Source organism: Pelophylax lessonae (assembly GCF_965119305.1).
Source record: "Pelophylax lessonae genome assembly, chromosome: 3".
Taxonomy (NCBI): domain Eukaryota; kingdom Metazoa; phylum Chordata; class Amphibia; order Anura; family Ranidae; genus Pelophylax; species Pelophylax lessonae.
Genome location: NC_138770.1, coordinates 423,189,366 through 423,311,261, shown reverse-complemented (window position 1 = coordinate 423,311,261; position 121,896 = coordinate 423,189,366). Strand labels below are relative to the sequence as shown.

Below are 121,896 nucleotides of genomic sequence, written 5' to 3'. Positions count from 1 at the left end.
TGAGCAATTGACTGGTGCCTTAAGTTAATTCTCAACTCTACCTTATCCAGAAGCAAAGAAAAGTAGTGAAAATTATTATTGTCTTTTAATGTGTACAATCTATGAGATTAGCTGTGGTCTCATCATCACAGTTCACTGAGGTGGCATAATGAAAGCATTATTTGCTTCTATTTGTTTTTAACACAAAACAGTTCAATAATTTAGAGAGGGAAATAGCATTAAGTGATTATGGCACAGTATTTGCCTAAAACTGTTTGGATCTTTCATTTTATGTCTTCAATGTCTGCCAGTCATCACTAAAGAATGCAAGAGGAGTCCAGTTATTACTTGGCTTTTTTCCTCTGTACAGTCACTAGAAAACTAATTAAGGGAGCCCTCAAATGTATTTTCAGCAAGACGTTTGTTAACAAGGAGGGGATAAGTCAAACAAGAGTTACTAATTGGAAAATGAGGTCTAACACCATTTCCTTATTAAACAATTTCTTTGAATGTAAAATAGAGCTAAACATGATGGGTGCATTGGCTGTGCCTTTTCTTCTTTCATTTACATGTAGGATTTGTTATTATCTTTATTATCATTTTGATCACAGTCTGTGGTACCAGGTGTGGGTCATTGACCAGTGTTTGAAGAAGATTTCGACCTTCAGCTCTTGCTTCATATGAACACATGGCTTTTTTCCATAACTTTAAAAGAAACCCACCTTAAAAAGACAAAATTAAACAAGAGGTTGTTGTTGAGCCAAATGCAGTCTTAGTTGTTATGCAAAGTTGATTTTTTTTAATTAAATGTATTATACAAAGAAAAGTGATACAGCATACTGACTGAGGGGTTAATTTACTAAAATTAGAGAGTGCGAAATCTGGTGCAACTCTGCATAGAAACCAATCAGCTTCGCATTGGTACGCTAGTGCTGTGGTAGCTAACTCGGCTACCTCTGGGGGCGCTCCGGGTTCGATTCCTGGCCAATGCAAAAAAAAAAAAAAGAAACCAATCAGCTTCCAGCTTTTTTTGTCAAAGCTTATATGAACAAGCTGAAGTTAGAAGCTGATTGGCTACTATTAGATGTGTGAATACTTATGTTCTGCTATGTGCAGAAAATAGAAAAAGTGATTTAGATCTCAGTGCTAATGATCAAAGAAGCAAAAAAAAAAATGTGAAAAAATAGAACAGCAGCAAATATTGTAATAGTGACCTCTAACACTTTAATACAGCAATATACACCAAGAAGGACATTGCGCTTGTGTTCATAGACAAACCCTATATGTGTTCATAAAATAAATCCACATAAAAACTCAATAGTACAATGCACCAATAATATGAAGAAACATTCAAATAAAAATAAGTGTAACCGTACAATCAAAGTAATACATAAAAAAGGATATATAAAAAATTGATATATAAAATATGAAAACATTGAAAAAAAGGAACAGTCCAAAAAAATATGCCAAAACGTTTACATGCATAGAATCAAACCACAAATATATTGTTGTATATGATTATTCATCCAGTTAGATATAACAATCCTTGAGAGAGTTGTGAAGATAGAAATGAACCACTACCAGCAGGTGAAATCACTGCTCACCTTACGGAAAGTCCACTTGGTCAAAACATGCCTAATCACCAGAGAGCTCAAGGGACTGATCCCTTCCACTGCAGTAGTCTCCCTCCCTGGATCACCAGATAAATCCAATGATCAATCTCTGCAGGTATTCAGGATCCTCACTTCCAATATTGGTGAATCACTTCTGACTCTCGCATCGGCAGAAGCAAAGTGATTCTGTGCACATTCGTCATACAGTGAAGAAATAATCAAAGGCTTCTCATCTCTATCCATACAGGACTCCAATCCCACAAACTTTTCACACCTTTTATGAACACATATAGGGTTTGTCTATGAACAAGTGCACTGTTCCTCTTCTTGTGATTGGCTACCATGCACAGTTGCACCAGATTTTACACTCTCCAGTTTTAGTAAATCGACCCCAGTGTGTCATAAATACACAAATCCACATATCTGTACCCATTATCAAACTTTTACAAAAACTGTTTTGTATATGGCGGGCTTAAATTACTATATATTTGCATTCAGTCTTTTTAGAATGCTACCATTTCAGAAGTGTCAAGGTTTTGTGGCACATATAAGCTCTTCCAGGAAATTTTTGAAAGGCTGGCACTAAGTTAATAATTAAAGTGCCCTAATTTTAGGCACCTTTCAAACCTTTATGCTGATGATCTTTCTGAATCCAAATGAGCAAAAATATTCACGTTTCCTTTAATGAGCAGCAAATGTCACCAAAGTGAAGACCTTTCTCTGTACAGAACACTACACAAACATCAGCTCCCAGGGAGTATGCTACATGCCAGTGAGACTGTTGGATTCTTTGTATGGTTATCAGAAATTAAAACACTGAACACACATTTCAATGTTAGGTCCTGGGGGGCAGATAAAGACACCGACACAACCTTCAGGAGCCATAAGTGACAAGTGAGGGTAGATTGTACCTGGTTATAAACAACCAAATGATCTTGAGCACCATTCTTCATGGTGTATATTGGTCAATCTGTTTGGTAAAAGTAATATTACTATTTTGTCAGCCTGTTGTTTTAGGTACAAATTTTGTTATGGTTATTACACTGTAAGGGCCTATTCATATCTATCTGTTGTCATACAGCTACACTCATTTATTTTGTTTTATGAAAATGTATTTCATGTCAAAACCCTGTTCATCCATTCAACCCTATACTTGCACTTAAGCATGCCCACCACAGCATACATGAAACAGTGTGAATCCAATGTTTACCGTCTTGCTGCAATAGTATTCGTATGTTGTGAAAAAAAATGGTACCCAACATTTTGTTTTTAAAAAATTTAGGGTAAACACACTTATTGTGAAAAAACTAAATTAATACCAGCGCTGGTAGATCAGCTAGAATATGTGAATCAATAAGTATATAAAGGATATATATATATAAAAAATTATATATAAAAATACATATACAAAGTGCATAATTATATTATATGCAGCAGCTGCAACACTAAGCAAGTCTTAGAATAGTATTATAAACCAAAATTAAGCAGCGCTAGCATTAGTGCACATCATGTGAAATGAATATTGAAAATTCATAAGAGCAATCTTAAATGTGAAAAAATATTGTGAATAAAAACAAAAAGTCCTTAATTGTGATCCAAATAAAGTGCTCAGGTGCTGAAGATTATTCAAGGTGCTCCAAAGTGATAGGTGACCCCTCTCGGTTCCCCACTCACCAAATTGCCAGAATTTCAAAGATGTTTCTCCATATAGCCTTGGATAAGGGTAGGTAAAAAGTCAGCCTCCGTATCCACCATTTAAAATATGTACGGCCTTTCTATATTTTAAATGGTGGATACAGGGTCGGACTTTTTACCTACCCTTATCCAAGGCTATATGGAGAAACATCTTTGAGATCCTGGCAAAGAGGGCTTATGTGCAATATATATCCAAGGCTCAAAAATTCTGGCAATTTGGTGAGTGGGGAGCCGAGAGGGGTCACCTATCACTTTGGAGCACCTTGAATAATCTTCAACACTTTTTGTTTTTATTCACAATATTTTTTCACATTAAGATTGCTCTTATGAATTTTCAATATTCATTTCACATGATGTGCACTAATGCTAGAGCTGCTTAATTTTGGTTTATAAAACACACTTATTAGTTGTTCTTCATTCTAAACGCCTAGCACGCATTTATTTTTGCCACATTCTCTACACTGTTAATATACAGAGCAGTGAGTTTACAGCTTATCTAATACACTGAGAAAATGTTAAAGTCCAACTCCAGCTGAAACCTTAAAAGCGGTAAACTCATTGGGTTGATTTTTACCTATAGGTAAGCCTTTAATGAGGCTTACCTATAGGTACAGTACATATCTCCTAAACGTGCACCATTTAGGAGACATTTACTTTAGCAGCAGCTGACAGTTTCAGCAGCAAGAAAAACTATTGCTAGCAGATTAGCCTGGCTTATCTATACTCCTTACCTAGTTATCCTAAGCTAAAAACAACATCACTAAAAACTATAAATAGGCAATACATTAGAACCATTTTTTAGACCTAAAATTGTCATCCTTGGGTGTATGAGGATACTTATAGGGGTTAACTTACTAAAGACTAACAGGCTGTTCATTTTGAAAAAGGAATTTGCCCCAGAGCTTAGTAAATATCATGAAGTTGCACTTTGCGAAGAATGCGCAATCAGCATTCTTGTAGCAGCCAGCAGAGTTTAACCACTTGACCTTCAGAAGATTTACTCCTCTTCATGTCTAGGCCATTTTTTGCAATATGCCACTGTTACTTTAACTGACAATTGCTCAGTCATGCAACGCTGTACCCAAATAAAACTTATGCCATTTTTCCCCACAAAAAAAAAAGAGCTATCTTTTGGTGGTATTTGATCACCACTGCATCTTTATTTTTTGTGCTATAAACAAAAAAAAATAATGACAATTTTGAAAATAAAACAATATTTTTTTTTTGTTGCTGCTATAAAACCTATCCAAGAAAAAAATTGCAATAAATCAAATTTCTTCATAAATCTAGGCCAATATATATTCTGCTGTATATCTATTTTTGGCAAAAGAAATCCAAATAAGCCTATGTAGCACCCTCTCTAGTGCTAGAATTGTAGATAGGTTTTTGGTGTTTAAGAGTAGGTACATTTTTGCAGGCTTGGCTGGCAGTCAAGCGTGTCTATGCTTTTTTGTCCTGTGTTGGGCAGAAATACATGGAGAGCTGGATGATTCACAGGTAGCATCACTGAGACCTCCCTCCTACTTCTCAAAATGTTCTGGTACCTTCTAGAAGAATGGGAAGGGAGGTAAGGTGGAGTTGCCTGGAGTATTCTGAGGACCCTGACCAATCCCCAACTTGGATTGGCAGGAGGCAGGCCCCTCAAATACTCAGGGTCAGCCCAGCTGGGGACGAGTTGTGTTCGGGTGGAAGAGGGAGATGGAGTGTTAGGCTGTCATTGGCCTTTGAGAGAGCTTCCCATTCTTTGGGGGGGGGGAGGCATACCCTGGGCTTGAGTGTGGACAGGACCCTCAAAACACACGGTGGTGTCCTGGACAGGAGGCACAGGGGGAAGTAGAGGACAGCGGGGGAACACTACCGGGCAAGTCTCCAGGAAGAACAAGTAACAGCCAAGAGGGCTGGCGAGTGACACAAAGGAGGACTGGAAGGCATGCCTGAAAGGACTGGGCATGGAGTAGTCTGGGAAGGGTGCAGAGCCAGTCAGGAGGACTGTGGTGGCACGGGCAGTGGAAAGGGGAAGCTGCAGCCAGGAGGGCTGGCAGGGCCTGGAGAGGTGGTACTGGGAGCAGTAGCCACATATGGGACAGCAAGCACTAAGGATTAGTGATGGACGAACATCTGCCAGGACGGTTCGCGAACGGTTTGTGCAAACTTGCTCAAATGTTCGCGAACCGCAGGTTCGCGGCGGGCCCCATTCCTTTTGATGTCAGACGAACATGAAAAACCTCCAGGTCATATTTGCAGTCACAAAATACTTACTAGCTGTGCACACATAGTTCCACAACATGGACACTGACATATCAGAAGTATTGCTACTGGAAAAGTTTCCATAAAAAATGTTTATTTTTTTTTTCAGCAAAAAAAATATATATTTTTTTTTTCTAAATCAGCCAGAATTGACAGCAGACGGTAAATACATGTCAAATAAATATAGGGTCCATTCACACATCTGTAAAATGGGTCTGCATCCGTTCCACAATTTAGCGGAACATTTACAGACCCATTGATTTTCACTTCCAGTCTGAAAAATTAGGCATTCACAAGATAAAGAAGTAAGTGTCGGCCAGTATAGGCACCAAAAATTAGCCAACAGGTGTTCACCTGACAGCAAAGAACTTTGTATTCTGTGGCTGGAGGTACATTAGGTATACACAGGATACAGAAGTAAGTCGGCCAGTACAGACCCCAAAAATTAGCCAACAGGCGTCACCTGACAGCAAAGAACTTTGTATTCTGTGGCTGGAGATTGCTGTGTGGAGCAGGGACAGAGTGTTAGTGACACAAATCGCTAGCTAATAGGTCCACAAAAGTCTTTTGTCAGTGTAGGGAGAGATTGCTGTGTGGAGCAGGGAGAGACTGTAGCAATTAGGCATTAAAAGGACATAAAAGGCCTTTTATGCCGCTGTATTTACAGGGACCATGAATTGTTATAGGTGGTGGTGGATATTTGTGGCCTCTCATGAGAAATTTGAATCAAACATGGTCTACTGGTCACATGTGTTGAATTCCTCCGAGATCCATGCCTCATTAATTTTTATAAATGTGAGGTAGTCAACACTGTCGTGAGCTAGGCGAGTGAGCTTATCGGTCACAATCCCCCCTGCTGCGCTGAACGTCCTTTCGGACAGAACACTGGACGAGGGGCAAGCCAACAGTTCCATTGCAAATTGTGCAAGCTCTGGCCAGAGCTCAAGCCTGCCCACCCAGTAGTCCAGGGGTTCATCACTTCTCAGAGCATCCACATCAGCCGTTAACCTGATGTAGTCGGACACCTGTCGGTCTATGCGTTCCCTGATGCTGGAGACTTTGCAGTTAATGCATAAGTCGCGGTAAGCCCAAAACTAACCTAGGGACAATCTGCTGGATGGATGGAAAATAGGATTTCCATCCGTCCAGATTTGACGGATCAGATCGGATCAGATGTCAGCGCCAGCGGACATGTCTCTGCTGACATCCGAAGCCCCATAGACATGCATGGGGGGACCATTCAGATCCGCGAAAAAAACGGACAGGCAGATCTGAACGGCCCGCCTGTGAAAGGGGCCTAAGAAGGCACCTGGACTCCCATCACCGAGCCCAGTGGGAGCAACGCCGTCAGAACCCACAAAGCCACACTCAAGGCTCTGACCGTCCAGCCTCTTCTCCTTCTCCTCTCTCCTCACAATTGTCCTCCACTCCACCTTCCATCGTGCCGTCCTCACGTTTTTCTAGAAAAAGGCAGGCTTCCATGGCCCAAATGTTCGAGCGTAAAAAAATGATGACGCCGTATTAACCCCCTTGCCCAACGGTTGACCGCTGGCCTGTCAGAACTGATAGCCTGCCAACTACTGCCATATAAACTGGTGGACTCTGAGGCCTTTGAAACACCACTATGGAAGGTCCCAGGAAGGAAATATTTCTCACAGAAGAGCATCCCAGAGCTATATGGCCATGTTCAGTGGCAAGGGAATGTATCTCTGGCACAAAGGTTTGGTGCCAAGATACATCTGACCACAGACACGTGGTCTAGCAAACCCGGGCAGGGAAGTTATATAACTTTTACTGCCCACTGGGTGAAATTTCTGACGGCTGTCAAGCATGTAACCCATGGCACCCATGTAGATTTGGTTTTACCACCACGGATTGCATGCAGGCCTGCCTCTTCTTCTCCTCCTCCTACTCCATCCTCCCTCTCCTCCTCGGCTGACTCCTTCTTTTCTGCTGCTATCGTCTCTTTCACTGCGCTGCCCAAGATCCCCGGAACCTATTCGACATGCCAGGTGAGACGTTGCCATGCTGTGCTGCGTCTGTTGTGCCTGGAAGCCAAGAGCCACACTGGTCCTGCACTCTTTTCATCTTTGCGATCACAGGCAGATCAGGTGCTAACACTGCTCAATTTGACAGTTGGTAAAGAGGTGTGCGACAACGGTGCCAATCTGCTGAGCGCGCTGAAACAGGGCAAAATTACACAGGTGCCATGCATGGCTCACGTCCTGAACTTGGTCGTGCAGCGATTCATTGTCAAATACCCTGGGGTCCAGGACATCTTGCGGCAGGCCAGGAAAATCTAGGCCCATTTCAGAAGATCTTACACAGCCAAGGCTCACCTTGCTGACATTCAGCGGCGACACAACCTGCCCGTCAGACGTCCTATTTGTGACTGCCCAATGCGATGGAACTCAACTGTATATGCTTGATAGGCTGCTCCAGCAGAAATGTGCAGTTAACGACTACCTGTAAGAACTCTGCGGCAGGACAGGTTCTTGGAACCTTGGGTTTTCTTCACCGCGCCAGTGGCTGCTCATGCGCGATGCATGCAGACTTCTGCGGCCATTTGATGAGATCACAAAACTGGTCAGTCGCAGTCAGGGCCCCATAAGTGACATCGTACCTTACGCCTTCTTTCTGGAGCATGCATTGCGTTGTGTCATTGATCAAGCCGGCGAGGAGCAGGAGCAGGAAGATGAGGAAGTCGCAATGCTGGATGAATATAGAAAGCATATTCTAGTGGATTTGTATTCTGCAGCTTTGTTACTGGTGAGTGGTTCTGCAGCTATACTACAACTACAAAGAGTGACAAACACAATTAGAAAAAAGTATTATAACTGAAGATTGAAGCAGGGTGTTATATAACAATATACTTTCATAATAGTGTATTTGGGTACTGCAGAAATTTTGCTTCTGCATCATCGACATCACCTTCCCCACCACTAACATTAGAGATCTCAGAGTAGGCAGCAACAGCGGGGACCAACCTCCTTGGGCTGATCTGGGTACTGTCGTCAGACTGCTCAGTGGCGGCTGTTGTTACCTCCTCTTCCTGATCTGATGCCAAGAATGGCTGCTCATCGTAAATGTCTTGTGACGGATCGGAAAAAAATTCCTGTGACTCAAGCGGAGGGTATATGGTGGTGGTGTTGGTGTCTTTGTGGGGTGCACACAGCAGAGAGTGAAGAGGGTGCAGATAGAGAGGATGAGGAGGGTGCAGAAGAGGAAGGCTGAGTGAGCCACTTAACCAAGTTTAGTGCATCCTTTGACGTAATCGAACGCACCTTCTGCAACTTCCCACTTTCTCTCCGGCCTGGTGCTCCTGCCCTACCCCTACCACGCCTGCGGAAGGGCCTTCCTCTTCCTCTGCCTGTCATTTTTTAAATGACCCTGTGACAAAAGTCTCTAGAGAAGCGCAGGATATGTGGAATAAGGTATATAACACCCCGCTTCAATCTGTCGTTTTGGCGGGCCACTGTTCTATCTGTCGCCTTTTTGCGACAAAACACAGGACTGCTACTAATGTTTGGGGGGCCATCAAGAAGTAATGGCACCGCAAGCACGGTAAAGTATTTTACCATGTCTTTCATGCATTAACGAGAATGCGGGCAGGAAGGCACATTTCTGCATTTCTGCCCACGTTCCAAGGGCGCTTAGTTTTGCTAAGACATGTCAAAGTTGTAAAACTGAGTTCAGGCATTAAGATTTGTGTTACCCTCCATCATAAATGGGGGAACAAAGTGAACAGCATGCATAAAAAAAATGTTGACTACATCAGAATTTACTCTCAGTCCAGTATTCACACAAAGTCATTCTACAAACTGTCTAATAACTGACAATAGCCTATAGTTTGATCTAGGCAACTACATTATACTACATTATAAAGCCAACAGTGTACACTACATATAGTATGTATGTCAACATACTATATGTAGTGTACACTGTTGGCTTTATTCAATAAAGTTATGAAAATAAAGGAAAGCTTAAATGCAAATACTCATATCAGTCATTAAAATTCCACTTTACTGATGCCAGGTCACTGAAAAATCATCTCTGAATGGTTGTTTTTGGTTGCTATGCTTTACATTTTGCTTGTTGCCTTATATATGGTAAAATAAGCATGATTTTTTTTTTTTTTTTTTGCGTAACCAATGAATATGATGGGGAAATGAGAAATGGGAATTGTATGGCAATATTCCAAGAATAACTTTGGTATTACTTTCAAGTTTGTACAAAGCATATTTGATTAAATCAATTCTGAACATTACAGTCAAAGTGAAAACATTTAATAATTCATCTTGTAACATTAGGTCTGGAAACACAGCATTCAATTACCCATCAGAGTATATAAAGCTTGGCATACGTTATTGTCACAAAACATGTAAATCGTAAATCCTGCCTAAAATTATGTGTGACGGCTGAATTTAATTGAAGTTCTGCTGCACGTTGAATATAATTTCTTTTTTTTTTTTTTTTATTTAAATGTTATTGTTTTTTAATTCAATATGTACAAACTGATTAAAAAAAATGAAATCCAAATTCTTCACAGTTTACAATAAATATCGTTGAATATAATTTCTGATGTCAAGCATCTATTATCATGAAAAACAAAGGAAATGTGGTCAGGCTCACATGACAACTAAACCACAGGATGTGCGAAACAGAAAGAAAGGTTATTGGTGCTAATAAAGAATCAATATGTTATATGCTAAAACATTTCAACTTTAACCCTGAGCTTCAGGGAACCACAGAAAACATTTAATCACTTATGTAATCCATTAAAATCACTGAATGATTTTCATTTACAACTTGCATAAGTGGCTGAAACTGACTGTATATCAGCTTCTTTTCAATTCCCTGCACAACAAAGATTGGGAGAGGTAGCACTTTTTATTCAAGAAAAGCTCTATTGTTTTATACATTACTATCAATCAGAAGGTGGGATAGAATCACATTTACAAGAGGGAAGAGCACAAGGTTGTATTGCTTAACTGTGATGTAGTCTCAAATATGGTTGTTTTCTCTGAAAGGAGGGTCTGGAAAACAAGCCTGGCTGAACAAAATGTACAGTAATACGTAAATATTTCACTTTTTGCCTGAGAATTCGATTATAGGGAAAACACACACACACTGAGGGGGCTATTTATATAAAAAAAAATAAACAAATTGCTGTGCAAACATATTAACAATTCGCACAGCTATTACAAATTTTCACCACAATTTGCCTTGTACATTTATTCCCTAGGATCATCAATGCCATCTAGTGGCAACAATACAGTATTTTACTGATTAAGGTATTTCTGGAAAATACCTCAATTTGGCCACTAGATGGCGATGAAGACCCTAGGAAATACATTAGGAAAATTTTAAAATGATAAAACCAGTATAGGATCCGTTTGGGGCCGCAAGGAAAATGTGTATATCATATTGGGTATAATTGCCCTTTTGGGAAAAAAGGCGCTCTTGACCTACTTATAATTAAGCAAAATGTATCACTTATGCCTAACAGGGCTCACAGGTATAGGTGTCAATCCCTGATATCAAAATCTAAAAGAACAACACTAGGGAGGGGACATTCTAGGCACCAATGATCGTAACAAATGTATGTAAAAAGTACAAAATTCTTTATTTAAACATAGGTTAAAAAACCAAGAGGGAATAAAAAAATAGCATATTCAATGTGTAGAAAGATCCTGACATATAAAGCTCCTCATTTTTCACAGGGGCAGTAAAGCCTAGTGATAACCCCTATGCGTTTCAACTCGTAGAGTCTTCTTCAGGGAGTTTCTACTGGATAGAAACAGTAGTAGGTTCTAAAAGAAGAACTTCATAATTTGCAAACTGCACAGCACAGTAACAATCAACTGTTGATATAGAAAATCCTGGATAGTTGGAGATCTACCTTTTGTTATTCTCAAGTAATCCCCCTGTGTTTCTCTGTGCCCCTGCTATTTTGTACTTTTTATGTATATTTGTTATGCTTATTGGTGCCTATAGATTCCCCTACCTAGTGTTGTTCTTTTCTACTTATAATTAAGTGGTCAACATACTCTGGTGAGCCTCAAATTTGCTGTGAACAAATTGAACATGTAGTAGAAAAGCTGGGACTTTATTTTATGTGGGACTAGATATATATGTTAGTTATTAACATGACACAGAGGTCAATTCAATTAAAAAATACATTTTGCAAAAGAGTTACATTTTTGCCCCAAAATTGGTCATACAGTATGATTTTCAATTTCGTCTTATTTGGTATTATATTTTGTTGTTTTATATCTTTCTTTACAGGCTATAACATGCACCTGAGGGAGATCAATAAAGACACGCAAAGAATTTGTGAAACAATAAAAAAAATTCTTACGCTTGCCACAGATGGATCATTTTTTATTCAATCAGCCAACGGGCTGATCAAAAAAAAAAAAAAAAAGAATGGATTTCCCCATCCACACAAACGAGGTGAATGGAGGAATCCTCTTCGCTGTGCTATTGTACTCTGCTGTCAGAATGCACTAATCAGTGCTGTAGCCAATTGGCAATGATCAATTGAAAATTTTCCAACATTTTGTTACTGTATCAACTTCTGTTGAGCGGAAATGCCAATAGGTGGATCAAAATTCGACTGGTCCTTGCTGAACCAGCCTAAATTCGATGCATCTATGGCTAGCTTAAGTGTGTCTTCATTCACAGAATGATCTCCCTTTGGTGCTATGTTACAAATTATTTACATTTCTGAACTACCATTGCATTCTCACACCACTACTCTATTGTTTTTGGAGTAAAGTGTGGTGTTCCCCTGATTGTTCTTTTCTACACTCCTAACATATTGAAAACCTGTACCATGAGGTAAATATATATTGTGACAGGAAGTCAGGTAAATCTGTGGATGTAGTCACAGGCAGGAGATACATTTCCACCTGGTTTAGAAAATTCACCAATTACTATAGGGTGTCGGCTGCAAAGGCAGCAGGAAGGTGTAAAGAAGTTGAAAACCATTCAGCTGTTCGGAATGAGGAAGTTAAGGCCTCTATAATTTGTCCAAAGGAAGTCTATGGATTGCTGCCTCCTGACGCTGTGTGTGCTGGGGAGAGGAGGACAGTCAGATGTGTGCCTCCCGACGCTGTGTGAGCATGGGAGAAGACCTCCTGGAGCGATGTGCGCTGAGGAGGGTAAAAAGTGTGAAGACTTCTCAAGGTGAGAAAATGAACTATTTCCATGTGGAAGAAATAAATGAACTGTTTGCTATGTGAAGAGACAAGCAAAGGGACATGTTCAATGTGAAGAGGAAAAGGGACATGATCAATGGACATTTGTTGTGTGAAGAAAAAACATGGACTATTGAGTGTCTGCTGTAGGATCAGCAAAGTTTGCCCAACAGTAGGTTGGAGACAGACTCCGTAGGTAGGTTCCTGTATGTGAGAAGCCCTACGGCCCAGTCTCCAAAGGGAGGGGATCATGCTCTGCTTCTGTATGGCAGAGTACACAGTGGCAAGGATTTATTTTGTGTTTTATTTTTATTTTGATGTTTTTGAGGCTTGCACTTGTGTGAAGTAAATTGCATGAATAAACCAAACTGTTGTTTGCAACCACTTCTCGGCTATCTCCCTGTGTAACGAACCCCCCAAGGGCTCATCCACACCCGCCACCAAGCTAATCAATCCCACAATATATATATATATACGCACACTATATTGTCAAAAGTATTGGGACACCTGCCTTTACACGCACATGAACTTTATTGGCATCCCAGTCTTACTCCGTAGGGTTTAATATTGAGTTGGCCCACACTTTGCAGCTATAACAGCTTCAACTTTTCTGGGAAGGCTGTCCACAAGTTTTAGGAGTGTGTCTATGGGAATGTTTGACCATTCTTCCAGAAGCGCATTTGTGAGGTCAGGCACTGATATTGGACGAGTTGCCCTGGCTCACAGTCTCCACTCTATTTCATCCCAAAGGTGTTCTATCAGGTTGAGCATCAGGACTCTGTGCCGGCCAGTCAAGTTCCTCCATCCCAAACTCGCACATCCATGTCTTTATGGACCTTGCTTTGTGCACTGGTGCACAGTTATGCTGGAACAGGAAGATGCCAACCCCAAACTGTCCCCACAAAGTTGGGAGCATGAAATTGTCCAAAATGTCTTGGTATGCTGACGCCTTAAGAGTTCCCTTCACTGTCATTAAGGGGCCAAGCCCAACCACTGGAAAATGCGAGGACGCCCCACAGATGCTCAATAGGGTTTAGGTCTGGGGACATGCTTGGCCAGTCGATTACCTTTACCCTCAGCTTCTTTAGCAAGGCAGTGGTCGTCTTGGAGGTGTGTTTAGGGTCGTTATCATGTTGGAATACTGCCCTGCGGCCCAGTCTCCGAAGGGAGGGGATCATGCTCTGCTTCTGTATGGCAGAGTACATGTTGGCATTCATGGTTCCCTCAATGAACTGTAGCTCCTCAGTGTCAGCAGCACTCATGCAGCCCCAGACCATGACACTCCCACCACCATGCTTGACTGTAGGCAAGACACACTTGTCTTTGTACTCCTCACCTGCTTGCCGCCGCACACACTTGACACCATCTGAACCAAATAAGTTTATCTTGGTCTCATCAGACCACAGGACATGGTTCCAGTAATCCCTGTCCTTAGTCTGCTTGTCTTCAGCAAACTGTTTGTGTGCTTACTTGTGCCTCATCTTTAGAAGAGGCTTCTGTCAACTTCTGGCTTCTGGGATGACAACCAGGCAGACCAATTTGAGAGAGTGTGTAGCGTATGGTCTGAGCACTGAAAGGCTGACCCCCCCCCTTCAACCTCTGCAGCAATGCTTGCAGCACTCATACGTCTATTTCCTCTGGATATGACGCTGAGCATGTGCACTCAACTTGTTTGGTCGACCATGGCGAGGCCTGTTCTGATTGGAACCTGTCCTGTTAAACCACTGTATTGTCTTGGCCACCGTGCTGCATCTCAGTTTCAGGGTCTTGGCAATATTCTTATAGCCTAGGCCATCTTTATGTAGAGCAACAACTCTATTTTTTTCAGATCCTCAGAGAGTTCTTTGCCATGAAGTGCCATGTTGAACTTCCAGTGACCAGTATGAGAGAGTGATAACATCAAATTTAATGCACCTGCTCGCCATTCACACCTGAAACCCTGTAACACTAACGAGTCACATGACATCGGGGAGGGAAAATTACTAATTGGGCCCAATTTGGACATTTTAACTTAGGGGTGTACTCACTTTTGTTGCCAGCAGCTTAGACTTTAATTGCTGTGTGTTGAGTTATTTTGAGGGGACAGCAATTTTACACTGTTATACTAGCTGTACACTCACTACTTTACATTGTAGCAAAGTGTCATTTCTTCAGTGTCACATGAAAAGGTATAATAAAATATTTACAAAAATGTGGGGGGTGTACTCACTTTTGTGAGATACTGTATATGTATACACTCACCGGCTACTTTATTGGGTACACCTGTTCAATTGCTTGGTAACACAAATTGCTGATCAGCCAATCACAGGGCAGCAACTGAATGCATTTGAGTTCAAACTGAAACTGTTCCAACTGAGCATCAGAATGGGGAAGAAAGAGGATTTAAGTGACTTTGAATGTGGCATGGTTTTTGGTAGTGTTGGGCGAATGGTTCCGCCCGAGCATGAGTTCGGGCCAAACATTTGCCTGTTCCACCATTCACCAAACACTCGAATTTGCACCCGTGTTCGCCCCGCAAAACATCCTGCAATGCACTGCACACTTCAAAGCTCTGCCCAATCAGGGCGCAGTGTACGCTGGTTGTTAAGGAGGGGGGAGGAGCCTGCCCCGGATTCCTTAACAACTAAAAACTCATCAGCTGTTAATGGGCTTCCCCTCTGACAGCTGAATAAAAAAAAAAAAAAAGTGCCAGTTAAGAAAAAAATCCATACCAGACCCTTATCTGGGCATGCAGCCCAGCAGGTCAGTAAAGTGGGGAAGAAGAGCAAGTGTCCCCCTCCTGAACCATACTACATGCCCTCAACATGGGCGGGTGCTTTGGGGCAAGGGCCCCCACCCAAAGTACCTTATCCCCTTGTTGATGGGGACAAGGGTCTCTTCCAGACAACCCTGGGCTGTGGTTGTTGGGGTCGGTGGGCGGGCAACATATTAGAATCTGGAAAACCGGCCCCCAGATCCCGCCCCCCCCATGTAAAAGGGTATGGTGTACATAGTACCCCCCTACCCATTCAACAAAACATGTACAAAAAAAAAAAAATGAAAGACAAGTTTTTGACAAATCCTTTATTAAATAATAAAGAAACAGTAACCCTCTATGTAAATCCATTGTCAATTACGCCGCCCGCTGCACCACCAACCCGAAAAATAAAAAAAAATACAAAAAAAGCTCCACCTTCTAGGATGGCCACCCGCTGAATGCCTCCTCCTCTCATCAACAGTTATTATAAAGGTAAGGGGGGGCCACCTAGCAACATCATCTGTTGGGCATGCCCCCTTGTAACATCACGGACCGGTGCATGCTGGGCTGACAGAGCACCCCTGCCCCAAAGCACCCCCCCATGTTGAGGACATGTGGCCTGGTATGGTTCGGGGGGCACACGCCTGCCCCCCCTTCCTGGGCTTCCGGGCTAAATGCCTGGATAAGGGTCTTGTATGGACTTTGGGGGGTCCCAAGCCATTTTTTTCCCAAAAAATGTTAAAAGTCAGACTGGCAATTGCAACCACGAGTCAATTTAAATTTGATTTGCCTTTTTTTTTGTAGAAATGTAATTTTTGCTGCAGCATGTTATATACACAGTACAGATGCACCACTTTACAGACTAAGGGGACCCCTTCCCCCCCCGCACTATATTTAAATGACTTTTTCATTTTTATTGTTGCACTTTAAGCAACATTAAAATCACTGCTCTGGAAAAAAAGTGTGTGCATTGATACATGTCCCCCAGGGCAGTACCTGAAACCCCATACCCCTTTTATGGCCAATTACTTGTATATACGCCTTAAAAATGGGCTTTGTTCAACTTTAATGGAGATCATCGTTCGGGTTAGAATTTTTTCTCTGTTCGGGAGTTCTTCTGTGAACCGAACAGGGGGTCGTTCGGCCCATCTCTAGTTGTTGGTGCCAGACAGGCTGGTTTGAGTATTTCAAAAACTGCTTATCTACTGGGATTTTCACGCACAATCATCTCTAGGGTTTACAGAGTGGTCCAAAAAAGAGGAAATATCCAGTGAGCAGCTGTTGTGTGGATGAAAATGCTTTCTTGATATCAGAGATCAGAAGAGAATGAGCGGACTGGTTTGACATGCTAGAAAGATGTGCAGAATGCCGTCTCTGAACACACAACACATCGAACCTTGAAGCAAGATGGACTACAGCACCAGAAGACCACACCGGGTGCCACTCCTGTCAGCTAAGAACAGGAAACTGATGCTACAATTCACACAGGCTCACCAAAATTTGACAATAGAAGATTGGAAAAACGTTGCCTGGTCTGATGAGATTCAATTTCAGTTGCGACATTCAGATGGTAGGGTCAAAATTTGGCATTAATAACATGAATGCATAGTTCAGGCTGGTGGTGTAATGGCATGGGGGATATTTTTTTGGCAAAAAATAAAAATAAATACCACTTTTAATTCTGTAGATTCTGTGCTTTCACAAAGAAAATCATTTGGAAGTATTTTTGGTAAATTTTGAAGTCTACAATGTGCATTTTAGCTTGTGTGTAAAAAATGGGAAAAAAATGTCTGGCAGTGAAAGAATTAAGCCACGCTTATTTTTTTCCACGCTCCTACTTAAAAGTAAGCCAAGGCTAACCCTGGGAGGTAGGCCTTTACTCTTGTTTCCTATAGCAGGCCCCATATACCCCAGTCTTACATTGTACAAAGTAGTAGCTCTGCCACTAAATATAGTCTTATAAGGGCTCTCCTTATGTCTATTAGTTATTTTTACCTTTTCTTTCACAAAATATATTTTAATGGAACTTCTCATCCTGCCTGTTTTTTCATGCAGCTAACAGCACTTACAGCCTGTGACTTTTCAATTTAAGCAATTCCCGTTTTCCTGTGCTACACCAACCTTCTTATGCTCACCTGCTGTCAAACTCTTTGCTCTAGCTTTCAGACTCTTAACTGCTAGGATGCTCATTTATGCATTTCTCATCTTGGGTGACCTGAAAGTATGTCAGACATGAAATTTGAAAATTAAACATACCTGTGTAAGTATTGACTTTATTGATCAGCTGTAATGTGGACAGAACCCTGTTTTGCTGTTCAGTGAAGTCAGCAACGTTGGGGACCTTATCACCATCAACCAGCTTTCTATGTGGAAGGAAAGGCTGGAAATCATTTGTGCTTTGGAAATCAGTTGGGAAATTGACGGCTGCTAAGAATTCAACGGTTGTTGCCCAGTCTTTACCAAAGTTTCCTTCAGGCACTGACAGGTAGCTTAACCTAAGTGCACATATAAATATTAAACTTTAGAAATGTCAGACAACTACAAAATAATGAGCATTCACATTTTACAAATAGCAATACTAACAACAGTTAATAATACTGGAGATATTTCTGCTTTGACACATGGTTACAAGAAGTAGAAATTCTGTGAACACCTGTGAAAGGGTAAAGGACTTCCAGGTTTATAATGATGTTATATTTCCTATATGCAGCTTTACATATCACATTATTAAGCTGCACACTGTTTTACATACAGACCCTATATAAAAAATAACTTACATAGTCAGGATTAGGATGATTAAAATATAGGTGCTCTATACTGGGTCAGTTGCCAATACAATTAAACTGATAAATCAATGTGAGATGTGTACGTCAATGTCTCTGCGCACAGAACCCACTATGCCCTCAAACATATTTTTTACTCATACACACTAAATTTAATGTATGTTGGCAAAAAAGTGAAAATCATGAACAGGTGGATGCAGGGGGTAAAAAAAAAAAAAAAAAGTGGTAGAGATATTCAAAATGTGTTTTCTATAAAGCATTCCCTTAGTTATTTTTAAAAATTGGTTATGCTAATGAGTGCCTCCCATACAATTTTTCAATTTTACCCTGTGTTGCCTGATAATATAAAGCACATCAGAAAGTGAGCACCTCAACCCCATAACTCAACATGTTTCACCAATAAAAGGGCTTTGTCAGGAGTGAAATAAGTGTAATTTTGCATTACAAAAAAAATAGTGCTCAAACACAAAGTAACATGTGCAGTGAAGGCGGCCACCATCTTTAACCCTCATTTATATACTTTAATCACCATTTGTGGGTAAACAGGAATTTAGTTCAGACAGGAGCTCCATGCTTCTAAATGAGAGACACCCCCCCCCCATGATGTAATCTATTGGTAAACTAATATCAATTGTATCATTTATACCATACATATTTAGATTATTGATGCCAATTTCCATTGCACATTATTGCTAACATTTACCCATTTGAAGTTTATACTGTAACTTTATTTATTAGAGAATCACCAAAGTAGGTGCACACAGAGAGAAACATCAGACTACAGCAAGCATAATTAATTTATTCATGTGTAAATAGCAGGAATGTTGAACCCCTATTACAGGCTGAAGTGGCCTTAGATTCCAATATAAAGATCCTTCTAGCTCTCAGAGTCAGCAGCATTTTATCTAGCCTTTTCTCTGTCCCAATTTAATGTCCTGCACAACCCAAGCTGTTTGATATGGTTTACCCCATGTTTATCCCAGAAGTGCCCCACTACTGGTCTATCCTTCTTCAGAAGTATATCATTTACATGTTCCAGGGCACATCACCTTAATTGTCTAATAGTTTTTGCAACATTGGGCAAGGACAATTGGCAATATATATATATATATATATATATATATATATATATACGCATATTAGAACTACAGTTGTCAAGACTTTGTCTGTATTTTTAAAAATATGGTGCAATTGATAGGCACCTACTCTCGACAATCTGGCAACATTGTTAACATCTAACAGAAATATTGGTCGGTTCTCCTGAATGATAAAGATCTAAGAGACTGCTTATCACCTACTCCATCTGTCACTTATTGGTGAGCATAGAATTTGAGAGATATACTGGTGCATAGTCATTTTGAACAGGATAGAGGGGGCAAGCAATTGTTAACATGGGTGCCACAGTAACTGAATGGCTCCTTTCACTATGGCTATTTTAAAGAAGGTCCTTTTTTTCCCCATGGTGAAGGAATTTACAAACCCAAAAAATGGTAAAAAAAATGTAGATAAAGTCTTTTTACAATTGTAGTTCCAGTGGACTTATATAGTATATATCGCTGATCATCCTTACCCGCTATACTATGTTTGGAAAATGATTTGACAACTAAGGGGACATGCCCTGGAACATGTAAATTATATACTTTTGAAGAAGGATAGACCAGTAGTGAGGCACTCCTGGGATAAACATGGGGGTAAACTTGATAGTCAAAAATTTCGGATTGTGGAAAACATTACATTGCGACAGAGAAAGGGCGATTTTAATAGAATGCTGCTGAGAACTAAAGTTAGATGGATTTTTAGTTTGGGATCTAGGGTCCCTTTAGGTCTTAATGAAGGTTTCACGTTTGTGCCGTTTATACACAAAAATAAATGATGTTTGCTTTAGTCTGATATTTCTCTCTACTTTGGTGATTCTCTAATAAATAAAGGTATACTTGAAACAGTTAGAAAATGGTAATAATGTGCAAAGAAAATCGGTGGCATTAATCTAAATATGGTACAGTTGATACAATCAATAGTAGTTTCCCAATAGACCACGAGTTGGGGGGGAGCTCTCATAGCATGATAGAGCTCCTGTTTTCCTGCTTGAACTGAATTCTTTTTTGCTCCACCTAGTGGTGAATAAAGTATATAAATAAGGGTTATAGATGGTGGCTGCCTTCACTGGACATGTTGCTTTGTGTTTTGAGCACATTTTTTTTATTGCAACATGACACTTTTCTTTACTCCTGACAAAGCCCTTTTATGGATGAAACATGTTGAATTTTAGAGTTGGTGTGCTCACTTTCTAATGAGCCTTATATAATATTATCAGGGGACGCAGGGTAAAAGTAAAACATGGTCTGGTGTGGGAGGCACTCACTACTAGTATGGCAGTTTTTGCACATAAGTAAGGGTATGTTCCTTTTCATGGAAAACGTATTCTTAATCCCCTACCAGATTTTTTTTTTTTTTTACCCCCTGCATCCACCTGCAGGTTCGATATCTTAAAATATTTGCCATCGTATAATTTTTTTAGCTGTACATGTTTCAGGGCTCAGTGGTTTCTGTGCACAGAGAGGTTGACACACATCTCCTACGTTGATTTATTAGTTGTAATTCCCACAAACCACCCCGTAGTTAATTTAATTCTAGATAGCCAGGCAAATTTATTGGTTGGTAGAACTGAACCCTCATATCCTTTACAACTGGAGATGCCAACATGCTAGCTTCTATTTGGATTTGTAATTGCCATAGTGCTGCAAATGTAACCCGCTAAGACACCAGCTATTTGAAGGCTTAAAATTTCAGTTAAGAGCTGACATAAGCATACTGGCAATTGTGACAGTATCACACTGTTGGGCTGCAGCAAGTAGCGCATTTTACAAATGCACAAAAAACACACATTATGCACGTTGGTACACTGTACTGTCATTTATTCACCATTGCACTTGCAGCAATGATCATATTATCACAACGAGAGCAACACACACATTATGGATGTTGGTGCATTGTGCTGACATTCATTCTTAATGGCATCCCAATGCACCTGTGTTGCAGCATACCATGCGCTGTGGTGCACTGTTGCAATAATAGTGAATGCACCTTTTTTGGAGCATTTTGCAGCTCATTTAAATAAATAAACTGCTTTGTATGCAATGCACGTTAATACATATTAACAAGCATGCATTTTTGCACTGTAACAATGTGAAACCAGCCTTATTGAACTGACCTGTCTAGATTAAAGGGTTATTTTACAAAGAAGGTTTACTTCTAAGCAGTGGCGTAGCGTGGGTTGTCAGCACCCGGGGCAAGGCAAGTAATTTGCGCCCCCTAACCCGCTGGATTTTAGCACTCGAGTCTCTTCCACTAGATAAGTTAAAGAAACCCTTACCCCCTAATGACCAGCGTGCCCCCTTTCAATGCAGAGAGACCAGCCTGCACCCTTTCAATGCAGAGAGACCAGCGTGCCCCCTTTCAGTGCAGAATGACCGGCGTGCCCCCTTTCAGTGCAGAATGACCGCGTGCCCCCTTTCAATGCAGAATGACCGGCGTGCCCCCTTTCAATGTAGAATGACCAGCGTGCCCCCTTTCAATGCAGAGAGACCAGCGTGCCCCCTTTCCATGCAGAATGACCAGCATGCCCCCATTCAATGCAGAGAGACCAGCGTGCCCCCTTTCAATGCAGAGAGACCCGTGTGCCCCCTTTCAATGCAGAATGACCATGACCAGCATGCCCCCTTTCAATGCAGAATGACCAGCGTGTCCCCTTTCAATGCAGAGAGACCAGCGGGCCCCCTTTCAATGCAGAGAGACCAGCGGGCCCCCATTCAATGCAGAGAGACCAGCGTGCCCCCTTTCAATGCAGAATGACCAGCTTGCCCCTTTTCAATGCAGAATGACCAGCGTGCCCCCTTTCAATGCAGAGAGATCAGCGTGCCTCCTTTCAATGCAGAATGACCAGCGTGCCCCCCTTCAATGCAGAGCGATCATCGTGCCCCCTTTCAATGCAGACAGACCAGCATGCCCCCTTCAATGCAGAGAGACTTACCTGCAGTGGTGGCTTCTTCTCAGTTCCCCGCGTCTCCTCGAGTCCTTCCGCCTCCTCCTCAGCCAATGGCATGCGTTCGCCTTTCGGCCAATGAGGAAGCGGGTCTCGGACCCGCTTCCTGATTGACCAGGAGGACGATCCGTGTTACAATAGTGAATTTTCATTCGCTATTGTCACACAATGGGTGGGCTTGGGGCGCACTGCTCTGCGCCCTGGGTCCACCCTTTTTTGAAGCCTATTAGAGCCTCTGGCTCTAATCAGGTGATTAAAAAAAAACCCACTCTGTAACAGCACCAGGCTGCTGACTCACTCGCTGCTAAACTGACTGAGCAGTGAAGAGAGGCAGCATAGGCGGGGCTTGGCTTTCAATGCCACTTCACCCTACACCAATGCACAGGTGAGGCACAGTCCAGCCCCGCCCGACCCGCCATTTTCAGCCATAAGGCGGCCGCGCTGGACATCTCCCAGCCTAAAGATGGAGGCAGCCGTAGACAGTGTGTGAACTATGTATGTCAGAGTCAGACAGACAGAGTGACACTGAGGATGCGCCCCCCCCAGATGTTGCGCCCGGTGCGGCTGGCCCCCCCTGCACCCCCCACGCTACGCCACTGCTTCTAAGTAAGATATCTGAGATAAGCCTAGCTGTAGAGCTTTTATACAGTTCCCTATGACAACTGTTCAGATGGTAATCTGGTCCTTTACCACTGTGATCATGCTTGGACAAATATCCATCTGTAGTGCAAATATAATTTTCAGCTGTTCCGATGCCTAAGTTTCCTGGTTAACATACTGTGACAGGAAGTCAGGTAAATCTGTGGGTGTTGTCACAGACGGGAGATACATTTCTGCCTTGTTAAGACAATTCACCAATTACTATCAGGTGTCGGCTGCGGAGGTAGTCAGAAAGGTTTAAGGACGTTGGAAAGCTTCAGCTATTCAGAATGAGGCAATTAAGGCCTCTATAAGTTATCCAGAGGATGACTACTGATTGCTGAGGCTTTGTGCGTTAAGGAGAGCAGTGAGCTGAGAAAGACTTCTGAAGGTGAGGTGGTGTGGACTTTTTCTGTGTGAAAAGAAAAACAAATAGACTATTGGTTTACTGCTGTATGACCAGCAGTGTCTGCCCAGCAGTAGGTTGTGACAGACTCCATAGGTAGGTTCCTGTGTTGTGAAGGTAGATGCCCCAAGTGGCCAGGGTTTATTTTAGTTTTTTTTTTTAATTTATGCTGTTTGGATGCTTGCACTTGTTCCAGCAAATTGGAAGAATAAACCATAGACCGTTGTTTTCAACCACTCCTCGGCTGTCTCTCTGTGTAGCGAACCCACCCAGGGGGTCACCCACAAACGCTACCGAGCCAACCCCTTACAATACTTATTTTCCACAGTACATAGTGGAACATAAACTATGTTACCAAAAGTATTGGGATGCCTGCCTTTACACGCACATGAACTTTAATGACATCCTAGTCTTAGTTCGTAACAGCTTCAACTCTCCACAAGGTTTAGCAGTGTGTCTATGGGAATGTTTGACCATTCTTCCAGAAGCGCATTTGTGAGGTCAGGCATTAATGTTGGACAAGAAGCCCTGGCTTACAGTTTGTGCTCTAATTCATCCCAAAGGTGTTCTATCAGATTGAGGTCAAGTTCCTCCACCCTAAACTCGCTCATCCATGTCTTTATGGATCTTGCTTTGTACACTGGTGCACAATCATGTTTGAACAGGAAGGGCCATCCCCAAACTGTTCTCACAAAGTTGGGAGCATGAAATTGTCCAAAATGTCTTGGTATGCTGGTGCCTTAACAGTTCCCTTCACTGGAACGAAGGGGCCAAGCTCCACCCCTGAAAGACAACCCCACACCATAACCCCCCTCCAGTAAATGATTTAAACCAGTGCACAAAGCAAGTTCCATAAAGACATGGATGAGCGAGTTTGAGTGGAGAAACTTGACTGGCCTGCACAGAGTCCTGACCTCAACCTAATAGAACACCTTTGGGAAGAATATGAGCGAAAACTACGGGCAAGGCCTTCTCTCCAACATCAGTGCCTGACTACACAAATGCACTTCTGGAAGAATGGCCAGACATTCCCATAGACCAGGGTTAATTCTTCCCAATGATGAAAAGAGTATGGAGCATTCCTTCCACTGACTATCACACTAATGTGTCATGAGTTGTAGATTTTTAATTTTTAGCAGGGGTTCCCGTAGACCAGAAATTTATTTCAAGGGTTCCTCTGTGTTGAAAAGGTTGAAAAAAGGCTGCCATAGACACTCCTAAACCTTGTGGACAGCCTTCCCAGAAGAGTTGAAGCTGTTAAAGCTGAAAAGGATGGGCCAACTCAATATTGAACCCTACGGACTAAGACTGGGATGCCATTAACCACTTAAGCCCCGGAGGATTTGGCTGCTAAAAGACCAGGGGGTATTTTGTGATTTTTTTTACTGCGTGATTTAACGGACCATTGCGCGGTCGTGCGACACTGTACCTAAACGAATTTGACGTCCTTTTTTTCCCACAAACAGAGCTTTCTTTTGGTGGTATTTGATCACCTGTGCGATTTTTTGATCATGTGCTATAAACAAAAAAAGAGCGTCAATTTTGCAAAAATAACAATATTTTTCACATTTTTTTTATATGAAATTCCCCCCCAAAAAATGTAAAAATCAAAATTTTTTAACATTTTCGGCCAATTTGTTTTATGCTACATATGTTTGGTAAAAAAAAATCGCAAAAAGCGTATTTTGATAGGTTTGCGCAAAAGTTATCGCGTTTACTAACAAAGGGAAAGATTTTTGTCATTTTTGGTGTTTTTTTTATTTTTAACGAGTAATGGCGGCGATCTGCGATTTTTTTTGCGGTACTGCGACATTGCGGCGGACAGATCGGACCCTTGACTGACATTTTTGACACTTTTGGGGTTACCAGTGACATTACTGCAGTAATCAGTGCTATACATATGCACTTTTACTGCAAAAATGACACTGGCAGGGAAGGGGTTAACTGTACTGGAGAGGGAGGGGTTAAGTGTGTCCTAGGGGCGTGATTCTAACTGTAAAGGGACATGGCTATTGGTGTAAAAACAAAGATCAATGGTCCTACATAGTAGAACCGTCTGATCTATATTTTTACACCAAGGAGAATGACAGGCAGCTTGTTTACATAAGCCGCCTGACTTTCTCCCTTCACCAGAGCGATCGTGAGTGACCGGTGGACGATCGGGTCCGCCGGTCACACGCACTGACTTGTCAGTGAATGAGCCGGGGCGGGCGTGCGCCCGCCCGCAATTGGCTCACAAGTCAGTGTCAGGAGAGTGACGTACCCCTACGTCACTCTGCCGAGCCGGGGCTGACCGCCACAGTATATAGTCGTGCGGCGGTCGGCAACCGGTTAAAGTTCATGTGCGTGTAAAGGCAGGCGTCCCAATACTTTTGGTAATATAGTGTATCTTGAGTCTTGCAATAAACTATGCTTTTTGTCATAGGTAGAAAATGAAAAACTTCAAAAGGCTCAGTTTCTCTTGTTAGAAAATAATGTTTCTCTACCCTTAGCGAGAAAATTGCTTTCAGCCTTTATTCATAAGGTGTTCAAAGCTCTTCATAAACTCAGGCAAGACTAAAGAGTCTTCATGTTTTTCTTATTCTTCAGAAAGACATAAGGTTACTTCCAAAAGCCAAAAGAGTTATTACAAAGGGGAAAACACAGATTTATAGCCATTGCTGCAGCCAGTGTATTTCTGTTTGTTGTTTCCAGCGTATATGCTTTACAATTCAAACTTTAAAAGTCATTAATTTCCCAACAGATTGTACAAGCATTTCACATTAACTAACTGAAGAAAATTACTTACAGCAGTAGGTATAGGGAGCTGGACAACTGTTTTGAACAAACAAATTCATTAAAATTGGTTACAGCAATGAAAAGAAAACTTGAAAGGTCGCTGTCTCTGAAAGTTTAAGCAATATTAACCACTTCAATACCGAGTACTTTTATCCCCTTCCTGCCCAGGCCAATTTTCAGCTTTCAGTACCATCGCACTTTGAATGACAATTGCTTGGTCATGCAACACTGTATCCATAAGACATTTTTATTATTATTTTTACACAAATAGAGCTTTCTTTTGGTGGTGTTTTATCACCACTGGGTTTTTTATTTTTGCTAAATAAATTAAAAAATTCATTGCATTTTAAAAAAATGCATTTTCTTTCTTTCTGTTATGCAATTTTGCAAAATAATTATCTTTCTTTATAAATTTAGGTCAAAATGTATTCTGCTATGTTTATTAGGTGAAAATAGCCCATATAAATGTTTATTATTTAGTCTGTAGGAAAGTTAAAGAGTCCACAAACTTTGGTACAGTTGTGCTCAAAAGTTTGCATACTCTGGCAGAAATTGTGAAATGTTGGCATTTATGTTGAAAATGTCATTGATCATGCCAAAAAAACTGTCTTTTATTTAAGGATAGTGATCATGTAAGCCATTTATTATCACATAGTTGTTTGGTTCCTTTTTATCCACTTAAGCCCCGGAGGATTTGGCTGCTCAAAGACTAGGCCCTATTTTGCGATCCGGCACTGCGTGAATGTAACGGACAATTGCACGGTCGTGCGACGCTGTACCAAAATTGAATTGATGTCCATTTTTTTTCCACACACAGAGCTTTCTTTTGGTGGTATTTGGTCACCTCTGCGATTTTTACTTTTTGCTCTATAAACAAAAAAAGAGCGACAAATTTGAAAAAATAACAATATTTTTCACATTTTTTATATGAAATTCTCAAAAAAAAATATAAAAATCAAAACTTTTTAACATTTTAGGTCAATTTGTTTTCTGCTACATATTTTTGGTAAAAAAAATAGCAATAAGCGTATTTTGATTGGTTTGCGCAAAAGTTACTGCGTTTACTAACTACGGGAAAGATTTATGTAATTTTTATTGTTTTTTTTTTAAACTAGTAATGGCGGCGATCTGCGATTTTTTTTTTTTGTGGGACTGCTACATTTCGGCGGACAGATCGGACCCCTGACTGACATTTTTGACACTTTTGGGGGTACCAGTGACATTACTACAGTAATCAGTGCTATAAATATGCACCATTACTGTAAAAATGACACTGGCAGGGAAGGGGTTAACTTTATTGGTGATCAAGGGGTTAAGTGTGTCCCTAGGGGTGTGATTCTAACTATCAGGGGGCGTGGCTTGTTAGATCATCACAGAGACATACGATCCTACATAGCAGGATCGTATAGCCTCAATGATGATCTAAGGGAGAATTACAGACGACTGTGTTTACATGAGCCGTCTGTCTTTCTCCCTTTCCTGAGCGAGATCACGAGTGGCCGGCGGACATCGGAGCCGCCGGTCACACACGCGGGGAAGGCAGGGAACGAGCGGGGGTGGGAGCGCCCCTACAGGCTCGTGGGCAAGTGGTTAAACAATAATAATAGCAGAAATTCTCCAAATGACACTGACCAAAACTTTACATACCCTGTAATGTTTGGCCTTGGTACAGACACACAATGTGACACACACAGGTTAAAATAGCAATTAAAGTTTAATTTCCCACATATGTGGCACTTTAAAATGCAATTCGTGTCTGTGTATAAATAGTCAATGAATTTGTTAGCTCAGGCATGGATGCACTGAGCAGGCTAGATACTGAGCCATGGAGAGCAGAAAAAAAACAATGAAAAGACCTGTGTAACAAGGCAATGGAACTTTAGGATATATAAATAACACTGTACTGCTCTAGGGAAATGATCAGGATTTGTTTTTCTTTTTTTTTTTTTTAACACATTATAAATTGCTTATACCAATGAATTTCACTATAATCAATAGGCAACCATTTTTACTGATACCATTTTTACTAATAGAAGTTGGTTCGTTCAGTGTCTTTTGTTAGGATTAGCTGTAATTGCCAAAGCTAATTACATGGTACAGATGGGCTTTGATTGGCCCTATATGTACCATGTGATCACTATGACCAATCACAGCTAGCAACACAATTGTATACAATGGATGCATGAAAAGAAGCCACCCGTTATTTACAATTGTCATGTGATCTGCTGTGATTGGTCTCAGTGATCACATGGTATGGGCAGCGGACTGGTACAGTGATCAGTCATTGGCAGTGTCTGGTAACAGATCTGGCCGCTGTGCGGCCCAGCGCCCCTATGACATCGTCCCAAAACATCAGTGCTCCTGACCAGCCCTCACTGTACTATAGCCGGGGCAGGAAAGTGTTAAACCCAAAAGCAAACCATTATTACATTACAGCTTACCAATTCTTAAATGTAACAGCTGCATTTGTTTTTTTTTTTTGGTTTTTTTAAGCTTTCTTTCCATTATTTTCACCTGGTGCTTTGGCCAGTAAGTCTGTCAATTTTTTAAAAGAACAAGCTCTCTTTCAGATGTATCAGTTACAGGAATGAGACAAACCATTTAACACTGACAGGGGTGCTTGCAATGATCAGCTTTTCTTCAGTTATGTGAAAACCTTTCTCAAAAATGGAAAGAAAAATTGTTTTCTGTAACTACTTATAACATGTTAGCTGGAGTTTGGTTTAAATTTGTTTAATGTATCTAAATCTGCTAGTACATCTAACACTCCCCTCCCTCACACTGACAATTCTGCTGTCCAAAGGTGCCTCGTGCTCATTCATCCAGAGTGGAGACACTATAAGACAGGAGGTGCATTACTGGCCAGAACACCAGGTGAAACAAAAGTCTAAAAAAGAAAATGAATACAGCCACCACATCCAAGGATTGGTAAGCTACAATATATTACATTTTTTGGTTTTGGGTTTAATACTGCTTTACCAGTTCCCACTGGGCCTACAAGCGAAATGACAGCCGAGCTGGACTTTCATCAAACCGGATGGATGTCTTTTGACGTCCTCCCAGATCGCACCTCAGACGGGACCACGCTGCAGCGCTATCTGTCACCAGCTGTGTCTTTAGGACACAGCCTTTGAATGATCAGTGTAAAGGCCCATTGCCCGCATCATGTGATCACTGTAACCAATAACAGCAGATCACAAGACAGTTGGCATGAAAGGAAGCCATTCATTGTTTACATCTATTGTATACAATTGTGTTGCTAGCTGTGGTTGCTCACGGTGATCACATGGTACAGACAGGGCCAATCACAGCCCATCTGTACCGTGTGATTATCTGTGGCCAATCACAGCTAATCACAACAAAATACACTGAATGAATCAGTTTAATTCAGTAAAAATGGTTGCTTATACCAATGATGGTAACACTGTATTGCACTGGTCACAGTGTGTAAAAAAAAGCATACAAAAATTTTAAAAAATTAAAAAAAAATGTTTTTTTTTATTTTTTTTTTACATACTGTCACCAGTCAGTGTCCCTGAGCCTCACCCATTATATGATGATTCTGTACTGCACTAGTGACAGTAGGTAAAAGAAAAAAAATTGTGAAAAACATTTTTTTTTTTTAATTTCTTCATTTTCCAAACAATTGTGACAAAAATGTACAACTTAAAAAAACTTGCCATGCCTCTTACTAAATACGTTGCACATATTACTTTCCAAAGGGGATAATTTTGGGGGGGGGGTATTAGTACTGTCCTGTTTTTTTTTTCAGGCCTCAAGTAATGAGAGTCAGTATATCAGGAATGATCGATTTTCAGATATATACCATAGTTTGTGGACTCTATAACTTTCCTGCAGACTCAAAAATACACACTGATTTGGGTTATTTTCACCAAAAAATTTAGCAGAATACATTTTTGGCCTAAATTTATGAAGAAAGATTATTTATTAGAAACATTTTTTACCAGAAACAATGAAAAACATGTTTGTTTAAAAAAATAAACAAAAATAGTTTTTTAGTTTATTTAGCAAAAAAAATAAAAAACCCAGGGGTGAATAAATACCACCAAAAGAAAGCTCTATTTGTGTGAAAAATAAAAATGTCATATGGGTACAGTGTTTCATGACCGCGCAATTGTCATTCAAAATGCCACAGCTCTAAAAGCTGAAAATGGGCCCGGGCAAGAAGGGGGTAAAAGTGCCCGGTACTGAAGTGGTTAAGAACTAATGTATCTATATTGTGGAAGCTGATGGGTTAGGATGTTGCTTTGGATGTTGTTTGACTGTGAGGGTGAACCCAACGTACTGTAGAAATGAGCTAAACAATTTCCTGTAACAAAAAAAAAAAACCCTATGCATTGCCAATTTGCCATAATGTGCACTTATTAGTGTTCGCTTAATGCACGTGCCATTGGAACCATCTGTGGTTATGGGACCACATGGAAAGGTTCATGTCTAATATCCCGTACTGTGCTGCATTGACATCCCATTCAAAATGGAGGGGCTGACTTACCATAACCATAAGGTATGTAATATTGAGCTGGACAGGTGAGAAGGGGCCTTATTGAATACATTTTGGACACTTTTTACAGCAGTCAACATCCCATGTCTCTGCTTAAATAAGTGACAATGTGGATGTTGTGCTGCTCCAAGCTAAAAGCTCAAATTGAAACAATTCAAAAATACCAAAAACAGTGGTTTGTGTGATACTGTTTCACTACTGAATTTGTGTCCAATCTACTTATACTATTATAAACACAAATGACTTAGAGCCCATTCACATTAGCCCGACTTGTCAGGCTACTTGTCAGCCTGACAAGTCGCAGTATGTCACGGTCCATTGAGTAGTACAGGACCCGTTCTAATAGGAGTGACACAAGTCCGACTTAGAAAAAGGGTCCTGTACTACATTGGGGCGACCTCGGAGCTACTTGCATATACTTCCATTATGTGAAGTCTCTGCAAGTCGCGCCGCAGTCGGGGTGCACAGCAGTGCACGCGACTTCACAGGTCGCCCCCCGAAGTCGTGTCTCCTCAATGTGAATGGGCTCTTATCCAGCTTGGTGATTAAAACATACAAACTTGCAGTATAATAAAATAAAATAAATTTCATGTGATACAGTGTTGCATAAAACTCAGATAAAGTCCAATACTTGTAAGAAAACAGTGAGAAAAAAAAGTCCCATAGGTAATTCCTTATTGTATGTGTCTCAGTGGAGTGCCTGACCTCTTTATACAATTTTTGCCACCCTGGTGCTCTGTGCTCGCTACTACCAGAACTCTCACCTTAATATAAGTGTCATACAGCATGTTTGGGATTATCCTCCCAAGTTATGTTATTCTTTCTCTTCCTTTAAATTCCCCATCCGACTCATGCTGCCCGCATGTCTCGCTCCAGATAGTGTGGACCATATTAAATGGTCAACAGCGCATTTAAACTAACCAGGATGACTTCCTGTCACTCCTCATCCCCTTGCTGGGAACTCTCCCAGCAATGTAATGCAAAGCAAGAAAACAACATCCCATAGCTCAATAGGTTTAAACAAAAATCTGAATCTTTAATAATAGAAGTGCACTTACATATTTTCCACAGTAAAATCGCATAAAAGATACACAGAGCAGTTTCCCGAGCAGGGAATCTCCAAACACCGGTGTTCCGGCAGTCAGATAGCGTAAAGGCGTCACATGTAGGCCCTGCCCTATGCACGTTTTGTCAAAGAATGATGTCTTCAGGGGAATTGGCCAAACACCTATGCATTGCCAAATTCCCATAATGTGCACTTATTTGTGATAGCCTAATGCACGCGCCATTGGGACCATCTGTAGTTATGGAACCACATGGAAAGGTTCATATCTGGTATCCTGTACTTTGCTGCATTGACATCCCATTCAAATGGAATAACAAGCTGGACAGGTGGGAAGAGCCCTTACTGAATACATTTTGGTCACTTTTTACACCAGTCAACATCCCATGTCTCTGCTTACTCCCTGAAGACTGATACTCATTACAACATTCACATTGTACTGCTCACTACACAACAAATGCTTCCTAGATTCCCCAAAAAAGTACTCATTTATATTTATACTAAAAAAAAAAAAAATAAGATACTGAATATTTTCAATGCTGGCCTTTTCTAACCATTGCACTGTAATCTTGTAAATGCTTCATTGTTAAGTTTAACACATTTGAAAATAAAAAAAACATTAGTTATTTTACATAATCTAGCATAAATACGCAGATCTCTAATACTTTTCACAGGCTTGCTTACAAGAGAGTAGAATAAAAAATGACTTCATCAATGTGCTGCAGTTTTTTCATTGCCAAATACAGGTTAAGCATTGTCCTGGTCTAGGCTGTAATTTATGAAACAATCCACCCAGCACAAATATCTCCTGTGCCTAAAGTCAAGCAGCTACACAACATAAGTTATTACAGATAGTATACTGTATATGCCAGCATTCCAAGAGGATACAGAAAAAGCGGCAGCAGGAATGACTGCTCCCCCCTAGTTCTCCAGAAATATCCTGGAAGTTAGTGGGCAGGAAGAGTCTAATAAGCAGCTGAATATTTATGCAGCCCTGGCCAATCCCTGTGGACAAGTGTCCAGATGGTGACTGAGAGTGTGTATAAATACTCTGAGACCAGGAGCAGCCTGGCCATTTTGCCTAAGGAGAAGATCGCAGGCTAGGGAGGCTGTTAGCCCCTTAAGAAATTCTGCCATGTGTTTGTGGCTTATTGAGGCCTCAGTGGAGCTAGCTGGAGGCCTACTTTGCTGAGATTTGCTGAAGCTGACTTAGGGGCTGTCATCTGAGAATCTAGTCTGGTACCATGGGGTGAAAGTGTCTGGAGGATATTGAAAGGAGACCACTAACTTTCCAAGGACATTAGTGAGACTAGTGTGAGAGATCCTAGAGACTATGTGTTATTGCCATCCCTCCTATGCTAGAGTCAGAGGGGTTAAAAGGGAACATTGTGTCTAGTGTCCGGAAGAGCTCAGTGTATTTAATTCTTGGTGAAATGACTTTGCTCAGATGTCCAAGGAGGAAGATAGGTCTTTTCAAAGTTACTACAAAGATTAGTCCATCAACAGCATGATTAAGGACTTGGCTCACAGTTTTGAAGAGAAAGTTCAGTGTCCTCAAATTGTTACTAAGGGTTACTGGAGTATCCTAACATTACCCACTACCCATCCAAGTTCTTTATTAAAGCACCAAAAAGCATACTTCTAAACTGGTTAATGAGTTTAAAGAGTGATCTGAATTGGGTGCTTGGCTAAAGAGAAACTACTGGGAAAAGGATCCAGGCATTTACCTACTCTCCTATGGGGGTAACACTACACCTATATTAGGGTGAACTTATGTTGGTTGCTTTATGAGTAAAGATATCTGCTTGAAGTTCTGGCATATATCTAAACTAGGCTGTATTTAAACTAGGCTGTTTCATCTAACTGCAGTACAGAAAGCAGTGAACTTCAAGAGTTGGCCAGGCTATCTGACGGGTGCTTGATTCACAGGAGTGACTGACCAATATTATAAATCTTTTTGGCTGGTAAAGCAGTTCACATAAAATGTAATTACGTATTTACTTGCTTGCCTGGAGTTCATTCTTAATAAAAAAATACTTATTCATTTTTATATATCCTGAGTTTTTAATTACTTTGGTCTTCTGTTACCTTTTAGAACAGCGTGGAAGTCCTGCATTAATTGACTCAACATGAGCTCTCCACATGTAAGCCAGAAACTGCTCTTCTTCCTTAGATAATGGCAGTGCTGAAATTTCAGATGTTTCACTTGATGTTTTTATAACCTAAGTTAAAAAAAAAAGAAAATGTTATTTTTTGCAGTGATAAAACTAAATATAAATTGTTTCTTTCGGAACTGTTCAATACAGCCCTACAAGATAATTAGTAATGAGAATAGCGTTAAAGAAGAAGCATCCATTCCTGATGGGATAAAATACATGTAGTGCATGTCTTATATTCCTAGGTCTCCTGTAATGCTTGCTGTTATGTTAGACAGGTTTCTCCCCCTTGGCACAAGACTGCCTGACCTCACAGCTAGCAAGAATATGGCTGCTTTGATATTGAGTAAATGTCTCCGGCTCACTGCACTTGCCCGAGGTAAGCATCAGTAAGAGGAATGCAGAGAAAAGTGAGGGGTCACAGGTAGGGAATAGGGAGGGAAGGAATTTCTCACTAAAAGTTTCCATCGGGAACTGAATATTGTACAAATGATACTTCTTCAAACTTTGTTGTGGCTCCTACATGTAAATCACTGCTATACAGTATACTATACATATAACAGTTGAAGATAACCCTTTGGCTTGGCACTAATCTGGGTTTCCATCATCCATAAAAGTATTGACCTAAAGCTCATATGGTCTTTGTATATACGAAGATTTATGAGTGGTGGGGCAAGCCCTGTCTGTCTATTTCCACAGGTATAAATATATGGTTAATTGTATTGGATTGTCCATTATTTATTGATTTGTATATTCCTTACACAGTTTTAATTTGTTAGCAGCATTTCCCCTGAAGAAGCCTATGCAGGCAAAACCTGTTGGGAATAATGTAATTTTCACCGCTATGAAATGATGACAAGAGAGATCATGTTATACAAAACAATGTTTTTAGTATGATTATTTTAATATGTATACTTTAACCACTTGACCTCCAGAAGATTTACCCCCCCCCCCTTTATGACTAGGCCATTTTTTGCGATACGGCACTGCGTTACTTTAACTGACAATTGCACAGTCATGCAACACTGTACCCAAATAAATTTCCCCACAAATAGAGCTTTCTTTTGGTGGTATTTGATCACCCCATGCAGATTTTATTTTTTGGGCTATAAACAAAAAAAAATAACAATTTTGAAAAAAAAAAACTATATTTTTTACTTTCTGCTTTAAAACATATCCAATAAAAACATGTAAAAAAATCAAATTTCTTCATCAGCTTAGGCCATTCTGCTACATATTCTTGATAAAAAAATTCCAATAATCGTATATTGATTTGTTTGTGCAAACTTTATGGGATACCTATGGGATGTTTTTTAATTTTTTTCTTTATTAGTTTTTACTTGTAACGGCAGCAATCAGTGAATTATAGGACTGCAATATTGCAAGGGGACAAATCAGACACCAAACTGACACTTTTGACACTTTTTGTGGACCAGTGACACTAATACAGTGATCAGTAAAAAAAAATACACTGTCACTGTACTAATGATACTGGCTGGGAAGTAGTTACCTTCAAGGGCAATTAAAGGGTTAACTGTTTGCCTAGCCTGTGATTCAGTGTAGTGAAGCAGTTGCTTTTACTAGTGGAAGGCATGGATCAGTATTCCTGCTTTACAGGAACACAGTATCCATGCCTTCTGTACTGACAGAACTGCGATCTGCTTTGTTTACATAAGCAGACTGACGTTCTGCTTGTGTATTACATAGTTAGTCAGGTTGAAAAAAGACACAAGTCCATCTGGCTCATCCAATAAAAAAAAGTAAATAAAAAACAACCATACAGTCCCATATACACAATCCTATACCTGCAGTTGATCCAGAGGAAGGGGGAAAAACCCCAGCAAAGCATGATTCAATTTGCTACAGCAGGGGAAAAAAATTCCTTCCTGATCCCCCGAGAGGCAATTGAATATTCCCTGAAACAACTTTACTTTTAAATATTAGTACCCGGTAATATTATTTGCACCTAGGAAAGAATCCAGGCTTTTTTTAAAGAACCACTTTCTGGAGGGAGTCTATTCCACATTTTCACAGCTCTTACCTTGAAGAAACCTTTCCATATTTGGAGACAAAATCTCTTTTCCTGTAGACATAAAGAGTGCCCCTTGTCCACTGTGATTACCTTAAAGTGAATAACTCAACACCAAGTTCACTTTATGGACCCCTTATTTCCTCCCAGATCTGGACCAAGGCATCACTGAGCTCCTGAAAAAAACGGGGTGCAACCTGGCGGCGTTGGATGGATCAAAACATAATGTCCCAGAGGTGTTCTATTGGATTGAGGTCAGGCGAACATGAGGGTCATTCAATGGTATCAATTCCTTCACCTTCCAGGAACTGGCTGCATACTTTTGCCACATGAGGCCGGGCATTGTCGTGCACCAGGAGGAACCACTGCACCAGCAAAGGGTCTGTCAATGGGTCAAAAGATTTAATCTCAATACCTAATGGCAGTCAGGGTGCCATTGTTTAGCCTGTAGAGGTCTGTGTGTCCCTCCATGGTTATGCCTCCCCAGACCATCACTGACCCACCACCAAACCGGTCATGCTGAACAATGTTACAGGCAGCATAACGTTCTCCGCGGCTTCTCCAGACCCTTTCACGTCTGTCACATGTGCTCAGGGTGAACCTGCTCTCATCTGTGAAAAGCACAGGGCACCAGTGGCGGACCTGCCAATTCTAGTGTTCAATGGCAAATGCCAATCAAGCTCCACAATGCCAGGCAATGAGCACAGGGCTCACTAGAGGATGTTGAGTCCTCAGGCCATCCTCATAAAAAATGTTTCTGATTGTTTGGTCAGATACATTCCCACCAGTGGCCTGCTGGAGGTAATTTTGTTGAGCTCTGCCAGTGCTCATCCTGTTTCTCCTTGCACAAAGGAGCAGATACCGGTCCTGCTGATGGAATAATGACCTTCTTTGGTCCTGTCCAGCTCTTCTAGAGTAACTGCCTGTCTCCTGGAATCTCCTCCATGCTCTTGAGGCTGTGGTGGGAGACACAGCTAACCTTCTGAAAATGGCACGTATTGATGTGCCATGCTGGAGGAGTTGGACTGCCTGTGCAACCTCTATGGGGTCCAGGTACCGCCTCATGCTATCAGTACTGACACTGACCCTAGTCAAGTGCAAAACTAGTGGAAAACAGACAGAAAAGATGAGTAGGAAGAAAAAATTCAGTGGCCTGCACCTTTAAAACCATTCTGTTTTGGAAGTTGTCTCATTGTTGTCCATCTAGTGCCTCTGTTATTAAATTCATTAACACCAAAGCAGCTAAAACTGATTAACAACCCCCTCTGCTACTTACCTGACCAGATTAATATCCCAGGAGTTTAACTGACTTGATTCTATACTATGATTAAAAAGTGTTCCTTTAATTTTTTTTTGAGCAGTGTACATTGATATGTCCATGTACAATAAATTCACTGCATAAATATAAATACAAAACAACAAATAGTAAAGTTGACCATAGAAATCAGGGGATGGTTGGATGTGTATATGTGATCTGTCTAAAAATGCCTTTAGATACAGCCTCAGGAGTAAACATTGGGAAAGCACATGCAGATACCTCAAGAGCAATCACATTTTGCTGGCACACCCGTATGCTATTTCAGTTAAAATATAATAATTGGTGTTGAAAAAAAATCTTGTGCACAACCTTTAAATAGGCTGGAAGCATAAAGTGAATAAACATCTAAACTGATTATTAAAAAAAGTATGCTAAACTAATGAATTTGGGCTGAATTGTGCCGCAAATCAAAGGTGTATTTTCTCATCTATATTCACCACCTTCTTGTGATAATCAGTACCATATGTGTCATAAACAGGTGAAGACATGAAAATAAATGTGTGTTGAACAATTATAATATTTAAAAAACAAAAGTGTCCATAAATATAAGTCCTTTAAAAACTCCTACAGATATTGAAGTACTTTCACAAGTGAAAAACTTTACTGTTTTGTGTTCATGCACAACACCTCCACCACAACTTATGGGTACGTTCTCATCTTATATTACTGACCCCTAACAAAAAATTATGTGCATATCTCTTTTGGAGCCTGGAAAGGACTGCCACGCCAAAGATGTTTGCAGATCTCTTCAAGCTTCAATGATCAATCCAAATAACTGACCCGGAGAGATACAAAAGGAAATACCATGGTGCTCTCCACAAATCAAAGTAGTTATTTATGAATAAGAATGCAATTACATGAAGACATATTACTTTCATTTTAAAGTGGTTGTAAACCCTTACATACAGTATACTCAGTGAAGTGACTGGTGATACACAGAGAGGAAACAAATCCTCCAACATAAGTTATACCTGTTTATCTGCAGCCTTCTCTTCTCTACATCCAATCAATGTCCAGGATTTAAAAAACTAGTCTGAGCTGTAAAAAAAATGGACGGAGACCTGAATCACACTCTGCAGATCTCAGTGAGGAGAGCTCTGACAGCTGATTGGAGGGAAGGGACACCAGTGTCTGTGAGTACTGAGGGACCTGCCAAAGGGTCTGGCCCAGGAAGGGGGACCACTCCAGTGAAGTTAGGGGATCAAGGAGCTAGATCACATGGAGAGTATGACAGTAAAGGGGGTGCCATGTAAAAAGCCCTGAACAAAAGGGGTACCAGAAAGGGCCCTGAAGTGTGTTCTGCAGTACAGTACAGCTTATGTAAAGCGTTTCATTTATCACTACTTCATTGTTATTGACAAGGTGAAGCAGCGGCCTTGCCGCATTCAAGCACAGTTAAACATCCCAGCAAATTCTGCATAGTTTATTCAAGTTTGAGTATGCCACTAATTCCCTTCTCCTATCCAAGTTCTCAATAAAGCAACAAAAAACCAAACCCCTAGACTGTTAATTGACTGAGCCAAGCACTTTAAAGTCGCTGAACTATTGTACTGTTGCTATGGGTAACCCAGGGGAACCCGTCTCCAGCAGCTCCCCAGGGAGAAGTTCTACAGATGTATGAGTGCTGCCAGCATTGCTGTAGAGGTTGAAGGAGTGGGGGATCAGCCTGTCAGTGCTGAGACCATACGCCGCACACTGCAACAAATTGGTCTGCATGGCTGTTGTCCCAGAAGGAAGCCTCTTCTAAAGATCATGCACAAGAAAGCCCGCAAAAAGTTTGCTGAAGACAAGCAGACTAAGGACATGGATTACTGGAGCCATGTCATGTGTCTGATGAGACCAAGATAAACTTAAACTGGTTCAGATGGTGTCAAGGGTGTGTGGCAGCAACCAGGTGAGGAGTACAAAGACAAGTGTGTCTTGCCTACAGTCAAGCATGGTGGTGGGAGTGTCATGGTCTGGGGCTGCATGAGTGCTGCCGACACTGGGGAGCTACAGTTCACTGAGGGAACCATGAATGCCAACATGTACTATGACATACTGAAGCAGAGCATGATCCCCTCCCTTCGGAGACTGGGCCGCAGGGCAGTATTCCAACATAATAATGACCCCAAACACTCCTCCAAGATAACCACTGCCTTGCTAAAGAAGCTGAGGGTAAAGGTGATGGACTGGCCAAGCATGTCTCCAGACCTAAACCCTATTGAGCATCTGTGGGGAATCCTCAAATGGATGGTGGAGGAGTGCAAGGTCTCTAACATCCACCAGCTCTGTGATGTTATCATGGAGGAGTGGAAGAGGTCTCCAGTGGCAACCTGTAAAGCTCTGATGAACTCCATGCCCAAGAGGGTTAAGGCATTGCTGGAAAATAATGGTGACCACACAAAATATTAACACTTTGGACTCAATTTGGACATTGTCACTTAGGGGTGTACTCACTTTTGTTGCCAGCAGTTTAGACATTAATGACTGTGTGTTGAGTTATTTTGAGGGGACAGCAAATTTACACTGTTATACAAGCTGTACACTCACTACTTTACATTGTAACAAAGTGTCATTTCTTCAGTGTTGTCACATGAAAAGATATAATAAAATATTTACAAAACTGTGGGGGTGTACTCATCTTTGTGAGATGATGTTTATATATATATATATATATATATATATATATATATATATATATATATATATATACAGTTTATATCAGCATTCCAAGCAGATGCTTAATAAGCAATGATAACATTTTAGCATACACAGTTGCAGTTACTAGAGCTATGGGCAACCAATTAGGATCTTTTGCTAATGGAAATATTTCAGTCTTTGGCATGATATTACTAGGAGCTGTATCAATCACACATCCTGATTGTAAAATAAAATAAAAGCACAACTGTCAGAGGGTTGAAATTATCCCATGGTTTTGATGGAAATCCAAAAAAAAAAATATATATAAAAATAGCGTGCAAATATTGTCTTTTGATTCAGCATGTGTGTCTATTGTAACTTTAGCATCAAATACGAATTGAAAACAGTAAAACTTGAACTAGATTGTAAAGAATACAAACAACAAAATCATAAGAAAATGAAAAAACATAAAAAAAGAAATTCACAGTACATAATTGGATGGACCATAATAAATAGCTCTATACATACTATATATGCAATATAGAAAAAAGCCAATTTCTCCAGCTTAATAAAGTATATTGTCTGTGTCTTAACCATTTCAGCCCCGGAAGGTTTTACCCCCTTCCTGACCAGGCTCTATTTTGTGATTCGGCACTACGTTATTTTAATGGACAATTGCGCGGTAATGGAATGCTGTACCCAAATTAAATTTACTTTCTTTTTTCCCCACAAATAGAGCTTTCTTTTGGTGGTATTTGATCACATGTGCGATTTTTATTTTTTGCGCTATAAATAAAAAAAGAGCGACAATTGTGAAAAAAACAATATTTTTTACATTCTGCTATAGGACAAAATAATTAAACAATCACATTTTTTAAACATTTTTGGGCAATTTGTTTTCTGCTACATATTTTTGGTAAAAAAAAAAATTGCAATAAGCATATTTTGATTGGTTTGCACAAAAGTTATCGCGTCTACTAACTACGGGAAAGATTTATGTCATTTTTATTGTTTTGTTTTTTCTTTTTACTAGTAATGGCGGTGATCTGCGATTTTTAGCAGGACTGCGACATTGCGGCGGACAGATCGAAACCCTAACTGACATTTTTGACACTTGTGGGGGCACCAGTGATATTACTACAGTAATCAGTGCTAAGAATATGCACTGTTACTGTAATAATGCCATTGGCAGGGAAGGGGTTAACCCTGTGGGTGATCAAAGGGGTTAATGTATGCCTATATGCTTACTAACTGTGGGGGGGGGGGGGGTTCTGTGACAGGCACAGACAGATCGCAGTTTCAGCTTAGAAGATCCGACTGCTTTGTTTACATAAGCAGGCGGGTCTTCTCTCAATTTCCCAGACGATCGCAGGAGGAATGCAACAATCGCCGCCTCTCCTCCCGCGGCCCGCCTCCCGCTGTGTCTAAACACAGCGGAAGCACGGCGCGCCGCCGGAATCACATGCACTCCAGTCACGTAGTACTACTTGACTGGATGCAGGAGAGCCGCTCTGCCGCAGTAATATTACTGTGGGCGGTCGGCAAGTGGTTAAACAACTTTAGGAAGTTTCTTGCTTTCAAGATGACATTTGTTATTGCTTTCTACTGGTCTTCCGGTAATAAATCCAACATCTCATGGCTTCCAGATTTACAAGCAAAATGCTAATTTTCCATCTTCAAATTAACTTTAAAGCGGTAGAAAACACCATTTTGATACTTGTACCTACAGGTAAATGTATATTTACCCTTTCGCTGCCAGACCCTGTGCTCCACTTTTAAACTTAGCTGGCCAGGTCAAAACCTGTATTGAGGTAATAAATAACAAACATTTCTAATAATTGCACCTTTTTGCAAAATGGTGAAAACTGAACCTACACAAAACTATAAATACCCAAATTTCTTTAAAAATCTGGAAGTTTTAATGCTTCCCTTTCAGATGTCAGAGTTTTTAAAAGGCCCCCCCCTAAACTATACATTTTCTGAAAGCACTAGAAAGAAAATAAGCAGTGAACTGTATTCACAGTACGTAAGGTATGTAGGTTGAAAGCGGTAGTAAACCGCACCATTTTATTTAAAAAAAAAACCTTAAAAGGCATAATGCGCTAGTATGCAATATGAAATATTTACCTTAGAACGAAGCCCTCCAGTGCCACATTGTCACAGCTGATTGGCCGGGAAGCGATGAAGTCACTCCTGCATGAGAGTCACGGACTACAGCATGGAGCTCTGAAGGGACGGCACGGGTATGCCGTCCCTTCAGAGCGCATGCGCCGGTGACGTCACTGGCTGCATGCAGTGTGAATATCTCCTAGGAGATATTCACTGCACCTATAGGTAAGCCTTATTATAGGGGCCATTTCTTTGTTAAAGCCTTATTATAGGCTTATCTGTACTAGGTACAAGCAACAATAAAGTGGTTTACTTCCACTTGAAAGGAGAAGGCAGAATATGGAAACCCAGTCCCAAAATGTTTTACCTTGCAAGAAGCTAAATGTGTTAGTGGTGGCAAAGCTGCAGGAAATTTCAGAAAAGCTGCAAAAAGCACACATGCAAACTAAACCAAAAAAAAATTTATATTTTAAAGCTCTCAGATATAGTGAAGTATTTATTTTGACACTTTGACCAATCTATTTGCCCTTAGTTCCATTCAACAAATGGAAAAGATTCATAAAGACATTGCATCTGATATGCAAATAGCAAACACGAAGAATTACCGTATTAGTATTTCTACTCCACTCCGGCAATCCCATATCACTTGGCACTACAACAAACAGTACTCTCAGGCACTAAATAAAGGTTAAATGTTTCTGCCATTGCACTAGAAACATGTGTGTGTGTGTGTTTAACATTGCGCCGACCACCATTGCAGGGGAAGTGAATGTTTAAAACACTGCACAGACCACCAATGCCACTGACCATGGAGGGAGAGGGAATTAAAAAGCACTACTCCTTAGCACCAGTGAAGCACTATACACTTACCACCAACACTGGGGGGTGGTTTAAAATCCTGGCACAGCACCAATGTTGGGCTGTAATGCACCTTAACCACTTTAGACCCGGAAGATTTGGCTGCTCAAAGACCAGTGCCCACAATTCGGCACTGCGTGACTTTAACAGACAATTGTGCGGTCGTGCGACGCTGTACCTAAACGAAATTGACGTCCTTTTTTTCCCACAAACAGAGCTTTCTTTTGGTGGTATTTGATTATGCGATTTTAATTTTTTTGCGCTAGAAACAAAAAATGAGCGACAATTTTAAAAAAAATAACAATATTTTTCACATTTTTTTATATGAAATTCTCAAAAAAAAAAGTAAAAATCAAAATGTTTTAACATTTTAGGCCAATTTGTTTTCTGGTACATATTTTTGGTAAAAAAATAGCAATAAACATATTTTGATTGGTTTGCGCAAAAGTTATTGCGTTTACTAACTACGAGAAAGATTTATGTCATTTTTATTGTTTTTTTAACTAGTAATGCGATTTTTTTTGCGGGACTATGACATTGCGGTGGACAGATCGGACCCCTGACTGACATTTTTGGCACTTTTGGGAGTACCAGTGACATTACTACAGTAATCAGTGCTATAAATATGCACTGTTACTGTAAAAATGACACTGGCAGGGAAGGGGTTAACTTTACTGGTGATCAAGGGGTTAAGTGTGTCCCTAGGGGCGTGATTCTAACTTTGGAGGGGCTTGTGATGTAATCACAGAGAAATGCGATCCTATATAGCAGGATCGCATTGCCTCTGTGATTACCTTAGTGAGAATGACAGACGGCTGTGTTTACATCAGCCGTCTGTCCTTCTCTCACTGCAGCAGGAGATCGCAAATGGCCAGCGGCCATCAGAGCCGCCGGTCACACGCACTGACTCCCCAGCCGACGAGCGGGGGCAGGAGCGCGCCTCCGGCGGCGCGCGATTGCCCCCTAGCTCCTCCCACGCTAGCGCCGTACACTTTGCCTGGGAGCGCCATACAACTGCGGCGGGCGGTCTGCAAGCAGTTAACATAGCCACTGACATCGATGATTCCTACATTCTCTTCATTCTGTACACCTCTATGCACAAAAATATTGCTATTGCAGAAGTACTGTAGAGAGGCGAGCTTGTGTCACTGTGTTTATTGCAACTTACACCTTATTTTTGCAAAGACAGGCCTGCTGATTGCACACCTGTGGGCTGGGTTCATATTCTTCCCAGGGTTAGCACTCAGGGCTCCCAGTTGGAGACAGCTCCACCCGGGCAGACAGGGGGTCTGGCCCAGGAGTCAGGAGGACTACACCCTACAGACACTAGGTCTGTGTAAATGAGTCAGGAGGGCTCCCACCTTCTCTAAGAGAGAGCAGCTACAGGTGGCAGTTGGAGCGTACATGTCTGCAGGAGGCAGAGGTAGTCCGTGGAAGCACAGTGCGAAGCCGGTCCCAAGTAAGCTTTAAGGGAGCTTGACTGAAGGGTACTTATATTGGTCTGAGGAGCAGACCTAAGACCTAGGCTTGAGGCCTGAAGCAGCCATGTAGCAAGTGATTAAGCCAGGAGGCTGAAGTGATATTTTACAGTAAGGCCCCTTTCACTTAGGTGGACCATTCAGATCCACCTGTCCATTTTTTGGGCGGATCTGAACGGATGCCCCATGCATCTCTATAGGGCATTGGATGTCAGCGGAGACATGTCCGCTGACATCTGATCCGTAAAATCTGGACGGATGGAAACCCTGTTTTCCATCCGTCCAGTGGATTGGATCGGATGGGATCAGATGAGAACAGACAGATGGTCCGTTCTCATCCGATTCTACCATAGAGAATAGCGGGGACATAGCTACCATCCGCCTGCTCTGCGGGGGATCGGCGGATCGATCCCCCGCTGAGAAAAACGGAGTCCACCGATGGACTCCACTGTGTGAAAGGGGCCTAATGGTGGAACCCGCTGCGAGGGAAAATTACTCTTATTTTGTAAACTTTACGTTCTTTTAAATAAAAGTCAGCCACAATGCCTTTAAAAAGGCAGTCTGGACTGGCACGATTTCTTGGAAACCACTAGAGTTTTATCACCCCGGATCTTTAGAGTACATAGTTAGTCTATTTAAAAAAAAGACAGTTTGGCCCACAGAAAAAAAAAGAGAAAACTGAAAACAAAACACACACAAATCAAAAAACCTGCATATACACAATCCTACGTCCACAGTTGTTCGAGAGGAAGGTAAGAAAAATAAATAAAGCATGATCCAATTTACTCCAGTGGGGGAAAAATTCCTTTGTGATCCCCCATGAGGCAATCGGATATTCCCTGGATAAACTTTACCTATAAGTGTTAGTGTCTAGTCATATTATGTACATTTATTAAAGAATCCAGGCCTTTTCTAAAATCTACTTAACTGGTCTAGAACCAGCTCTTGAGGGAGTCTATTCCACATTTTCACAGCTCTTACTGTGAGAAAGCTTTTCCATATTTGGAGGATACATCTCTTTTCCTCTAGACTTAGAGTGAGAGATTTACCAGAACACCCAGATACTTCTCCACCATTAATTACCTCAGTTGTTCTCCCCCTAGTATGTATGATGTATGTATATTTGTAGCCCCCAAGTGCATAACTTTACATTTATTAACATTAAACCTCATTTGCCACATTGAGGCCAGCTTGTAAGCTGGAGGCATCCTATAAGATTGTTATTCCACTGCATAGCTTGGTGTCATCTGCAAAGACTGAAATTATACTTTTAATTCCAGACACCATATCATTTATATATTAAAAAGTAAGGGTCCCAACACTGAACCTTGGGGTACACCACTGATAACCTTAGACCATTCAGAGTAAGAATCATTAACCACTACTCTCTGAATTCAGTGCTTTAGCCAGTTTTCTATTAATTTACAAACTGATTTTTGCAGGCCAGTAGACTTTACCTTGCACATTAGTCGTGTGTGGGGAACTGTGTCAAACACTTTTTCTAAATCCAGCTATACTATGTCCACAGCCAACCCTTTGTTCTAGCAAAAACTCATCTATGTGGTCTTTTTATTAAACTCTTGAGTATCTTCCCAACTATAGAAGTTAAACTAACAGGTCTCTAGTTATTTGGTAAAAATGTTGACCCCTTTTTAACCCCCTCCCATCCGCGCTACAGCCTATATACGGCTGCAGCGCGGACTTGAATTTTCGGGAGGCCGTTTTTAAACGGCCTCCAGTGACACGCCCCCCCGCTCGCTCCCGCGAGCGCGCATCGAGGAGAATCTGTGTCGGCCGTGTCCCTTGGACACGGCCGATCACAGATGGTGGTGAATGGCCAATCACAGCGGCCATTCACCACGTGATCAAGCCGTCCAATGAGAGATGATCTCATATGTAAACATATGAGATCATCTCTCATCGCCGGCGCTCCTTCCTCACACAGACACTGCAGTGTGAGGAAGGAGGGGGAGCCGACAGCCGCTGGGGACACAGACAAATGTAATCAGGGCACTGATCACCAGTGCCCTGATTACTGAAGGTAAAAAAAACACACACATTGCCCCCTCATCAGTGCCCGCCATCAGTGCCCACATCAATGCCCACAATCAGTGCCCATAGTGCTGCCAGTCAGTGCCCATCAGTGCCTGCTCATCTAGGCACTGATGAGCACTGACTGGCAGCACTATGGGCACTGAGTGTGGGCACTGATGGTGCTGCCCATCAGTGATCATCAGTGCCGCCCATCAGTGCTCATCAGTGCCACCCGCCAGTGCCCATCAGTGCCCCCTATCAGTGCCCGTCAGTGCCGCCTCTCAGTGCCCAGCAGTGCCACCTCTCAGTGCCACCTCTTAGTGCCCAGCAGTGCCACCTCTCAGTGCCCAGCAGTGCCGCCTATCTTTGCCGCCTATCGGTGCCGCCTATCAATGCCGCCTATCAGTGCTCATCAGTGCGGCATATTAGTACCTCCTCATCAGTGCCCATAAGTGCCACCTCATCAGTGCCCATAAGTGCCACCTCATCAGTGCCCATAAGTGCCACCTCATCAGTGCCAATCAGTGCAGCCTATCAGTGCCCATCAGTGCAGCCTCATCAGCGCACATCAGTGAGGGAGTAAAATTTATTTTCAAAATTTACTCGCAGAAAATAAGAAAAACTTTTCTGTCTTTTTTCTTTTTTTTTGTAAAAAATAAAAAACCCAGAGGTGATTAAATACCACCAAAAGAAAGCTCTGTTTGTGTAAAAAAAATGATAAAAATTTCATATGGGTACAGTGTAGCATGACCGCGCAATTGTCAGTCAAAGTGTGCGAGCGCTGAAAGCTGAAAATTGGCCTGGATGGGAAGGGTGTTTAAGTGCACAGAAGGCAAGTGGTTAAATATAGGCAACACATTGGCCTTATGCCAATCCAGTGGTACTATTCCCGTCAGCCAGGCAAGAAATTCTCTGGAAGTGTCAGGGGCCATACTTGAGGTTCTCTATCATTTTTCAAGTTGACCACCTCTGTCCTAGCACCTGCCACTCTGTCAGGAAAGTAATAAGAGGTTACCTGTTATCTGGTGGGATCAGACATCTGAGCTACACACAGAGATACTGCTGTTAAGTGAAGTTAAGTGAACACATTTATAGCAAATCAATAACCAAATAGTAAAACACACATACAAATGGACTGAATAACTATCTGCACACTAACTAACTATGTACAAACATTAATCTAAGGGGAACAGGTAAGGGGAAGAAGGACAAAATGGCGTCAAGCAGGAGGGCAAAGCAAGTCAGAGTGAGTCATGACAAGACTAGGAGATGCAGGTTGGACAGGAATGAACCTGAGAGCACAACCTTGAGAGACAAGGATTATAGAGCAACGAGAAATTAAATAGTTTTCCAGAAATCAGTCTCAGATGGTCTTTGATTAAAGTGGTTTTAAGGCAAAACGTTTTTTACCTTAATGCATTCTCTACATTAAGGTAAAAAAACGTACATCATCAGTTCCCTCCGGCCCCCCTTAAATACCTTTCTGACTCCTCTTTTGACCCAGCGCTTTGCCTGTTGGCAGTGCTGCTCTCTCTTCCAGTGTTCACAGGACACAGAGGCAGCAAGGAGAGTCATTGCCTCTTGAGCTATTGCCAGGTATGGTAGCACAGTGCTGAATAGCAAAAAATGCCCTGGTCATATAGTGGGTAAAACCTTCTGATGGTTAAATAGTTTATGCTTTTGAGTGTTTACAATAAATGCCAGATAAAAAAAAAATCCTAATTTACCAAACAAAAGTAACTGTTTTAACAGTTAGAAAAAGAAAAGAAAAAGAAAACAAAGTTTTGTAGCCCTTGAAGATTTTACCTTTTTTTTACTGTTTTCCAAATTAGTAATGGGTGCAATCTATATATATCAGTGACAAGTATATAAACAAAGCAAACATGGGTCTTTCATCTTGTTGCAGACTCAAAAGATAATCAATAGTGATTAAACTATTGTACACAGTATGTTTTCTGTTTTTTTTGTCCCTCGCACAGTGTATTCCTTATTTATAAATGTGTATTTTGTTTTCCAAGGGAATCATTATGTAGAAATCAAGTATTTTTTGAACATGTGTAGTGCTACCCCTGAATGAGATGATGATCAATGGTTTCTTCTGTCTTCCCTCAGTGTTAACTTGCCCTGAACTAACGCCTAACTCACCGACATACCAATACTGTTAGGTTTATTAATACACAAAAATCCTGCAAGAAAAAGGGCTAATAGAACAATAGTACAGTAGATATGTGACCTGTCTATAAATAAGGGGCTCTGCCTATGCCACTGGCCATATACAGTATGTAATCTGCCAGTTTTGATGCCTTGGATCTCCTTTTGGAGTTCTCAGCCAGAGCATAACAACTACAATAGACGTAGGTGGCCAAAGTGCCTCTCTTCACTGGCATTGATTCTGGTTGGTTCTCTGAAGGCCAGGCAAAAAGTCACACCATACATGGGGCTCCCCCTCTCAAGCTCCCATCTGTTTGGCAGCAGCACCATTCAGTCCTCTACATCAGGAGTTAGAATTCTAAGCTTCAGTAGCTCTTATTTCTGTTCTTTGGAGCTCTGCTCTGTATTGCCACTGTAGCTCTCTCTGAAATTCAGTCTTCCTCTCAAATTTCCATAGCCCTGAATCACGGCATGGCTTATTGTCACACCTGGCTCTCGGCTCAGCACCATACAGGTCCCTGCAGCATCTTCAAGGCTCTCTCTTTTCAGTACCAGCCTTTTGTCAGCCCCATAGTACCTTGTAGTGGTGCAATCTCTCCTTCTTTAGCAAGGGTGCTGGGCTGCTCTTTAGGTTTCTACTCAGCAGCACTCACCCCAGTCACACCTCCGCTCAGTTCTTGGACAATAACAACAACTTTCAAAGTCCCCTCTTTTTCCTTTGCATCTACGTGGCTCTGCCTCTGCAGCATGGGCTCTCTCTTCCTCCCCTCCATCAAGTCCAGTGAGTGGGGCTATCACTCAGCAGCATCCAACAGAACCCCCCCCCCCCCCATTGCTGGGAAGACAGGAAGACTTGAGTTCTTGCCACCATTTGGGCTAATCAAATTCCTCATTACCTCTCCTCTCCTTGCACTCTGTAAGTCATTGGCAGGGAAAGGGAAATGTCCTGCAGTAGGCTGCAATGGTTGGGTGAGCGGCTTAAATGGGCCCAAGCCTGGAACTACACAAGGGAGGAGAGTTAGCCATAAACATGTTGACCCTTTGATGTTACAACCAGGAACGTAATCCCTGCGGTCAGAGGAGGGACAGGAAAGAAAAATGATGCTTCTTTTGATGACTTAGTCCAAGAATACCTCTACACTACTAAAAATTCTAATCAGCAGAAACTAGACTCATAGCAGACTCTTGTGTACTAAACACTGAACTGCATTCTGGGTAGCCCATTTGGCCATGGAGGTATATCTTTAGGGGAAACGACTGCATATGGGCATCTGGGGCAGGTGGCAACAGGGCGAATACAACTCCTGGTCCTGACCTAGCAACCCCCCCCCGCCCTGCCCTGGACCCCATAGCAACCCCAACATTTGTAGCATAAAAAATCTACAGCATTAAAATCTCAGCATAGCTCACTGATAAGGCACTACAGCCAGCCCTCCTGTACTGGGCCCAGGCATTAGTTCAAAAGGGGGGTCCTGGCACCTGCTGAACAGGAGGGCCTGCTGTACTGCCTTACTGTAGACACCAATCCTCTTTTGCCTCCCCCTGCAGTGCTGCAGGTTTTCCCTCCCTCCAGCTGTGCTGCAGGGGCATCTCTTGTAGCATCCACACCCCAGGCCCCCCTGTGCGCCCCTTTTCCCTTCAGCATTTCTGGATTCCCTCCTCTTCCACTGGTAGCTGGGATGTTATAGGGTGGCAAGCAGGGGAAGGGGCTGGTAAATATGTCATTATTATATAATAATGATTTTAGTTTATTTTTTAGCAAAAAGGAGCAGAGCCCTGCCTGGTAGAAAGGGCCCGATCGGGATGTGTGACGTCATTGCGCTTAGGACGCAGCGGCCATCTTTACGGTTAGCAAACCAGATTTTGTACATGCGCTGATGCTGCTCTGCAAAATATGAGTGTATCATCTCGTTTTATTAATAAAATTTGTATGATTTTGAACGTACTACTCTATCAGCATCTTCTTTGTCTCTGGGGCCTTTCTGAGTATCCTTCCCTGGGAATGTTATTATTTGGAGATACCATCTTTTCTATGGGAGTATCGGCTGGGAATAAGGAGACCGGATAAGCCTGCTGTGGGAAACATTAATGCTCTGATATTATCAGTCGGATAGTAAGAGTCGGTGTGGTTGGTGGTTTGTGGGTGGTGGTGTCACTTATCTGCCCCATCAGCTGATCTGTGCAAAAGCACTACTGGACTGATACAACTTGCCTATAGCGCTGCACTTTCTTTTATTATGTTAACAAGATTGGAGTAAAACTCGGGACAGCAAAACAAATATTGATAAGTTAATAATGATGATAAACTAAATTAGAAGTTCAGGCAAAACCTAACTAATGCTAAACCTGCTCTCTGCCACATTGTAACCCTAATCTATCTAGCCCTGTAAAGCAAAAATCACTATACTTACTTACGTTGCAGCTGAGCCGGTCCCATCCCAGCATCAGCTGTCAGCGGCGGCTTCAGTGTGGAGGCGGGTAAAGGAGAGACAGCCGACAGCGGAAGCCCCCATAGTAAGTCTATGGGCGACGTCACTTCCCAGGCATTTCACAGCAGTTGTCGGTCCTCTCCTGCATAGAACTTCCGCCGCTGGAGACCGGACAGGATCGGGTGCAGAATAGGTAAGTACAGTGATTTTTGCTTTACAGGGCTAGGCCCCTTTCACACTTGTGCAACTTCTCCTGCGATTTGGAACTGCAAAGTCGCATGACAAGTCGTACTCCATGATTTCTAATGAGTTCCGTTCATATCTGTACAACTTCAAGCCTCAACAACTTTAAAGTAGTCCCTGCACTACTTTGGCCCGATTTGAATGCGCTTTGAGGTCCAAAGACATAGACATTGCTTCAAGTCCAGTCAAAATTGCTGTAAAATCGTGCGACTTTTAGGTCGCACGAGTGTGAAAGGAGCCTTAGATAGATTAGGGTTAGAATGTGGCAGAGAACAGGTTTGGTGTTAGTTAGGTTCTGCCTGGACTTACATTTTAAAGCGTTAATATCCATCCCGGTATTATCTTAACATTTATCAACATGTTATCCTCTGAAGTTGTCCTCTCCCCAAATGTTTTGTAAGTCATGACTCATGTTAGACCATACTGATGTTATTGCTGTATTCTAGCTTGGAGATAAACTTCAAATTGAACCAGTTTCTGAACGGACCTATAGCAAGATGACAGCCGAGTGGGACTTTTGTCGATCCGGGTGAACGTCATATGGATGGCACATCCGGTGACTGATCAGTGTACCATCCCGCTGCCCGTACCATGTGACCACTGTGAGCAATCACAGCAGATCACATGACAATTGGAAACAATGGATGGCTTCCTTTCATTCTATCCATTGTATACAATTGTGTTGTTAGGTATGATTGGTCATAGTGATCACATGGTACAGATAAGGTCAATCACAGCACGTATGTACCATGTGATTGGCTGCAGCCAATCACAGCTAATCAAAACAAAATTCACTGAATGAATCAGTTTAATTAAGTATAAATGGTTGCTTATACCTGTGAAATTTAGTTTGGTAACACTGTATTGCTCTAGTCACAGCGTGTAGAAGAAGAAAAGATAAAAAAAAACCCCATTTTAAAAATTGAAAAAAATTGTGTGTATATATATATATATATATATATATATATATATATATATTTTTTTTAACATACTGTCAGCAGTCAGTGTCCCCGAACACTGCCACATCCATTATATGATAATTCTATACTGCACAAGTGACAGTATGCATAAAATAAAATGTTTTGGGTTTTTTTTTTTTCATTTTCCAAAAAATGTTGACAAAAATTTACAATTTCAAAAAATTTGCAATGCTTCTTACTAAATACCTTGGACTCTCTACTTTCCAAAAAGAGGTCATTTGGGGGATATTTGTATCATCGTGGTGTTTTCAGGCCTCAGGAAATAAGATAGGCCGGCAATATATCAGGATTGATCGGTTTGCAGATATATAAAATAGATTGTGGACTCTATAACTTTCCTGTAGACTAAATAATATACACTAATTTAGGTCCCCCCCCCCCCAAAAAAAAAAATGTAGCAGAATACAAAGAAAACATGTTTTTTTCCCAAATATTTGGTCCTTTTTCATTTATTGAGCAAACAATAAAAAAACCCAGTGGTGATTAAATACCACCATAAGAAAGCTCTATTTTTTTGAAAAAAAAAAATGATACAAACTGATACAAAAAATTATACAAATTCTTCTGGGTACAGTGTTGCATGACCGCGCATTTGTCCTTCAAAAGCGCTGAAAATGTTCCTGGGCAAGAAGGGGGTAAAAGTGCCAGGTATTAAAGTGGTTAAATTTGTCATGATTATTATTATTATTTCAGGTACTTATATAGTGCTGTCAATTTACGCAGCGCTTTACATATACATTGCACATTCACGTCATGATGATTTAATATGGTATCCTTAAAGGCAACTGAAAAAAAAAAAAAAACATTGATAAGACATAGAGTCCCTTGTGCTTGGGGTATAAGGGTAAGAACAAATATGCACCCTGAGGTCACAGCAGGCACACCTAGAGAATTTCTTATACCACCGTATGTACAAATTCCTGTACATACATTGACTTTTTTACTCTAATGCTGGCCATTCCCTAGTAGAATTTTGTTCTATACTGTTTATTTTCAGAATGTTTGTTGGATTTTCTGATTGTTGGTGGGGTCAAATTGATGTCTTGTTTTGTCTGTTGTGATTAGGAAATTTGAAGGAGAAGGATGGAAATTCTTCTTGAACAATTGAGTTTCTAAATGTGTGCATAGTTTTCATTCAGGAAATTACATTTATTTCAAAAGCAAATCTTAAACGCAAATAAGATTTTGAAGTACTTTCAAATGACATTTGTCAAAGCCTCTGTAGTCATTCTTGAATGCACTGACCTGATTTTTCATACAATTATTTGTAAAAAAATCTAACATTGTATGGTCAGTGTTACACCATAGGAGTCCGTTTGTTTTAACTTTGCTGCATGCACAAGTCATTACTTAGCAAACCTGTCTCATTATTTTTGTATTTTTTCTACTTTTATGTAAAATGTTGACATATGGATTGCACAGAAGAGCAGCAATATTTTAATGTTTAAATGCACAGTAAACTAGAACTGCATTATACTTATGAAACATCCATTTAAAATCTGCAAGATAAATGAAGATATTGCCTTTTATATGTGATCATACATCTGCATAATGTGAGATTGTATTTAAAGAATACTATGACGATTTATCCCTGTTTTTGTTATTTCCTTTTTTAAGACAGGCCCAGTATTTCAGTGGTCTTTTCTAAACAAAGCAACTTTTCAGAATGGCAATCACTAACATAATGATTATAAGGTTAGATGCTGACATCTTTTTCAATCAAGAGCTTTCACAAACACAGTTCTTGGATTAAGCAAAACATCTACAGGGCCAAACTCACCAGAAAAAAGATTTTGTTCCACTATTAACATGTATTAAAAAAAAAAGTAACAATCACTTTGGCTTTGATTTATAAAGAATTTGCAAAGCCATTTGTCCAGTGAGAGTACATATATATTCTTTCTGTGCGAATGGGGCAAGATGATTAATGTAAATAGCCTATATCTTGTGTTGTTCAAATGTAAATAATTTATTGTAAATGGAAAATACTGCATTTGGCCACTAGAAGGTGCTACGTTTTATAAGAAATATCTATGATACTCAGCTCCACTCATTTTTTTGTCCCATTTGCACAGAACACATTTACATTCAATTTCACTTGGTACTGAATAAATGCACTTTATGTACAAAATAAATGCAGTGGACACTGCTCACATCTTTAGGTTTTTGCTTTGCTGCTGTATAATGTACTTGCTAACAGAATAAATGATAAAACAACCTCAAAAAAAGTCTTCCATCCTTCCATTGCTTGAGGAGCGGCTGATTGACATCCTGTAACACTGTAGCAAAAATCGGATTCAAATTCTTCTGGGTGTGATATGTCTATATCATATGCAGACACCTGAAGTAAACCTGCATCCAAAGCTCCAAGAAATGGCACAACAGCCAAATAATAATTCATGCCTGAAAAAAATAAATAAATAAAAAGGTTACAAATATTAGTGATATTTTTAACCACTTGCCTACTGGGAACTTTCACTCCCTTCCTGCCCAGGCCAATTTTCATTTTTCAGCGATGTCGCATTTTAAATGACAATTGTGCGGTCAGGCAACACTGTACCCAAACATAATTTATTTATTTTTTTTCACACAAATAGAGCTTTCTTTTGATGGCATTTAATCACCACTAGGTTTTTTATTTTTTTTGCTAAACAAACAGAAAAAGAAAATTTGGGGGGAAAAAGTTTTTCTTCATTTGTTATAAATTTTGTAAATAAGTAATTTTTCTCCTTCACAGATGTGTGCTGATGGACACTGATTAAGCAGCACTGATGGGCACTGACGAGGTGGAACTAATATGCAGCACTGATGGGCACTGATATGGGCACTGATAGGCGGCATGCATAGGAGTCAATGATACGCATTAATAGTTGGCACTGATGAGGCACTGATGGGTACTGACAGGCACCACTGACAGACAGCCCTGGTGGGCACTGATTGGCAGCACTGGTGGGCACTGTTGGGGCTGCACTGATAATCAGGACACTCATTTTCAGTGCAGATGTTCCTGCTGAGAAATGCAACTTACCGACTCTCCTTGAGGAGAGGAATGCTGATACCTGCCATTTCTCTTTCGTTCATCGATGGACACAGCGCTCCATAAATCCTAACTACTGGGTTATATTGCCTCCTCCAGGAGTAGGACTAGGCAGAACAAAAAAAAACACTTGGCTATGCCCATGGGCCATCCTCAGCTGGTATATACCCCCTCTCTCTGCTCTAGGTATTCAGTTTTAATCTGTCTAGTCAGATGGGATCTCTGGTCCTATCACTTTTTTTCTCCTTCCTTGCATCTTTTTTTCTTTTTTTCTTGGGAGATCTACAATCAACTGTTGGGCTCTGCGATGGGCTGGACAATCTAAATTCAGTGGTCCCCCCAGTCCAGCCAGTGAGCGAGTGCAGACAGCAGCTGTGCGCATAGCCTCACGCACAGAGGCTGGCCCGCAAGTTAAACATCTCGCAAGGTCGCATACGACCAAGCACAGGTCTGAGTTGCAGGTCCCCTTGGCCAACAGCTTCCCCACTTCGGTGGTGAGGAGTTTTGTCTGGAGCGTCACCTGCACCATGGAGTGGTATGTGCAGTCCCCCTCTCCCCTTTTGGGCAGCTTGGGGTGGACGTGGGTACCCTCCTGGGATGGTCGGGCCTCCCATCCTAGAAACCCTCAGTTAAGCTGGGTCCCCCCCCTCCTATAGAGCCTCAGAGTCACATATCCCCCACTGACCCCCTCATGGATGTGCCCGGTCGCTTGGAACCCCAGCTACCCATGGTTGCGCTGATGGTGGTCCAACAGTCCTTTGTACCCCTGGTGGAAGTGGCGTGTGGGCAAAGGCCCAGGAGGAAGCGCCCCTCGCCTTCTCCTGCTCAGTCTGTCTCATCTGATTCTGAGTCTGATGTTGCTATGAACGTGGCCCATCCAGGGTGAATTGATATCACGCCCCCCAAACCATCCGATAGTGAGGATGATTCCTCCAAGGTCGCAGCAGCGAATGAAAAAACGCTGGTAGACGCACTTATTAGTGCAGTGCATGAAACTTTAAAAGTGGATAATGTGGCTGATGTGGCCACAGACATGGCTATGTCTTTTGGAACGCATAAGTCATCTCACACGCTAAAGGTGTTTCCTAATCTTTCTTATTTTGATAGGTTTATCTATAAGGAATGGGAGCAACCAAACCAACCCATTTTGGTCTTCAAACGTTTCTCAGTACGTTCCCCCTTTGAGGAATCGCTTTTAAAAAAGTGGACAAGTCCACCAGTGGTGGACCCCCCTGTTTCCAGGTTGAGTAAAGCAATTATGATCCCAGTAGAGGAATCCCTACCTTTAAAGACCCAGCTGACAGGAAAGCGGAGGCTGTGGTTTGCAGCATGTTTACTATGGCTGATTCGGCACTGCCACGTGTCTTGACCTCAGCCCTGGTGTCTCAAACCCTAACTGAATGGGCCAAGCTTTTGCGCCAAGGCCTGGGGAGTGAGCAGGTTCCCGCTGCTTATGTTGATTTTACGGACCAGTTGGCCCAGGGGCTACAGTTTATTGGTGATCCAGCTTTGGATACAGCTCCTGAGCTTTCTGTTTCAGTGGTGGTGATTAGGCATGTGCTGTGGCTTAAGAATTGGACGCAGACCAAGCCTTCAAGAAAGCTCTCCTTGATCTGCCATTTCAAGGCGATTGCCTGTTTAGGGCTACTCTAGGTGACATCATTAAGGGTCTCACAGGGGGGAAGAGTACCTTCCTGCCACAGTCTAGGAAAGGGAAGGAGCCTCGTCGCAAACGTGGGCCCTGTTTCTTAGCCCATAGAAAATTCTTTAGAACTCCTGAGACTGCAGATTGGGGAAATTCATCTTTAAAGTCTTCCCCAGGAAGTTCCAAGCAACATTGGTCTGGTAAGCCTAGAGCTGGCTTCCCCGGATCTGCAGACAAGACCCCTTCAGCATGAAGGTCTGCCCTCACCCATAACTGGGGTGGGGGGCTCATCTTTGCTGGTTTCTGGCCCCACGGACCTCCTTCGTGAGCCTCAAGGAGATCCATTGAATGATCCTTTTGGGGTGTACCAAAAAAAGGGGGACAAAGTTTAGCATTTTCTGGGATGTTAGGCCCTGAGTCTCTTTGCACAGATATAAATTACGGCAAAGGCTCGGGTGACTTCAAACTACCTAAGGTCCCCCATATCCCTGTCTAGGAAATTGAATTACCTAGGTTTGGGTTTATTATTGATCAGGGTGGTCCTTCCACTGAACAAACTTCGGGAACCACAGGCCGTGATTTTCCAGCTGCTGTCACACAGACAGTTTTCTCTCCCAACTTGCATACAGATTCTGAGCCTGGTGGTATTCACCTTCAAGACATTTCTGTTAGCACAGTCCTGCATGCAGCTCATTCAGCAGGTTCAGCACCACAGGAGGTTTGTGGCAAGGTCACAGTTTCCTCTGGCAAATGTTCTATGGGCACGGTAAGGCCAGTGACATTCTCGGCTCAAAATTCTTCTGTGGTTCCTGCGAGGAATCTAGGGTGAGGCTCTTCCAATCATTCTGGTGGCCATACACATGTCCTGGGGGCTACCCCTCAGAGAGAACCAGTTATCCTAAGGGCTAATCTACCATCCTGCTTTAGAGTCGCTGGTTTTAATGGCTTAGCTATTGAAAGCCAGGTATTGAGGGATAGAGGTTTGTCTGGATCAGTGATCCCTACTATGGTGAAGGTGAGGAAGTGGTCTCTTAGCAAGATATATCATTGTATGTGCAAAGCGTACATTTTTTGGTATGAGTCACTAGATGCTCATCCTCACTCCTTTTCTGTGGCTCGGATCTTTGCATTTCTTCAACAGGGCGTTAAGCAGAAGATGGCCTTGAGTACCATCAAGGGCCAGGTGTCTGCCTTGGAAATCTTTTTTCAGCAACCCATAGCCACGCACTCTTTAGTTCATACCTTCATTCAGGGGATTTGACATGTGGCTCCACCTTTACGGTCTCTTTTGCCGCCATGGAATTTAAACTTAGTGCTCTCGGTTCTGCAGAGAACTCCATTTGAGAATATTTGGAAGATTCCCTTGCCTACGCTATCCCAGAAGGTGGCATTATTGGTGGCTATTACCTCAGCCTGCAGGGTATTGGAGTTGGCGGCACTATACTGTTGTACTCCCTATTCGGTGGTCCATAGAGATAAAGTGGTTCTTCGTCCATGTCCGTTTTTTCTGCCTAAAATTGTCTCTGACTTCCATTCGAATGAGGATATTGTGTTACCTTGCTTTTGTCCCAAGCTGGCTCATCCCAAGGAATTTGCTTTGCATAACCTGGATGAGGTTCTGGCCATTTTCAGACTTCAGACTTGCTCTTTGTGGTTACACAAGGACCAAGGAAAGGGCTGGCCGCTTCTTCGGCTACCATTTCCTGATGGATCAGACAGACGGTGACTCAGGCCTATTCTATTAAAGGTCAGGTTCCCTGTCACAGCACATTGTACTCAGGTGCTGAGTACTTCTTGGGCCTTTCGTCATCAAGCATCAGTTTCTCAAGTTTGCAAGCGGCCACTTGGTCGTAGGTGCATACTTTCACCAAGTTCTACAAAGTAGATACTTTGGCATCTGCTGATGCTTCTTTTGGACACAAGGTTTTACAGGCTGCTGTTTAAGAGGGGCTGTCCCCTTTTAAGGGGTGTTTTTCTTTAAATTTTTATTTTTCAGATGGGGCTCCTGTGTCCTGGTTAGGGCTCTTGTGTTTAGCCTTGGGTTATTTTCCCCATCCCCCATTTTCCTTTTGGCACTGCTTTTGGAACGTTCCAGTAGTTATGATTTATGGAGTGCTGTGTCCTTCGATGAAAGGAAGAGAAAATTATTTAGTACTCCAATAAAATCCATTACCAAAATACTGCCTGCTACTAAATTGAATACCTAGAGCAGAGGGGGGGGGGGGGGTTATATCAGCTGAGAACAGCCTATGGGCGTTGCCAAGTGTTTTTTTTTTTTTTTTTTGTTCTACCTTGTCCTAATCCTTGAGGAGGCAATATAACCCAGTATTTATGATTTATGGAGTGCTGTGTCTGTCGATGAACTCAGAGACATGTATTTTTATGGTGAGTACATTTCCTGTGTTCAATCACAGCTGATCACATGGTAAAGAGCCTGTGTCATATGCCCTTTACCGTGATCAGTGATGTGCCATGTCCCAGGGACACAACGCACCACCGATCGCCGTGCTATGCGCCCTGTGGGCACGAATGCGCAATGAGAATGGCAGGGCGTCATTTGACATTCTCCTAGAAGAAGACTGCTCCCGCCTGTCTGTCATTTTATTATACAGTGGGCAAGAAGCAGTTGAAGACAACACAAGTCTGTTCATCATTGGTTTCATCATGGAAATAGATGAATAAGTATACATTAGGCTGAAGGAATAAGGATGGTCAAACGATGTAGAGAAAAGAAACTGCTGGCTCTGGAGATCAATCAGAGTTCTCATTTCATAGTTACAGTTAGGTTTAAAAAAGACACTTGACAATTGCGTTCAACCAAAAAACAAAAGTACATAAATTAAAAGTCTGTATCTTTAGAATCCCAAATCCACAGCTGATCCATAGAAGGGTGACATAAAACGTATAAAGCATGATCCAACTCTAACAGGGAAACATTTTCTTTCCATATCCCCTCTCTGTTAGTCAGTAGTCAGCAGTGTTATGTTTTATAGATATCAATAGCCAGTTAATGTTTGTGCTTTTAGAAAATATTCAGCCCTTCAGTTGAAGCAATATACTAAATGGAGAGTTGTTTCCCAGATAATAAAAAGTGAAATGTGACATGAGTAAAAAAATTGCCCCATGAGATATTTGAAAGTAATGCAACTGATTTTCTAGTGATAATCCAACAGAATTTGAAACATACTTTTGTATAATTAAAAAATTCCTTTCTGCTTCATGCCCTTGTACCTGCTTTCTCTACCATGTCTGTAATGGGCATATTGTATAAGTATGGACAAGAAGGTAATAATGAAAATTCAGTTTCAATGTATTTTTATAAAATTGTAAAATTTTAGTAAATTATTTTTTTCCCCCAAAAGCAAATGCTTACACAATAAGCAGAGATTGTTTTTTTTTTTTTTTTTTAGATTTAGATAGCTTGTCTGATAAGTCATGATTTATATATGTTTATTTAGTACTCTCTGTTCCTATAAATTATAGTCCTGTCATAAAACCAGAAAAATTGTCACAAGATTTATTAAAACACAGATCATTTTATGACAAAGAATGGCTGCTTGAAATAAAGCAGAATTCTAGTAAACTGTTGATCCTTGCTGCTGTTATCAAAATAATTTGAACTTTTAGTTTGAGCTTGTGTTGATTAAAATTGAATTTTATACAGGACTAAACCTCTTCTGCCCAGAAATCATTGATGTCTAGGTGTCCAATAATTCTATCAACAACTTATATACCTAAAAGTTTCTATCATGTTTTTAATCAAATATTTTTACATTTTAGGCTGAAACATGTTACAAATCCTTCTTTTTGTAATGGTTTAGTTTATTTACTTTGATTATCACTTCATCCTTAAAGCGGTATTAAACCCCAAAACGGATAATTTTATATTGTAGCTTACCAATTTCTAAATTTGATGGCTGTGTTAGTTTTTTTCATCTATTTTTCCTTTATTTATATCTGGCTATATTTAGTTGAACTTGTTTAACCAGTTGCCGACCGCCGCACAACTATATACTGCGGCGGTCAGCCCCGGCCAGGCAGAGTGACGTATGGATACGTCACTCGCCTGTCACTGACTTGAGAGCCAATTGCCGCGGCTCGTTCACTGACAAGTCAGTGCGTGTGACCGGTGGACCCGATGTCCGCCGGTCACACTACGATCGCTCCGGTGAAGGGAGAAAGGCGGAGCGGCTTATGTAAACAAGCCGCCCGTCATTCTCCCTGGTGTAAAAATGAAGATCAGACGGTTCTACTATGTAGGACCGTTGATCTTTGTTTTTACACCAATAGCAATGTCCCTATACAGTTAGAATCACGCCCCTAGGACACACTTAACCCCTCCCTGTCCAATACAGTTAACCCCTTCCCTGCCAGTGTCATTTTTGCAGTAACAGTGCATATGTATAGCACTGATTACTGTAGTAATGTCACTGGTAACCCCAAAAGTGTCAAAAATGTCAGTCAAGGGTCCGATCTGTCCGCCGCAATGTCGCAGTACCGAAAAAAAATTGCAGATCGCCGCCATTACGCGTTAAAAAAAAAACACCAAAAATGACAAAAATCTTTCCCTTTGTTAGTAAACGCGATAACTTTTGCGCAAACCAATCAAAATACGCTTGTTGCGATTTATTTTACCAAACATATGTAGCATAAAACAAATTGGCCGAAAATGTTAAAAAATTTTGATTTTTACATTTTTTGGGGGGGGGGGGGGAATTTCATATAAAAAAATGTGAAAAATATTTTGACGCTCTTTTTTTTGTTTATAGCGCATGATCAAAAAATCGCACAGGTGATCAAATACCACCAAAAGAAAGCTCTGTTTGTGAGAAAAAAAGGACGTGAAATTCGTTTAGGTACAGCGTCACCTGACAGCGCAATTGTCCGTTAAAATCACGCAGTAAAAAATCGCAAAAAACCCCCTGGTCTTTTAGCAGCCAAATCCTCCGGGGCTTAAGTGGTTAAAAAAAAATGAGGCTGAACTGCACCTAACACTTTTTTCAGCTGAATTACAGGTATAGTTTTTTTTCATAGTTACATTGATCCAGCTTGGATCAAGGTAAGTTTGCTTATACCATACCTGTGGAATCCCACAGTAGAGAATTACCATTGTGGTCAATGCTACTTCAGTGATCGCTGCTGTTTTCCAGGTGATTGCCCTGCTGCAAAGTAAACACAGGAGTCACTCACCTGACAGAGGCTTCATTTACAGAATGCCTAGGATTTTTCTCAATGAATTCAGGACATTCTTTGAAGTGACAAGGTTTTTTTCTCCTTTTGGGGTAACATTTTTTACATAAATGAATAAATGCAGGCCATTGTAAGCATCCTGTTAGTATAAATGGTTTATCTCAGTCCTTAACTACTGATTTTGCTGGACAGAACAGGCTGTCAAAAGAAGTTTAAAAATAACAGATGGATCAACCGGTAAAAATAAAAGAAAAAAGCCAGAAAAAAGCAAATGCAGCCATCACTTCAATCATTTTTGGTTTTGGTTTTGGATTTAATACCACTATAAATCCGCTATATAAACCCGTTTTTTTTTTTTTCTTCTTTTTTGAACGCAGTGGGTCAGTCTCTCCCCTTGTTTCAGATAGAGTGTGGAAGAAGTATAACCAGTTTCAGGTGTTTTGATGTCCCCATTTCACGGTTTCTGCTTGTCCTGGGGACCATTATCACAGGTCACAAAAATAAGGGAAAATGCAAATCTTTTCGTTTTAGAACAGGAATAGAAAGAGGATCTGTCAATGGAGACACTTGTTTTGGTAACCACAGTGTAAATGGTAATTTCATACACATTTCACTTTCTGTTGTATTTCAGGACAGAAAGTAAAAACTTTCTGCTGTGTTTCAGGAAGAAAAAGAAAAGCTATCTCATGGGAGTTTTGGGGTGTACAGTATATACTTGTTGTTGGAGCTGTCCTTTGCATGCAGCAGGCTGCCCTAATGCTTTGGGATAACTTAAAAAAGCACCAAAGCACCACACAGTTACCACTCTATTGTCATAGTATAAATAAAAGCTAGGCTTTACATGTACCTCAATTGTTTAACCTTTAATTGCCAATGCAGTGTGGTGCAATTCTAAAAAAAAGAGCTTACATATCATGCAATTAAACTTCTGTACCACTGGCCATTTTGTTACAAGCTATATGTCATGGTCCTACCTTCTTGCTGTTCTCCTTCGTTTGACATGTGCTGGCGGCCATCTTGGTTTCTGGGTTTCTTGTAGCCTCCCACCCTGCGGCTCCTCCTTCCCACTGGGAGGAGCTGGATGCCTAGCTCATATATATAGGAGGTCTGTGGCTTCAGTTCCTTGCTTGGTCCTCCTGTGTTCACATGCTTCTAAGACTGCTGCTGCTTCTGGTTCCTGTTCCTGGCTTCGTCTGACTACCCTGCTGGTTCCTGATCCTGGCTTCGTCTGACTACCCTGCTGGTTCCTGATCCTGGCTTCGTCTGACTACCCTGCTGGTTCCTGATCCCGGCTTCGTCTGACTACCCTCCTGGTTCCTGTCCTCTGGCTTCGCAAGGACTCTGCTTCGGTTTCGCCATCCGTTTGGACTTTTGCTTTACAGCTTGATTTTCAATAAAGCCTTCTTTTCACTTATCTGTTGTTGTACGTCTGGTTCATGGTTCCGTGACACTATACCTGTTTTCTCTAGCGCTCATCGACAGACGTAGTCCTCGGTGATACACCACCTTCGGGTTATGTTACCTCCGCAGGAGCAGGACTAGACAGGAAATTAAAAAGCTCTGGCCACACCCTAGGGGCAGTCCCAGAGGGTATATCCTCTCTCTCTCTGCCTCAGCAAATCAGTTATTTTCTGTCTAGTTAGGAGTAAGGACCTAGATACCTTGCTGGGATCTTAGGTCCTGGCAAGAAATTTTTTTCTAAAAGGATTTTTGGACAGCTTTTTTTCTCCAGTGTTCCTGTGAGATCTTCAAGCAAGAAAGCTGAACTGGGCGACGGGCTGGATGTTGAGATCCGGTGGTCACCCCAGTTCAGCCTACGAGCGCGTGCAGGCCATAGCTCCGCGCTGAGTCGGCCGCGACAAAGTCCCATTAAAGGACCGAACCCGCGAGTTAAACGTCTCGCTGAAACGCCAAAGACCATGAGTCACGGCGTCTGTATCGGTCGACAGCCCTCCCGCCCCGGTGGAGAGGGGTACTGTCAGGAGTTGGTGCCCGCCTGGTTCCGGTATGGTGAGTAGTATGTTCCCCCTGTTTTCCCTGACGGGTTTTTGTGGTGAACGCGGGCCCCTCTCTGTATGGTAAGAAAGAGTTTCTTTCTATCCTATAACATGTCACAAATCCTCCTACTTTGAGTGTGATTTTATGTGTGCAAAAGCCAGGAGGCTTGGTTTGGGAGCTAACAATCTATTGTATACATGTTTTAAAGATGTAATCTGTGGCATTCTGGGAATCTTATGGGTTAAGTATAAGCTACCTACCAGTCAGAAGCCATGGACATGTAGACTGCCTTCCAAGTCAGATCTCCAGCTAATAGCAGGCCTCCCGAACGGCCATGCGGTCCGCCAGGGCCGGTACCGCCAAACACGCCATATCCCCATGCAGAGAGAGTGTTGTGTGCCTGCAGCACACCGCTAGTCAGCACAGGCCGCCGCCATTTTTTTTGCTGGATCGCACGAGCCGCCATTTTGGCGTAGCCTCGTGTCTCCAGCATGGGGGCGGCCATGTTTTAGGTGATTCTACACCTCGTGGAGCTTGGGGGAGGCGCCGGAAGGCGTACAGAGGGGCGGAGCCGCCTCCTTTCTTCCTGGGCAGCCAGCCAAAAGACTTCCTGTTTGTCTAAGACAGCGCTGTAAGCTGTTGCAGTTCAACTCTGAACATCAAGTGGTGAGCCTGGGGGTCTATCTCTCTCTCTCTCGATCGATAGGGATCCCTAGCAGGTAACACTAAGGGGTTTTTTTGTGGCGCTGAGGGTCAAAAAAAAAAAAAAAAAAGTTTTTTCTTTACTTTGAATTATATCATCCAGGAAGTAACTGGAGTTATTATGGACCCTGCCACACAGATTCCCCCACCTGTTTCCCTCGAGGGGGCCTCGGGACCCGCCGGTGTACAGAGTATAGAGTCATTTACAGCAATTTTGGAGTCTATGGTGGCTCGGGTGGAGGCGGCCTGTCAGGGACGGGGGTCAAGGAAGCGACCCCCGCCTACCCCTATACTATCTGACACCTCTGACTCTGATTCAGAGATGGTCACTGCAGTTGCAGGTTCCTCTGCAAGGGTTGCTATCCCAGGTAAAGCCCCCTCAGACAGTGAGGAGGACGCTTCTTCTCCTGCTATAATTCAGGAAGAAGCATTGGTGGACGCACTAGTTGTGGCAGTGCAAGAAACCTTAAAACTTGAGGCTTTACCGGCAGAGGCAACTGAAACAGAGAGGCCTTTTGGGACTAATAAGCCCATCAAGACGGCGAAGGCTTTTCCTGTACCTAAATGTTTTGGAAATCAGATTAAAGGAGAATGGGAACATTCTAAACGTACCTTTACTATTTCCAAGCGTATTGCTAGACGCTATCCGTTTGAGGAATCCATCATTAAGAAATGGACGGTACCACCAGTCGTGGATCCGCCTATTTCCAGGCTGAATAAAGCCACGGTTATTCCAGTGGAGGACACTTCGTCCTTTAAGGATCCGGTGGATCGAAAGATAGAAGCGGAGTCCCGCACTATCTTTTCTCTGATAGGGTCAGCATTTAGACCAGTAATTGTTATTGGTCTAGTTTCCCAGACACTTACAGAATGGGCGAAGATGGTACGCCAAGATCTTAGGGGAAAAGATATTCCCCAGGAGACATCTGATTTGATAGAACAGATCATACAAGGGCTACGGTTTATCTGTGACGCAGCCTTGGACACTACTCCCTTGTTAGGGCATGCATCTAAGTTAGCAGTGATCCTCAGACGTGTGCTGTGGTTAAAATGCTGGTCAGCTGACCTAGGTTCCAAAAAGACTTTGACCAATCTCCCTTTCCAGGGGAATCGTCTATTTGGAGCCAACCTAGATGAAATCATTAAGGATGCCACCGGGGGCAAGAGTACTTTTTTGCCACAGGCTGCAAAAGCTAAGGAACCTCGCAATAAGCGAGGACCTTTCTTTACCGCCCATAAAGGACGCCCGGCTGGTACTTCCGGGAAAGGCAAGACTCCTCCAGGAGGGTTCAAGAAGGGCTGGTCGGACAAGCAGAGGACCAACCCAGCCAAACCCGAAGTAAAGGAGTACACAGCCTGAAGGTGCGCCCCCACCCAATTTCAGGGTGGGGGGACGTTTTCACCGGTATTCAGGACATTAGATCGAGCATCAACCACTACTACCGGTGCGATTCTTCCCTTCCAACTTTTAAGTACAGGAAGCGGTAGTTACCGTTTCCTGTATAGATCTTTTCCTTTACCTTTTCCTAAGATTAGTCCCGATACCTCACAGGAATCGGATCTGATTGACCAGATAGGCCAAGTAGCCTCTAGTCGGGTGACTTCGGTCCCTGAGGTTCAACCAGAAAAGATCACCTTGCCTGATAACTATCAGGTATCTGATAAATGTGTGGGAACAGAAAACGACCAGACTTTCTCGGATGGTCGGGGCCAGATACCTCTAGGGACGCCTGGTTCAGATCCAATCAGCGCCAGTGGTCCTAGAAATTCTAGGCTGGCCTCTTCAAGCCGGCCTGGCCGACTTGGACAGGTTAGTCGCAGACGTTCCGTGGGAACTTCGTCTCAGGGAGTGTCTGTAGTCTCAAGGACCTATTTACCTTCGTGCTTTACAGTCGCTGGTTTTAATGGCCTGGCCATTGAGACCCAAGTACTGAAGGACAGAGGTTTGTCTACTTCTGTCATTCCTACCCTTATTAAAGCAAGGAAAGCGACTTCCAGCAAAGTCTATTATCACACATGGAAGACTTATATTGCGTGGTGCGAATCTTTAGGATTTCCTCCACGTACCTATTCGGTGTCTCGAATATTGGCCTTTTTGCAACAAGGGGTTGAGCAGAAGCTAGCCTTGAGCACCATCAAGGGTCAAGTTTCAGCATTAGCAATCTTCTTTCAGAAACCTTTAGCTACCAAATCCTTGGTGCGGAATTTCATCCAGGGGGTGCGGCACCTGGCTCCTCCAGTCCGCGCGCCCTTACCGCCCTGGGATCTTAATTTGGTTTTGTCGGTTCTACAGAAACCTCCCTTTGAAAACATCAGGGAGATTCCCTTGCTTACTTTATCCCAGAAGGTGGTCTTCTTGGTGGCTATTACTTCTGCTCGCAGGGTGTCAGAACTGGCTGCATTATCATGCCAGTCCCCATACCTAGTGATTCATAGGGATAAGGTAGTACTTCATCCTAAGCCATCTTTTCTTCCTAAGGTGGTTTCAGATTTTCATCTGAATGAAGATATTGTACTACCTTCCTTGTGTCCTCAGCCCAAGCATCATCGGGAACATGCGTTGCATTCCTTGGATGTGGTTCGGGCAATCAGGGTATACCTGAAAGCTACGGAATCATTCCGTAAGACGGATTCACTTTTTGTGATCACGGATGGCCCCAGAAAGGGTTTGCCTGCATCTGCCGCGACCATTGCCAAATGGATTAGACTAACGGTGGTACAGGCTTATTCTATTAAGGGTCAGAGTCCTCCGTTCCCTGTTAGGGCGCACTCCACTCGAGCGCTCAGTACTTCCTGGGCCTTTCGCCATCAGGCGTCAGTGGTCCAGGTATGTAAGGCGGCCACTTGGTCGTCGGTACATACCTTTACTAAATTCTATAAAATTGATGTGACGGCATCGGCGGATGCCTCATTTGGCCGCAAGGTTTTGCAGGCCGCAATTTGAGGAGACCGGTGGTCTACCTCGAGGGTTTTTTTCTGTTTGAAAAAATTTTTTTGTTGAGTCTCATCATTTAGGATGAGCATTGTAAACTTCTAGTTGGCACCGGTTGGGCCTTCTAGATTGGGATTTGATTTCCATTTTCCCACCCCTCAGTTGTGATACTGCTCTGGGACGTCCCGAAGGTGGTGTATCACCGAGGACTACGTCTGTCGATGAGCGCTAGAGAAAAATGGATTTTTGTAAAATCTTACCGTAAAATCCTTTTCTCTTAGCTCATCGACAGACGTAGTCCCCGCCCCTCTGTTTTGGAGTTGGGTTGGGTTAAATTCTCTAAGCACTGCTTTTTCACATAACTGATTTGCTGAGGCAGAGAGAGAGAGGATATACCCTCTGGGACTGCCCCTAGGGTGTGGCCAGAGCTTTTTAATTTCCTGTCTAGTCCTGCTCCTGCGGAGGTAACATAACCCGAAGGTGGTGTATCACCGAGGACTACGTCTGTCGATGAGCTAAGAGAAAAGGATTTTACGGTAAGATTTTACAAAAATCCATTTTTTTTTCCACCTTCCTATGGCTTATAGACTTGTTGGAGCTATCATGCTAGCAGGCTTTGTAGCCCCTGCTGAAAAAAACATATCGCTGCTAAAACTACCCAAAAAAGGCTTTTTTTTTTAAAAAACCTGAAGTTAATCAGATTGGGATGCTGCTGCATGTAAGGCAAGCACATCATACAAGAAAAAATTCCACAGTCAAATATATGACACTAGAGTATGCTGGCCCTAAGGCTCTCTATGAGAATCATGCTGTTCTGCAACACTCTGTTCAGCTTTAAGGCATGCCCCAAGCCTGAAAATGTAAGTATTTGTGTGCACAAAACAAAAAATGTAATTTTACAGCAGCTATCCCTGTTAAGAAAATAAGCAGTTATCAGTTAAAAAAAAAAAAAACAAAACCTAAAGAGAAAGGAGTCTTTTGGGCTAAACATTATGTATTTACCTAAATTTAAAAGAGACGTATTCGATTATTTTTTTTTTTTTCGATTTATACTTAACCACTTCTGGGCGGATTTGCCCCCTTAATGACCAGGGCTTTTTTTCTGCGATTCGGCACTGCGTTACTTTAACAAACAATCGCGTGGTTGTGCGCTGCTGTACCTAAATAAAATTGATGTCCTTTTTTCCCCACAAATAGAGCTTTCTTTTGGTGGTATTTGATCACCTCTGCAATTTTTATTTTTTGCGCTATAAACAAAAAAACCGACAATTCTGAAAAAAAACAAACAATATTTTTCACATTCTGCCATTTAACATTCACAAAAAAAAAAAATGTAAAATCAAATTTTTTGTAACATTCTAGGCCAATTTGTTTTCTGCTACATATTTTATATAAAAAAAAATCCCAATAAGCGTATTTTGATTTTTTTGCAAAAAAGTTATCGCTTCTACTATCTACGAGAAAGATTTATGTCATTTTTATTGTTTTTTTTTTTTTCTAGTAATGGCTGCGATCTGCGATTTTTATCGGGACTGCGACATTGCGGCAGACAGATCAGACTCCTAACTGACATTTTTGACACTTTTGGGGGGACCAGTGACATTACTACAGTAATCAATGCTAAAAATATGCACTGTTACTGTATAAAAAAATATGGATTAAAAAAAGAAGTTCATGGGAGAAGCAAAGAGTTCAAGATCCATTAAAAACAAGATAGAAATCCATTTGTCCAAAGTATCGGGCAAGGATTTGTGTCAGGGGCACGCTGACCATAGTGCAAGTGCAGCTCTGAGGCACACACAGATGCGCAGACATGGGCCTGCAGGTACGTGTCTTGTGGTGCACAGGCGCACATGCATTCGCCACTGATACTAGTGCCAAGTGGCCTATATCAGTGCAGCAGCTGCACTAGATTGTTGATGTCTGATCTGCAGCTCTTCCTGTGTTCCTGTGCCTGTTCCTGTTCCTGTGCCTGATTTTTGATACCTGTGATTGACCCGGCTCATCCTGACCTTGTTTGAACGCTACCTGCCCTGACCTCGGCATGTCTTTCAATTGCGCTTGCCTCTTGCTCATGTTGCTGATCTCTGCCTGTACCCTGACCATTCTCCTGCCTGCTGTCTATGCCTGTACCTGTCCGTCTGTTGCTGACTTGGCTTGTTTGACTATGCAGCCCCTTATCTGTCTGTTTGGCTCCAAATACTACTTACCTGATCCTTGATGGTCATCTGCCTGCCATGTGTTACCAGTCTACCCTGCACCTTTAACCAGTCACCTGACTGCCAAGGTACTGCCAGTCTGCTGTTTGCCAAGTCCGTGGTCTGCTGCTCCTGCTTCCAACCACTGTATTTGCCATCTGACCTGGTGAAGCACCTTCCCTTCATCCGTGTGCCCTACTGGACAATCTACAGGCACTAATAGCTAATAAGCAGGAAAAAAACGTATCAGCGCAAAACACCAATGCAACCTAGGTAAAAGCAGCTGACACTCAAGGTTAATCTATATAACCACAAACGGGAATATTGAAATAGGGATTAATGCAGCGCTATAAGAAAATGTCCACTACTAAATACAAAATAAAATGAAAGTCCATAAGACTAATAAGATAAATCCATGCAGGAGGGGCCCATGCAGATGAAAAGGCTCCTAATCTATAACATATGCTGGATTCCTTTAAACTTGATGTGAAACAAGCGTGTGCAGATCCACCACCAAACAGGCTGGCCTCTCACCTTATCACTTGACCCCTGAGCTAATAGTGGGTCATAAACGCTTAAAATCTCCACACCAGAAAAAGAGTAACTAGGAATACTTCCAGGACTGTCCCTCAGCTCTAGGTACAGATATGGCAATCCAATCCTGACCCCACATGTGCAGCTCAAATAAAGAATATAAGGCAGAGCATAGTGAAGTACTGCAAAACCCCAATTTAGTGAATACAAATAGCGCCTCTTACTTTAAAAAGCACTGCGCCCAGTGCTAGGTAAAACAGCATAACATGCAGAGTTGTTTCCATAATGTAGGTCGCACAGTAGGATCCTCCGTGATACAGCAGGTGACGTCACGACGACTCCTACCCTCCGTACGCATTACGTCCCAAGGGGAGGGACTTTGTCAGCCTTTGTATTTAGTAGTGGACGTTTTCGTATAGCGCTGCACTAATCCCTATTTCAATAGGCACTCATACCTCACCGTACTCGTGGCCACTGTCTCACCAATGAAGGTGTTCTCGAGGGACCATATTGCTGACTTGCAAATTGTCTCAGGAGACACTCACCACTGCGCTTCCCACAGAGTCGGCACTGCCTTGGTTGAATGTGGTCTTAAGTCTTCCGGAACAGGAAGGTCTTGTGAAGAGTAACACTCTTAACAGTCTAGGACCCAGCACAGATTTCAGCTTTTCTGAATAAAGAGATGCCTACCAAGTAGCCTTCAGAGCGAGGCCAACATCCAGGGGGTGCTGTTCTCTTGTCACCAAAGAAAGATGGTAAGTTGCCTTCCTGTGGATGGAGGAAGATATCTTAGGCATAAAGCAGTGTGAAGATTTTAAGACTACTCTGTCAGGGTAGAATGTTTAGGAGAGGTGTACAAAAACCTGCAGCTCGGAAACAATTTGGCAGAGCCTATGGCAACAAGAAATACAGGTGTTAGGGATAGATTGCAAATTGTAGCCAATTCTGTAGGATAGCAGAGAGGCCTTGATAGAGCTTCAAGGACTGTAGGCAAGTCCCACTAAAGGGAACAAAGGTTTCCTGGGAGGTCTTAATTTCATGCAAGTCTTTAAGAATTAAAGGGTTAAGGGCCCACTGAACCCCTGTAAATGAGGACAAGGTTGAAACTTGAACTTTTAATTTATTTCCACCTAGGCCCTTTTCCAGCCCCAGTTGTAGGAACGAACTGCTGAACCTTGGCTGGTTCTGATGATTAATGATTACAAGACTTTTGCTCAGCTAGATCTACATATTTTGCCCATATTCTCTGATAGATCGTATTTGTGGAGAACTTTATGGTTTAAAGCAAAGTAGCCACTATCGCCACTGAACATCCTTGACATAGTAGCCTCTCCTTCTCAACCTACATGCTATCAAATGTAGTCTCTTGGGGCTGGATGGTAAAACTGGCCTCAGGAAAGAAGATCCGGTGTCAGTGGCATAGGCAGTGGTGACTCAATGCTCAACTGTAGTAGAGACAAAAACCAGAACCAAAACTGTGGGAATTAAATTATCGTTAATGGAATTTGTTTGTGTCTGGCAAAGAATCTGGATAGCAGAGGCTTTGGGGGATAGAAATACCTCAACTGGAAGTTCCACTGGCAGTGTAAGAAGTCTGCTTTGCCACTCTTCATATTCCAGGAAGTAGATCCCCCTTCAGAGTTAACTGACTGAACACCCCAACTGAGGGACCACATGTTGCTTGAAAAAAAGGAGCAGCTCAATAAGTCTGCTAACTGATTTTGAGTTGATGGCACACAGATTGCCTTCAAGCCTTTTTGATGAATCTGAGCTCATTCAATTACCAGTCGCACTTCCAACATCATAGTTCGACTCCTCATTCTCAGTTTCCTCTGTATGTATGCAACTTCCATTTTGTTGTCTAGGCACAGTACTACTCTTGTTACTCTTATCAAAAGAGTGAATGCCAAAAGAGCCTTGGTTGCCTTGATTGCTGCTCTCAGTTTGAGAGCAGTCAATATTATGTTTCATGAGCTGAGACCTTAAGTGTCCTGCTCCTTGAAATGCGCCACCAACCTTTCTGGTTGGTATCTGACGGGATAATCTTTCATTCAGAAACAACAATTGGTCAATTAAGAATACTCAGGCTCTGTTGTGCTGGAAGAGACTTTGTTCCCAAAGCACATTTGACTATCAGAGGACGGATGTTCCTTTGTGGAAGTTCTACTGAATCTTTTTGTGTATCTAAAAATTCCCCCAAGAACATCAGTCTTTGTGTTTGGCAGAGGAAGCTCTTCTTCCAATTGATTAGGCACCCAAAACTTTGTAGAGTGTGTAGCAGTACATCTTGATGCTTGATTATCATCTCCCGAATGCTAGGGGTGTATTCTCATCCCCCTCGCTATGGCAGACATTAAGACCTTTGTGAATGTCCTGGCGAAGGTGGACAGACCGAAGGGAAGGTACTGAAACTGGTGGCGGGACTGGACTGGGACGTATAAGTAGGCATCTGATAAATCTACAGAGAGCATTAAATTTCCCCAATTTATTGATAATAGAAATGATTGGAGACTCTCCATCTCAAACAACTCTAACTTTATGTGCTTGTTGGTCTTTTTAAATATAGAACAGAGGTAATTCAAATCCTTTTCTTCTGTGGGCTCTTGGAGCCTTCACTATTGCTTGCTTTTGAATTATTTGGGCCATAAACTGAAACAACATTTTTTTCCATCGATTCTGTTAGCCTGGTTGGCTGGAGGTGATTGGAAGGTGGAGGTCTATTAAATGTCCGCCAATGTCACACCGATATAGACATTATTGCCCACTGATCTTGAATATTTTCCACCCAAGTGTGTGCACATACCTTTAGTCTGGCTCTCCCAGGCACCCCTTGCATAGGCAAACCTTAAAAGAACTTTTGCTGTTCTCCAAAGATAGGTTTTGAAACTTCAGTCATGAAGACTGGGTACTTCTCCAGTTTTCTTTTGCAATCTTTTCCTGGTCTATAGGATTTTGCCTCTTCATATCTGTCTTGAAGTTGCCACCTGTATACTAGACCTTTCTGATTTGTCTTTTTTTGTCAAATGGTATTAGCCCTCACCTGCCACTGGTCACCCTTGAGATGACTGCATCCAGTCTACTCCCAAAAAGATTGAAGCCGTTGTCTGGTATCTTGCACCAGTTTGATTTTGAGGAGCGATTCGCTGACTATGGCTTCAGCCATATTGCCATCCTTGCTGTGACCACTGACCTAAAGTAACCCACCTTTTCTCAGGGACTGTATTTATCTGCATCCCATGGCCATGGCCTGCCACAATCATCACATCCCACAGCTAAAAATTTTCCATTGATGCATGCACTTTTGAAATCTAGACTTTTATAGACTTCTACTAGGTTGTCCCTCGAACTGAAAAGTGGCTCAATTGCACAGGCAAGAACAAGATTGTGGATGTAGAATTGGAAGATTTAAGCAGGTTACACTAATTCTGCACTGATCTATATTATTTGGCAAATAATGAACCACTTGCCAACCATGTAACGTATATTTACTGCAGCAGATTTCCTATGGGAAATAAATTTAGAAGAGCCAAGGCCAAACCAGGGTGGTTAAACCGTAATGTAAAAAAACGTATTAGGGAAAAAAAAATGGCCTTTAAGAGATATAAATCGGAGGGGACATTATCGGCTTTCCACCAATACAAGGAATCGAAGGAGAAATATACATACGAAATCAAGAAGGCTAAAATCGACTTTGAGAGACAAATAGCAGAGGAAAGTAAAAGAAACCCTAAGAAATTCTTTAAACATATCAATAGCAAAAAAACGAGGTCAGAGCATGTTGCACACATAATTAACGTTGATGGGAGGATGGTTACAGAGGACACAGAGAAGGCAACTGTGCTAAATGCTTTCTTCTCCTCGGTCTTTACACAGGAAAAGAAGGGGTATACTGACCATGACTGTATGGTTGGCAGTACTTCACATGACTTGCCGCTATGGCTAATAGAAGGTTAAATCATGGAAAGGCTTGATAACATTAACACAAATAAATCACCAGGACAGGATGGCGTGCATCCGAGAGTACTCAAAGAACTCAGTAAGGTTATATCTAGACCACTGTTCCTGATCTTTGCTGACAGTATTAGGACAGGAAATGTACCAGGGGATTGGAGGAAAGCTAATGTGATACCAATATTCAAAAAAGACCAGAGACATATCCCGGGAAATTATAGGCCGTTCAGCCTGACGTCAATAGTATGTAAATTACTGGAAGGGATGATAAGGGACTATATCCAAGAATTTGCTAAACTCAACAGTGTCGTCAGCAGTAATCTGCACGGGTTTACAAAAGGATGTTCTTGTCAAACCAATCTGTTATCATTCTACGAGGAGGTAAGCTCCTAGATAAGGTCTAGATAGGGGGGAGACCTTTGGATGTGGTGTATCTGGATTTTGCTAAGGCATTTGATACAGTTCCCCACAAACACTTAATTTACAAACTAAGGTCTGCAGGCATAGACCACAAGGTTTGCTCTTGGATAGAAAACTGGTTAAAGATGCGTGTCCAAAGGGTGGTAATAAATAACGCGTACTCAGACTGGTCTGGAGTGGTAAGTGGGGTCCCCCAAGGCTCAGTCCTGGGACCAATTTTGTTCAATTTATCCATAAATAGCAGTGAGGACGGGATCACTAGCTCAATATCAGTTTTTGCAGATGACACAAAATTAAGCAGGGCAATAACTTCACATCATGATTTAGAAATCTTACAGAATGACCTGAAAAAAAAATAAAATAATAGGGTGGGCAACTACGTGGCAAATTAGGTTTATTGTGGAGAAGTGTAAGGTATTGCACTTGGGGACTAAAAACATAAACGCAAAATACACTTTAGGGGGGGAACCTTTGGGGGAATCAAGAATAGAGAAGGATCTGGGAGTCTTAGTAGAAAATAGACTAAGCAATAGCATGCAATGTCAAGCTGAAGCTGCCAAGCGAGCAGAATATTAGCATGCATAAGGAAGGGGATATAATCCAGAGATAAAACTATAATCCTACCACTTTATAAAACCATGGTCCGACCACATCTGGAGTACTCTGTCCAGTTCTGGTCGCCAATCCTCAGAAAGGATGTGTTGGAACTGGAGAGAGTCCAGAGAAGGGCAACTAAACTAATTAGGGGATTGTGAGACCTTAATTATGAGGAGCGCTTACAAGCGCTTGATTTATTCTCCCTGGAGAAGAGACACCTGAGAGGGGACATGATAGAGATTTACAAATACCTCAACGGTGATCTCAGCATAGAAAAAAACGATGCAGTCGCAAGGAATGTAAGAGGACACGTGGCCACACAATGCGATTAAAGGAGAAGCGACCTTCCCTGCCAGTGTCATTAGTACAGTAACAGTGCATTATTTTTAGCACTGATCACTGTATTAGTGTCACTGGTCCCCAAAAAAGTCTCAGTTAGGTGTCCGATTTGTCCGCTGCAAAGTAACACAGTGCTGTATTGCAAAGAATGGCCTGGTCATTAAGGGGGGTAAAACCTTTTGGGGCGGAAGTGGTTAACGGAAGAAAAGGACATTTTAGAAATACATTTTTACTCCTCCTTCAACAAAAAGGTCTTTCTTTGGTGTCTGTACTGGCACTCTTAACCATATGATCATTCATCCTAGATTTCATACAAGGAATTAATAATCTGTCTTTAAATCTTTGTTTAATAAAATGTTTCACAAATTAAAATACAAGAACATTCGAAAGCCTTTTCCTCAAGTTATGTTATATCTGATAGCTTATTCATGTTTGAAATAGAAAAGCACATACAGGTTTACTTACAAGCCCACCAACTTCTCCCAGAGATTAATGTCTGGTTCTCCTCAGTGTTTGGTCCACTGGTTGCCCCATTAGAGTCATCTACTAACCGTCCTAGGTTTGATTAAAAAACAAAACAGTCAATTACAATTACAAAAATATTTAAATCTGTCAGTTAATATTGGTTAATGAAGTACAAAGTGTAAAATTAGATTCATGTTTGCAGTATCTTGTGTCATATTCACTGGAGGTAAACCTGAACGTTTGTGTGCCAAAAGCAACCAAATACTGTAAATCTAACCCAATATCTTGAGTACTTTGAAACTTTGAATAAGTAAATAAACTTGAACAAAGCAGGCAGATCAGGAGTTCTAATTTCGACCTGACTTGACTGCATTGGGTAATGGCTGCTCTGAGCACTCAGTAAGAAAGTATTCTAGCCAAAGAAAGCCAGGGATTGGGCATTATATTTTTTTAAGAAAGATTTTCATAAAATTTCCTGTTACAAAGGAAATCACCTGTAATTAGGTTGTGATGAAAGCAGCCATTCCCTCACTTAAGCTAGCCATAGGCGGACTGAAATGAGGGCTGTTCAGCAGGGATCAGCCAAATGTTGATTCATCTATGGCCATTCCTGCTTGATTTTTGTTTAATCAGTGATATTAATTTATTTCTAAATGATAACAGTATGCATACAACAATAAAAACAAAGTAAGGCCATTATCAGACATCCAATGAGTAGGTCCAGCAACCACACTATTTAACTTCATGGAGGAATCCGCTTATTTTTTTTTTTTTTTTGATCAGCTGGCTGATCAAAAAAAAAAAAAAAGATCTATCTATGGACAGTTTAATGTAGCATTTTGAATAACTAAATGGGGGCTGGCAGATAATAAAACAAAAGCAAATCTAGAAGTAGTCCTGGAGCCACTTTACCACTTGCCGACCAGCCGATGTGTATATACTGTGGCAAAGTGGTGCTATTGCGCAAAACGACGTACCTGCACATCGTTTTGTTCAATAGCCAGTAGATAGGCTCATCACATCCCCAGATGCACAATCGTGGCGTGATTATCTAGGTGAACCCGAAGTCCAATGGCCACCCGCAAGCATCCCCGGAAGAGGCAGTAAACAAGGCAAATCGCAGTTCTGACAGGGGACAAGATGGAGATCTTGTGTTTCTACTAAGCAGGAACCAGGATCTCTGTCTTTTCCCAATTAAAGCAACCCCTCCACAATTAGTAAGCAACCCCTAGGGACACACGTAACCCTTTGAGCACCCCTGGTGTTAACCCCTTCCCTGCCAGTGTCATTAGTACGATAGCAGCGCATTTTTTTTAGCACTGATTAATGTATTAGTGTCACTGGTCCCCAAAAAGTATTTAAAATGTCAGTTAGACATCCGATTTGTCCACTGCAATGTCGCAGTCCCACTAAAAATTGCTGATTGCCGCCATTACTAGTAAAAAAATAAATAAATAAATAAAAATTCCATAACAAATATCCCATAGCTTGTAGACGCTATAACTTTTGCGCAAATCAATCAATATACGCTTATTGGGATATTTTTTTACCAATAATATTTAGTAGAATACATATTGGCCTAAATTGATGAAAAAATTAGATTTTTAACATTTTTATTGGATCTGTTTTATAGCAAAAAAGTTAAAAAATATTGATTTCTTTTTTCAAAATTGTTGCACTTTTTTGTTTATAGCGCAGAAAATAAAAGCCGCAGAGGTGATCAAATACCACAAAAAAAGCTCTATTTGTGGGGAAAAAGGGACATCAATTTTATTTAGGTACAGTGTCACATGACCGAGCAATTGTCAGTTAAAGTAACGCAGTGAAGTATCGCAAAAAATGGCCTGGTCATTAAGGGGGTAAAACCTTCTGGTCCAGAAGTAGTTAAAAAGACTTGCATCCATACTTGAGCCCTTTTAAAACTATGAGCCCTGCAGTGACCAAACTAATAGCTTGTCTGAAGGTTATTGAAAATAGATTATTCAGTGTTTAGGCTTTAGCGTGTGGACTTCCACAAGCTACTTTCAGTCAAAGCCTCACCATCTTCCAATGATACAGTGGCATCATTCTGTTTGCCAAAGCTAACTAGGAACGTACAAATGTTACATTCGTTTTAATGCAATACCAAATACCATATAAGTGTGATTGATTAAAAATGACATTAAGTCCCTCTCTCCCAGCTAGCAGGTATTAGAAATAACCACATCTAAATTGGGGCATTTTCTCAAAGGTCAATTTTGTTGTGGTGCTACCGTAAACATTCATTAGATCTCAACTCCAGGCAAATAAAAAAATATCCCTTATAGTAAGACTGTGCCCACACTGCAAGGGTTAACTGCTCATTTATGCCTCGGGGAACAATAAAAGAAAATACGGTCACCCAGAAATGAATGTGTATCAGTTCTAGAGACAACTATCCACAGCCACATCCATATTCTGTAAAACCATAAAAAACATGTAGAGGACACGGGAAGTCCTAGATTGACCTCCCTATATCTCACTCCAGATGTCAGGACTTTAAAGGATGTGGAGTTGTCACAAATTATTGAGCACCAGAATTTGTTAAGTAAAAAACGGATTTTATTCATGATACAAATTTAAAAAAAAAATTTCCATAGAGAAAAAGATATAAAAAATAGTTTGTATTGATGCTGATGGAATTTATGTTTTTAGCTCTTTTTCTCTATGGAAATCTTTTTTTAAATTTGTATCATGAATAAAATAGTTTTTTTTTACTTAAATTCTGGTTCTCACTAATTTATGACAACTTCACATCCTTTAAAGCTTTAAAGTCCTGACATCTGGAGTGAGATATAGGGAGGTCAATCTAGGACTTCCCGTGTCCTCTCCATGTTTTTTATGGTTTTACAGAAAATCTGTCCAGTGTTTTTCAACCACTGTGCCGCGGCACACTAGTGTGCCGTGAGATATTGCCTGGTGTGCCGTGGGAAAAATTCCAATTTCATCCGAAGCGCATGTTAAGCAGTGGTGGGATTCACACCGCCTTACTGACCATCTATCATCCGCTCGTGTCCTGTGGCTGCGGCGGCGGCGCTGCTCTCTCTGCCACTGTCCTGTGGCTGGTGGCTGCGGCGCGGCGCTCTCCCTCTGTGGGGAGCACTGGTTGCTAGGCTAGAGGCCGCTTAGCATCTAGCAACCAGTGACGTCACCCCTTCTGAGCCTCTTCTCCAGGCCGCCGCCCTGCCGCCTCCCAGTCCCCGCCTTTTACAATTTGGCTCCGCCTCCACCCACTTTCAGTGCGCACTGCACTGTCTGCAGGTGCGCAGCGTGGGACTCACTGTCACAGAAGCTGGAGAAGAAGAAGACTGTGTCAGGCAGCAGGTCGTGGTGGTGACAGGCAGCCTGGGCAACATTATCAGGTAGGAGGACATTGTGGTGTGGTGCTGGGTCTTCAGGATTGAGGCTGGCTCTACATTGTTGCCTGCCCTGATGTTGGAAATTGATGATGAATTTACTGTACAGCAGGTGACATTGTTTTTTATTTATGGAATTTTTAGCAAAATACTTTTTCATGATTTGTGTGTGTTTATTCAATTTTGGAGGTTATTGGGGATCATATATTTGGGGGCACCTTTACTATAAAGGGGCTTCCACTCTTATAGGCCCCCGGCACATGCCCGTGAGTCACATGATCCCTTCTGGGAGCAAGATGTAGAAATTACATCTTTGTCTCCTCAACCTGGGAACAAGTTGCCTTACAAAGAGCGGGGGGGGGGGGGGGCCTTCATCTTGAAAGGTACCCTCGCAGTGTTAAAAGGGATGTGGCCTGGTATGATTCAGAAGGAGGTGGTATGCTGCCACCCCATGCTCTCTGCGCAGCCTCCCCCTTGGAAGGCACCTTGTCCCCACCACCACGCATTCATAATAAAGTAATTATAAAATAATTTCTTTGTGTTTATTTGATTCCTATTCAAGATAATTACTTTATATATAGTCAATATAGGCACAGAGTTAAATTTTTTTAACATTTTCTAATGGTGGTGTGCCTCGTGATTTTTTTCATGAAAAAAGTGTGCCTTTGCACAAAAAAGGTTGAAAAACACTGATCTGGTCACCCAATCCTCGGCTCCCTCGCACAGCTAGACTGATCCTTGCAGCTTCTCTAGCTCTAGTAGTCTCGGGTCCTGGTGTCATGAAGACCAGAGCAGGGTCCATAGTCCTGCCTGGATTAGAGCATGCTGAGGGACAGGTCACTTCCAGATCATGGGGGGGGGGGGGGGATTAGCGTTGTCTATTAGAGGAACAGAGGATCTGGCAAAACAAACTATAAACCCCCCTGCAAGGGATCAATTTTGTTTTCTGCCTGCAGTTGGGCTTTCATTTTGTTGACTTTTTCACTGTTACATACTTAATCTGGTTGAAAAAAGACACAAGTTCATTTAGTTCAACCTCTAGAAAAAACACACACAAATAGAAAACCTCCATATTCACAGTCATATACCCACAGTTCAGATTCAGAATACTTTAATAATCCCAAAGGGAAATTTCTAAAATACAATTACTTCAACAAGAAAACACACAAATTACAAAAACAAGGCACAACAACAATAAAATTATCAATGATAGCAATTAATACCACATAAAATTAAATGAATACTATACTGTTGATCCAAAGGAAAAAAAAAACAGTGATCCAATTTGCTCCAGTGGGGGAAAAATTCCTTCCTGATTCCCCATGAGGCTATTGGATATTTCCTGTATCTAATCTAATGGTCTAATATTCTTAGGTGCTAATACCTAAAAACATAAGTATTCAGTAATAATTTTTGCATTTAGTAAAGAATCCAGGCCTTTTTTTAAACTATTTGCTTAACTGAGCAGAGCCACATTTTCACAACTCTTACTGCGAAGAAACCTTTCCATATTTGGAGGTACATCTCTTTTCCTCCAGACTTAAGAGTGCCACCTTTGTGATGACCTTAAAGTGAAAACCTCAACGCCAAGTTCACTATATGGACCCCTTATGGTCATTGTGAAATGACCATAGAGACCTGTGATCCTTGTATATAGGATCACAGGTCTCTATGGCCCATCCCTCCCACAGTTAGAAAACACTTCCCTAGGCTCACACTTAACCCTTTGATCACCCCTAGGTTAACCCCTTCCCTGCCAGTGTCATTATTACAGTAACAGTGCATATTTTTAGCACTGATTACTGTAGTAATGTCACTGGTCCCCCCAAAAGTGTCAAAAATGTCAGTTAGGGGTACAATCTGTCTGCCGCAACGTCACAGTCCTGCTAAAAATCACAGATCGCCGCCATTACTAGTAAAAATAAATAAATAAATAAATAAAAATGACATAAATCTTTCCCCTAGTTTGTAGACACGATACATTTTGCGCAAACCGATCAAAATACGCTTATTGCGATTTTTTTTACCAAACATATGTAGCAGAATACAAATTGGCCTAAAAGGATGAAACATTTTCATTTTTACATTTTTTTGGGGAATGTTATATATTGTTTTTTTTTCAGAATTGTAGCTCTTTTTTGTTTATAGCGCAAAAAATAAAAATCGCACAGGTGATCAAATACCACCAAAAGAAATCTCTTTTGTGGGGAAAAAAAGGGCATCGATTTTATTTTGGTACAGTGTCGCACGACCGTGCAATTTTCCGCTAAAATAACGAACTACCGAATCTCAAAAAATGGCCTGGTCATTAGGGGGACAAACCCTTCCAGTCCAGAACTGGTTAAACTTATTGCCCATGGGAATATATTTTGCAGTGTGTTCGCATACAGTCATTTTGAAGAATGCCCATTTCAGTACTTTCCATGCCAATATTCCCTCCCAGTCTAAGTCTTGGAGAGAAGCCCTCATCCTTGGAAACTGTGCAATCTTAAAGTTAAAGTGAAATTAAGGGCTTGTTTTTTTTTTTTTTTAAATAACAAACATGTCAGACTCACCTGCTCTGTGCAGTGGTTTTGCACAGAGCATCCAAGATCCTCCTCTTCTCGGGTCCGCCGGTGCTCCTGGCCCCTCCCTCCTGCTGAGTGCCCCCAAAGCAAGCAGCTTGCTGTGGTGGCAGCCAAGCAGGCTCGCACCCAAGCTGCTGCTCTGTGTGCCCATTCACGCACAGAGCCACAGCCCAGCCCCACCTCCTCTCCCTCCTCATTGGCTCACTGGCTTTGATTGACAGCAGCCAATGGCTCCCGCTGCTGCCTCAGCCAATGAGGAGTGAGAGTCCCCAGAGAACTGAGGTTCTCATGCACATCGCTGGATTGCGATGGGGCTCAGGTAAGTATTAAGGAGGGGGGGGGGGGGCGCTTGCACAAAGAAGGTATTTTATCTTCAAGCATAGAATGCAAGAAGGTAAAAAACCTTGAGTCTTCAGAATTACTTTAAATATTTTTATCTTTCCTGTATTTGCTCATTGTTTACAGCTAACATTAACTTGTTCCCATCCGCGCTACAGCCTATATACGGCTGCAGCGCAGACTCGAATTTTCGGGAGGCCGTTTTTAAACGGCCTCCCAGTGACACGCCCCCCGTGCGCTCCCGCGAGCGCGCATCGGGGAGAATCTGTGTCGGCCGTGTCCCTTGGACACAGCCGATCACAGATCGTGGTGAATGGCCAATCACAGCGGCCATTCACCACGTGATCGGACCATCCAATGAGAGATGATCTCATATGTAAACATATGAGATCATCTCTCATCGCCGGCGCTCCTTCCTCACACGGAGCCTGCAGTGTGAGGAAGGAGGGGGAGCCGTCAGCCGCCGGGGACACAGAGACATGTAGACAGGGCACCGATCACCAGTGCCCTGATTACTAAAAGGTAAAAAACATACAAAATGCCCCCAACAGTGCCCGCCATCAGTGTCCCCCATCAATGCCCACAATCAGTGCCCATAGTGCTGCCAGTCAGTGCCCATCAGTGCCTGCTCATCTAGGCACTGATGAGCACTGACTGGCAGCACTATGGGCACTGAGTGTGGGCACTGATGGTGCTGCCCATCAGTGCTCATCAGTGCTCATCAGTGCCACCCGTCAGTGTCCATCAGTGCCATCCGCCAGTGCCCATCAGTGCCGCCTCTCAGTGCCCATCAGTGCCGCCCGTCAGTGCCGCCTCTCAGTGCCCAGCAGTGCCACCTCTCAGTGCCCAGCAGTGCCACCTCTCAGTGCTCATCAGTGCCGCCTATCAGTGCCGCCTATCAATGCCGCCTATCAGTGCTCATCATTGCAGCATATTAGTACCTCCTCATCAGTGCCCATAAGTGCCACCTCATCAGTGCCCATAAGTGCCACCTCATCAGTGCCCATCAGTGCAGCCTATCAGTGCCCATCAGTGCCGCCTCATCAGCGCACATCAGTGAAGGAGAAAAATTTATTTTTAAAATTTACTCGCAGAAAATAAGAAAAACTTTTTTTTTTTTCCAAAATTTTCTGTCTTTATTCTTTTTTTTTGTAAAAAATAAAAAACCCAGAGATGATTAAATACCACCAAAAGAAAGCTCTATTTGTGTGAAAAAAATGATAAAAATTTCATATGGGTACAGTGTAGCATGACCGCGCAATTGTCAGTCAAAATGTGACAGCGCTGAAAGCTGAAAATTGGCCTGGATGGGAAGGGTGTTTAAGTGCACAGTAGGCAAGTGGTTAAGGGCCAAATCACAGAGCAGCCTGAGCGATTCAGCACTCTGGCCGCTCTGCATTGCCGGCTCTCTAGAGGGCAGTGTGGTGCACGATTCAGCGCAGCGCACCATCCCCTTTTTTGTACAAGTATTCTTTGAAGTATTAAAAACATACACTTTACTTACTGCAATTTCAGGTGGCGCGCTGCACTGCCTGGCATTGCATTCCTTTTCGGGCCTGTGTTCTGAGATAAAATGCAGTCTGTTTTTTATCGCAGCAGGCTGCAGCCCAGCGCTAGGCTGCATTGCATTGTGAATGGGACACATGGAAAACAATAATTTCCCGAGTGTCCCTGCGGTCACAAAAGTTTTACCATGTGGTAAAAAGTCTGTCACCGCATATAGTTTGAATTGGCTCTAAATGAAACCATGCTATGGTCACTGCTACCCAAATGTTCTTATATATGAACATTGGTAATAAGCTCTGCATGATATGAGATTACCAGGTCCAGCAGAGCATCATGTCTAGTAGGGGCGTCTATCAACTGGACCATAAAACTGTTTTGTAATAAGTTTATACATTTATGGCCTTTGTGTTCCAGCAGTGCCTTTCCTCCTGTCAATTTCAGAGTAGTTAAACTCTCCCATTATCATTACTGTTGCAGCCTTTTCAGCCCTTTCTTTCTGTGCAAGGAACCTCCACAGTGTATACATTTTACAGAAATCAAAGTTTTCTAGTGACTTTCAGCATAGAAATGTATTATGTGAGTGGCTGCTTGGTAAGTATATTTTTTTCAGGTGTTTTTTTTTTTTTTTAACCACTTGCCAACCGGTCACGTTGACCCTACTGCGGCAAAGTGGCTCGATATCGTCCAGCGACGTAGACCTACGTAGCTGGACTCCTCCCCTTGTGGGCGGCACGCGTGCCACCAGAGGCTCGCTCCCACTGTATTCAGTCACAGCGGGAGTCGGGCCAGGGGAGGAGCGGCAGTGATCACCGCCGCTCTTCCCCAATCGCCGGGGATCGAGTGTAGAGATCCACCCGCTTAAGTGACAGGCAGGGTCAGATTGCAGAATTCAGCATAGCTGAACCTGCGATCTGTGCCTGTGTCACACAGTCCCCTCCCCCCACACACGTTAGTAAGCACCAGGCATACATTAACCCCTCCCTCTCCAATAAAGTTAACCCCTTCCCTGCCAGTGTAATTTTTACAGTAACAGTGCATATTTATAGCACTGATTACTGCAGTAATGTCACTGGTACCCCCAAAAGTGTCAAAAATGTCAGTCAAGGGTTCGATCTGTCCGCCCCAATGTCGCAGTCCCGCAAAAAAAGAATCGCAGATCGCCGCCATTACTAGTTAAAAAATAAAAACAATAAAAATTACATAAATTTCCCGTAGTTAGTAGCTGCGATAACTTTTGCGCAAACCAATCAAAATACGCTTATTGCGATTTTATTTTTACCAAAAATATGTAGCAGAAAACAAATTGGCCTAAAATGTTAAAAAATTCTGATTTTTACATTTTTTGGGGGGAATTTCATATAAAAAAATTTGAAAAATATTGTTATTGTTTCAAAATTGTCGCTCTTTTTTTGTTTATAGCGCAAAAAGTAAAAATCGCACAGGGGATCAAATTCCACCAAAAGAAAGCTCTATTTGTGGGAAAAAAAGAACATAAATGTAATTTGGGTACAGCATCGCACGACCACGCATCTTCCGTTAAAGTAACGCAGTGCCGAACCGCAAAATATGGTCTGGTCAGGAATGGGGTAAAATCTTCAGGTCTTAAAGCGGTTAAAAATACGCTCATTGAGAATTTTTTTGTCAAAGACATGTAGTTAAATACATTTTGGCATAAATATATGACAAAAATTGTATATATTGGATATTTTTTAACTGTCAAATTAGAAAAATATTGTTATTTTTTCAAAATTGTCGTTTTTTTTTATTAATATCGCAAAAAATGAAAATCGCAGAGGTGATCAAATACCGCCAAAAGAACGCTCTGTTTGTGGGGGAAAAAAGGACATAAATTTCGTTTGGGTACGGTGTTGCATGACCGCGCAATTGTCAGTTAAAGTCGCACAGTGCCGAATTGCAAAAAGTGGCCTGGACGTAGGACAGCAAAATCCTCCGGTGGTAAAGTGGTTAAACTAAAATTCCCCACAAAATAAAAATGCACACACTGTGGGGGCTTTACTAAAATGGGTGCACACAGAATAGTGCAGCTGTGCATAGTAACCAATCAGCATCTATCACAGTTTCTCACAGTTAGAGAATATCCACAATGGGTTTGAATAAGGAATTTGGAGGTTGGGGATGGGTAAAGGAGTGTGATGAATGAAGGGTAAAACTGGAGAGGCACAACTCACAAATGTTTTTATTTTTTTTGTTTTATCTATGTTGTTTTTTTCTGCAGGTTTTTGTTATAGTGTCTTTGTTTTTGTTTTTTTTTCTCACAACAATTTGAAATAGTGAATCTGCTCACGGGTATAGAATGCCCATTTTGGGCCAGAATGAGTAATCACGAGGGGGGGAGGGATAAAGGGGATGGGTAGGGATCCTAATGAGGGATGTTTAGGGTAGAACTGGGGAGACATCATTCTTCCCAGATCTTGCCCCCCAAATTACCACATCACATTTTTAGGAGTTGGTTTTGACACATTGATGGATGCAATGGGGCGGTGGGGGGTAATGAAAGGGGGAGGGTAAGGGCAGTTTAGATCAGGTTGAGAAGTCGGGCAACCCCCTAGATCTGTTCCTGGGGGGAAGAATTCTTGCATTTAGAAGTAGAGCGTCTCCACCCCTCATGTTTTCTCTTGCCTCCACCTGGGGGAAAACTCTCGTTATATTTGGTAAGTAGGATAAAGGTCAGGGAGATACACCTTTTATATATATATGTAGGTATTCTATTTATGTTTTTTTGTGTCTGAGATTTACATTTTTTGTTGTCATTTAGGATGTATTTATGATGATGTATTGATTTTTTGAATCCTTTGTTAAATGAATAAAAATAATTCAAATAATCACAATCAGCATCTGTCTTCAGCTTTTTCAATTAAGCTTTGACAATATCTTTTAGGGTCCTTTCACACAAGCAATCTGCTCAGTGGACTCCGCTGGGAGTCCTACTCTCCCCTATGGGGAAATCGCCTGTCCATTTTCACCCGATCTTATCCGTCTGGATTTGGTGGACAGGATTGGATCAGGTGTCAGCGGACATGTCACCGCTGACATACGCTGCTCCATAGGGGTGAATGGAGGGTCCGATCAGGTCTGCCTGAAAAACTGACCTGATAGGAAAACCCCATGTGAAAGGACCCTTAAGCTAAATGGTTACTTTGCACAGCTGAACCAGATTATTTGTGCTCCAGTTTTAGTAAATCCACCCCACTGATACTTAGCTGTGTTCCCACTAGAGTTCAAATGCTTAATAGCATCTTCCTGTAGATCTGTGGTCAATCTGCTGCAAATTAACAATGCAACCTGTACAATGCAAATGTATACGGCATTTAAATTAATAATTACCTAAGTTACACCTTAGCGAACATTGTGAACTCATTCTAAGCAAGTTAGAATTACATTTTTGTGGATTTCCGCAGAAATGAATTCCAAGTTGTCCTGAGTAATCAAGTACAAAGCTCAAATTACCTGTCTGGAACTGCCATCCGAACTGCAGGGGTAATCCCCAAAGAATATTCCTTCGGTTTCCTGATTTCGCCATATCTAAATATGACTCAGTTGCATTCAGTAAAATTTTATACATCCCTGTCCTTTCTAGATAATCCCAGGGATTGATGACAATTTTGCCATTTTGAATCTTAAAATCACTTAGGCTGCCTGGAACAAGATCCCATTGAGGTGGAAAACCTTGATTGTGCTCTGAAATGTTAGGATCAGCATTTCCAAAACTCAAGAGAAGCCCTAGAAGAAATAACCCAGACATCTCATGTAATGTCCTCACATCAGCAGTGAACTGCTTACAGTTTTAAGTCCCAGCTCTTTTATACTCTTATTCACTGCAATCTGATTCGTCACAATCTGCTGCTCTTCCCACAATGTATACAGCTGTTACACAGACTTTGAAAGTTTAGTGCCCTTAAGTAAATACTGTATGTTTGCATAATAATCTCAGCATTTTTTCCAAATGTAAATATGTTAGCGGTGCATCTTAAATGGATCCTGCCCTTCAGGCAAAGTCCCTTTTTCGATTTGTCCACTCTTTCCCTTTCCTAAAGCCTAATAAAGCGAAAACAAAAACAAAAAAAAGAACCCGTGATAGGAAAAATAGTTGGATAATATACTTCCCTTTATCTGACTTCTGTAGTGCAGGGGGTGAGGCCAACCTACTTGCAACAAGATCCCTGGGAATCTTGCAAGAAGATGCTACAGCACAGCACAGGATCACTGCAGAGAAAAAAAAGGAGGAGTATTTGGATCACCTGAACAGGGTCCCCGTGCACAGTTTTTACCACTTTCTGCCATCTTTACACATACATATGCAGGCTCACGGAAGTGGTCTTTTTCCTTGAGGCCACATATATTCATACATATGTTTGTGCTGGAAAGGCGCTGCACAATGCGCTCCCAACACAGAGATCGGGCTCCATGCTTTCATGAACCGGGAGACCTGACCTCTGATTGGTTATCACAGTGATCAGTCATTGTATGGCCTGTCCCTGTGTGTTTTTCCTCCTGTGAATGGAGAGAAAGATACATTGTATCGTTTTCTCCTTGCCAGAGGAGAAAACTGTAAACAAAGAAAAGTGGGTAAAAAAAATAAATAAAAAAATCAAGATAAAATTCCTATATCAGGGTTTGATTTAGGTCAGTGTCAGGGTTGGAGTTAAAGTGGGAGTAAACTCTCTTGATTTTTACCTATAGGTAAGCCTATAATAAAGCTTACCTATAGGTACAATAAATATCTCCTAAATGTGCACCGTTTAGGAGATATTTACTTGTGAAGTTGCCTGTGACATCACCGGCACATGCGCTCTGAAGAAACTGCATACCCGTGCCACTCCTTTTAAAGTCCTGTGCCATGGACAGTGGCTCCTGTGCACATGTGTGAGAGTGACGTCATCGCGGCTCATCTAATCAAAGGACCAGAGGCCGCCAACCCGGAAAAAAGATCGGGTGAAGATGGAAGCCCTGTCAGCAGTGACAGCGCATTGCTGGAGGGCTTCATTTTAAGGTAAATTTCATATAATGTGCTGGTATGCGATGCCTACTGGCACATTATAACTTTGTCTTGCAGGTTTAAAAAACAAACATAAAAAGGCAATTTATTACCGTTTTAAGGTCAGGGTCAAAGGTTCAGGTCAGAGTCAATGGGTGAGGTCAAAGGTCAGGGTCAGTGAATTTTAGTGGACGGACATTGGGTCTGCCAGACCCGCTGATTGACTCCAACTGTGTCCAATCACCCAGATGACGTCGTAGTGACGAAACGTGTAGGGCGGAGTTTACAGCGTCACATGTCACTTCCGGTAGAGTGGTTCCGGACCGTGGAACAAGAAAGCGCCGAGGCGGCCGGACACTGTACGCTGATAGTGAACTTCCTCAACAGTGAGTGTATGCTTCTTGTTTTCTCTACTCTTGTATATAATACGCAATGGGAGCTTTTTTCTTTATATGTTGAAAGCAAACGGTGCCCACTAAGAGGGGCCCCCGGTGGGATACTATCTGCGGACATTCAGGGGGAGACCCCTTCGCTGGGACAACACCCATCAGCCCTGTATCCTCATTAGCAGGAGAAGCCGTGCGGTAAGTGCTTTACCTAGTGGGAGGCCACGGGTATTAGAACTTGCACCACCAGCACGGACACCGTTTCGTCTGACTATTGTGTGTATACCACCCCCCAGTGGTATCACATTCACAATCACATCTACTCCCTGGTCTTTGTGAGCACAATAAAAGCTATTACCAACACTTTTAAAAGTTATTTTTAGCACTAAGGTTAATACATATGGGAATATATCCAGCACGCTGGCACTTTACTACTCCAGCACTGAGTCTTCTCTTTTATTATCATTTACTTATTATCACATTATTTGCTGAATGCAGTTTTTAAGGCAGCATCTGAATGCATCATCCAGCACCCTGGCACTTTATTATCACTGCACTGTGCACCTCCTACGGTTTTAATATCACTCAGCTGTCTTTAAAATATTTTACCATTGTGCATTTTACATTATATATGGGATTTTTATGCTCACAATATGGGGTAGGACCCAAAATCTTAGCAAAGTGCACATTCTTGTTTTTATCTTAACATTGGAATAACATCATAATCACCCACTGAGGTTCCCACACACAGAAGATTTTTTATGGTTTTTATGCAGTCTTATGCAGTATTTATACAGTGGTAGCGCCATTTACCAACAATTTATCACCCCCATCTTCACTCTACCTCAGTGGTAGGTTGGTGGCAGCTTAAACCATAATAATAAACATCTTTGAATAAGGCACTCCATAGTGCAGGTACACCATAACCCCTTACAGCGTCTATGACCCTAAGAACACCAACCCTACAGTCAAGCACAGAGGTAGAAACATGATGCTTTGAGCCGTTTCTCTGCTAAAGCTACAGGCCGACTTTGCCGCATGAAGGAACCAATGGACGGGGCCATGTATAGTAAAATTTTGGATGAGAACCTTCTTCCCTCAGCCAGAACACTAAAGATGGGTCGTGGATGGGTCTTCCAGCATGACAATGGCCCAAAACATACCTCAAAAAGGCAACAAAGGAGTGGCTCAAGCAGAAGCACATTAAGGTCATAGAGTGGCCTAGTCAGTCTCCAGACGTTAATCCTATAGAAAATGTATGGAGGGAGCTAAAATTCCGGGTTGCCAGGAGACAGCCAAGAAACCTTAAAGAGGAAGTAAATCCTCCTCTGCAACTTGTACCTATAGGTAAGCCTATATATAGGCTTACCTATAGGTACTGTAAATATCTCTTAAACATGTACTGTTTAGGAGATATTTACTTTGCATGCAGCCAGTGACATCACTGGCGCATGCGCTCTGAAGTCATCGCGGCTCCGGCCAATCAGATAGCCGGATGCCGCAAACCCGGAAGAAGGGAGACACAACATGTCACCCATGAGAGAGGTGAGCGGTCGGCACTTCGGGGCTTCGTTCTTAGGTAAGTATTTCATAATGAGCTAGTATGCGATGCGATCCCCACTGTATATTTGTTTCAGTCACATTACATGTTGGCATTCATGGTTCCCTCAATGAACTGTAGCTCCCCAGTACCGACAGCACTCACGCAGCCCCAGAAAATGACACTCCCACCACCATGCTTGACTGTAGGCAAGACACACTTGTCTTTGTACTCACCTGGTTGCTGCGACACACTCTTGACACCATCTGAATTAAATACGTTTATCTTGGTCTCATCAGACCACAGGACATGGTTCTAGTAATCAATGTCCTTAGTCTGCCTCTCTTCAGCAAACTGTTTGCTAGCTTTCTTGTGCATCATCTTTAGAAGAGGCTTTCTTCTGGGATGACAGCCATGTGGACCAATTTGATGCAGTGTGCAGCATATGTTCTGAGCACTGACAGGCTGACCCCCCCCCCCCCCCCCCACCTGCTTAACCTCTGCAGCAATGCTAGTAGCACTCATACATCTATTTCCCAAAGATATGACGCTGAGCACGTGCACTCAACTGCTTTGGTCGACCATGGCGGGGCCTGTTCGGAGTGGAACCCGTCCTGTTAAACCGCTGTATGGACTTGACCACCGTGCTGCAGCTCAGTTTCAGGGTTTTGGCAATCTTATAACCTAGGCCATCTTTATGTAGAGCAACAATTCTTTTTTTCGAATCCTCAGAGAGTTCTTTGCCATGAGGTGCCATGTTGAACTTCCAGTGACCAGTGTGAGAGAGTGAGAGCGATAATAACAAATTTAACACCCCTGCTCCCCATCCATACCTGAGACCTTGTAACAGTAAGCATTTACATGACACTAGGGAGGGAAAATGACTAATTGGGCCCAATTTGGACATTTTTACTTATGGGTGTACTCACTTTTGTTGCCAGCGGTTTAGACATTAATGGCTGTGTGTTAAGATATTTTGAGGGGATAGCAAATTTACACTGTTATTAAAGCCGTACACTCACTACTTTACATTGTAGCAAACTTGCATTTCTTCAGTGTTGTCACATGAAAAGGTATAATAAAATATTTACAAAAATGTGAGGGGTGTACTCACTTCTGATACTGTATACTGTATAGTGGCAGGACGAGCCTGTGCCACTGTTTAATATGGAGGTTTATGCAGGGTTTTACAAGAAGCAAACATACTAATGGCAAAGGTACATGCTGGCTTTATATGAGAGCCAGAGTTAGAGCTCAGGAGAGCCATACCCTCCCAAGGGGGTCAGTGTCTGTAAGGGTGATGAGGGGTACATTCTTGCACCAGATTGTCCATGACAGGACAGGCAAAAAATCTGTGAGACTGGGTCTCATTTAGGGGTCAGAGGTGACCCAAGCCAGAGACCTGAGCCTGAGAGAGAGAGTCCACGAGTGACAGACTGGTTGGGTAGCTGCAAGGAACAGGCAGAGTTGAGGAACAGCATCTGCGCATGAACACTGGGATGTGTTTAATGGTCAGGAGGCCCAAAAGGCATTAAGGGTCTGGAGGACCAAGAGCAGTAGAGCTCCCACTAAAGGGCCAGGAGGCTGAATGTTATGTTTGTTGCATTGATGGTGAGAACTCCCTGCCTGGGAAGATATACTGGTATGAACTTTTGAAGTTCCTTTAAAAGTGGACAGGAAAGCCCTGCAAATACTTTTGGCGTGAAGTGAACTCACTGTTTTGGCTCCACTACTGAGCTAAGAAACCCCAACTTGTCACAATATATACAGTATGTATAACCCTCCTAGGAAGGTGCTAGAGTAGTTAGAATAATTTTTGGCTCATTTACTTAACAGAGAAGCAGCTAAGTAAATTTATGTGGACTGCCAGCCTAACAGAAGTTGTGACTGTTTAGTTCTGCTGTTCAGTGTGCTCTGTTGCTGCTCATGCTGTCTGAGTGTCCCTGTGTTCTGGCAACATGGGAAGGTTCTGGGCTATCGGTGGAGACTAGGCATATGAGCAACATGAATATAGATGCAGCCCCAGCCAATTGGGCATGCTGGGTGCTTGTATTTATATTCTAGGAGCACATGGGCTCCTAGTTTTTCCTAGCGGAGGATTGCATCAGGCTGGGGTAGCGGCACTGCCTCTACTGGCACTGTGGCCATGTGGCCTCAGATGGGCGACCTGAGGACTTCATGTCTGTGTGGATGACCCTGGTCCTACCATAGCTGACAGAGTCTACAGAAAATCTGGTATCGTATTACGGAGAGAGAAGGCTGCCAGTGGTGCTTCAGGAGCCTTGCGAGTACAGACACCCTAAGGAGCCTTAGACAGTTATCCCCCTCTTGTGCTCAGCTGAAGGTCCACACAAAGAAAACACTGGCTAATGTTCTTAGAGCTTTGTCCTGGACTGTCCACTACTTTATTAAGGGACATAGCTCAGTTCTGCAACCAGTTTGCTATGGCTGTGAAGAAGTCTTTATCTGCCTTCCACAAGGACTTCAGCCAAGTTTTACAAAGAAAGGAAGTTAGAGTCCTCTGTCTGAATAGTTCTATTTGGAAGTATCCTACTATATCCCTTACCCTATCCAAAGTTTTCCAATAAAGCAACAAAAACAAACCCCTAGACTGGTTATTATAGTAACAAGTGGCAGTGTGTTTGTGCACTTGGCTGTGTGAATCTACCTTGTGCTTGGCTAAGAATCAAAAAGTGGGAAGACCTGGCAACATACCAGCGTCTCCTGCGGGGGTAGCACTACAAATATGTATATATAAACAGTATATACACACACAAACTCTGATATTTCACACAGTAATATTATGTAGGCTAATAGGCTAGTAGTGTTTATGATGGGAAAACTATGAAAGTATGGTTTTGTTAATTGATATGAACTGTTGATTTTTTGTAAAAGGCAGTGTATAACCACACATTTTTTTTATATATATTTGAGCCATGTTTTATTTTATGCTTTCATTTCTTACAGAAAATGTATCTGTCTCTAGAAACATAATCAACAGAAAAGCATTACCAAATTTAAAATCAGTGATGGAAAAAAAATTCTTACTGCAATGATAACTGGAAGTTTACCTATAAATCATGCCAAAAGAGTATTTGTCTCAACCCTAAGATTCATATAATAACATTGATTTTTTTCCAACTACGCTGAAAACAAAAAAAAAAAAGAAAATCAATATTTTCATTCATTTGACATAAGATACACATCAGTTTCTCTATTAATACCAAGGAAACAGAAATTCACCAGAAAGACAATATAATGCTTAGGAGATTTTGGTCCCCAAAGTGATCACATCTCATCTGTGCAGAGATAATCAAAAAATTCTAAATGTACTATTACAGGGTGATATTATTTGCAATAAGTTCTAAAAGATTTTTTTGTAACAGTTTACTTTTATAGTTTAGATGACAAGTGTTGTTTTGCAAGCAACATATTTTATACTGTAAGGGGAAAATGTTTCTTCAATCAGTATCCTCTAGGTATGTATAGACATTTTTTTCTTGCTTTGGACAGAACAGGGAATGGTCCCCCCCTCCCCCCCCTACAAGGTTATTTGTTGCTGTATGTGTCCTGCTAGGGAGATTTTGCTTCATTTCCCATCTTGGAAACACAACAAAAAGATAAAGGAAATTTCCCCAAAGTGACAGGAGCTCTTATCTTAGACAGTTACTAAGTCCCGGTTCACACTGGGGCAACTTGTCAGGCGACTTAGCCGTCTGACAAGTCACGCTCCATTCAGTGCAATGGAACCGTTCTAATCGGAGCAACTCAAATCGCTCAGACTTAGAAAAAGGTTCCTGCACTACTTTGGGGGGCAACTTGCATTGACTTCCATTAGAGAAGCCATTTGCATGCCACACTAAAGTCGTGCTGCATTGAGCTGCTTCAGAGTCAGATGACTTTGAAGCCGCCCCAGTGTGAAACGAGCCTAAAACATTTGTTCCTATTGAAAGATATTTCCCTCATCTCTTGCTGTCATGATGACTTTAAAGTTTAGGATTTCTCCTTACTTATTTTCGGTGATAATGATCATCGGGACTTAAGGCCCGTACACACGTACCGATCGTCGGCATACAAACGTCGGCGGACGAAAGATCTGCCGATTGTACGCGTGTTAGTATGGTGCCTCCGACAGATGTCTGCGCACAATCCGCGGACAAAAGTCTTTCTTGCAAACATGAAAATTTTTGTATGCCGACACCAGAACGGACGATTGTTCGCCTGTCAGTACACAATTCGGCCGACACACAGCTACAAATCCCAACACGCATGATCAAACCAAATGAGTTCCCGGAAGAATTTTCTCTAGTAAACTCAACATTTTATTCAGAAAGAACTTTCGGCTCGCGGAAGTCCAAGAAATAGGTGAAATGCGGAGCACATGCTCATCTTGATAAATGTGAGAAGAAGGAAGATGCTGCTCATAATGCCATACTTTTCTAATAAAAAGGCATGTGTTCTGTTATGATGAAGATAATGTTTGTCTATTCTATCTGTTCTATCAAATTTTATAATTAAATAATTTGAACTCTTCACCATTATTTTTATATTTTCACACCAAAGATCTAACTATTGATATGACCCTTTATTCTTGTCTGAATTAATGTCTAAAACATATTTTTCAGGTTATGCACAATATTAAACATGTTAACAAATTCAGATAGGCCATTTTTTATTTTCATTTTCTTTATTTTTTGTATCTCAGCAAAAAAAACCAAAGAAAACATCAATACTTTCCGTATAATAAACTAAACATAAAAAAGTTCCATTTGGACAAAATTAAACTAGAAACTGGCAAACAGGGGTAAAATAAATAATAGGGGGTTACAAAAATTAAAGTTGCTGGTAACTGAAATCAGGTTGCCATGAGGGCAGGTTTGGATCCTGCTGGCCATATTGCCACTGGCCATGTGGCATTTGGCGAGGTGGTGGGTGTTGTGGAGGTGGAGGTGGAGGTGGAGGGCACGGGTGCTCCTGGCATGCATGGCTGTGCTCAGTAAGTATGCCGTTTTCAGCCTTTTGCAGCACATCGAGGATAATTTTTCTGGCATACTGACACTGCCTGAGGTCCACCTTATCCAAAATTTTTGCCGTCATGTTGCCGAAGGACTCATTGGCCTCCGGTTTCCGACGTAGGGCTATGGTGGCCTCCTGGATAAATTCATCGGTTATGTCATCCACGTGCTTCCTCTTTTGCCTCCGTTTGGCAGGAGGAGGTGGTGGTGGAAAGAGTTCCACAGGCTCCTCAGGCTCCGCAGGCTCCCCAGGCTCCTGGCTGCAACCTGGCTCCTCCTCAGTGACACTTCCCTGTTGATGAAATGAACAATTGATTAGAATGTTATAGTGTATATAAAAATGCATGTTTGTTATATTTTTGTGAACAAATAGCAGACTTTACATACAGTGGCGTATCTAGGGTCTCCAGTGCCCTTGTTGAGGAGCTGTATTTGGCAACAACCCCCCCCAAGATCAATGTAAAACTGTAACCCACCCCCCAAAAAAAAAATTAAAGGGCATTAAAAGTTTCTAATTTGCCCCTTGTTTGCCCAGTGTAGAGCTCTCTAGTGGGCAATCATTGTCTCAGGTGTGAAAAAGAAAGAGAGGGTTGAGAGATAGAGAGAGGGAGAGAAAGAGGGGGTGTGAGAGAGAGAGGAGGGGGTTGCAGAGAGAGAGGGGCCTGAACTTGCAGAGGGCTTGATGTAGGGCATTGAGGGTGAAGCAGTGCAGGGAAACAGGAATAAGGAAGCCACCTGCCTTGCTGACCCAGAGTGAGAGACCAGAGACATGGAAGCAAGGATGGATGTATCATTTGCAGGAGCTGTTAGTTTTGTATTAAAAAAGGTTGAGCCAGAGGAATGCTGAGGCTACAGCAGTGTTTGTTAGGACCAGAGGTGTGCTGGGGATGCAGCAGTGTTTGTAAGACCAGAGGTGTGCTGGGGATGCAGTGAGAGGCAGTCTCAGTCTCCTGGTCTTTTGGCTCAGCTGCTCTCAATGTTTTACACCTGCATGAAGCAGCTCTCAATGTTTTACACCTGCATGAATCCGCCTGCAAACTGGGGGTTCTGGGGTGTGCAGGCTGAGTGGATTGTTAAAATAAACAATAAAACAATGCCAATATTTTTGTGACCCACCCCCCTTGGCCTGCGCCCCTGGCGGTTGCCTGTCATGCCAACCCCTTGCTATGCCCGTTTACATAAAGGGTCAATTATGGTTTAGCTTATAATTTTGTTACATGATTACATTTTAGCAGACAATATATTGTGAAATGCCATACCTGAGTAAAACTCTCCTCCAGGAAATCCTCATCCTGGCTTGGATCAACCGACACTGAGCCCTCTGCCGAAGTAGAAGGCAGTGTTGAAATTGACGGCCTGGATTCCATGGTGTCTGCCAGGAATCGCATGTTATCATAGTACCACAGCCGTGGTACATATACATTCCGTGCACCTGCTCCAGACTGGGTGGACTCCTCTATTTTTTTTAACTCCCGCCTGTAGGCAGTGCGAATGCTGTTTATTTTTTTGCGTATATAATTAAAATTTGCCCCAGGACAGACGGGCTTGTAGAAGGCCACCAAATGTTCCATGGCCTGTTTTCTGAGTTTTCTATTTTTATAATCTGCGGACTTGACTTGCCACAAACACGGCAGTTGCCTGAACTCATCAATAAAACTTATTAGAAAGTTGTGGCTGGTGTAATTGTCCACCATATTGCAGGACAGTATATGCCTGCAAGACACAAAACAACACAAAACATATTAAAATAGCATGTATTTTGGCACATAATAAAGATATTCCTAATAAAAGCTGTATAGGGCCCAAAACACACACTTTCTATTAAAAGAGTCGTACCTTTGTTTGTGGGGAAAAGTCGTGATTCGCCGCTCGATCGTGCTCCAACTCTCGATATGTCCGCTAGCGAATCGTCGGCCGAACGATCTGGCGTCCTTTAAATACAGCGCAGGCGTCAACTCCTCCTCCAGTGGCGGGCTTGTGCAGGGGTGTGTACGTGCCGAAGATCAGGCCTACATGCGACACTCACACCTGAAGCAGTGGAAAAATCTTGTAATCAAGAATAATGTCTCAACAATCTGGGAGCTCAATTAGTGTGGGCCGAAGTGATTGGGCCACCCGAAAATCAAGGGCTACACCCATGTCAAAGCCAGAAATGGTGGAGATGGTCTCCATTTTAGAAAAAATGGATTATGATGGCAAGTTGGCAAATTACGATCGGCCCAATGCCAGGAAAGATGGCATCATGGATAAGGTGGTGGCCTGTTTGGTAAAAAAATTCGGTGTGGAGCGATCGAAAGATCAGATTCGGAAACTGTGGTCTGACCTGAAACACCGTGAGCAGGATCAGCTTTCCCAAATCCATCGGATTTTGAAAAAGAGTACGTTTTTTTTTTTTTTTTTTTTTTAATCATGCAATATGTTTTTTATAATTTTGTGTATGTTGTATTAACATGTCTAGATTATAATGTCTATGTAAAAAGTTAGATTACTCATTTTAGTTGTCATGTCGTGATTTGATCGATCTATTGTTGATGTTTTAGTATATGACATTAAAAGTCAGGAAGCCATAGTTAAAAATATATGTATTGTGTTGCAACGAACGTTCTTTCCTGCACGAATCTTCTCAGCAAACATTCCTATTAATCACAGATTATTATTCAAACCTTTAAATAGGAGAAAAACGTAAACTCCGTGCCAAACAATGGGAAAGGAGGAGGAGAGGTTTGGCAGCTCCATCGGCAGTTGTGGAAGAAGAGGAGGACATGGGCCCAGATGGTGGCACAGATTCCACTAAAGGTAATTGGTTCCTATGCACTGTCAAACATTAATGTACCATATTTTTCGTAGATAACCATGTACATGTCTTCATATTTGTTACTAAAAGAGCTATCAAGCAGGGCACCATGTCCTAACAAATGTACCTCTTGTGACTTTTATGATATGGCCAATGTTTTGTATTATGTAGATGAAGACATTATGCCTGAGGTGATTCTGGTGGAGCCAACACGTGACCAGACACCAGAGCAACAAGAAGGTTGGTAGTCACAGATTTTTGTGTAGTGGGATCATAGAAATATGTGTATTTGCAATGATTGTTTAACCTTATATTCTTGTATTCCCTTACAAATTTACATTGCAGATGTTGCATCATGCCAGGATGTGGCATCCCCAGCCATGTCAGAACCCCGATCTCCTGGCAACTTGGCAAGCAGCGTGGAAGCCACTTCCGAAACTGTGGAGGAACCAGGACCAAGTGTCCAAGAGCCAATTGTGTGCCCACGTAGGTTTTTTCAGAATGATTTTTATCAGTGTTATTTTTAGCCTCCAATTTACAACACTAGTTCCCTATGGGAGCCTCTTTATTTGAATGGAAGTCGCACCGTAAGTCGGATCAGGATGCTCTGACTTGCGGGGCCACTTGCGTTGTGAAGATTTTTGAGGGGGAACTACACCAAAAAATTGAAGAACTCACCGTGGGTGTCCACCCCAAGTTTACAACCAGGCCTTTTGTGTGTGGTATTGAGTTTGAGGGTATGCCCACAACAAAAAGACAGCGTGGGTTACCCCCAAAACCCCTACCAGACCCTTATCCAAGCATGCAGCTTGTCAGGCCAGGAAAGAGAACGAGCAAGCGGACCAAACACCCCCTGGACCACAGCAGGACACATGCCCTCAACATGGGGGGGTTTTGTTGCTTTGGGCCAGGGGGCCTCTGCACCGCACACACAAAAGCACCTTGCTCCCATGTAGAGGAGGACAAGGGCCTCATCCCCACAACCCTGTCTGGTGGTTTTGGGGGGTCATGCGGCCAGGGGGTTCCTAGGACTTTGGAAGCAACCTTTAACAAATGGTGGCCCCCAGATCCCAGACCCCAATCCCTATGCGAATGGGTATAGGGTATATAGTACCCCTACACATTAACCACATAAATGGAAGTGTATGTGAATAACGACAGGAGACGTTTATGAAATGTTCTTAAATATCTTCATCCGGTCTTCTCCACTCTGCTCTTTGGATCTTCTCCTCTCCACTCTTCTGCTGTCCAATCTTCTGCTCTTATGTTGTCTGCTCTTTTGCCCTAGGCTCTTCTTCTTCCTCCTGTCCTCCTCCGATGCTGTTGCCGTGCATTCTGCCCGTCTCTGGTCTCTGCATCTTAATATATATACATTACGACCATGCCCTCACAATGACGTCATCATGCGTTCACACCCCTAATAAATCTATAGTAAGTTCAGGAGACCGGCAGAATCATCAGCAACAGCATCGGAGGAGGACAGGAGGAAGAAGAAGAGCCTAGGGCAAAAGAGCATAAGAACAGGGTAGGTATTAACTCGAGAGGAATTTAAGATTACCTGGACACCAAATGTTTCTCTATTATTATGACCTCATGTAGGTGATTCACATTGACTCATTTTTTTTTTTTTTTACAGACCATGTTTTACATAGTTGCACATTAGCCAAATTGACCCGTGAGGCTCTCCAATGCTGCGCAGACCTGGAACAAATAAAGGAGACTGCAACGGCATTACAAATCAAAATGCGCAATTTTGTGGACATGATTGGCAAATTTTAAGCCACAATTTTACTAAGTTTTTAATGTTTGTATTGGGATGTTCCTGATGTTACAAATTTTTTATAATGTTTTATGGCATTTTAATTACACTCAGATGTTAAAGAGTGTACCCAAGTTTGGGAAAAGCACTTTACAACACCCTAACCCTAACCCTAACCCTAACCCTAACCCTGTGAATGTTTGATACTAAAACATTTTTACATTCAACAATGTGTGTTCAATTCTTTATTAGACTTTCGTTGGGGGGTCGAGGTCTAAAGCTGTGTAAAGAAGCACTAAATGTATGATGGCTGTCCTATTCACATATTTACATGTTAATGAAAGCATTTTGGACACTGCCATATGCGAGTTGCTGGAGGTGTCAATGAAATGTTAAAGATACCCCCAGTTTTAACGCATATCACAGTGCGATCTGACATTTCACACAGGATCGGATCACACAAGTTTGAACAACTGTGCGATCCTATCCTGATGCGGCTGAATAAATGCATCATGTGCGACTTTTGTGCGAGTGCAGTGCGAATTGAGCCATACAAACTGTATAGCTGATTTTCGCATGAACATCTGATCGCATGTAATAAAGGAGCAGTGCGCTACGATATTACATGCCATCAGATGTGCAGTGTGAATTGAGACATACACTTTGTATGGCTACATTCGCACTGAACACGCATACAAGTCGCACATGACCCTTTATTTCTGATGTATCTGGATTGGATCGCACAGTGCTAAACACTTGTGGAATACAATCCTGTGCAAAAAGTAAGTGGCGGGTCACCCTTATGCAATGCTGGAAGGCTGCAAAGTCGCAGACTTCCCGCATCGCATAAGTGTGACTCAACACTCAAGGTACTAGCAGTCCTAGGATTCAATATGGCATTGATATTGCCAGTAGCAATCAGTGTAGGGAGATCAGTGTAATCTATAGTGTATTGCTTGTTCGTTGCTCTAGTTCACTTTCCATTACCTATATATATAACACTTTGAGATGAACAATGATCAAGTTTCACATAACACTGACATATCCTAACATTGGTGGGCAGTGAGAAGGATGTCATAAATGAACACAACATAACAGGTGTAGGTACTTTGTTAATACCCTAATGTATTATATGAAATATATAGTATGGGCAACTTCTGGACAATGAACACCAATGTAAGGTGACATTAGATGAACCTTGGGTGTGACCTAGTTCTCAATGTGACAGGGTTTGTGTACATTTTGTGGGGTGCAGAAGGCCCTTGTATTTACACCACTGGCTAAAAAATAACACATGGCCATCATCACTTTGGATCAGCTGGTGAGAGACTACAGTCAAGAAACACACTGATGAATGTATTAACCCTTCCAAAGTCACACATATATAACACATGATTAACCCAAATAATTGTGTTTGGCATATGTGCCCAAATGATTATAATCCACAATACAGAATCATTGCAATTTTTGTTTAATGTGTTGAAAAATAATATATCTCTGACATTTATCTTGTGTGTCCAATCTTTAACAAGATTAATGGGTGTGTGACAGTGATTGCTGCCAGGACACAGCTCCTCTCCCCACGAAATAGTCCAGATATTCCTGGCGGATCTGACGGGCCCTGTGTGATGCCAATGCTGACCGTCCAACTTCCATTGACGGCATGGACTCCACTTGGTTAGAAGGTTGGGCCTCTCCACTTGTACCTGGCATAGCAGGGTCAGTATCCAGTTGCTGCAATACATAATTTTGTGCATTCCTGCGTAGGAAGTTGTGCAAAATGCAGCAACACAAGACCACATTATCCACTTTGTACAGTGCCAGGTTTATGGACGTCAGGAATATCCGGAACCGGTTGGCCATTATCCCGAAGGCATTCTCCACAACTCTGCGAGCTCTGGACAACCGGTAGTTGTAAATCCTTTGGTCTGGGGTGAGGTTCCTCTGAGGGTAGGGCTTCATGAGATGCTCCCCAAGCGCAAAAGCCTCATCTGCGATAAACACAAAGCTCATACCCTCAACAGTTTGCTCCCTGGATGGCAGGTTCAGAGTGCCGTTCTTTAGACGACGAGCGAACTCCGTCTGATCAATAACTCCCCCATCCGAATTGCGGCCATTTTTGCCAATATCCAAAAAAATAAACTCATAGTTTGCATTAACTATGGCTAGCATGACTATACTAAAAAAACCTTTATAATTATAAAAAAATGTGCCGGAATTCGGAGGGGGGACAATGCGGACGTGCTTCCCATCAATAGCACCCCCACAATTGGGAAAATTCCACTTCTCCAGAAATTGATCAGAAATCTCCAGCCATTGCTCTGCGTTTGAAGGAAACTGTGGGGAAAAAATAAAAAAAATAAAATTAGTGCTTGAGCACATCACATTATTAATTACACACACAGTTGTCTGTTAAATGCTTATGCAACTTGCTAAAAAAATATACAACAGGAAGGCAAAGGTTTGGATATGGGGATGTAACATCTACATACATTTATTTTCAACCTCCTATTGTTCTTATATTGTAAAGGGCCATACACACTAGAAGATTCTCTGAAGACTTTTTCGTGCAGATTTACCTTTTCTATGTAGTGCAAGGGCCTACCAGATTGCATAGGATTTGAAAGTGTTTGTTGGACCTCATATTATTTGGTTTTGGTAAATCGGAAGGATAAATTGTTCTGACAATCTTCTAGTGTGTATGGCCCATTATACTCACCAGCTAGAGCTGAGATTTACAAACTACGGCCATCCAGCTGTTGCAGAACTACACATCCCATGAGGCCTTGTAATTCTCTGACATTCACAGACATGACTAGGCATGATGGAAATTGAAGTTCGTGAACAACTGGTGGGCCATAGTTTGAAGACCTCTGAACTTGAGCTTTGGTATATGCTGACTTTGAGATTTAGCATGTGGGTGGGGGATGGGTAAGTAAAACTGGGCATTTATACATCAATAAGGGCTTGTGGTCAGTGAAGGTTTTAACATCATTACATAAACATACAGAATCATAGGTGGGAATGGATGGACTGATGTATTTTAGATAAATCATAAACTAGGTAATAAAACATTGGCCAAGGAATAATTGTTTGAGGGAAAGCAATAAAATTAGATAAATTCGACATACTGTTAACAGGCAATGCGTTTAGGGACACATAGGAGAGAATGGTGGGGTGGTTAGTGGGTAATTTTACAAATGGTTAAAGATAATCTACATCTTTACTACTATGTGCATGCGGACAGAGGGTAGTTTACAAATAATGGCCTGTGTCAATTGCTGTACATCCAAAAACATCATAATTCGGGTGAAACTAGTAATACATGTAATGTAATGTAAAAAATCAAACATACCTTGATATAGTCCTTCTGCAAGACCTTGATGATGGCAGAGCAGGTCTCAGGGATGATGATACCAAGAGCTTGGGGGGAGATGCCTGTGGTGAACTTCAGATCCTGCAGGCTTCTCCCTGTTGCAAGATACCTCAACGTCGCAATTAACCTTTGCTCAGGAGTAATTGCAAGCCGCATACAAGTATCCTGCTTCAGAATATAGGGGGACACCAGGGCAAGAAGACGGTAAAAGATGGGATCCGTCATCCTCAAATAATTCCTGAAGTCATCAGGATTATTTTCCTGGAGCTCCCTCAGCAAGGACATATGAGAAAATTGATCACGGTTAAGCAACCAATTTTTCGTCCAGGAGGTCCGCTTCTTCTTCCTATTGCTCGTACGTCGTCTCAGAGCCAAAACTCCAACACTAACGACAGCAACGGACGAATTCACGGTCGCCATAATAAATTCTCGAACGATGTCTCGGAAAATAGCGAAATGTCGTCAACCAAACAAATGCTACCGAAATCAGCGCGAGATGCCCAGAAGGGTCACGGCCAAACACTCACTTCCTCTTTTGTAGCGGCGAACGTGCGTGGAACGTAGTGACATCATTTTCTGTCGGCAGACAAATGTCCTGGGCAAGTTTTGAGCACTTTTCAACAGACAAACAACAAACACACCAGCCGCGAACATTTGTAGGACGTTCTGTCGGCCGACGATCGGTACGTGTGTACGGGGCTTTAGAGAGAGGTGAAACTTTCAGAACTAGCAGAATCACGGTCAGCAATAAACATTTGGCAAATGCAAAATAAGTTTTCTCTTAAATTCACTTAGAGGTTGATTTACTAAAGCTGGAGAGTGCAAAATCTGGTGCAGATCTGCATAGAAACCAATCAGCTGCCAGTTTTTTTTTTTCTGTCAAAGCTCAATTAAACAAGCTGAAGTTAGAAGCTGATTGGCTACCATGCACAGCTACACCAGTTTTTGTAAATCAACCCCTAAGTGGGGTACACACTATAAGAAAATCAGGCGAACAATCGTCCAATTTTCCTCATTGTTTCACAGCAAATTGGAACCGATGAAAGAAAATTTGTACGAAAATTCTCGTACGACAAAGGCTTTTTCTTGTTGTTTATTGTTTCTGATCATGCGCAGTCTTTCGTTTCTGATTTTTCTCATAAGACAATCGTATGAAAACGGTACACGTTAAGCAAAAATCTTTCGTTGTGTTCCTGTACAAGAAGACTTTTGGAGCCTGTCCCTTTGGAAATTTTCGTTCAGAAGGTTGGAATCAGCTGTAGAAAGTCGTGTACACACTACACAAAAATCGTACGAAAGTTCTTTGGAAGAAAATTCTCGCACGATTCTCTTATAGTGTGTACGAGCCTTTGGTGTCTTATGACACGGCGTCATCTGTTCTGTCAGGTTTTTGCTAAGAAAAAACTGATTTAGTTTACATTAGTTTTTACCAGACTTGTATAAAGTACTCGAAATTTCTACTTGAGTAAAAGTACAAGTGCTCGATCAAAAAATTACTTGAGTAGAAGTGGAAGTGCTCGCAGAAAAAGTTACTTAAGTAGAAGTACTAAAGTATTCAACATTTTTTTTACTTAAGTATTGCAAGTAGTTTTTTCAAAACATTTGCTACTTAAGTACTAAAAGTAAAAAGTACCAGTAGTTTTGAAAAAAAAATTCTACTCAAGTACTGAAAGTAGAAGTACAAGTACTGTGTTATGTAGTTATTAAAGAAAGAAGTCAAAAGTATGAACATCATATTGTTTTTTATTATTTCAAATGATTTATTCAAATGATTAACCTGTGTTTGTTAGTAGTTTCTTGATGCACTTTAAGCGCTGTAGCACCATTTATTTGTTTGTTTCATATTTTCTTTTTATTGGAAAGATTTGGTATAGCAGCTTTTATTATACACAGCCTTTATTTTCGTATGCGCTGATTTACAAATGACATTATACACATTTTTTTGAGCTTTATGCAACCTGCCATCTACTGTTCTGGCAGTGGTAATTTTTTTAAAAGTAACGAGTAACTATGCAGCACAAAAAAAAAAATACTTGAGTAGAAGTATCGAAATCATCGAAAAAATGTAGTGAAGTAAAAGTAGAAGTAGGAGAAAAAAATTCTACTCTAGGAAAGTACAGATACCGCATTTCGGTACTTAAGTACAATACTTAAGTAGTTCTACTTCGTTACTATACATCTCTGGTTTTTACATCCATTTTTACTTCAGCTCAGTGTAGCCGGGAGCGGACTATGGTCATCTGATGTTGCAGACTTGTCTACTGCTTCCTAGACTGTCTCTATATTCCCCTAGTGTTGGTCTCGTATTGCATGCATCATACTCCTTAGACTGAAAGAGAGCATTGTGGGAACTGTAGTCTTCTGAAAAGATATTACTGCACTGCTGAACTGTTTACGGACTACACCTCCCAGCAGGCCATTCGCTGCAGGGGAGAATTGTGGGAGAGACTATAAAAGGATCTGCTGACCAGGCCCACGCTCTCTTGAGAGAGAGAGCACTGCGGCCCATTGCACACCACTCAGCTGTCTGCAGACTCAGTTCAGGTGGGACGGACAACACTCGCTACGTCGCAGACATTCTTGCAGCATTTCTGATCGTATTGGAGTTGGTGGGGCTCAATAAATCAGCTGAGCACAGCCATCTCAGTGTCTCACAGTGTGGAGAGTTGACTTTGCTTGGTCTTCAAGGAGTTATAAAACAGTCATCAGGATTGGTGAGAAAGCACCTGCTCAAAATTTGGTTATCAGCTACTATGACATCCCTTTGAACACTGTATACAGACACCCTACATCTGGATCGGTTAGTGGATCATCATTAGTCAGAACCAGCTATCTTGCATTGTTTGTCTCACACTGTGTTCAATTTGGGAATCATTTGTTCTTTGAGCTCTAACTGCCGATGAAAATAATAGCAAGGGTTTTCATTCTGAACATTTTTATTGCTTTTAAAGGGGACACGCTACTGGTATCTAGATTACCTCATCTATCATTAGGATACAGGTACTTTAGGCCGACCCTAGGTTCCTCTTTAGTAGGAGTATTTCACATAGCATGTCATAGCTTTCTGGGGGATCCATTACTGTCTGATACTGTGTATATTGGTGTAATTTGCTTGTATTGCAAATATTTATTTAACTGTTTACCTAATACTATTTCAACTGAGCCCTGGCGGTTTACCTAGGGGGCTTAGTTCAGTAATACCTCCTTTCAGCCTTCCTTTTGAGTAAAGGAAATCTAAAGAGTTAAAACACATCTACATTGTGTCAGTGTGTCATATAAAGGTATACACAACATGTCTGAGCCTAAAGTGTCAGGAGGGCTGGACAGTTCACAGGGTCAAGGCGGTACAAAAGAACATGCAACTACAAGCAACCCCCAAGGGGCAGTGCTACATCATTTTATATAATTTTGCATTTCAGTTCAGATCAGTTTACATCCGTTTTTGCATCCTTTGTTTCAGTTGTTGCAAAAATGGATGATAGGTGACAAAAGTATAAGAGCCGGTTCACACTGGGGCGACCTGGTCGCCTGACAGGTCGCCGTAGGTCGCCTGCCATAGAGAAGCTGTGGACCCGTTCTAATAGGAGCGACACAAGTCGCTCCGACTTAGAAAAAGGGTCCGGAGCTTCTTTGGGGCGACCCAGAGCGACCTGCATTGACTTCAATTATATGAAGTCCGTGCCGGCCGCTCCGAGGTCGCGGTGCGAGCTGCGCTCCGCGACTTCACAGGTCACCCGGCAAAGTCTGCTCGCCCCAGTGTGAACGGGGTCTAAACAAAAAATGTTTCTTTAAAACATAATAATAGTGCTGCGCTACCACTGTGCCCCAATTGTATACTACTTTTGAATAACAAATAATTATTTAAACATGCCTATTACTGGTACATGATTACTACACAATAACATAAATAAATACGTATGGTGATAGAATAAAATGTCCTAGTAAAATAAGTATGTATTCCATAGGACTATGAATATGCTATCAGTGCCACATATTCAAATCGAGTGCATACATATGCCTTGTGCTGTATACATAAGAGAAAGTCCAGACAACAGTGAGAATGATATGTCATGTCAATATTCTTCTGATCAAGTAACCACAATGCTCACAATGCTCTCACCTTAATAATATAACCACCAATGCATGCAAGGTCATACAATGCATGTGATGTTTCCACCAGGCTCTCCTCACCCCTCAGCGTACTAATGGCTGAGTCCCCAAAGACCTCTCATCCACTGGGGTGCCCATCTTTGCTCTCCAGGGGTCCTTCAGGACATGGGGGTAGGTCCCTTTAAGGCTGTCTCTTACTCATGCAGCTATGCTGCATCACTCATTCATACCATGTCAGAAAAATAGAAAAACAGCCTCCAATGGTGTGGTATACAATAAAAAGGTAACAATGCTTTATTTAAAAAAAAACATTCTCACATTAACTCAAAAAATTATTTGCACATCATAGAAGATTTCAAGAATACCACTGATGAGTATGGGGATGTCATATCCGGTCCCCCATTATCCAATCCTCACCCTGCGCGTTATGTCACCATAATTTTCTATGATGTGCAAATGCATTTTTGAGTTGGGTAGTGGTATTTCCAATGTTTTACATAACATGAAATTTGTTTATGAAACACATATTTTCCCTCCTCTGGGCATCTTCGCATTTTTTATATATCCTGTTACCCCTGTGTACTTGTATACCCAGCACCCTGCTGCTGTAAGTATATCTTTTTAGTATTGCTGCCTGTCTGTAGAACCAGAACCCCTGTACTGCACTATACTGCTGCCAGTCTTGTGAATCAAGTTTTCTGTTCTTTCCTGTTTAGCTGTAGTCTGCGTGGGTGAACTTCCTGAGCACACCCCCTTCTAGTGTGCAGGCTGCATGGAAGGTCCAGGAGCCCCAAAAATATGTGACAGGCCCATTCATGACATAGAACTTAAGTATAACTAAAAGGAACACTTTTTAGGTTATATATTTATTATATTTTTCTTTGGGTAGATGTATGAGTTTGGGATTTTTGTCCAGTTCCCTGTTACGGAGATTTTCTCTCCAATTGTCCCAATCTTTATTGTCACCAAAAAATTTGTGTATATCCCAAATTTGAATTGCAACAAGAACAGGAATAGAAGTGAAAAATTCCAATGGAGATGTTTGTTTTGGTGACATCTGTCTAGGAGGGGATTTCCCTCTCAGTGCAAAGATATCCACTCACTTCCTATTCTACATGAGTCTAGAGGAGAGTCTACAGAAGAGCAAATGAAGGCAAATCTTCTTCCTAATTTGGAGGACTGGTCCCTGTTAAGTAGACATGACTACTGTATTCTCAGGGTTCTTGTGGATCTCTGGGAAGAGGGACATACAGACAAATGGGAGAAAGAATTTCTACTTCTACCTTTGGAACTGGCCTTGGAGTCCAGTGGAGGAGCTGAGATCTCTGAATGAGTTACATGTTTGGAGGAGGTAAATCTTTATTCTAGGTATTCTAGGTCTAAGAAATCCACTCCTCCCCTTGTCCACAGTTCTACATCTGGCATGCCTAATTGGAGCAGTTACACATAAACTGGAAAATGTTACAAGCATTCGCCTTGTGATCACAAATTCTCGCCAGAGATGTCCGATCAGGACAAAACCTCTGACATCATTGCCGGTGACGTGATATCCTCCTGTTGGAGCATGCGCTGGTGTCGCTGCAATTTTTTTCTCCCTATGCAAGCCATATCTACCCAGTGCTGGTTCTTATAGACGCCTTCAGTTTTTTACAATATTTCTGCGTGCTTTAAAAAAATTTAACGATTTTCGCTATGAAATCTTCCCTGGTATTTTATTGGCATGCCTGACAGTACATCATCTGAGAATGACCCATAGGAACAAGCCATTGGAGACTTAGGGTTATATCTCAAAACACAAGCGCTACTGATCTGACTAGCAATAGTAGGTCAACAACTTGTTATGTCTGTCTGTATGGAAACATTAGAGGCATGGAAAAGTGGAGCACCTGTTTTGTTTACATCTGTACTAGCACTCTATTATTTGGGACTTTTTTCCTTGGATTTATTCACTGTTTACATGGTTACTTACCCTTAATGTTATTTTGTATTGCTATAGCATGTCAGTTATGGTCATGCTTTATATTTTGTCTGTAAAGGATTAGAACAGAGCGCTTTATCTATCAAATTATCTTGCCATATTTTTCCTAATGCATTTATTTCCTATGACAGGCAGCTATATCAAGAGGCCATAATGAGGTATTTTCCCAAAATATGGTGAGAATCCATGATGGCTGGGCAGATGCTTGTGACATTCATCCTTTTTTGTTTTTATATAAATAGACACCTATATTTCAATATAGGTACAAACATTTTCAGCAATGATCACAGGCATGGAGCTGTCCTGATAACACTCAACAAATCTCTCACTAATCTTTTATAATATAGTAAAGCAGTTTTTTCGGTTGATTTACTAAAACCGGAAAGCAAAATCCGGTGCAGTTCTGCATAGAAACCAATCAGCTTCCAGGTTATTTTGTCAAAGCTTAAATGAACAAGCTAAAGTTAGAACCTGATTGGCGACCATGCACAGCTGCACCAGATTTTGCACTATCTAGTTATAGTAAATCAACCCCCATGTGAGTGTTAGCAGAGGCGGCTCTCTAATTAGGCTGGTAAGGCGGCCGCCGAAGGCCTCGCAGTTAAAGGGGCCTCGCATGATCTTTCCCAAACATTTTATTTTTTTTTTATTGAATAGATCCGGGGTCCTCAATAGGCGGACTCCGGACCCACACGGATTAAAATCTGGACCGCCGAAGCGGTCTGCTTCTTTCTGTCTCAGCGGGGGGCAGAATGGAGAGGATCGGGAGGATCGGAGTGGCTGTGTTTACCGCTGCATGATTACAAAAAGCCGAGTACAAGTTCTTCTTACCCGGCGGAGAGATGTCCTACAAAGTCCCGCCTCCTGGGCCGGCTCTTACCTATGATAGACAGAACACTGGTGACGTCTATCATAGGAGCCGGTGTCCAGGAGGCGGGACTTTGTAGGACATCTCTCCGCCGGGTAAGAAGAACTTGTACTCGGCTTTTTGTAATCATGCAGCGCTAAACACAGCCACTCCGATCCTCCCAATTCTAACCCCCCCGCTGATGACAGAAGGAAGCAGACCGCTTCGGCGGTCCAGATTAATGGGGGCACACACACTGGTCAATCTGCAATATTGGGGGCACACACACTGGTCATTGCATTATTGGGGGCACACACTGGTCACTGCATTATTGGGGGCACACACTGGTCACTGCATTATTGGGGGCACACACACTGGTCACTGCATTATTGGGGGCACACACACTGGTCAATCTGCAATATTGGGGGCACACACTCTGGTCACTGCATTATTGGGGGCACACACACTGGTCACTGCATTATTGGGGGTACACACACTGGTCAATCTGCAATATTGGGGGCACACACTCTGGTCACTGCATTATTGGGGGCACACACACTGGTCACTGCATTATTAGGGGCACACACTGGTCACTGCATTATAGGGGGCACACACACTGGTCACTGCATTATTGGGGGCACACACACTGGTCAATCTGCAATATTGGGGGCACACACTCTGGTCACTGCATTATTGGGGGCACACACACTGGTCACTGCATTATTGGGGGCACACACACTGGTCAATCTGCAATATTGGGGGCACACACTCTGGTCACTGCATTATTGGGGGCACACACTGGTCACTGCATTATTGGGGGCACACACACTGGTCACTGCATTATTGGGGGCACACACTGGTCAATCTGCATTATTGGGGGCACACACTGGTCAATCTGCATTATTGGGGGCACACACACTAATCACTGCATTATTGGGGGCACACACACTGGTCACTGCATTATTGGGGGCACACACACGTCACTGCATTATTGGGGGCACACACACTGGTCACTGCATTATTGGGGGCACACACACTGGTCACTGCATTATTAGGGGCACACACTGGTCACTGCATTATTAGGGGCACACACTGGTCAATCTGCATTATTGGGGGCACACACTGGTCACTGCATTATTGGGGGCACACACTGGTCAATCTGCATTATTGGGGGCACACACACTGGTCACTGCATTATTGGGGGCACACACTGGTCAATCTGCATTATTGGGGGCACACACACTGGTCACTGCATTATTGGGGGCACACACACTGGTCACTGCATTATTGGGGGCACACACACTGGTCACTGCATTATTGGGGGCACACACACTGGTCACTGCATTATTGGGGGCACACACACTGGTCACTGCATTATTGGGAGCACACACTGGTCAATCTGCATTATTGGGGGCACACACTGGTCACTGCATTATTGGGGGCACACACTGGTCAATCTGCATTATTGGGGGCACACACTGGTCACTGCATTATTGGAGGCATACACTGGTCACTGCATTATTGGGGGCACACACACTGGTCACTGCATTATTGGGGGCACACACTGGTCACTGCATTATTGGGGGCATACACTGGTCACTGCATTATTGGGGGCACACACTGGTCACTGCATTATTGGGGGCATACACTGGTCTCTGCATTATTGGGGGCACACACACTGGTCACTGCATTATTGGGGGCACACACTGGTCACTGCATTATTGGGGGCACACACTGGTCAATCTGCATTATTGGGGGCACACACTGGTCACTGCATTATTGGGGGCACACACTGGTCAATCTGCATTATTGGGGGCACACACTGGTCACTGCATTATTGGGGGCACACACACTGGTCACTGCATTATTGGGGGCACACACATGGTCGCTCTGCATTAATGGGGGCACGCACACTGGTTGCCCTGCATTAATAGGGGCACGCACACTGGTTGCTCTGCATTAATAGGGGCACACACATGGTCGCTCTGCATTAATGGGGGCACGCACACTGGTTGCTCTGCATTAATAGGGGCACACACATGGTCGCTCTGCATTAATGGGGGCACGCACACTGGTTGCTCTGCATTAATAGGGGCACGCACACTGGTTGCTCTGCATTAATAGGGGCACACACATGGTCGCTCTGCATTAATGGGGGCACGCACATGGTCGCTCTGCATTAATGGGGACACGCACACTGGTTGCTCTGCATTAATAGGGGCACACACATGGTCGCTCTGCATTAATGGGGGCACGCACACTGGTTGCTCTGCATTAATAGGGGCACACACATGGTCGCTCTGCATTAATGAGGGCATGCACATGGTCGCTCTGCATTAATGGGGACACGCTCTGCATTAATAGGGGCACACACATGGTCACTCTGCATTAACGGGGGCACGCACAATGGTCGCTCTGCATTGGATGAGGGCAAGTTTTGGGGGAATGCCTTTTTTTGTTATTGGCGTTCTGTATAGCACATGGTCGCTCTGCATTAATGGGGGCACGCACACTGGTTGCTCTGCATTAATAGGGGCACGCACACTGGTTGCTCTGCATTAATAGGGGCACACACATGGTCGAAATTTTTTATCGCGCAAGGGGGGCCTCATATTTTAATTTTGCCTAAGGCCTCAAAAAGTCTAGAGCCGCCTCTGAGTGTTAGTGTGTCTGTATGCAAAAATAGATTTTTTTTTTCATGCAGAATAGCTTTTTTTTTCTGTTTTTTTTTCATGCATAAACCCATGATTCTAACTGTCCCTGTTAACACCCTCAAATCTTTGCTAATCTTCTAGACAACTGTATAACACACTGTTTGTGTGTCTGTAACTGCATGTCAAAATAAAGAGAAACATAAGAGCATGAGCAACAGAAGGAACATCTAATTTCCCCTGCCTTCTGTGAACGTTCCCAAACTACTGCATATCTGTTTCAACACACACTAAACAAAAGCTCTTGGGAAGGCAGATTTAGGAAAGGGGCTGGGACAGTAGAAAATCCTCATGATTGGCCCTTCCATGCCACCTGACTACAGTTCAGATGTCAGAAAGTATGATTGGTAAAATTTGCTGTAGCAGAAAACAATCCAATTAGTATGTTGAACTGTGAAGCGCTATAGATGCTATGGTTGAGCTCAACCCAAAGCCCATCCCTCAGGGTGACGTGGGACAGAAGGAACGGAAAGAACTCTGCTAGCATACTCTGAAGAACCAAAAATAGAAGGTGTATTCCTTGTTTTAGTAGTGGGCAGAGACATGCTACTCATTTCACTGCACCCCAGGATCCAGCAGTAAATCAAGACTGGTTTATCAAGCTTAAATACAGAGCCATGAATCCAGGCTGCATACACCTATTCTGAATTTATTATCTCAATATGTAAAAATAGCAAATTTCCCTATGGTCACATCATCAGTTTCCTGGAAGTACCACCCAAAAAGATAAATATCTAACAAGGAATAGGAGTTTGAATCGCATACTCACACAATACACAATTATTTAAAATATAGAAGTATTTATTGATTACAAAAAGGTAAAATGAATATGATACATTTCACCATCTAGAAAGCATAAAAACAACAGAAATTTAAATACTGGCTTTGCAGTATTCACATGCGTCCACAAAGTTCAACTCGTTTCTTGGGACGCAGGGAAAGTTATCTTCAAGTAATAATCAAATTCCAATTATCTACAACAATATACAGCAAACAATATCATTTCAGCTGTCTATGGATTATATATAAACCAACAGGCGGTTACTCACAAATATCATGACGTAAACTCACATCATTTATCTCAGAAAAAAATAAGCTATTGGTGATATCTATGATGACATCTTGGGGTCCCATAGCCCCCAGAGAGGTTACTAGGACCAGATGTCGGAGCCCATGAGAGATTACACAGAAGGTGATGCTAAGACTGAAAAAACGGTGCGTGGGGGGGTGGGGGTTATTCTCACTGGGGGTAGCCTTAAGGTCGGTACCAGAGAAAGGCATCAAGCAAGCCCCCCCGGGGTCCATGGGAAGATTCTAGGGCAGTGGTCCTCAACTCTGGTCCTCGGGGGCCCACTAACAGGCCAGGTTTACAAGATAACTAAATTACATCACAGGTGATCTCATTTGCTGGTTAGTGATTGCAGTATTCTAGTCTGCATCTCCCCAAGGTAATACCTAAAATGTGGCCAGTTAGTGGGCCCCGAGGACCAGAGTTGAGGACCACTGCTCTAGGGTATTTAAATTGGTGTTGGTTTTATGCCTTCTAGATAGTCAAATATAATCTTTTTTATCTTTTTTTTTGTAATCAACAAATACTTCTGTTTTCAAATCATTGTGTATTGTGTGAGTTGTCAGGGAGCACATGTTAAGTCTTATTCTTTGTATGTTAGATACTATTCTGAATTTACCACTCATCACCTGAATGGTCTGTGGAGCAATTAGTACAGTGCCAAACTGGAACAACCTGGTAGCATGTACCTTTAGAAGGTACACATTCAACTGAAAACAATAAGGAGCAGACATTTGAAAATTACCTCTTGATCACATTACTATTTTTTAGCCATGAAAGAATGAGAAATCACATATACCTCTATCCAATTATTCACAATTGTGTTCTGAGAACGGACTCTCATTAAAATGCTGCTTTATGCAAGCAATTAAGGAACATTTTGGTATACTTAAAACTTTAGTTAAAAGAAATTCAACTCCTAAAGTTCATACAAAGTCCTAATTTTAAAAAACAGTCTAGCATATGTGATGAATGAGAACTGCTATGTCCTTTTTTTCAAATGCCACAACATTACTTTAAATCTTCTAAACAATGATGATTGTACTGATGTTTAACCACTTCAGATCCATAAGGTTTTACCTCCTTAACCGCTTGCCGACCGCCGCACGACTATTTACTGCAGCGGTCAGCCCCTCACAGGCAAAGCGACGTAGTACTACGTCGCTAGCCTGTGAGGGTCTAGGGAGCAAGCGCGCGACCCGATGTCCGCCGGTCACTCGGCGATCGTCGGTGCAGAGGGAGAAAGGCAGGCGGCTGATGTAAACAAGCCGCCTGTCATTCTCCCCTGTGTAGGAATAGTGATTATACAGTTCTACTACGTAGGACCGTTGATCACTGTTCCTACACCTCAAGCCACAGCCAATCACAGTTAGAATCACGCCCCTAGTGACACACATAACCCCTCCCTCTCAAAAAAAGTTAACCCCTTCACTGCCAGTGTAATTTTACAGTAACAGTGCATATGTATAGCACTGATTACTGTAGAAATGTCACTGGTAACCCCAAAAGTGTCAAAAATGTCAGTCAAGGGTCTGATCTGTCCGCCGCAATGTCGCAGTACCGCAAAAAAAATCGCAGATCGCCGCCATTACGCGTTAAAAAAAAAAACAACAAAAATCTTTCCCTTTGTTAGTAAACGCAATAACTTTTGCGAAAACCAATCAAAATACGCTTTTTGCGATTTTTTTTACCAAACATATGTAGCATAAAACAAATTGGCTGAAAATGTTAAAAAATTTTGATTTTTACATTTTTTTGGGGGAATTTCATATAAAAAAATGTGAAAAATATTGTTATTTTTGCAAAATTTACGCTCTTTTTTTGTTTATAGCGCATGATCAAAAAAATCGCACAGGTGATCAAATACCACCAAAAGAAAGCTCTGTTTGTGGGAAAAAAAGGACGTCAAATTTCTTTAGGTACAGCGTCGCACGACCGCGCAATTGTCCGTTAAAGTCACACAGTGCCGAATCGCAAAATAGGCCCTGGTCAGGAAGGGGGTAAAATCTTCCGGGGCTTAAGTGGTTAATGACCAGGCCATTTTTGTGCTATTTAGCACTGTGCTGCAAATAGAGTTTTTTTTTTTTTTTTTGGTGGCATTTGATCACCACTGGGTTTTGTTTTTTTTTTGTGATGTAAACAAAAAAAGAGCAACATTTTTGAAAAAAATTTATATTTTCTACTTTTTGTTCTATAAAGAAATATCCAATTAAATCAAATTTTGTCATACATTTAGCCCAAAATGTATTCTGCTACATGTCTTTGGTAAAAAGAAAATCCCAGTAAGTGTACATTATTGGTTTCTGTGAAAGTTATAGCGTCTACAAACTACGGTATATATGTTTACTGGAATTTATGCAGCTTTTACTTTCTGTCTGCCTATCACATTTCCTGAGGCGTAAAATGGCAGGGCAGTGCAAACACCCCCCAAGTGACCCTTTTTTCAAAAGTAGACATCCCAAGGTGTTTGCTGAGAGGCATGTTGAGTGCATGGAAGATTTTATTTTTTTGCCACAAGTTTTTGAAAAAATGCTAAAAAATATATTTTTTACACCAAGTTTTCAGTTTAATGAGATATTTCTCACACATGTCATGGGTGTATATGGAATTACACCCCAAATCACATTCTGCTACTTTTCCTGAATATGGGAATACCACATGTGTGAGACTTTTTGGGGGCCTAGCCATGCACGGGGTTCAAAAACCAATGACCACCTTCAAGCTTTGAAAAGCTTTAATTTCCTTATGTCTCTTCCTTACTATCAGTCACAGTTTTGGAGGCCCAGAACTGCCAGGAAAAGTACTAACACCTCCCAAGTAAACCCTTTTTTCAAAAGTAGACACTCCAAAGTATTTCATGAGAGGCAGGTTGAGTGCGTGGAGGATTTTATTTTTTGCCACAAGTTTTTACAAAATGACAAAAAATAAATACATTTATTTTTAAACAACATTTTCACTTTAATGATATATTTCTCACACATACCACGGGTATATGTGGAGTTACACCCCAAAACACATTCTGCTACTTCTCCTGGGTATGGGAATATCACATGTGTGAGACTTTTTGGGAGCCTAGCTGTGTACAGGTGTCCCTCACTTAATTTCCGGACTACCTATCACAGTTTTGGAGGCCAAGAAATGCCAGGATAGTTCAAACACCCCACCAGATTACCCATTGTTGGAATGTAGACACCCCATGGTATTTGCTGGGAGCCATGTTAAGTGCATAGAAGATTCTATTTTTTGCCACAAGGTCTTGGAAAATGACAAAAAAAAAAATGTTTGTTTTTTTTATACAAAGTTGTGACTTAAATGATATATTGCTCACACATGCCATGGGTATCTGTGAAATTACAACCCAAAACACATTCTGCTGCTTCTACTGAGTATAGGGATACCACATGTGTGAGACTTTTTGGCAGCCAAGCCATGTACAGACCCCAAAAATCCAATGACCACTTTCAGGCTTTCATAGAGCGTATTTCCTCATGTCACTTCCTCACTACCTATCACAGTTTTGAAGGCCCTGAAATACAAGGATAGTACAAACAACCCCTCAAATTACACCTTTTTAGAATGTAGACACTCCAAGGATTTTCATAAGAGGCATAGTAAGTATTTTGCAGAACTAATTTTTTGTCAGGTTTTGAAAAATGAAAATAAAAAAATACATTTTAGTTTTCATTTTTCATTTTCCAAAAACTTGTGGCAAAAAATGAGATTTGCAAAATACTATCTATAATATCTACCTTACAAAAAGGGGTCATTTGGGGGTGTTTTGTACTATTCTGGCATTTCAGGGCCTCTGAAACTGTGATAGATAGTCAGGAAGAATAAGAAATACCGCCCTTTGAAAGCCTGAAGCCTGAAGTCCTACTGTGATCCATTCAATGAACAACCATCCTCCAATAAAGTGCTTGGTGCTCCAAAATTCATAATAAAAGTGCTGAGGTGCTCCAGGTAAACATGCTGTGCAGTGTGGCCCACACCCCTCCTGTATCCTTACTCAGCAGACAAAATGGACCCTCAGCTTTTCAGTCTGGGAATCAAACTCTCTTATATCTGGTGATAGGGGTGCCACAGATTCTTCTCTTTTCTTATAAACCTCCAATCTGCTGCATCTATCAGCAGCACAAATCTCCACTGGGAGAGTATCAGAACACACAGGCTTATCTGTAATAGTAGGGCTCTTTTGGGTTCACCGCAGCTCGGCGTGCGTTCCACGTAACATCATTGGTTAGGGAACCGGAAATTGATTTAACGCATGTAGCCCCTCCTACAGGGCTACATAGTTAGTCAGGTTACAAAAAGACACAAGTCCATCTGGCTCAACCAATAAAAAACAAAAAAAAGTAAAGAAAACCCAACCCATCATCAAGGACATCATTTTGGATCTGCTAGCTGCTGGATTTATACACAAAGAGAGATGCCTCCCCCTTATGTCTCAATTGGATTGCAACTTCCTATAAGGTGTATCGGCTTAACTCTCAAGTTAATATTAGTCACTTCCTCCACCCAAGGCTACCAATAATCAGGGCTAGATTACATCAGTTCCTTTGGTGTCTTAGCTTCAATTCTGTATTATTACTAACACTTCCTTTACTCACACAGCTCATGAATGATCAACTCTCCATATTCCCAGCATATTGACAGCAATATGGACAATATTTAAAAGCCTCTATCAAATATCTGTAAGGGACTCCAATCATACATGTGTGTGTGTATATATATATATATATATATATATATACATACTTATAAAATCAAAAAAATCTAGAAATTCCAAAAATGATATTATTTATTAATAAATCATTAAAAATTAGAAAAATATTTTTATAATATTTTTTTACATTTATGTATTATTTTTTTTAAATGTTTATTGATTTATTAATAAATAATATAATTTTTGGAATTTCTTGAAATTTTTCAAGGAAATTATGTACTTGATTCCCTGTGGGAGGGGCCAAATGCGTTGACATAATTTCCGGTTCCCTAACCAACTACATCACTTTCGCTGTCCGTGGAATGCACGCCAAGCTGTGGTGAAGTCGGAACAACCCTACTATTACAGATAAGCCTGTTTGTTCTGATATTTTCCTGCTGGAGATTCATGCTGCTTATAGAAGCAGCAGGTTGGAGGTTTATAAGAACAAAGAAGAATCTGTGGCACCCCCTATCACCAGATCTAAGTAATTTTGACCTCCAGACTGAAAAGTTGATGGTCCATTTTTTCTATTGAGTATGGATACAAGAGGGGTGTGGGTCACCCTGCACAGCATGTTTACCTGGAGCACCTCAGCAATTTTATTATAAATTTTAGAACACCGAGCACTTTATTGGTGAATGGTTGTTTATTAAATGGATTACAATAAGATAGTATATAGTTGGACTATATCAATCCTCTTCACTGCACATATCTTATATGATTGGTTTAACTGATGTATTTACTGTATGCGCTGTGAACATTGGTAATACAGGATCACACTCTTCCATTCTGAACCAAAGCAGCAAAGGCAAGTAAGCCCTTTACTTTGCAAGGGGATTTTCACTTAGCTTAGTGAATGAGGTGGAAATTAGCTTTGAAAAGAATACCCAATCACAAACAAAGAAAATAAAAAAAAACTGTATTTTTGTATTTTGGCTGGATGATGGAAGTCAGCTTTACATAATTCACAAATCTAAGGGTACATTTCCTTGGAAAGTAAACAGCCTATTTGTATCTAGTAAATAAACCCCTTGGCATATAATTTAAAAATGATTTATAAAGAAGGTTTGCAATGAATCTCCATTCTCACTCTTTGGCCCCTGCAGAGTCCCAAATAAGATGCAGTCTTTTAGAATAATTCACCAATATGTGTGCTTCCCCGAGGCTTGATTTAGGAATATCTGCTCTGTAGATCCAGAGGAAGCCGAAGAAAACCTACAAAGACATTTCTGGACAATTATGTCTCAAAGGGGAAACATTTTCTTCCAGACTCCAAATATGGCAGTTGGTTTACACCCTGGATACTGCAAAAACAATGAACTGTATACTACCATGTATAGTCTTAGGCCTTGTGACTGAGGAGTGGGAGCAATCGTACATACACAGAGACAAAGTAGTTTTGGGTCTCTTGGGTAAGGGGGTTCTTATATTGAGGGGTTTAACAAGCAAGGGTTTTGGGCAAACTGATAAATCCATAAGACCGCATTAACAGTTCTAGCAAGAACCGATCGGTAGCAAAGTCACATGCGGTAGCATAACACAACAAAGGATAAGTCAAGGGTGGCTGCATGGTACAGTAAATAATGAATATAGGGGCCCAAAGCAGCACTAGAGAATGTCAAAGATAAGTCCAGTCACAGTAATATCAGCCTGAGGTGCAACCAAGTTGAAACCAGTGGAGCTACGATCCCGAAATATGGAACAGTAAGGAGATATGTCCTTGGAGACACAGGCCAATAATCCAGACATAGAGAGGGGCAAAAGGCAACAGAATACAGCAAGAATGGAGTCCAGAGTCAATGAACATTGATTTAGGCTTGGCAAAGGGCAAGCTGCAATAAATTACAGGAAAGAGGGGGGGAAAAAGCAAGAAGGTAGTTTGTGGCCTGACCTCAACTCAGGGTCCATGCACTTAGTACATCATAGGAGGGGAACATAGAAGGAAGGTACTCCCAGGGTACCAGACGACAGGGCCCTTGTGTGGCATGGTCAATGCAAGTAGTACTTGCAGGAGGGGAACATTGAAGGTAGATCTGGTGTAGCCAGGCTTCAAATCAAGTTCCACTCAAGTACATCACAAGAGAGAAACATAGCAGTACTCACAGGGCAGCAGATAACAAGGTGCTTGTGCATATTGGCCTCAATTTAGGGTGCATACAGGTAGCACATTGAAGTAGTAGAACACAGCAGGAAGGTACTCACAGGGTAGCAGATCACACTGGTACAGCTCAAAATGCACACAGCAGCAGGAGGGGGAACACAGATGGAAGGTCTTGTGTGGCCTGGCCATAACTCAGGGTCTACATAGGTAACAAATCACAGGAGGGAAACAGCAGTCATTACTCATAGGGCAGCAAGTGACAGGGTAGCAGATCAGAGGGCATCAGACAACAAGGTAGCAGATCCCAGGACAGCATCAACTTCAAGAAGGGAAGCAAAGAGCATCAATACCTCACAAAGTCCTGGAGGTGGAGAGCCTGTGTTGGCTGGCCATAGCATCAATCCCCACATGCAGCATCATCACAACAGGGGTGAAGGCAAGAAAGCCAAGGAAAAAGATCACAGGGTCCTTGGGGCCTGTGTGGCCGGGCCACAGCCTAGGTCCCTAATGGGAGTGTCATGTTTCAGAGGAAAGTTAGGAGGATGAGCACACACACCAGACAATTTCTATCCAGTGGCATCAGGAGCACAGCTAGGTGCAAG

At 42.1% G+C, this 121,896-nt stretch overlaps 1 protein-coding gene and 1 pseudogene across 2 annotated transcripts in view; both read right to left on the bottom strand.

The window, feature by feature from the left end:
* Positions 1-485: 485 nt before the first annotated feature.
* LOC309551050 (protein LEG1 homolog) lies at positions 486-87,681 on the bottom strand. The gene is made up of 6 exons (XM_082251491.1): positions 87,376-87,681; positions 76,122-76,211; positions 54,332-54,516; positions 33,795-33,928; positions 17,730-17,968; positions 486-701 (listed from the first exon to the last, which is right to left on the bottom strand). Exons 1-6 carry the CDS (start codon positions 87,668-87,670, stop codon positions 541-543), a joined length of 1,104 nt encoding a protein of 367 aa, XP_082107617.1. The 5' UTR covers positions 87,671-87,681; the 3' UTR covers positions 486-540.
* Positions 87,682-120,801: 33,120 nt separating this feature from the next.
* The window catches only part of LOC309550561, a 14,173-nt pseudogene continuing 13,078 nt past the window's right edge, over positions 120,802-121,896 (bottom strand). Inside the window, exon 5 of the transcript in view lies at positions 120,802-121,025. The product of the transcript in view is annotated as an uncharacterized misc_RNA (transcript). The remainder of the gene's footprint in view (positions 121,026-121,896) is intronic.

Bases quoted from the DNA above. Each gene is read 5' to 3' on its own strand.
- LOC309551050 (XM_082251491.1), bottom strand. From the start codon at position 87,670: ATGTCTGGGTTATTTCTTCTAGGGCTTCTCTTGAGTTTTGGAAATGCT. The intron at 33,929-54,331 runs GTTGTTTTATCA...TTTTTAACTTAG, and splicing joins GATGGAAGACTTTTTTTGAG to GTTATAAAAACATCAAGTGA. The intron at 702-17,729 runs GTATGTTTAATT...TGTCTTTTTAAG, and splicing joins TAAAGTCAATACTTACACAG to GTGGGTTTCTTTTAAAGTTA.